The following is a 144,179-nucleotide window of genomic DNA, read 5'->3' as shown; positions in this document are numbered from 1 at the left end:
GATTTCCTTGTGAGCGCTCTACCAGCTGTGTTTCTTCTCCAATCATCTTCAAATTTGGCATCAAGGTCCATTATGGTAAAGCAAAGCCGCCTATTGTTTTTGGTTTGGGCGGAGACATCGTTGCCATGGTAACAAGAATTTTTGTGGAAATAGCAGAGATTTCCTTGTGAGCACTCTACTGGCTGCATTTCGTCTATGATCATCTTCAAATTTGCTTGAGCTCTGCAGAGTTACACCGCTGCATCATATTATTGTCATCAAATTTGGTACCCAGAGGCAAAATGTGAACAGGATCATTGTTGCCATGATAACTGTATTCATTTATGGAATTTCTGTATGAGCTCTATATATTGCGATGATGTATGATGCTGTGGGTTCGGGGGATACATGTGCTCGGCTGTGCGACCCGCCGAGCACCAATTTCTAGTTTTTTATCAAATTTCAACTAGAAATACGTTTTGTAGCACGGTGATGAAATTACTAGCTTATAGAAATGATACTGATGGACTCAGCCTAAGGGAAATATATATTCCTTAATATTTTTAGAAAAGTTTGTAGAATGCCTGCAGCACCTTTATTATATTTTGCTCTATAATTCAATGAAAATGTAGACTTGCTGAGCTGTACATTATTATGACTGTGAGTCTTGTGTTATAACATGCTTTCTTGGGAAGATGACCACATTACTGGGATATCTCTGATCTACAAGCAAGTGCTCATGCCAAAATCTGTCAACTCTAATCAAACTTTAGTTGATGGGACATCCGACGACACCGACGTGGTTATCAAACCCGTGTGCACAGATGTTCCGTTCAGGGACCGACATAACCTGGGAACGCTGAACTCCATCAACTGGGGTCGGGTCATGGGTCATATCATCCACTTCTTCTTTGGCTACTTCAATGTTTGCCCATCTTGTGACAAAGAGGTCGAAGTTGTCATCCCCACAGGGGCTGGAGGAAATATGACTGGTAAGTGGAAAATTTACAGAATTCATTTGAAGAGATCTCAGACTGTTCATGGTTGTCAGTCCGTTGGCAGTAGCTACTGTAAGCTGCTACTTTTGCGACGGTTTAATTTTCATGAATTTCGTGAATCACTGTTGGATCGCGAATTTAACAACATGCAAAAACATTGTTGTGAGCTAGGCTACAAGTAAAGTGGGTATCTCACCAGGCTTGAAACTAGTTCGCGACTCTGGATTTTGCTAGTTGCAGAGACGTCTCCACGACGTCTCCGAGACGTCTCCTGAAAATTACAGAGTGTCCGATTAGTCGCCAGTTAGTCACAAGAAATTTGAACATGTTCGATTTTTTGCGAAGTCTCCTCGACGTCTCCGAGACGTCTCCATCAGTCGCGGAGACGTCGTGGAGACTAATCATATCCGCGACGTCTCTGAGACCTGCTGGAGACCAGAAAAACTGGTGAGAGGTCACGGAGACGTCTCCACGACGTCTCCGCAACTCTATTTGACGCAGTTTGACCTACTTAAAAACCATGTGACCTATCTGCGTGCTGACATCCTGCCTAGATCAAGTCAGGTGATCCTGCACCGGCTCCATTATATTTGAATTTTTTTGACACCTGCCATAACTCATCTCAGAGACGTCTCCTTGGTGAGACCGTAAGACATTTTTATGTTGGAGACGTCTCCGCGACTGCTGCGACTGATAAGTTGGAGACGTCGCGGAGACGTCTCCGTTGGTGAGATACTAGCTTAAATGTATGTAGAGCCTCGTTGTCAATTCGCGAAAACAAAAGTCTCGTGGAAATGTCCTGTGACCTGCTCATTCGCAAAAATATCTGCACACGAAAATAACAGCTTATACAGTATGCTGCCTATATTATGTGTGAGAGGTACAAATAGGTTTTATGAAACCTATTTGTTCCTCTAACATTAGCAGTTACATAACTGTAATCTATCATGTCCCAGAGAATTATGTTGATATTTTGCTTGCTATTGTGTTTGTTTTTCTTCCCTGCTCTTTTATGTTTGTACATGCATTTTTTGTGAAGGGCCATGAGCACTGAAAGGTGGACCTGTACTTGTGTGAGCTGTATAAGTAGCCACTGTTAATTTGATATTGCGCAAGGCACTTTATCCTCACTGAATAGAAGTGCATAGAACTGAATAGAAGGATTTCACCAATTAATATATATTTTCTGTTGACAGATAATGTGCATTCAGTGAACCTTTTTCACTTAATCTGTGCATGAATATAAGTCATGCTATTCTTCAAGTTCTGATGCCTGGTATTTCATGGACCAAATCTAAATGGCAGTGTGCTCACAACCTGTATGTCTTATTTGCAATGTACTTTGATCCTGTAGCTGCTAGCATTGCTAAGCACATGGGTCTGCCTCTCAAGATTGTGTGTGCAGTCAACAGCAATGACATCGTGCACAGAACACTGAACAACAATGACTACTCCATGGGCAAGGTCGTCCAGACTCTCTCACCTGCCATCGACATCCAGGTAAAGTTCATTAACCCACCCAGAGCCACCTCTCAAATTTTGCCATCGACATTATATGCAGAGAACTTGCCAGTGAGTACAACAGGGTGAAAGTTGTCCTTGTACTTCCACATTGATGCCATCATGTTTCATTCCTGTCCATCTATCCAGCTTTTTCTTTTCTTTTTTGTAATCAATGTGAAATTTCAGTTGGTGTCATGCCCTTTTTCATCAGAGTTTTGCTTTGCTATTAAGGATGAAGTATGACAGGGCAAATTAGTGGCTGAAAAAAAAAGAAAGAAGGAGAAATAAGTCAACAATCGTTAGCATCAAAGTTTAAGGTCAAATATGAAATTTGCAATTTTGTGGGGCAAGTCTATGTGTGTATATTTATACACATGTGTGAGTCCATCAGCCTAATACACTATGTTTTGGAAATAGCCTACCCATTGTCCATTATGTCCAGGATCATGTAATTTACATATTAGTGAGTATGGTTCTGTGTAACACCTAGGATAATTACCCCTTTAAAAAGAGTTTCCTATCAACAACTTATCTGTATTTTGTAACTGCCCAACATAAATTGCATTTGGCGATCAAAGTCCACTGTCCATATTCATTCAATCTGTAGACTGAACTAGATTACAACCTGTTATGTAATGACACACATTCCTTGCCTGTCCCCTCACAAATTATGTCAGTGTACCACTTACATATACCCATCAGAGATAACTCAATAGACAGCAGCCGAGGGAACAACCTTAACCCATTCCATACTGAATTCTGAAATACCCATAGACTTTAATACACGGGCTACCAGGTTCTTGTATGGAATGGGTTGATATGATTACTGTAAAACCTGAAAATTTTGCAAGCATGAAACTTCACAAGGAGCCAAGATTCGTAAAAGTAAAATGCACACAAAAGTTTTTGTCTACACAATGCATTGAATGCCAGTTCGATCATACCAGGGAGGTGGAAATATATAAGGGATAATAATCTTGCCTTCAAGTTAGAACACATTGATTTTGCCCACATCATGCTGCAATAGTTGTGTCAGCATTTTCATTTCACTTTGCAGCTACCATACAACTGGGAGAGAGTATTGTGGTTGTATTCAGGCGGAGATGTGAACCACATCAATGATGTCATGAAGAGGTTTGAAGATGAAGGACACTCATCTATAGACACCAAGCTCTGGAAAAAGGTAGGCATGGTCTTCTCGGGGCAATGCATTGGCTTCTCCTTTCTTGACTTTTAACCCACATGAAACAAAACATCCCCAATTAGAAACAAAAACACAATAATATTATCAATTGTTTCATAATAGATTTGATATGATGATATATTTGACAAGGTTTAGTATAAGGATCTTCTCAGTCAACTGATCTACTGTAAAAGTGGAAATTTTTGCGGTGTGGAAATTTTCGCGCATTTGGCGCAACCAGAAGCTAGCGCGAAAATAAAAGCTCTCAAATATTTTTGTATACCACACGTTCCAGTTGTTAGTGTCCCAATTCTTCGGAATCAAAAACATGCGAAAATCATCTTACCTGTCGGAGCGCGAAAAATTACTCGCTTGAAAATATCCACCTTTAGGGTTTCCCAATTGCCCTGGACTCTATCTTGATACTTGTAATAGAATTATCAGTTAGCTCTCCTAGAGGGTCAGTGCTAGCTTGTTAGGTATGATGGCTTCAGCATTTAAGGTGATTCTGTATTCAGTGCGCCACATTAAACATGCCCAGTTCACAATAAAGTTCCTTTTGAGTGGTAGTTGTGAAGGAAATAGGAATGCCATACAGTTCATTCACTTTTGAATAGAAGTATGCATATTTGTTGCACATTTGAGAATTAATTGTTTGTGAAGATCAGCGTTTCAGAAATATGTGGCTGCTGCTATTGTGAAAGCATGCTTGTGCGTGAAAATTAAAGGATTTGAATCGCAAAGGTTTTCTTACAGCCTACTAGGTGTTGGAATAAAAAAAGTATGGAGGGGTGTTTTTGAAATTTATATCTCTGATGAATGCAAGAGAATATTAAGTGGAGGGATGAAGGTAGAGGTTTGAATTTTCTTCAGTTTGTTTCCCTCTAACTAAGGAAATTTGTAAAATTGCAACTGCTGATCTGTAATTTAACAAACCTGTCGGGGAAAAAATATCTACATCTCTCATGTTGTAATGAGCTGATATTGTGGATCATGGACATCAGTTCACGCTCTGTGTGCCTAGAGTGCCAGTTTGCACCGAAAACCGCATGGCATTGTACACACTCTCAAAAGTCCCCGGCCCAGAGAGGGTTGACCCTATTTTAAGGGCTATTTGTGACCAAGGTTTTACTGGGGGGTTTCAATTTGACCCCCCTTCAGATCTCGGTTGCCGATCGTGCGATCGCTGCAAAATTTTGCCTAAAGATAGAGCCGGATGTCAACTATAAGATTACATGGTCATAGAATAGAAAAATATTGGCTTTCTATTTTTAGTAAATCAATTATGCAAATGTATGCATGAAATCATATTTTCACCTATAACTCCATTAAAAGACTGAAGGATTGCTAAATTTTTTTGTCAGAGTTCCTCAAGACACATCAAACAATATTCTTGTAAAAAAATAACACAATCAAAATCAATTTCTTTTGTTTTTTATTGTTTTGTTAATTTCTTATGTATTTCATTGTTTTTTCGACCTTTTGTTTTCTATCGTTTTTTGCCAAAATTTGTTGCAGGCACTTTTTCAAGCTTATCTACACTAGAATCAATTAATTTGAATGGTTAAAAGTTGAAATAATCTAATTTGTATCAATTTAACCAAAAAACACAATTTGCATTGGATTTGTACACAATATCATGAATTTGAGCCGTTTTCGGGTTGACATGCATATGCAAAACATTACGTAACTTCAGAACGGTGTACCTGGACGTCGCAAATTTAGTCTCAAAATATGGGGGAGACTTCAATGAAAAAAGTCACAAAACGACCCGGCAAAATCTTTGCGCGTTGTGGAATCGTGGCGCAAAATGTCGAGGGGGGGGGGGTCAATTTGACCCCCCCCCCCCCCCCCAGTTGAAATAGGGTTAAGCAGAAGAAGAGGCTGCACGACATAATTTACACACTTTCTCTGTATGTGCTTTCCTCTCCTAAGATAAGAGAGACAATCAGTTCGTATGCAGTGGATGACTCCGTGGTCCTGTCCACCATGCAGCGATGCTGGAAAGAGGACGCCTACTCACTCTGTCCGCACTCGGCTGTCGCTGTTTCGTACTACTTCAACAGGTGCAAAACTCAATATTATAGTTTACAAAGTTCATTCATGTATGATTGCTAGAAGCATTAGAAATACAAAGTTTAGACTCGTTTTGCAGTTTGATTTTTGTAGAGTATTCATATCGATATAATTCTTATACCAGTGACTTAAATTGAAGACATCCCTTTGTAGTGTGTCTCTTTATGTACATTACAAGAAAATGCAACTTATGTACTTCCTTGCTTTCACCCTGTCGACTCAGTAACTTAATTCAATTAACTGCTCAATGAAATGAAGACAAATAATGCTGTCTTGGTAAAAGATTGGCATGAAAGGAAACAAAAATCATGACACAAGAAAGCACATTTACTTTACACTGTCTTTTGCTAATCTCTGTAGGAGTGCACTTGTATTGCAGAATTAATCTGTACTGGTGCTAGGAACTCTGAAACATTAAAGTATTTTCCTCTTTGATGCAATTGTATGATGTTTTTTCTCTTCTCTTTTTCTGAAACAATAGACTTTCCAACCCCAGAGCAGACCTTCCACCCATCTCGCTCTGTGTGGCAACAGCCTCTCCTGCAAAGTTTCCCGAAGCAATGGGGGCAGCACACCTAGCGACAGTGCCGTCAGAGGAGGTAGACCGGTGGCTTTCGCTCCCAACCAGAGTCTCCAGGATGGACAAGGGTGAGGACTGGGACAAGGTCCTCAGAAATCGAGTCATCGCCATAACAACAGCAAGGGAGGCGGGCAACCGTGGCGACCTGTATGAGGGAGGTGTTATCCCTTTATGATTCCAGATTACTTATGGTGTTCACATTATGTCATAACCTGTCTTGATGCCTAGATGACATGATTGAAGACTCAAGTTAGCAAATTATACATCTGTTCTTCCGTGAGAAATTAAGTAAAAAATTATGCAAGCCACATCAGTAAAATATTTTCATGTGGATGAAGTTTTCTAGAAATTCCATGTGACTTTCATAGAGAAGATGTGATCATTCTTTATCACGGGAATATCTAAAGTTATTATGTAGTGTGAAGAGTTTATTATGATAAATACCTTGTGGAGTTTTATTCTCAAAAATTTTATAGACCCATTTTAAAAGCACTTTCACTCAAACTTGTGCCCTTATACAATATACAGTATTACAGCAGTTTGTCTTTTTGCATCATGTTCAGATTACAGGATGTGATTCAATGCCACATGATAAAAAGAGCTTGAATAGTTTTCAATGAGAACATTGAAAGTGAAGGTATTTTTACCATTGTAAAGCTGCCCCCACCCTAAGTTTCCAATGTTCTCAGGTAAGAGTCTGCAAGAATGCATGGAAGGTGAACTTGCAATACTCAAATGAGCGCGAGACCCCAGGTCTCTTGTTTAATTTGCATCAGTATATATTTTGATGTACTGAGGTTGGCAGCCATCTTGTGAGGGGAAGCAGAAATTGTATGACTAGCTTCAGCTCAACTGCCAAAAAGGGCTAGCAGAAATTATGAATAAGTGATGTGTCATCACATTAGCCTGATAAGCGACAGACATCAGAACTAAGAAGTATGAAATTTAAGGTGACTTAGTGTCAAAAGGAGGAATATAGTATGTATTTGTTCAAAGGTGATAAGTTTGACATTTTATATACCGCATTCACAAAGTCAGAGAATGCCTGAACTTTAAACTCCTCATCTATTTTGTCTTCGATGTATAAAGATTGCCAAAAAAATTGTGTGTTATTGGTGTCACTGCAGTTCACAAATTTGTAATATTAATGATATGTCAAAAAAGAGTACATTTAATCAAGTGCAATGACTCCAGTACTATATGATGAATCCAAAAGGATTTTACTTAAAATAATGAATGCTTCCTATACTGCCATGGCATGGGCTAGAACCCAAGGACTAATATATTGCTCCCTAAAGTATACGAGGCAATAGTCCTACTACATGAGATTCACTGTTGAGTTTTATGTCTAATTTTTTTTCACATGTTAGTAATATTACATACATTCCCCATCAGGGTAAGGTCTGTTCATGTAACTGTGACAAAATCAGTTGCAACATGAATCAAGTAATGAGTATTATTTGTTTCTCAAGGTGATACTGCTGCCACTATTTTCCAAACCCACGTGTAGGTTTAGAATCAATTATGCATGAGCTGTCATCTTGTTCAGAATTCTTACAGTTCCCCTATTCATCAATATGGTATATTTGTGTGTGTATGTGTGTGTGTGTGTGTGTGTGTGTGTGCATGTGTGTTTAATGTGTAATAGAATATGGATAAACTTATTCAATGAATGTAATGTCTTTATTTGAAATCTGATACCTTATCTGAGTTCTTTAGCAGAATTGATCCAATGTGAGATGTTTGGAAGAATGCATTGCCTTGCCATATCAACATGAATAAAACCTTCTAATCATCAAATTATCATACATGATGCAACTTCTCTGGGTGTGTATTTCAAAACTTTGAAGTATATATGCACATTTTCTAAGTGCCTTCAAACACTGCCTAGTAGGAAGCACTTTGCCTTAAATCCCTATACACATATACCATGGATGTCGCCCAAAGAATGGCCAGTGTAGATATTTCTGGCTTTGCTGTGGAGAAATTATTCACACAGCACAGTATACTTGTGCCGGTCCCAGCTGTGTTTTCGTCTTAACCTCCATGTTATAAGATTGCAACACCAACACAATTTCCAGGAGAATAACTTTTGGCTAAAGAAACTTTGACTTGAAAAGCATGTTTAAAAAGCATGTGTGGAGGTGTTGCGGCCGAGTGGATCGATAAGAGCGCCCATTTGAACATTCCCACATGCAAATCAGGGAGATTCCACACAGCAATCAGGGAGATGATTATCTGTGTGTTAGATGCATTTCAGTGGGCGAAAATAATTCCCAAATCAGGGAGATTTTAATATTCTCTTATTCAGATATGAACAGATTTGGACATTTTCAGGGAGACTCCTGCACGCAGAGACTCCAACTCTCCTGTTTTCGACGGGAGATCTCCCGCCGAAAGCCCATTTTTGCACAAATCTCCCGTTCTCCCGTTTGAGATTTGATTTCTGCCGCCCTGGCTCTGTGTCTCCCAGTGGAAAGGATTTCGTACTTATTTCTATCGTATGTTGAAAAAATAAGCCTTAGATAGCACCAGAGAACATCTAGAATCCTAGGAACTTCGCGCTTCGCACACATCAACTTGGAGTCTCCCGTTTGCTAGGGGTTTCAGGCGGGAGAATCTCCAAATCAGAAGGTGCTTGGGGTTGGAGTCTAGGATCTCTGCTGCAGTATCAGGTAGATTTGATATGAATGACATGAGCGTGGTTTGGGTTCGTGGGTTCAAGCCCTGTGAAACCCTACACATTTGCCCTTCAGCAAGACACTTTGTCCACATAATTGCTGCTCTCCACCCAGGAGTATAAATGGGTAGCCAATAGGATGTGTGTGTCCACCGGATGGCGACTAGCTGGAATGTTCCCAGGGAGTGGAGAGTGGTTGGAAATAATCTAGGCCTATCCAGTGACCAGTATCCAGTGGTCTTAAGCACTCAACAGAGTGGATTTGGCGCAAAATAAGTCATATATATCATTATTATTATTATCTATGATCATTATTATACATACGTAAGATCATTGAATCGTGTTGACAAAAAGAAGTAGGTGTTTAACGTGAAGAACCATGTGATGGAAGACAAAACACACTCACACAAAACCGTATGAAACTGATGCCAACTTTATTTCTTCTTGAGCTACATACACAAACAAAAAGAATATCGACTAAATGGGGATACGATCATCGGTTTCTTTGGGGGGTTTTTATACCCCCGCCAAACGAAGTTTGAAGGGGGTATATAGGAATCAGCGGACGGTCGGGCGGTCGGTCGGGCGGTCGGTCGGGCGATCGGTCCGTTGCAAATCTTGCGTCGCGAACTACTTCCTCAGTTTTCAACCGATTCCCATAAAACTTGGCACAGATGTGTGCCTTGGGTTGTAGATGTGCAAGACGTATTTTTTGACAGTACCCAAAAGTACGTTGCCATGGTAACGGCATATTATGGGCAAAAATGGGTACAAATCTTGCGTCGCGAACTCCTCCCACAGTTTTTGATCAATTTTTATGACATTAGGTACAGATGTTCATCTGAATATGTTAATGTGCAAGACACATATTTCCGCAGTGGCAAAAAGTGCGTTGCCATGGTAACGGCATGTTATTGGTAAAATATAGGGCAAAATGCTTCATGGCAAAATAGCTTCATCAGTGTTCTTCCAATTCTCATGGAATTCATATTGAATGTTTGTCTTAGGATATAGGTCAGCATGACACATTTCTTGACAGTGACAAAAAGTATGTTGCCATGGTAACAGCTCACATATTATGAGCCAAAATGATGGAAAATTTTGTGTTGCAAACTACTTCCTCAGTTTTTGCCCAATTTCCATGAAACTTGGTACAGATGTGTGCCTTTGGTTGTAGATGTGCAAGACGCATTTTTCGACAGTACCCGAAAGTACGTTGCCATGGTAACGGCATATTAATGGCAGAAGATCAAGGAAAGATCTTGCGGATTTAACTACTTCCTCAGTTTTTTGACCAAAGCTTATGAACTGTGGCACACACCTTGATCTTGGTGGGAAGATGTGGAAGACATATTTTTCGGACGTGTCGGAAGCTGCGTTGCCATGGTAACGGCATATAAATGGCAGAAGATCAAGGAAAGATCTTGCGGATTGAACTACTTCCTCTGTATTCGACTGAAGCTCATGAAATGTGGCACACACATTGGTCTTGGTGGGAAGATGTGCAAGACATATTTTTTGGACGTGTCGGAAGCTGCGTTGCCATGGTAACGGCATTTAATGGCGGAAGATCAAGGAAAGATCTTGTGGATTTAACTACTTCCTCAGTTTTTGACAAAAGCTTATGAAATGTGGCACACACAATAGTCTTGGTGGGAAGATGTGCAAGACATATTTTTCGGACGTGTCGGAAGCTGCGTTGCCATGGTAACGGCATTTAAGCTCTGAGAACAAGAATCAAAACTATTTTTGCAAGAGCCCTAGAAAAAATATGAGACACAAGCTCTCAAAATGGTGTCAAGATTTACAGAGATTCAAAGCCAAGCGGATAGAAAGAAGCCAGAAGCTTTCAAGAAAACATGAGCTCAAAAGGAGATAACAGGAATCATTAGACAGGCAATAAATGAATCAGGAATCAACTAGAAAGAAATCACCAGAATCAGTACATTGATCATCAAAAGCCAGAAACTGCTCCTCAATGTTGAAGCAAAAACTCTGGTAAGATTACAACTTTTTGAGGAGTACCTATACACATTAACCTCTGTTATTGCATATACACTATTCTGTTTTTGAAATAAGTTTTCTCAGTGTGTGTTATGCCATGTCATATACTGTCTTCAATGCATGTTTTCACCAAGTGCTGTAATTTCCTTGGGTAAGACTGTCGTCACGGGGCGGGGGTATTAATCACCTTCAGTGATATTTCTAGTTTAGTGTGGGAAAAAACGAGGATAAAAAGCAAAAAAAAAAGTTCATATCTGTATGATTCAAATATTGATGGTGTTTTTACTATCGCTTATATCATTTCCTTTTACATGTATTTTCCTCTCTCTCTTATTTCCATTACACATCGGATTCCTCTACTTTCTATTAAACAGTTTGTTTCCTTTTAAAACTGTCTCCGTGTTCTCGTCAGTTGTAACTGATATTGTAGGCCCTACTGGTTGGAAGAAGCTCTCATTTGCCAAACTTGTTCTTAGCTTATTCAGAAGAAGTTAGTCACTTGTACAGCAAAAACAACAGTAAGGTGGGGACAAGTGGTCTTCCAGTTATACAGTGTACATCATATCCATGACGATTTAGCCTAGTGAAAGAAAGAGGGGATGTACTGGCGTGGGTCACGTGAGTCTCCGTGATCCTTGCTCTCGCTGTCTCTGTCTCTGTTGGATTTGCTGGAAGAGAGAAACCACGCACAGCACGCACGACAGCTGGGAAAACAAACAAACAAACAATCATACAAACATAATGTAACTCTTTTGTAGCTAGTGAAAGTACAATCTAATACGATCACTGGCCATGTTACACTTTCCAGTACTCTCACCAAATCCGAGAATCCTGACACTTTTTATGCCTCCGCCACGAAGTGGTGCCAGAGGCATTATGTTTTTCGGGTTGTCCGTCCGTCCTTCCTTCCATCCGTCCGTAATGAATATTGTGGACAGTGTAACTCCCTGTGTTTGCTATCAAAACCTTATGAGGTATCCTAATAAAATTTGGCATGTATGTGTATTAGGGGGTGAAGTTGTGCCTATCAACTTTTGGGTGCACATGCTCAAGGTCAAAGGTCAAAAAGGTCAAGGTCAAATACATACAATTTCCACCATATCTATGCAATGCCTGAAGATATTTTCTTGAAACTTAGTGTATACATGTATTGCCCAATTAAGATTCTCTGGTGAAAGTTTGGGGTCATGACGTCAAAGGTCAAAGGTCAAAAGGTCAAGTAAAGATATTAAAACTTCACTTTTTTCTCCATACCTTGGAAATTGTTCAAGGTATCTTCATGGAACAAAGTATATATACATGTACTGACTGGCAGTGATTATCTAGAGAATTTAGGGTTCATAGGGTCAAAGGTCAGGGGTCAAAGGTCAAGGGCAACACTTCAAAATTTTACTATTTCGCTCATGTTTATGCAATGCCAGCAGGATTATTTTTTTTTACACTTGGTGTATGGATATATAACCTAATAGAGATTCTCTTGAAATTTTTTTTTATTTTTTATTTTTTTGCCTCAAAGGTAAAAAGGTCAAAGATCAAGTAAAAGTGCTGAACTAACTTTTTCCTCCATATCTTGGAAGTGCTTCAAGTTATCTTGAAACTTACTACATATTTATGCATGTTCTGCCTGACAGTGATTATCTTATGAATTTTAGGGTCAAATTCCAGATGAAAATGGTAACAATTTACTAGACTATTCAATACAGAAATTGCACTTTTTCTCCATACCTTGAAAATTACTCAATGCATTTTTATAAACGTATGAAAGGGTCAAAGTCAAGTTAAAGTCCTTAAATCCCCAAATAATGCTCTCCTATTCATCCAATTAAACCTAGGTCAAGGAAGGTGAACACTTATTCAACACATTTGTGACAAACGTGTCATTTTAATATTTTGCCAGTTTTGTGAAAATGTAATCACACATTGTCCACATGCACTAGACCTACTAGGAGAATCATGCATTATGGCGGAGGCATACCAGTCACCATAGCGACATTTCTAGTTTTTTATATGATCCTCAAATGTGAATGATGCCAATGCTAAACTCGGTACATGTACTCACTTCAAAGGTGTAATTTTCAACGTGTGCTCTTGAAGAAAAATAGGTAATGTAAAGATACAATCGAGAGCACTCCACACAATTTCCTTTCTTTTATTTTATTTTATTTTTTTTTTTTTGCTGTCGAAATCACTTCGTCAAACTCTTTGAATCTGATTTGTATCAAACTGCCATCTTTACAGATCTCACATGTTTTCATGCCAGTGTGATCAGTATATTTGGGGATTCAATATGGATGCAAATTTTCCAAGTGCTATTAATATTTTTGTCAGTGTCCCTGATGGCATTTACAGATGATCTAACATGTCTAATGTGAATGTTGTACTCATTGCTAGATGGATTTTAAGACGCTATTTTAAGCAAACAAAAAAGATAACAAGAACAGAAAGAACTAGCACTGAATTAAGGCAGTTGTTCAATGTGTCAATTCATGTTGGCAAGAACGTCAGCCACAAACAAGTACAGTCGTACTTACATCAATGAGTGTTGAAGTGATGTGAAAGGCAAGAGGCAAGACCAGCGATATGCCCATAATAGACATCTGCAGCTGAAAAAAAGAACAACAGCAAGAAAGAAATAAGAAGTAAGGTGAAGATTATTTTACGCAAAGAAATAAAAGATTAGACATCTATTCGTATAATCAAACATAAATGAAATAAGTCACTTTTTCCCTTAAAACCTACCAGTGATGGCATATACGATCAAGACATCTCAAAATAACCTGTGGAACAGACACATCATTTTCTCCGCTTATCCATGCTCATCATGATTAATTACTATTTTAGAAATGCAAACTGATCTCTTTTGAAACGATGCGTGATATGGCTACAATCAAACATAGATAATATAATGTTATTGTATTTTTTTTTTGAACTGAACCACTCAGCGCTGCCTAATAGAATTATGTTAAACTTGTGGAATATCGATAGCATTACGACTTGACATGTATGTGAACGCATAGATTGGTCTCTTTCGCCATCAATCATTTGACAAAAAGAATCAGGTGTTTAACCTGAAGAAGGTCTTTAACCTGATTGGTCTCTTTCGCCTTTCAATTTTATGCGGAATTCAATTTTAATTTCAGCCTTTCATTTTAGCTTCTTTTTTCTTTTAATTTTAGCTTCACGACCAACGATGATTGTTTTTGTCGAGCCCACCGGAGGTGCGGGGAGACTAAGGGATCGCCTGCGGCGTCTGTCCGTCCGTCGTCCGTCCGTCGTCCGTCCGTCCGTCGTTCGTCTGTCCGTAATGCTACAAAAACTTCAATAACTCTTTACTCTGGGCTTCAATTGCAATCAAACTTCGAGGGAAGAGGGGTCATACAAAGTTTCACATTTTACCATATATGAAGGTCACTTCAAGGTCAAAGCTCACAGGCAGGGGTCAATGAACTTTAGGGCCCAATGTTAAGTCTTTGTGGTGCGTTTCTATTATGGGTCATAACTTTTGATCCATAGGTCCGTTTGTCATCAAACTTGGATGGTAGATGTCCCTTGGGGAGTGGATGGTCACCACAAGGTCAAAGGTCACAGGCAGGGGTCAACAAACTTTTAGAGCCCAATGTTAAGTTTTTATGGCGCGCTTCTATTATGGGTCATAACTTTTGATCCATAACTCCATTTGTGACCAAACTTGGATGGTAGATGTCCCTTGGGGAGTGGATGGTCAGCACAAGGTCAAAGGTCACAGGCAGGGATCAACGAACTTTTAGAGCCCAATGTTAAGTTTTTATGGCACGTTTCTATTATGGGTCATAACTTTTGATCCATAACTCCATTTGTGACCGAACTTGGATGGTAGATGTCCCTTGGGGAGTGGATTGTCACCACAAGGTCAAAGGTCACAAGCATGGGTCAACGAACTTTTAGAGCCCAATTTTAAGTTTTTATGGCACGTTTCTTTTTTTGCCATAAATTTTTACTCTTTTATATCTCTTTTTATCTGTTATATCTCTTTTTTTATTTGTTATATCCCATTCGCGTACAATTTCTTGTACGCGAATGGGCGAGACACATTATGGCACTTGCCTTGTTTTTTTTTACCATTGCGCCGAAGAGTTCGACGACGGTGATGAAGTGGAGAACGATAAGGCTGCATAGGACGATGAGGAACGAACGGTAAGAGCAGGAAGCGGTATCTCTGCAGTCAGAAGAAAGAGACACACCTCCTTTGTTGAAAGAACGTTGTATCCAAACTACAATTACGTCCCCAGCAGCATGATCACAATCACAACATCTCGTCCGCAATAGTAGATAAATCCTGATTCCGTGAAATTTGGGGTAATATTTAAGATGGATATTGCAGAGACGTATCCAGTTTGTTTTGTTTTGTGTGTGTGTTTGTGTGTGTTTGTTTGTTTGTTTGTTTGTTTGTTTGTTTTTTGGGGGGGTTGGTATGGGAAGTATATTTCCACCTGAGGTGGTCTTATTTTGGAGGTAAATGGGGAATTTACCCCAAATAGATATTTCAATGAAGATCAATTTCACTATTGTGCACTACAACTTGAAATTCTTCTGCATTCACTGACTCAACATGTATACTTGAGATATATTCGCATTTGGGCCTCCTGTATTATTAAGGCTTTCTTCTGTTCTGAAATTACGCAGTTCTCATCTCTTTATTGCACGACCACTCTCTTTCGGAAGTGAAGTGAATGTTGTATGATTCTTTTCTACAGTTTTTTTTCCCAATTCAATTCAAATTCAATTGATTCACTTCATAAAATCACATTCAAAATATTTACAGAGATGTGTGAGTCAAAGGAGGAAATTACGCTAAAGCCTGAGGCTTGGAAATGGAGATTTCCTTTACAATATACACTATAGTTTATCCTTTACATACAGTTTACAAAACTGATGGCTATGAGTGTCCTTTTAGGGGTTGCAAAATAAAGAACAAAAGGAACCGAGGCGTCCTCCACAACTTGGTAAGATATGAAAGACAAGAACTTTATAGGACACGAGGAGATGGTTCACCTTGCACGATGCGAAAACCAGAAGGATGGAGTAAAGAAGGAAGAGACCAAAGAAGACCAGGGTGAAGATTCTGCCGTAATACTCGGTCCGCTGGGTGTCCTCAATCTCGCTGATGATATCTCCTGCAAGATAAAAAGTAAGTCAATATTGGCCAATGTGATATATTTAAATATCACATCTTTCTCGTAGAATATTTTCCTCGTCTTTTTGTCCATTGTGCTGATGCAGTGATCTATACACCTGTATCACCATCGCCAGTGATTGCAATTCCTTTGAGACAAGAAACGAACCGACTATACTGTAATATATACTCCTATTCTCAGAGCAGGGAAGATACCGTTAAATATCGCTTTGCAGCATCAGAAATAAAAAGGAATTGCCTTAAAAATGCGGTGAAACCTTTTTTCATACATCATTCCACTAACCAATGCCATTTTTATGACAAAAATGTGTTTCATTGTGTAAAAACCTGGCACAAATAAAGTTGGGTCGAGTTGTCCAATTGCAAACCTGACCCTGGACAACTCGACCCGGTCGAGCTGTCCAGGGGTAGGGACGAGTTGTCCAGGGTCGGGTTATCCCGCGGTCGAGTTGTCCAACTAGTCCAGCGGATATAGAAAAAAAATCATGCACTTAATGGTAAAAGCACCATACTTTGATGCCAATACAAGTCATTTCTGATATGGAAGCCACTCTGATTCTCCCTTTGGCGGCCGTGGCGGCCATTTTTCAAAATGGCCGCCATGTGATATAGCAATGCTGTGTATTTTGGAAACTATAAGTCCGATTGTCGTGATTCTCGTACCAAAGTATAGGTTTTGAGGGTAAAGGATTCCAATAAAATCATTTTTAAGAGGATAAAACCATGGCAACCTACTTATTGGCGGCCATTTTGAAAAAATATGGCCACCATGCTAGATATAACATATGCTTAAAACGTATGGACAAAGGGTCATGACTCTGGTACCAACTTATATATTTTTGGGGTCAAGGATTCCGATAAATTCAACTGTAAGTGAATATGAATCGTTTCATCCTACGTTTTGGCGGCCATTTTAATAAATATGGCTGCCATACAACAGATAATGAATATTGTATATCTTCGAACTCAAAAGATATATAATCACGATTCAAGTGTATAAGTATAGTTTTGTAGTGAAGGTTTTCAATATAATGATGTTTTAGCAAAGTGAATAGGTTCATCACATCCTTTGTTTTGGCGGCCATTTGATAAATATGGCCTCCCTCCAGTTATATAGCGTACTAGTGTTAAAAAAGCGGGATGCCCATTGTGGATTGATTCTGGTGTAAACGTTTGTTTTAGGGTCAACAATTACTTGTTCACTCATGTTTAGTATTCTAATATGGAACATCTTGGCATAGTTAACTTTGTAAGCATTTTGGAAAATATGCTCAACTTCCTTTATAGGATTTCTGTGTGTACAGTGTATGTGAAAAACATGATCTTTACAATTTCATGTCTGAAGTACATATTAATCAAGATTATACATTTTCTAGAAAAATGGACTCTCGCTTTCTCTGGTCCCTGGACCATGGAATGAAATCATAGTTTCCAACCAATATAGTACATCTGTTTTCTTTGGAAACATGACACTAAGTGTGAGAAAACTTCTAAAACTTCTTGGGTCACTTACATCAAATGTAAACACACTATTATGTATGTCTACAAAATCCATGATTGACCAGGCTGTTCTGATACTTACAACTACACTGAATCTTATACATCAAAGGATAAAGTAAATATAATAGGTATTATACAATACATCTTTACGTTTACATCTAATTGCCATTTGCAGCGTAGTGGGTAAAGAATCGACCTCATGAAAAGAAATCAGATCTTCTGCCAAAGTTTTGTATCCTATGCCAACATCATTTCTTTTAGACAAAGCTGGACATGATTGGTTTTTCGTGTCATCATGTTGACATATGATGCACTAGGTCCAATCCGTTTCTTTCCTGGGAGCTGGTTTCTCGGTTGAAATGTGCTTTACTTTTGAAGCCATGTTATCCTACAAATAAACCCAATTACCAATTACTTAAAAAGATAACATTTTATGTAAATGTGCTTAACAGAGGTAAAGCAAAAAACTTATGTGTACATTTTTTTTCTAGAAATGTGACAAACGTTTTCTTTAATGGATTTGTGGTTGTGAATTTTACCTTTTGATGTACAATAATTGTAAAGAACAAGAACTAGGAAAAAATCAAATTATCTGTTTCTGTGTGTAGTTCTACTCTGAATACATTAGTTGTTAGGTTGATCTATGCATTAATTTTTATCAATGATTTTAGCCTCTTGAACTGAATTTCACCCTACCCTAACCCCAAAGAAATTATACAAACATATATTTGATGCATTTGCCATTCTCTTGTGGAATAAGGATTAAGGTTTCATAATTCAAAAGCAACTTCTACAGGTAAATGGACAGTGGGCATTTCAACACAATTTTATAACGTAACAGCGCCCATCCAAAATATTAACTACAAGAAAAATTATGCTATAAGAATGAATTTAAGGAAAACCTCAAGAAATACAAATCTTTAGGTTCATGGATAATATTGGAAGATAAAACTGCAGAATAAAATATTCAGTAAATCGATCATACTTACCGGCACCAGTAGAAACACTGAAGACGTTCTCTAAAGCGCACCTGCATCTATGCATTCACGTTCATCACCGCTCATCAATGGATGATCAGGAACAATAATTGTTTTGGATTGTCAGAGCTCATTCGATTCCATCATACAATGTCATATGATTCCTTATAATTTTGTGTAACAGGTTTGACAAGGTCATACTATGAAATAATGAAAAAGAACTGAAAACAAACTTTAGAAATCAGTAATAGGTCTTATAAGACTGCAATTATCATGTCTTTGTGGCTGGAAACTATGACAGTACACTAATTGTACTCTCCTGTCTATGCATCCAAAATTGGGGGGAAAGTCTTCTATTCCATTCTCACCATTTATTCTACCTTTGATATTCAACATAATTATCTTTAGTATTCCAGGTATGCAACAATTGTACTTATGTGATGTTCAATACATATATATGTGAATAGTAAATGTGATAGAGTACGTGTGGTCAATCAACAACAACCAATGAACAATAAAGAACTAAACGCCGCAACAACAAAGGAGGTTCATTTACCAATAACAGGTGAACGATTCTTGTCAATGGGACAATACATATGGCAAGTGAGGGTGTATATACATTGTATATATATATATATATACAGGGTGGCCCCTCAGAGAACGGAAACGAATATTTTTTTCAAAACCCGAACGAAATTGTCCAATTTGGTTGAGTACTTTTCTTTCTAGACATGTTTTTGTTGATCATTAATTTCTTATTTTATTTTATCAAAGCTCAGCAACGGAGACTACCCATTTGATTGAAGGTCAATTTTCGACAATAATCCTATTCAAGTATTCCACATTGTGATGTGCGGCCTCAATTCTTTGTTAGTCTCCCAAGGCAGTGGCTTTTGTTCGATGCTGAAATTTGTTGAATTGAGCTAAGAAATTTACGCTCGACCCGTCTTTACAAAAACATCTGTAGAATGAAAACTACTCAACCAAATCGGATGATTTTGGTGTCATTCTTCTTCTAGATAAATTCTCTATAACTCTGTGTCATTCATTTTGGCATCAAAGTAATGCAAATGTGCAAATATTTGCGAAAACTCGCGTTTCCCTTAATTCTAGGCCACACTGTATATAATGTGTGTGTGTGTGTGTGTGTGTGTGTATGTGTGTGTGTGCATATTCTATGTAGTTCGGCAGTCATATTTATCAAAATGGACATGAAAACGAAATGTGTTAGTTCTATTCATCAACAAATGCTTGTTTAAAATCATTGACCCCAATTAGTTTCAAAGACGTATGCCTCCAGTATAGTACATATTGCGGTGGCCATGTTTTAAAATGGCAGCCAAAACATAGGATGTGATGGTTGTATACACGAAAAGATGTATCCATTTAAATAATTGATCCTCAAAAACATATTTTTGTACCAGAATCATGAAGATGCATCCATTGGTTTTAAAGATATATGAATAGAATGTAGAGCGGCAGCCATGTTTTGTTTTTTTCAAAATGGCCGCTAATAAGTAGGTTGCTGTGGTTTTATCCTCTCAAAAATTATCTTATTGGAATCCTTGACCCTCAAAACCTATACTTTGGTACAAGAATCACGACAATCGGACTTATAGTTTCCAAAATACACAGCATTGTTATATCACATTGCGGCCATTTTGAAAAATAGCCGCCACGGCCGCCACAGGCAGAATCGGAGTGGCTTCCATATCAGAAATGACTTGTATTGGCATCATGTACATGTGTACCAAGTATGGTGCTTTTACCATAATGTGCATGATTCACCCTATGTGCTCTATATCCGCTGGACTAAACCCCCTCCCACTGGCGTAGCCAGGGGGAGGGGGGGCGATGGGGGCGATCGCCCCCCCCCCCCCCCCCTAAGATTTGGACCGGGGATTTGGGAGGCGGAAAAAAAAATGCGTGTATACTGTATGCATGCACATGAAGCGGGTCTCCTTTGCAACCTTTCATCAAATAAGATATTTTTTGGAATATTTCACTCAAAGTGTGCACCAGATCGTTGAATTTCAATTAAAAATATGCAAAATCTCTCGTGCTTGGGAGGGGGATACCCCCTCCAAAACCCTCCCCCTCTGTGCCTCTTTCCCTAGCTTAGTACACTTTTTAGATTTACAAAAAATTATGAATAATTCTGAGTGCACAAGACTTATCACTTATATTCCGAAAACTCAAGGTTCCCTCATGTATAAGGGGAATTTCCCCTTTTAATCGACCCTTTCCTCCCTCAGTCCCCCCCCCTCCCCCATCAGTTTTGTGTGTGTGTGTGTGTGTGTGTGTGTGATTTTCCAAATGTTGATTCCATCAAATGTGCGTAGACGAGATATCTCAATTTCAACCTTAAAAAGGCAAAAGCTCAATCGGAAGGGAAGGGTGGGGATAACACTCGCCCACGCCTTCTCCCTGCTCGCCCGCCCCTCCCCCACCCTTCCGCCATGCATAGAAGTAGACTGTGGCTATACCCAGATCGCTTTATTTCAATTCTAAAAACGCAAAAGCTCCGCGAGCGGGAGGAGGAATCCCCCTTCCCCTAAGCTCTACCTCACTAGACTTTATACATACAGTGTACACACAGATGGTGCACATTCAGAATAAGAGCTAAATTCCGTGATTTTATCGCTTCGATGAAAAAGTATTGCACCAAAACTTTGCAACAGATCGCTGAATTTCAGGTCTGAAAATGCAAAATCACCTTCGTGTGGGAGGGGATATTCCCCTATCTACACCCTCGTGTGCATGATTTTTCTGTTTGACTGCTGAACAGACAGTGTTCATGATATTCAGTGTAAGAATTAATACAAGAAGATTATTTAAATGATACCATTTTGTAGGCAAATTGTTCAATAATAATCTACACTAAAATATACTGCAACTTTAAACAAGTGGGACTGTTTCAACTCGTTAAAACACGCAAAAACATGCATCAAATTGCACCATTTGCAACATCAAAAATGCAAAAAGTTCTAACCGTGGGAGGGGGGACACCCCCTCCCACACCCTCCCCTCCCCCTTCGCTCTCTCCGCTCTCTCGGGTTCAGTCACGTTCATGATATTCAGTGAAAAGGATTAATACAAGAAGCGTATTTAAATGATAGCATTTTATAGGCAAATTGTTCAATGATAATCTACATCAAAATATACTGCTACCTTAACCAAGTGGGACTGTTTCACGTCGATAAAACGCGCAAAAACATGCATCACATTGCACCATTTGCAACATCAAAATGCAAATAGTTCTCACCGTGGGAGGGGGGGGGGACACCCCCTCCCCTCCCCCCTCGCTCGCTCCGCTCGCTCGGGTTCAGTCGCGTTCATGATATTCAGTGAAAAGAATTAATACAAGAAGTGTATTTAAATTATACCATTAAATAGGCAAATTGTTCAATGATAATCTACATCAAAATATACTGCTACCTTAAACAAGTGGGACTGTTTCACGTCGTTAAAACACGCAAAAACATGCATCAAATTGCACCATTTACAACATCAAAATGCAAAAAGTTCTTACCGTGGGAGGGGGGACACACCCTCCCCTCCCCCTTCACTCGCTCCGCTCGCTCGGGTTCAGTCGCGTTCATGATATTCAGTGAAAAGAATTTATACAAGAGGTGTATTAAACTTATACCATTTTATAGGCAAATTGTTCAATAATAATCTACACTAAAATATACTGCTACCTTAAACAAGTGGGACTGTTTCACGTCGATAAAACGCGCAAAAACATGCATCTAATTGCACCATTTGCAACATCAAAATGCAAAAAGTTCTTACCGTGGGAGGGGGACATCCCCTCCCACACCCTCCCCTCTCCCCTCGCTCGCTCCGCTCGCTCGGGTTCAGTCGTGTTCATGATATTCAGTGAAAAGAAGTAATACAAGAAGTGTATTTGAATTATACCATATTATAGGCAAATTGTTCAATGATAATCTACATCAAAATATACTGCAAGCTTAAACAAGTGGGACCGTTTCACGTCGATAAAACGCGCAAAAACATGTATCAAATTGCACCATTTACAACATCAAAATGCAAAAAGTTCTTACCGTGGGAGGGGGGACACCCCCTCCCACACCCTCCCCCCCCCCCCCTCGCTCGCTCCGCTCGCTCGGGCTCGGTCGCTTCGCTCGGGTTAAGTCGCGTTCATGATATTCAGTGAAAAGAAGTAATACAAGAAGTGTATTTTAATTATACCATATTATAGGCAAATTATTCAATGATAATCTACATCAAAATATACTGGAACCTTAAACAAGTGGGACTGTTTCACGTCGATAAAACGCGCAAAAACATGCATCAAATTGCACCATTCACAACATCAAAATGCTAAAAGTTCTTACCGTGGGAGGGGGGACACCCCCCTCCCACACCCTCCCCCTCTCGCTCGCTCCGCTCGCTCGGGCTCGGTCGCTTCGCTCCCTCGCACACTAACCGCCCCCCCCCCCCCAAGATCAAATCCTGGCAACGCCGTTGCCCCCTCCACTCATGTACCCATTTCGCAGCCGCACTACACTAGTCCGTAGTGCAGTACACGTGTACACTCACTTCAGCTATGCATGCGAAACACAGACGTAGCGTCTGCTGTAATAGAGTAGCATATAGCGGATACAAAGAACAGGGGTTGAACAACGGCCGTGAAAGCTCAGAAAAATAGTCACTCAGGGGCGTCACCAGCTCTTTTTCAAGGGGGATGCGTTTTGACCCTAATGTAACGAGATTTTTTTTTGGACAGACATTTGGAATATAGGAAGCTCTAAATCCTAGACTTTTACTGTTTTTGAGGGAAACCAAGCGGGGAAAGGGCACCGGCGCAGCTAGGATTTCATCTTGGGGGGGGGGGGGGTGTTAGTATGCGAGGGAGCGAGCAAGGGGGAGGGGGAGAGGGTGTGGAAGTGCCTGTTGTCCCCCCCCCCCCCCTCCCACGGTGAGAACTTTTTGCATTTTGATGTTGTAAATGGTGCAATTTGATGCAGGCTTTTGGCGTGTTTTTATCGAATTGAAACAGTCCCACTTGATGGAATTTGTTGTTGAACAATGTGCTTATAAACTATATCATTTCAATAAACTTCTTGTATTGATTCTTACACTGATGTAATGAACGCGACCGAGCCCGAGCAAGCGGAGAGAGCGAGGGGGGATTTGATGCTTGTTTTGCTTGTTTTATCGACTTGAAACAGTCCCACTTGTTTAAAATAAACCAGTATATTTTGATGTAGATTATTATCGAACAATTTGCCTATAAAATAATATCATCCAAAATAAACTTCCTGTTTTAATATTTACACTGAATATCATGAACACGGCCAAGCAAGAGCGAGAGGAGTGAGCGAGGGGGAGGATGTGGGAGGGAGTGTCCCTATCCCACGGTGAGCACTTTTTGCATTTTGATGTTGTAAATGGTGCAATTTGATGCAGGTATTTTGCGTGTTTTATCGACTTGAAACAGTCCCACTTGTTTAAGGTATCAGTACATTTTGAAGTAAATTGTTATTGAACAATTTGCCTTTAAATGGTATAATTCAAATAAACTTCCACGATAGTAATAATTCTTACACTGATGTCATGAACGCGACCGAGCCCGAACAAGCGGAACGAGCAAGGGGGGGGGGGGGACGTTGTGGGAGGGGGTTGTCCCCCTATAAATGGATTATGAATGACGGTGTCAAACGACAAATTACTGGCAGCAATATCGGGAGAATGGCTTAACGATTACATGCGAGCGAGCGGAGCGAGCGAGCTTTGAAATTGTGTCATTTTACAGTCCCAAAAATGGCGTTTGTAGCCATATTTTTTAAAGGGGGGGGGGGCACCGGGCGCAACTGCTGGCAATTACTGGCAGCAACATCAGGTGAATGGCATAACGATTAAATGCGAGTAAGCGAAAACAGCGATCTTGAAAATTGTGACATTTTACATGCAGTCCCAAAACTGCCATTTGGAGCCATATTTTGCGCAACTGCCGGCAATTACTGGCAGCAACATCAGGAGAATTGCATAACAATTCAATGCGAGCGAGCGGAGCGAGCGAGCTTGAAAATTTTGACATTTTACAGTAAAAAAAACTGCCGTTTGTAGCTATATTTTTTCGCGCACCGGGCGCACCGGGCGCAACTGCCGGCAGTTACTGGCAGCAACATCAGGAGAAAGGCATAACAATTAAATGCGAGCGAGCTTGAATATGTTGACCCATTTTACAGTAAAAAAAAAAAAACCTGCCGTTTGTTGCTATATTTTTTCGCTTTGGAATTTAAGGGGGGCGCATCGGGCGCAAATCCTAGCAATTACTGGCAGCAATATCAGAACAGCATAACGATTACATGCGAGCGAGCGGAGAGAGCGAGCTTGAAAATTTTACATTTTACAGTCCATAAGCTGCCGTTCTTAGCCATATTTTTTCGCTTTGGAAATCAAGGGAGGGGGCGCACCGGGCGGAACCCGCTGGCAATTACTGGCAGCAACATCAGGTGAATTGCATATGATTAAAATGCGAGCGAGCGAAGAGAGCGAGCTTGAAAATTTTACATTTTACAGTCCAAAAACTGCCGTTTGTAACCATATTTTTTCGCTTTGGAAATTAAGGGAGGGGGCGCACCGGGCGGAACTGCTGGCAATTACTAGCAGCAACATCAGGTGAATTGCATAACGATTAAATGCGAGCGAGCTTGAAAATTTTACATTTTACAGTCCAAAAGCTGCCGTTCTTAGCCATATTTTTTCGCTTTCGGGAAATCAAGGAAGGGGGCGCACCGGGCGGAACCCGCTGGCAATTACTGGCAGCAACATCAGTGGCCCGTTGCATAAAACTTACCGTTGAATTTCAATGGTAACTACCGTCAAAATTAGGCATCACAGCCAATCAGCATCAAGGATTATAAAATTTACCGCTAATTTGAAGACTTACCGCTAGAAAGGAGCGGTAAGTCCAGCGGTAAGGGTTTTATGCAAGAGGGCCCTGGTGAATTGCATAACGATTAAAATGCGAGCGAGCGAAGAGAGCGAGCTTGAAAATTTTATATAAAACAGTTCAAAAACTACCGTTTGTAGCCATATTTTTTCGCTTTGGAAATTAAGGGAGGGGGCGCACCGGGCGGACTTGCTGGCAATTACTGGCAGCAACATCAGGTGAATTGCATAACGATTAAATGCGAGCGAGCTTGAAAATTTTACATTTTACAGTCCAAAAGCTGCCGTTCTTAGCCATATTTTTTCGCTTTGGAAATCAAGGAAGGGGGCGCACCAGGCGGAACCCGCTGGCAATTACTGGCAGCAACATCAGTGGCCCGTTGCATAAAACTTACCGTTGAATTTCAATGGTAACTACCGTCAAAATTAGGCATCACAGCCAATCAGCATCAAGGATTATAAAATTTACCACTAATTTGAAGACTTACCGCTAGAAAGGAGCGGTAAGTCCAGCGGTAAGGGTTTTATGCAAGAGGGCCCTGGTGAATTGCATAACGATTAAAATGCGAGCGAGCGAAGAGAGCGAGCTTGAAAATTTTACATTTTACAGTTCAAAAACTACCGTTTGTAGCCATATTTTTTCGCTTTGGAAATTAAGGGAGGGGGCGCACCGGGCGGACCTGCTGGCAATTACTGGCAGCAACATCAGGTGAATTGCATAACGATTAAATGCGAGCGAGCTTGAAAATTTTACATTATACAGTCCAAAAGCTGCCGTTCTTAGCCATATTTTTTCGCTTTGGAAATCAAGGGAGGGGGCACACCGGGCGGAACCCGCTGGCAATTACTGGCAGCAACATCAGGTGAATTGCATAACGATTAAAATGCGAGCGAGCGACATTTAGCCATATTTTTTCGCTTTGGAAATTAAGGGAGGGGGCGCACCGGGCGGAACTGCTGGCAATTACTGGCAGCAACATCAGGTGAATTGCATAACGATTAAATGCGAGCGAGCTTGAAAATTTTACATTTTACAGTCCAAAAACTGCCGTTCTTAACCATATTTTTCCGCTTTGGAAATTAAGGGGGGGGGGGGTGAAGCGCATGCCACCGGGCGCAACTGCTGGCAATTACTGGCAGCAACATCAGGTGAATTGCATAAGCCCTGGTCACAACTCGCCGTGCGTGCTTTTCGTCCGTACGTTCTTGGCGGAAGCCACGGCATTCACGTTTTTTCTAAAAACGTGGGGAGAGAGTGACTAGCGCAGGGAGAAAGAACGTCAACGCACGACACTCGCACGGTTGCGCAGGGTGTAAGTACGTGGCCCGCACGCCACGCCTGGCCATGAGGGGTTACGTGCATCGTATACGTTGTGCACGTGGTAAGTAAGTTCTACGTGCTTACAACTTACAATCTGCGTGCGATTGCCACGTTCTCTTGCGGAGGCTGTAATTACACGTGCTGCTCACGCACTGCTCACGCACGGTATCCCGACTCTGTCGCATGTTGTAAGTGCGTGCAAGTGCGATTATTTTTTTTCCCCCGTCAGATGCTAGGGGTATAGGCCTAACACTGACCACCTTCCGAGGTTCTTCAGATGTATAATCATACGTCTTCTCCATACGTGTAATGGTAGTTTAACCTTCTGCTTGTCATATTCATTTCATGTCTATAGGTTTTTATATTTTGTTGAAAGAATATGACATTGAAATAAATGAACTAAATGAAATATGTGAAATGTGTGCATATTTGACTCACTGACAGAGAAAGGGTTAATAGGCTATATCAGATATAGGACATAGGTTACATCGCGTATAAAATGGCATTGTATACCTGATGTAGGTTAATAGGCTACTATCAATATCAGGTATACAATGACATTGTATAACATTATTCTGGTTGAAACATCCTAACACACTGGCACTGGAGGTGAGATGCATATGATATGCTGTTATGAAGTCTACTATCTATATACCCAGTATCAGAGGTGGTGGCCTTTCAGCCATGGAGGCATTTTTGAGCTAGATTTATCATCATAGATTTATCAGCATATTACTAGAACAATGAATGTAGGCCAATGGTTTTGCAGTTTTATCCGAGTCTGAAGGTGTCACGTTTGCAATTAAGGCCCTATATAAGGTAATATTGTCATAGAAATTTCTTCCTTGCTTAATTTCAAAATATACACATTCTCAATTTCAGAGAATGGTACTGACTTTATCACTGGTCTGCATACACAATGATGGTCGATACCTTTTAACCACGCTTGTGCAGCTCTTAAATGTAAAAAAAAAAAAAAATCAAAACTCCAAAAACCTGGTCACTTCATGTACTGACCACTCAGAGCTCAAGATTTCTATATGCTTTGCTTCTTCAAGCAGTTTTTGACTGTGTCTTATGTGCCGCAAAATATGATGCAAGTGTATATATATATATATATATATATATATATATATATATATAATAACTTCGAAAGAGTTTTGAAAGCCCTTTCTAGTGATATAACAATCGTTTTTCTGTGTATGCGATATCTTCGATCCCATAATCCTTACAGGGCATTTCTGCCCGGTAGGTGAAATAGAACAGTATAATTGCCAACATCAGGACATCTTGAAAACGAAATGATGATATTCTTCCGTCGGCTCGGCTCGTGTACATTGCAGAAATCACTGCGCACAACTTGCGTTTAAGTGCGGAGCAGGTGCTTATTCGGCAAGTTCGGTACGGTCTGCGTGCTCTATTGAGCAGTTGAACTCAGGGAAGTGTCGAATAAGTACGGGCTGCGCACTTATTACGTGCTCAACACGTACGTGCTACGTGCGCCGTCCGTCGAGCAAGTGACGGTGGGAAAATTTTAAAAGACGCACGGAGTCAGTGCGTTGTACGCATGTTCGCTGTAGAGGGCGCGTACGTTGCCCGCACTCAGGGTGAATCCGTAGCCCGAACGCAGCGAAAGTTCCTCGTGTCCTAAAAGTGCTACGGCGTGTCTGCGTGCTCCAAAATCCGTACTGAGGCGGTACTTACTACGTACGGATCCCCAAATTTTGCCCACGTTTTTGCAAGTAGACAGCACGCGCTTGCAAGTACGGCGAGTTGTGACCACGGCTATAACGATTCAATGCGAGCGAGCGAAAAGAGCGAAAAACAGTAGAAAAACTGCCGTTTGTAGCTATATTTTTTCGCTTTGGAAATTAAGGGGGGGGGGCGCACCGGGCGCAACTGCAGACAATTACTGGCAGTAACATCAGGGGGATTTTTTTTTTTGATTTTTTGTTTTTTTTTGTTTTTTTTTTGGTTTTTTTTGGTTTTTTTTTTTGGTGTGCGCCTCCATAGAGTGGTAGCCTCTCCCATTTAGGCTCTGAAGTTTCTCTTTTTAGGTAATGATTTTGTTTGTATTTTGTCATCTATTTTTGATGATTGATATCTTATTGGTCAAGGAACATTGTAGACAATTTGTAAGTATTACTTTGGTCTAATTGTTGTGTATTTTGGCAGACAATTTTGTCATTGGCTTTACATGATTTGCTCTGCACTGCCAATACATTTTGTACATGTAGTGCATACATGAGTGGCTCTGTTGTCAATCTTGTTGCACTCTCCATCACTCCATTGACTGTGTGTTCTTTGTATTCCAGCTGAATTGTCAGCTTGGCATTCCTGCTTCTTTTGTGCATGCCTGACATGGCATATCATGACAATGCTGGGTACTAGACTTTATGTGAAAGTGCTCATTTGCATTACACTTGTTACACCCGTTCTAAGTGTTGACAGTGATGTTGACCTGTCTCTTGTATGTAAGGAATGGTGGCTAAACTCACAGCCCGCTGCTAATAGCAGGTTGAAGTTTTGTAGTAAGCCAGTACTGTACTACAGCAACACAACAGCTTGTTTTCATCTATGTTCTTTAACTTCTGGTGATATTGAACCTAATCCAGGCCCACAACAACCCAGTGCTCATTGTTCTGATCTTGTCCACGACCCTACGTTTCATTATACACATACTGATGTTTCTTCAAATCGTACTTGTTATAATGTCAATACCCTATATCAGTTGAACAGCCAGCCTTACCAGCTGCTGCCTCAGCCTGTGTGGAATAGGATTTGCGAGCTTGGTATCGGCTGTCAGCGTCCAACTCACCGCGGACGTAGGCGTAGGATCCCAAGGTCGCAAACCCCGGTATCTACCACTGTGCCTCCAACGGGCCTCCAACTTGGCCTGTGGAATGCAAGGTCCTTGACCAATAAGATTCATGCAGTTACTGATTTAGTTGTGGACAATAAGCTTGATGTCGTGGTCATAACTGAATCATGGCTCTCTGGGGATAGCAGTAGAGATGCTTACACTTTGGCAGACCTTAGATCATCTTTGCCAAATTATGATTTTACTCATCAACCCCGTGTATCCTCTAGAGGTGGTGGCATTTTTGTACTTTATAGATCGACAGTACGGTGCACTGTTAATACAAACCACACTTTTTCTTCATTTGAGTTGCTTGATCTAACACTTAACCTTACTTCATCCTCTGCAGTTAGGTTATATTGTATTTATCGTCCTCCTCCTTCTACAAGTAACAGTTTCTCAAGTCGGACCTTCTTGGAAGAGTTCCTCACTCTTCTTGAAGGCGCAAGTGTTAGTGATTACTTACCTGTACTCTTAGGTGATTTTAATGTGCATGTAGATGATCCCAATGATAATTTTGCAAAGTTTTTCATGGATCGAGTTGATTCTCTGGGGTTCAAGCAGCATGTCCAAGGTGCCACTCATCGCGCCGGTCATACTCTGGACCTACTCTTCACTAGAGACTCGGATTCTGATATCATCCGCACTGTCAGCATGGTATCTTCGCTACCTTCAGATCATTCTGCAATTGTTGCCTCAGCGAACCTCACAAGGCCGCAGAATCCCAAGAAACAAGTGAGCTACAGAAAATTTCGCAACATCGACATGGACTCTCTACGTAGTGACATTGACTTGTTAGTCAGTTCTTCTCTTGATCTGACTTGTCCTTCTGAAGTTGCTGATCATTACAACACCTGTCTCCGTTCTCTGCTAGATAGGTACGCTCCTCTCCAGGTGCGAACTGTAACGATCAGACCTCAAGCACCATGGTTCAATGACGAGATTCGAGAGGCAAAGAGGAGACGCCGCCGGGCAGAACGTCGAATGATCAAGTCAGGACTTAGTTTTGATCAGGAACAGTATCGTTACGAGTGTGAATCATACTACGAACGCATCTTCAAGGCTAAGTCAACTTACCTTAAGAATCTCATCGCTGATGCTGACACCAAGAGACTCTTCAGTCTCGTGAAATCACTCTCCTCATCAAATCACTCACTGATTCTTCCTGAACGCTCGTCGGACTCTGAACTTGCAAACAAATTTGCAAAGTTTTTTGCTGAGAAGGTAGCCAACGTTATATCTGCCTTCCCCGACTCTGTTCCAGTGTCATCAACCGCAGCTTTGATTGGTCCATCTGAGTTTCAACTTTCAGAATTCTGTCCTGTATCTGATCTGGAAGTTAAGGAACTTATCGCATCACTACCACCGAAGTACTGTAAATTGGACCCAATACCTACCTGGTTGTTGAAGGACACGCTGGATGATATTCTTCCTGTCATTACCAAGTTGTTCAACCTCTCTCTGTCCACTGGTCTCGTCCCAGAACCATTTAAGTCATCTCTACTCCTCCCTCTCCTGAAGAAGTCTTCACTTGACCCAAATGAACTCAACAATTATAGACCCATCGCTAATCTTCCATTTTTGGGTAAGGTCTTGGAGAGGATTGTGTCATCACAACTCAAAGATTACCTTGAAAGATCTGGCATGTTTCCTATTTTTCAATCCGCATATCGAAATCATCATTCGACAGAAACTGCCTTGGTTAAACTTTTCAATGATCTTCTACTGGCCGTAGACAAGGGAAATGAAGCAGCGTTAATACTTCTGGACTACACAGCTGCTTTTGACACTATTGACCACAGTGTGTTACTTCTCCGCCTTGAAAAAGACTTCCTGATATCCGGAACTGTTCTTGACTGGATCCGTTCATATCTTCACAGCCGTACTCAACGAGTCATCATCAATGACACGCTGTCTTCACCATTCCCCCTGACCTGCGGGGTTCCGCAAGGTTCTGTGGTTGGGCCACTCCTTTTTCTTCTATATACCAGTCCATTGTCCAAAGTCATTGAATCCCACCAAGGCATTCAGCATTTGGTGTATGCTGACGACACACAGATTTATGTGACACTCAAACCAAATGAGACGGCTGAAGCAGCTCAAAAACTTCAGAACTGTCTTGAGGACATCAAAATCTGGTCCTCAAACAATAAGCTTTGCCTCAACGAACAAAAATCAGAGATGATCCATATATATTCCAAACATAGAAACACCAATCCATTCCCAGATTTAGTTTCTGATAATGTTTCTACCAAGTGTAGTGAATGGGTACGCGATCTTGGTTTGATCATTGACAAAAATCTTACCCTTCAACACCACATTAAGCACATTTGTAAGGCAGCATCTTTTGGATTGTTCAAAATTGGGAAGATGAGGAAGCTACTTGACCGACCTACAACTGCCAAATTAACTCACGCATTTGTTTCTTGTCATCTAGATTATTGCAATGCCATATTTTCTAACCTCCCTCAGACACATATATTCCCACTTCAACGGGTACAAAATTCTGCCGCAAGACTTGTCTCCCTCTCCAGGAAATCCGAGCCCATAACTCCAATCCTCCGTTCTCTCCACTGGCTTCCCGTACATCACCGCATATCTTTTAAAGTTCTTTTGCTTACGTACAAAATTCTGAATGGGCAAGCCCCCAGGTATCTCACTGACCTTGTTTCTTTACGTTCCATTACTTCCTCAAGATCCCTCCGTTCATCCTCTACAATGCAATTGACTCCTGGACCACGTACTTCCACAAAATACGGTGATCGTGCTTTTTCTACAATTGCCCCTTCTCTCTGGAATTCTCTACCCGCCTATATACATCAAGCCACTTCCGTTAATCAGTTTAAGATTCTGCTTAAGACTTATCTTTTTAGTAGATAGTTCTTTGGAATAGTCCAGTTGTGGGTCGGTCGATGGAGGTGCACACTGATTTTGATTTTCATTATTTATCGTAATTATACACTGTATCTATTTTTTTTTTTTTTTTTTGGTTTGTTTGTACTTGTATTTTGGTATTTTGGTATTATTCTGGTATAGATATTAATTTTTCCGGTAAACTGTGCGCTTAGAAACATCGGTATTAAGCGCCTTATAAATGTATTGCATTATTATTATTATTATTATTATTATTGCATAAAGATTAAATGCGAGCGAGCTTGAAAATTTTGACATTTTACAGTCCAAAAACTGCCGTTTGATGCTATATCTTTTTTTGCTTTCGAAATTAAGGGGGGCGCACCGGGCGCAACTGCTGGCAATTACTGGCAGCAATATCAGGAGAATCTAAATGCGAGCGAGCGAAGCGAGCGAGCTTGAAAATTGTGACATTTTACAGTCCAAAAACTGCCGTTTGTAGCTATAATATCTTTTTGCAGTAAGAGGGGGGGGGGGGGCACCGGCTGGAACTGCCGGCAATTACTGGCAGCAACTTCAGGAGAATTGTATTACGACTAAATGCCAGCGAGCGGAGCGAGCGAGCTTGAAAATTTTGACATTTTACAGTCCCAAAACTGCCGTTTGTAGCTATACTTTTTCGATTTGGAAATTAAGAGGGGGCGGGGGACGCCCGGTGCGCCCCTCCCCCTGGGTCCACCACTGGTAGTCAAGGGTGTCGGATTATGTTCATGACTGGGGGAGATATGACCAGCGAGGTGGCGTCGAAGTGACCAAGCATGGGAAGGATGTCCAAAATCTATCTAAATAGTAAACACTGTATTGACCGATTCTGTGACTCGCTATGTGTATTTTTGGCATGGGCAGCGCCATTACTCGGTGTCTCAGCCGACCCCCCCCCCCCCCCCCCTTCCCACTCCCCACCCCTCTCCCTACATTAGCACGCGCGCAGAATGAAAAACTGCTTTAGCCAATGGGCGTCTCGTACTGGGTGCGCGAATGCTTGCTTAGTGCGCGAACCTTTGTTACAAGTGCGTGATAAACATGTTGCCCGGGGTGGGGGAGAGCAGGGGGGGGGGGGGGGGGGGTTGGCTGAGACACCCACTATGGCTGCGCCCAGTGCCATGAAACAGAGCGGGTTGCCTGCCCGCTCTGCCATGAAATGTCTGCTGCCCTCAACGAACCCGAATCGGTCAATAGAATACACTTGTACTAGTAGATATATGTATAAAATCAGTGCTGCCAGAACCAGGGGTGCGAATTGTTTTTGCCCACGATTTTTTTTCTTTTTTTTTTTTTGTCCCCGATGCAAAATTTCAACAAAAAAAAAATAAATAGATAAAAAATGATAATCAATTAGGGTCCGGCGTTGAGGTCGCTCGCAGACTGAAGTAGTTTTTTTTTTTTTAAGGGTCTGGAGGGGGATGCGTTCGCACCCAACGCACCCCCCCCCCCCCCCCCCCCTGGTGACGCCCATGTCACTGTATGCCGATCGATTCAGAAGCCACTTTTAAGTTTGGCTGGTAGTACATCGTAGACCAAACCACCATGAAATACGTAGGGACAAGAACTGATAAGTTCGGTAAATTCTCTTTCGAAGAGGCGATATTTACGCCGGGCTATCTGCCGGACGGTGGCTTGCTCATCCCCGAAGAAGTCCCGCAAGTCTCGCGGAGCACGCTGCTAGAATGGTCCAAGCTTTCGTATCCCGAATTGTGCAAAAGGATCTTCCCTTTGTTTGTGGGCGAGGATGAGGTACCATTGGCAGACTTGGAGGGTAATGGAACATAATCTAGATCTATACTGTTATTGTCTGCTTTTTCTCATGTTGTTGATTGGACAGAATGGAGTTGATCCCCATTTTCGTTGGGTTTCAACGATGATGATGATGATGATGATGCCGATGATGATGATGATGATATTAATACAGTGGCGGATCCAGAGGGGGGGTGCACCGGGCACGTGCCCCCTCTTTATTTTTTGTTAAAACAAAAGAAATAAAAAGGAAAAAGTGAAATGAAACCTGGAAGTAGCACCAGAATTATTCCTTGTGCCCGCCCCTTTACCATGTTTACAGAATTCCCTGCACACTAACCCATTTTTTCTGCCTGTTCGACCTGTCTCTGTCGGACCAGTAAATGCCCCATTTTACCATTTTTTACTGGTCCGAACAGAACATTTACCGGTCAACAACGACAACCTAAAAAAACATTAAATGACTTGCAAACTTATTTTCTTGTTTTTTTTTATGGACGTACCCCCCCCCCCCATGTACATTTTACAGATTAATATTTTTTTTAACTTGCATTATTTATTGCACAAGAAATAAAAAAAAAATAGAATGTTTGTATGTGAATTACAGTGTAAAATGATTATGAACAAAATTAGATTGTATCAAATGCGTTTGTGACTTTTTCTAAACATCGGCGCACGAACTTGCTGCGTAAGCTGCTCTTGGTGCTCAGTTGGATTGCGATGATTAAATGAATTATTTTAGCTGTGATATTTTCTGATGCACGGGCTACAAGGGGTTCTTTATTTTTCTCCCGATAATCTCTTCGCATTTGTGCATGCGTTCTTGAAAGGTACACGACATGTAGGGCCGAATTCGCAATCCTTTTTGCGCCCATTTCTACCTCAAATATTAGCGGGATTGTGACGATTTCATGAATTACTTCGGCTGTAATATTTTATGATGCACGCGCCAAAAGGGGTTGAAAATGTGTCCTTTATGTTTTCCCGATAAACTCTTTGAATTTCGTAAGTGCGTTCTTAAAAGATGTACCACACGGCCGAATTCATGATACTTTTTGCGCCTATTTCTACCTTTATTATCAGCGGGATTGTGACGATTTTATGAATTACTACGGCTGTAATCTTTTATAATGCACGCGCCAAAAGGGGTTGCAAATGTGTCCTTTATTTTTTCCCGATAAACTCTTTGAATTTCGTAAGTGCGTTCTTAAAAGATGTTCCACACGGCCGAATTCATTGATATTTTTTGCGCCCATTTCTACCTCAAATATCAGCGGAACTGTGGCGATTTCATGAATTATTTCGGATGTAATCTTTTGTGATGCACGCACCATGCAGCTATACGAATGGTTGAAAATGCGTTCTTTATTTTTCTCCCCATAATCTCTTCGCATTCCGTACATGCGTTCATACGACACGGCCGAATTCACGATCCTTTTTGCGCCTATATATTTCTACCTCAAATATCAGCGGGGTTGCGATGATTTCATGAATTACTTCGGCTGTAATCTTTTATGATACACGCGCAAAAAGGGGTTGAAAATGTGTCCTTTATTTTTTCCCGATAAACTCTTCGCATTTCGTAAATGCGTTCTTAAAAGATATACGACACTGGCGGCCAAAAATCATGATTCTTTTTGAGCCTATTGTTTCCTCAAACTTCAACGGGATTGCGATGATTTTATGAATTATTATTTGGCTGTAATCTTTATGATGCACGCGCCAAAAGGGGTTGAAAATGTGTCCTGTATTTTTCTCCCAAGAATCTCTTCGCATTTTGTATACATGCGTTCTTAAAAGTAGGCCTATACGACACGGCCGAATTCACGATTCTTTTAGCGCCTATTTCTACATCAAATATCTGCGGGATTGCGATATTTCAGTAATTATTTCGGCTGTAATCTTTTGTGATACACGCACCAGAAGGGTTGAAAATGCGTTCTTTATTCTTCTCCCTATAAATCTCTTCGCATGTGTGCTTGCGTTTTCAAAATTATACACTGCATGCAGGGCCGAATTCGATATACTTTTTGCGCCTATTATTGTTTACTCAAATTTCGACGGGATTGCGATAATTTCATGAATTACTATTCGGCTTTAATCTACTCACATGATGCAAGTGCCAAAAGGGGTTGAAAATGTGTCCTTTATTTTTCTCCCGCTAATCTCTTCCCATTTCGTACATGCGTTCTTAAAAGGTATACGACACGGCCGAATTCACGATCCTTTTTGCACCTATTTCTACCTCAAATATCAGCGGGATTGTGGCGATTTCATGAATTACTTCGGATGTAATCTTTTGTAATGCACGCACCAGAAGAGTGAATATGTTTTTTTTTTTCTCCCAATAATCTCGTCGCATTTGTGCATGCGTTTTTGATAACCAACACGGCATGCAGGACTGGATTCAAGATCCATTTTGCGCCTATTATTTCCTCAAATTTCAACGGGATTGCGTTGATTTCATGAATTGTTATTCGGCTGTAATCTTTTGTGATGCACGCACCATGATTGTGTCCTTTATTTTTTTTCTCCTCTATAATCTCTTCGCATTTCGTACATGAGCTTTTGAAAGGTGTACGACGCGGACTAATTCATGATCCTTTTTGGGACGATTTCTACCTCAAATAATATGTAAGCAGGACTGTGATGATTTCATGATTTTTTTTTCTCCCTAGTGTTAGGGGAACGTGGGGCAGGATGGGCCACATTTTCACTAAATGTGCTTTATTTCAAATACTACGTCACAAACTACCACATGAAACAGGATTTCCAAAGATTGTGTAAGGCAATACAATCACACGTAATATCATCTTAATTGCCTTCTTTTATTTTACGTAATAGCCATCTCAAAATAGCCAAATCTGTCCCATCCTGCCCCACATAGTCTACGTGGGGCACGATGGGACAAACAGTGAAGACGCATATTTTCGTGTTCCACTTGAAACGGTCGCTCTTTCTTTTGTAATTCCGGACCATTCTGAAACTGAAAAAAGAATGAAACATATATATCAACCACATCAAATATGATGGGGCAAGATGGGACACCCGCCCATCCTGCCCCGAGGTGGATGTCCCATCCTGCCCCATGCACACACACACTTAACGTACACTAAAATACTAAGCTCTACACAATACATGCAATGACATACAGTCTGCCTACATTTTGTGAAATAAACTTGATGTATATACTATAAAAACCAGACGATATCAACGTTCTACCTTTCTTCATATTATGTCAGGGATACTATACATTTCTTGATTTCTTAACTGCAGAAATTCTGCCGTCATCAATATCATTTTTTTTTTTTTTTTTGCGTTTGTCCACCAAAGCTCAAGAGAATCTCAGCTTCACAGAGCGTAAAGATGGCTTCCTGACAGCGTGCTTTTTATCAGTGCAGATTATAGTGCCCTCTGATGCTTACTTAGATAGTTATCGCATGATTGTCCCATCCTGCCCCGGTGTCCCATCGCCCCACCTTGCCCTATCTCTTCACATTTTGTGCATGTGTTCTTAAAAAGTACACGGAAGGGCCGATTACGTGATCCTTTTTCTCTTCATTATGATAGTCAAGGCGCTAATTCCTGTAAGAGGCTTAATTAAGGAGTTCGTTCAACCCACCCCGCAGAAAAGGTTTGACCAGACAAGGTGGTAGATGGGACCTCTATGAACATCCCCAGGTAGTATGTGGTTCCAAATTGTGGTGTCAGTAGAATTTTACTGGCCACTTTTCATCATGATTTGTTGGAACAAACGTAAAAGAGTCTGCGCACGCCAAGACTATTACACGCACCACTAGCACTGCTACAGGCGCCAGTGCCAGTGCTGCGTGTAGTAGTCTTAGCGCGCATATACTTTTTCTTCGATAAACAAGGGTTTTGCCTGCAAACTAACTTTTCACGCCAAGCTGGGTTCGGTGTAGTGTAGTTTCTAGCCGTTTTTATTTCGTCTTTATTTCAAGAGTTCAAGCAAGCCGAGTGAGAGCGCATACCCGGTGATTGTGACGACCGAATCGCAATCACTGGGTGTGTGCTCTCACTCCACTTAGCGCAATATATACAGCGGGCTTCTGCATAATACACAAGCTGCAACTCAGAGAAATAAAGACGAAAAAACGGCTAGAAATTAAAACTAGGGTCGGTAAACGCTTGTCGCTATTTGGGGCACTGAAAACGACAAACTCACACAGTTTTTGCATTTATTTCATGAAGAATTCATCAAAACTGCATAAAACTATATATGTATATGTTGCTAGAGATGTCATCCATACAGTGGGATTCATTGTAAGTTATAATATTGTGCATGGTAACCATGGTAACCGGATGCCTAAAGGTGACTGGTAACCCCCAAAATGCCTCCTGCTGCTGCAAACATTGGTTTTTTTTATCTTATAGATGCAATAAAAAAAACACACAATTTTTTATTGATGTTCGTTAAAAAAGTTTTCCCTGTTGCCATGGCAACCAGTATTATCCAATCAGAATTTAGTTGTCAATAACTCGAAAACTAAAGCCCATAATTTCAAAAAGCTCAATAAGCATGTCCTTCCTTCTGCATAAAGTGTACATCAGGTATATGTGAAGAATATTTTGAAGCATTCTCAAGTTACAGCAAAATTTGTAAGCAAAGGCATAATAAACGGCCATTGAAAGAAAGATATCATTTTCGAATAGTAAAATGCATGAAAAAGTTGCATCCGTCGTACTTTCAACACAAATCTTACTTCAAAGCATAGGCAAATGTATATAGTTTTTAATAATGTATGGACACAAATTTCCCTTAAAAATAAGAAGAATACAGAAAGCAAAGCCAATATTCTATAGTAGCTCTTTCGAGTATTTACAGAGCGATGGTTATTCAAAATAATCCTGGAAAAGAGAAGAGGAAAGCAATTAGTTGTTTATGTTCTTAAAGGAAGTTTATTCAAGAATACCGATAAATTCCTTTCTAAAGAAGGAATATACACCTGCGCTGGATTTTCCATCAAAGAATTAATCGTACTTTTGTGTTCGTTAACTATTGTTAAGTATATATATATATATATATATATATATATATATATATATTGTTACGGTCAAGTTCACGCAAATGAATGCAAGGCGGTCACAGTGAATTGAAATGAACAAATCTTCCGGAGCTTTATTAGGAATTTACTTAACAATCAGTTTCCAACCGGAATAATGATAATTGTTCAGAACATTACAGTGAAATTAACCATAACAATTCAATGTTAGAAGGGATCGTTTCAACGAAAGATAATTTAAGACAGATTATGTGATACCTGGCCAGGGTTTTACCCTAACAGAACCAACGTCGGGGCCCAACTCATCTGCGACGTAACGGGGAGGCGACGCAAGACGCTATTACGTCGAGAGCGCGTCGATGTACGGGGACGTCGTCGAACCGGCGGGCGACGCTATCTCGGTACAGCTTGCCGCTCTGCGACTACGCCGGGCAGAAGGGCGTTGGCCGCCAGGTGCGCGTTGCCACTCACACAGTCTCGACGCCCTGGATCGACCTCGGCGTGGCTCCCACTAGTTGCCGTGTAGCAATCACATGAATCACAGGTGGGCGTTGGCTCCAGACCGCCAGGTGGTTCGCCTGGCCAAGTCAACGAAAACCTATCGACGCCGTCGTCGTCGAAGGAAAACGGGCTAGAAGCAGGTTGACTTCTCCTGGATTACCCTGCTGTTTAGCACTTTAACTCAGTCCGCAGGATACTTGTCTCAGGGAGAGCAATTTCTCCCAAGACCATGGACGGGACGTTGAGAAAGTTATAACGGTCCTCTCTAACCGGAGTCTGATTGTCGACTGACACGACCAATGTATTTTTAACATGAACATTATTACATACATGGAAAATTCCGTCAGGCACGCCCAGCTTAATATATTCATAACATTAAACTCAACCTGGGCGAAGTGTGTAAGGCTGCGGTTCAAAACGAATGACTCAAAAGGAGATTACATAACTGGTGGTGTTTATAAACATTCGCGATCGTGCACGTGTGATCGCATACACATGATCATAAAACATGAAGACCACATTGTTAAGTGATTACATGGGCAAATTCGTAACACCCCCACCCCTAAGAGAGAAAATATTGCTCTGAAGTAATATTTTCGTTGCTATAAAATAATATTTTCGTTATATCAAAACACGTTACAAATTTCAACTTCATCATCGTGCATAATTTGTAACAAATGACAAACATCGGCTATTTCTGAACTTCTTAGGGTATCCACTCACTATATAAGGCAACTACTCACAGAATGGCTCAAATACACAGAGAATACACATTATTTAACCAGTTCAGATTATGATAACACGGGAACATTATCGCATGTGTTTCACAACATCATCTCTTCGCTTTGCTATAAGTTTGGCATTCTGTCTGTATTGTGACAGACCTGTGGCTGTATTATAATCTTCTTTCATGTTTGCACATAATGTTTTCATACAATTACCGGTAACAGTTTGGGGAGTAGTTACTGTAAACGTTTCCTGTTAAAGGGAAACACCATAATATTTCAAAAGGAGCCATTTTATTTCTCCTTTACAAAATACTTTTGTTGGTATCGTGTCCTTCCACAAAAACAAACAAACAAACATTTGCACATTGTTTATCCATTCTTTGAAATTCATTTCAATCCTTCCAGCTTGAAATGCAACACATTTCTCATGGTTTCAATTATATCTTCCTCTTTTTCACTCACAAAAAAAAAAAAAAAAAAAATGGCGGGAAGGAAACTAGCCATGCGTCCAAAACTTGAGACGTTTACACAAAAAAATGAACATTCCCACCCTACTTCGAGCTTTAACGGGAAACTACACTCCTGCTTGAGTTTTCCTAATGCCAACGTGACCTCCCATGGGAATTTCCTGAGCAACTCTCAGTATCTCCCTACGATAGTACACTGGCAACACTATTCGCTATACCACTGACCAGCTTACACTGGCCGGTCTATCAGGGGGGCCGCCCCTTCCTCATCAACACACCGGATCTCCTGTGGAAGCACTCCGGCATACTAGCAGCTTCAATCTCAGTAACAGTAGTAAGAAGCAAACGCTCAAGTGTTGGATCTTTTTGCTGCGCTGCAATCAGGGAGGAACGACGACACTTGTCATCACTAGACTGAGCAGAAACATCATCGAAGTTAGCACAAAACGTGTCTGCCAACCGAACAGGGTCATCTACAGACCCAAAATCATCTGCCTCGTCTTGCTTCGCCTGACCTGACTGTGACCTTGTCACCACACAAACAGGAAATACATCCGGGAATTCTTCAAGCAACTTTTCAGTTTCATGGTCAACTACCGGATCACTTGACACAATTGGTGAGACTGAGACCTTTCTCCCAGCCAAATCGTTCCCCATCAACAAATCAGCCCCATCCATGGGTAGACCGGGAACCACACCAACCATAACAACTCCAGTGACTAAGTCACTCTTCAAGTGAATCCTATACAAAGGTACAGAAACGTAGGTTCCATCAATACCCTGTATCAGTGCACTAGCACAAGATGAACCATCAGCAGGCAATTTATTCACATCACCTACAAGGAGAGACTGTGCTGCTCCAGTGTCCCGCAGGATTCTCACCGACTGCACTGCACCGTCATCAGACTGCCAAGAAACCACACCCTTTGACATGAAGCCATGGTAACACTCAGACATGTTATCTACACTTCCAGGGTTAATATTTCTATACACTATTTCAAGACGGTCATGCACAAAAATAGCAGCACAAGTTCTTTCTCCTAAAACTGCAAGTACGGGTTTGGCACCCTGCTTTTTACTATCCCGTTGTAGCTTCCAACATTTTGTCTTAACCTTAACCTTCTTGGAACAATAGTGACATGCCACCTCTTTCAATTCAGCCTTTCTCAACTGTTTAATCTTTGGCAGAAAAACATCACCATCCAAAAAATCCTGCACTGAAAATTCCCTAGATATGGCACAGTATACACAATACTTAACACATCAATAAAAACTTGACTGCAAACTTTGCAACAGCAGAACAACAGGAGCACAAAAACAAGCTTATTTAGACCTAATTTGAACAATGTAATATACTGTATAAGGCTTGCGAAATTCGGTTCCCGGACAAGCCCCCACTTTGTTACGGTCAAGTTCACGCAAATGAATGCAAGGCGGTCACAGTGAATTGAAATGAACAAATCTTCCGGAGCTTTATTAGGAATTTACTTAACAATCAGTTTCCAACCGGAATAATGATAATTGTTCAGAACATTACAGTGAAATTAACCATAACAATTCAATGTTAGAAGGGATCGTTTCAACGAAAGATAATTTAAGACAGATTATGTGATACCTGGCCAGGGTTTTACCCTAACAGAACCAACGTCGGGGCCCAACTCATCTGCGACGTAACGGGGAGGCGACGCAAGACGCTATTACGTCGAGAGCGCGTCGATGTACGGGGACGTCGTCGAACCGGCGGGCGACGCTATCTCGGTACAGCTTGCCGCTCTGCGACTACGCCGGGCAGAAGGGCGTTGGCCGCCAGGTGCGCGTTGCCACTCACACAGTCTCGACGCCCTGGATCGACCTCGGCGTGGCTCCCACTAGTTGCCGTGTAGCAATCCCATGAATCACAGGTGGGCGTTGGCTCCAGACCGCCAGGTGGTTCGCCTGGCCAAGTCAACGAAAACCTATCGACGCCGTCGTCGTCGAAGGAAAACGGGCTAGAAGCAGGTTGACTTCTCCTGGATTACCCTGCTGTTTAGCACTTTAACTCAGTCCGCAGGATACTTGTCTCAGGGAGAGCAATTTCTCCCAAGACCATGGACGGGACGTTGAGAAAGTTATAACGGTCCTCTCTAACCGGAGTCTGATTGTCGACTGACACGACCAATGTATTTTTAACATGAACATTATTACATACATGGAAAATTCCGTCAGGCACGCCCAGCTTAATATATTCATAACATTAAACTCAACCTGGGCGAAGTGTGTAAGGCTGCGGTTCAAAACGAATGACTCAAAAGGAGATTACATAACTGGTGGTGTTTATAAACATTCGCGATCGTGCACGTGTGATCGCATACACATGATCATAAAACATGAAGACCACATTGTTAAGTGATTACATGGGCAAATTCGTAACAATATATATAGAATAAAATGAAATATCATGATATGTAAATTTTATTCAAAACGTGCAGTAATGAATTAATGCTGAGGAGAGAATGAGGGAAAAATCTTGGGCGTCTTTTCCCTTTTTATCCAGACTAATTTTACAGTGTAGAGCTCATCTACAGTGAGTGATGTGCACGAAAGGCAAAAGAAACAAACCTGTCTAAATTCCAGATATTTTTGGGAGTTACCAATCACCTGTAGGCATCCGGTTACCATGGTAACCATGCACAATATTATACCTTACAATGTATCTCATTGTATTGCTGACATCTCTAGCAACATGCACATATATAGTTTTAAGGCGTTTCGATGAATCCTTCGTGAAATAAATGCAAAAACTGTGATAATTTTGTCATTTTCAGTACCCCAATAGCGACAAGCTTTAACGACCCTAGTCTTAATTTCTAGCTGTTTTTATTTCACCTTTATTTCTCTGAGTTACAGCTTGTGTATTGTGCAGAAGCCCGCTGTATTGCGCTAAGCCGAGTGAGGGTGCATGCTCAATGATTACCACAAAAAACGGTTCGGGCGTCACAATCGCTGGGTATCCACTCTCACTTGGCTTGCTTCAACTCGGAGAAATAAAGACGAAATAAAAACGTCTGGAAACTACACTACACCGACCCCAGCTTAGCGTGAAAAGTTAGTTTGCAGGCAAAAACCGATGTTTGTCGCGGAAAAAGTCTTTGTACGCTAAGACTATAACACGCACCACTGGCATTGGCGCCTGTAGCAGTACTAGTGGTACGTGTAGTAGTCTTAGTGTGCGCAGACGCTTCCTCGAAGAATATGGTCATGTCGCAACTAAAATGGCCTGTAAAATTTCATTGATACCACAATTTGATATCACATACTACCTAGGGGTGTTCCAGAGGGTCCAACCGACCACCCCAGGCAGTCAAACCTTTTCTGCGGGGTGGGTTGAACAAAGTCATTTTTTCTGGGTCGCTGCGCCTGGACTAACGAGACCATTCTGAACGAATGAAAATATTCATTTGTGAAATGACTGTGTAAAATGAAAATGAACGTAATCAGATCCATTTACTGTAACGCTGATCATGAATATCGAATATGCTTTTACTTTTTCCAAAAATCGGCACAAGTATTAGTAAATTAGTTCTAACATGTCAAGCCGGGATCGGATCGATCTTGCGTTAAAAAAAAAATCATGAGTAATATGACCCAGTGCGGGCGCTTCTATCAATGCTTCTTGTCTCGCATGTCCCAGAGTTCTGTGGGCATGACCGCCGATCGCAAGCAAACGAACAAACAAAACGGGAATCGGGGAATTACATGCATTTCAACAGTTACATTGTATGGTAGGGGTACCACCTATCGGCAGGGTACCTTGGCATCGGCATCCCGCGTATCATGGCTGTTTGCGCGTAGAACGGGATTAAGTGTCATTAGCTATAAAAACAATAAAAACGAAGAAACGAAAATCAAACTCAAAATCAAAACTAACAAACCAAACTAAACACGTTTCAATTACACATCCGCTCGGTAACGACGCATGGCTGTGAAATTTACGTGTATTACCTATGGAGGGGAAGGGGTGCCGATCGCTAGGTACCCTTTTAAGCTGCGCGAAGAAAACGGATTGCATGCACTAAAATTGCGCTATTTTAAAACGGAGATTCATAATCAACGAGACGGTCACGACATTCAAAACTGCAGTATTTATGGCATATTTGAGGTAAGAATTAGGCGAATTTGTTTTATATTTGTAGAATAAACGAGCTACAGATCCTTAGGGTGACGATAGGTGGTACCCCCAATGCTACATGCTTTGCATGTATTGCATGCATGGCATGGCAGCGCGTGAGCAGCGCTGGCACGCGAGCGCGAATAGCTGGTCGACTGCTAGTGCTCAAAACTATTATGTTTACTGTACAAATTGCACCGGTAGACATAAACGAAAACTTGCGTAAAACTTGTTGAACAGTGTGATATCTTGCATTCCAGGCGCGCCGGAAGCAGTTTTGGATGGGGGGCAAATATTGGAGGGGGCTCACGATAGACCATACATTGTTACACATACACACACATACACACACACACACACACACACACACACACATATATATATATATATATATATATATATGTACACAATGGCGTACCGTGGGTCGAGACATGGGGGGGGGGGGGGCGGGCACCTTGTGGAAAAGTAATTTTGAGGGTGTGTATGCTTGTACGTGTGTGCGTGCGCTGTCAGTCTGCAAACTTAATGGGACTACAATACATAACGGAATGTAATATATTCCACAGCGCAGTCATTGAGCAACAATGTAAGTTTTCCTTACATGGATTATGGAATGACGGTGTGAAACGACAAGCACTGTCAGCAATATCAGGAGAATTGCATAACAATAAAATGCGAGCAAGCGGAGCGAGCGAGCTTGAAAATTTTGACATTTATACAACTGCCAAGTAGACCTTGATTCACAGATTGAGTGACGGCTGACAACTGTATATACACGTATATATTTTGTATACTATTTGTAAATATGTTCTATATCGTTATAGTATTATATTATGTTTATGTTATGTACGTTTAAGCCGTTATATGCCCCCACGGGGCCAAAAGGTGTTCTCAATAAAGTTCAAAGTTCAAAGTTCAAACTGCCGTTTGTAGCTATATATTTCGCATTGGAAATTAAGGGGGGCGCACCGGGCGCAACTGCTGGCAATTACTGGCAGCAACGTTAGGAGAATGGCATAACGATTAAATGCGAGCGAGCAAAGCAAGCGAGCTTGAAAATTTTGATATTTTACAGTCCCCAAACTGCCGTTTGTAGCTATATTTTTTTTTCGCTTTGGAAATTAAGGGGGAGGGGCGGCCCAGGCGCAACTGCTGGCAATTACTGGCAGTAACATTCTCTTTTACAATGGCATAACGATTAAATGCGAGCGAGCTTGAAAATTTTGACATTCCTATTTTTACAGTATAGAAACTGCCGTTTGTAGCTATACTTTTTTTTCGCTTTGGAAATTAAGGGGGGGGGACGCACTGGGGCGCAACTGCTGGCAATTACTGGCAGCAACATCAGGAGAATGGCATAGCGATTGAATGCGAGCGAGCGGAGCGAGCGAGCTTGAAAATTTTGACATTTTACAGTCCAAAAACTGCCGTTTGTAGCTATATTTTTTCGCTTTGGAAATTAAGAAGGGGGGGTGGCGGTGCGGGAGGGGGTTAAAACTATTTTCCGGGAGCGTTACCTACGTCAGGTGTCACGTTAGTAACAACTATACTATAGCGGTGGAAGAGGGACGTATGGAAGATTTTTTCTTTTCTCAAAAGGGGGGGGGGGCACACGTATAAAAATTACAAAACAAAGAAGAATTTTTAAACAGTTGCTTCAAAAGGAGAGTTGGCATGGGCCAGTTGTGCCCGCCTCTAAATCCGCCAGTGCTTAAAGCTAACATTTTTATATTTACACGATTTTCCATAGCCAAAGGCCTCTAAAAACTGCAACGGTTACCGTTGAATGCGGTTGAGATAATCTGTTCACACGCAACGAAAAATGAATGTCTAAACATTTATGAGAGTTAGAATTACTAGTCTTAGCTAATACATTTCCCTATTTGTATTCTATTTATATATATATATATTTATTTTATTTTGTTTATTTTTATCTATTTATTTTATCTTATTTTTTTTTTTTTTGGGGGGGGGGGCAAAAATGCGTTTTGCCCCCCCACTTCCGGCGCCTATGTTGCATTCTGTTTCTCCCTGATCGGGGCTGCTCTTTTTCTTTCTACTGACCCCGCCAATGCTTTTTTTTTTTTTTTACTGGTCATGTCGGACCGGTAACTTGTGGATTTCCTGAAAAGTTACCGGTCCGACAGTGACTTTTACCGGTCTTTGACCGTCGGACCGGCGCCAGTGTGCAGCCCTGTGTATACCCTGTCCATGGCCATGTACATGAATTTGTTGATATTCAAGTTAGTTGTAAATGCCCAGCATGCCAGTTCAAGTGAGTGGATGTTGTATATTGTTGGTTTGGTTCCCAATGTCATAAAGTAAAATCTAACGTCCAAAGGATGTGTTTAGAGGGGTGCTGGCATGCAAAAAAAGAATAAGTCAGGAGCAGACTTGGGACATTTTTCTGTAACGATATCATTTCAACAACAACAACAAAAACAACTACAACAGCAACAACAACATTGCAGCAATAACAACAAAACAAAAACTTCTGCTATCTCTTCCCAGTAGAATGAGCACACAGTCTTGGAACAATGACAAGAAGAGCCAGGTGTAGTGCTAAGTTCTCCAATCCGATGGACAGAGCATGACACATAACTTGAAAAAGTGGAAATTTTTGTGGTATTGAAATTTTCGCCCATTTTGTGCAACCAAAGACAAGGGTGAAAATAACAGCACGCGAATAATTGTGCTTGACATATGTTCCAGTAGGTGATGTCTTGATTCCGCGGAATTAAAAACATGCAAAACTCTTCTTTACCAGGCCGAGCACGAAATATTAGTCATGCAAAGATACCACTTTTACAGTATTGTGGGGAAGGGGAAGGGGGTAGTGCACACGGTTGGTAGGATCAAGGTCAATTCCCCCCCCCCTTTGGGAAGAATCTTTGGTCACTCATAATTCAGTTTTCTTGCATTTGTGTGAACCCAAGCTCCCCCCCCCCCCACTTAAAGGCATGATTTACCTTTGCAGAAGAAACAAAAACCCAGCAATAATGCTTTGAAATAGTTCTAGGATATGAGTTATAGGGAAAGAAATAACCACTGTGAAAATTTGAATCCGTATAATCGATGTTAGGTATTGTTGAATACATAAAATGTGAACAATAGTTGTAATAAAAATGTTTCCTGACTAAACCGTCTACAGTCATGGTTTGATGAGAAAAATACTGAAAAAATCTCCTTATATTTTAGACTTGATTGCAAAAAAAATTATATGGTACACGTAGGATGTTTTGTGATACAACAGACCTATACATATGCATCAAATGGTATATCTTGAACATTTTTTAAATCACTGCTCACAAAGGTAAACGAGACCTTTAATGAGGCCCCTGATATTATCAGCCACCGTACATTTCATTACAGATATTGTGGATCGAGCCGTGGACAAGCTGAAGATCCCGGAGGTCCTCCGCGTGGCGAAACTCTCCAACAATCTCAACATCATGGAGCTCTTCCACACCAAAACGCTCTCCTTCAAGGACCTGTCCATGGTGTCACTGGCCCAGTTCATGCAGTACTTCTTGGCAAAGAGAAAGAAGAATATCATCCTCATTGTTGGTGAATATTAATGTTCACATTTTGAGTTACTTTGTCATACTTATTTTAGTTGTTATTGTAAACATTCAGTACGCTGATTATCATCGTCATTATGTTCAATAATTTGACTATTGATTAATTGGATACATACCGGTACTGTATTATTATTATTATTATTGTCATTTTTAGTGTTATTATTATTATTATTATTATTATTATTATTATTATTATTATTATTATTATTTATTAGTGTTGTCATTGTTGTTGCTGTTGTTGTTGTTGTTGTTATTGTTGTTGTTATCATATTATTATCATCATCATCATCATCATCATATATTTGACCAGGTAAAGACCATAGGATACATATCCTTATTATATGATAGTCAAACAATAGGACATACAGTGAAAACGAAATGCACATGGCAGTAGTAAAAATACTGTATATGAACAAAAAAATGTAGGACCTACTAGTATAAATTATGTGTTAGTTTTGGCTGCCAGGGTAGTCCACATCCTGGACTGTATTCGTAGTGTGCCCGCGTACGTGCGTTGATGGTGTGTGTTTGTGTACACTGTATTACACAAAATCACCCCTCCTGAATGATTTTTTTCGGGAGTACCAATCGGTGGAGTGTCGCAATCAGCGGTTGGGCGCGTTGTGTGGGTGCATGCATGTGTATGCGTGTGTTAGTGTGGGGAATCGTCCAGTATCTGGACTAACTCAGGTGTGGCAATGCACCTCAGTCCAGCAGAAAGGCCATGGTAACACAATAGGCATGAGGGGACGAGGTAGTCTCTATTCATTGACAGTTGAAAAATGTATAAAATAAAGATATTCACAAAAGGAGGTATTAACCCATTCCTCTGAGAGCCTTCAATGCCCCCGACAAGATTCCCCCCCCCCTTTTTTTTTTGCCTGTTGACAGACTCTTTTGTTATACCGGTACACAATATGAGGCTCCTTAATGGGGTCAGTGAACACTTAAATCTACTGAGTTCAGCCTTGATTGCTATAGATACATCTTCCTACAAGTTTTATAGCCAAACAAGTGCAAACTACATCAGAAAAAAAAAGTAAATGATACTGAGATATAGCAGTCTCATACAGAAAGAGAACAGATGCTCATATAGGAGAAACTAATCTTGCTATCAAAGCCATATTACTTGGCAGTATAACACAAATAGATATGAATTCAGGCCATGCAGGTACGCTTGTCTTTATTTTGGGAACCTGGTATACCAGGTTCCCATAAGGAACGGATTAAGAGGCGTTGTGTGAAAATAAAATATGAGACAAAATTAATACTATAGGATGCCTCTTATGGAAGATGGGAGGTAGAAATGCAGTTTTTTTTTCTTGATAATTTTTTTACACACTCCTATGGGAACTGCTTTTTCTTTCCTACTTATGAGCCAATTAAATCATCCCTATTTTTTAGTAAGAGAGATTGGGAGTTCTTCATGAGGTCAAATGGTACCAAGTCGTCTCCTCTAGAACTTCTATCTGCTGGTTCGGACTGTGTTAGGACGGGTACCTGGAGATTCAGTGCCCTGTAGAATCATTTCACCGATCACTTTTATCTTATTTCCTTTTCTTTTGCCACATCACATCTAGTTTGGTCCTTCCCTTCCCCCCCCCCCACTTCACTAATTCTGTTGCTATTCTTTCACACCTTTTTATAACCATCATCACTGTTTTGTTCCTGATAATGTTTGATATATGTTGCCTCCCCATCCAGCTTTATCCTTCGCAGGTTGCCCACCCTTGAGCTTAGGGATCATCACTGGTTGAACAAAACTATTCCTTTGTGTTTGCTCACTTTCAGATAGTGCATGTCATGTTGTTACTGTCTATATTTCAGTTTTTATGTTTGTCAAGTTGCCCCTGCCAAAGACTCTGCTAGGATAGGAAGCTCAGGCTCTATTTCACTCATTTTTTCTCCACTGCTTTGCTTTTATTGGATATAAGCAATTTTCAGCGCACCATTTTATTTTTCTTCATAGAATTGTATGTAAAGAATGAGCAGAGAGAGAGAGGAATCACTACCACTGAATTCTTCATGTTGACTTGAAATCACAAATTATCTTGTAGTTGCATAATACACTTGTTAATCTAAATGAAGAACATGTTGAATACTGCTACCAGGTTGAGTAATACACACACACACACACACACATACACTTACACCATACACTCTCTGAAACAATTGAAGACAGTGATTAATTTTGTTTTCAGAGGTCCAATAAACCAGCTTCAAGATTATAAAGCAACAATGTCTGATAATCTCTCATATACTATTGATGTTCCTGAATGTAATTCTCAAACTAGATGATCAAAATATCATTCTGCAACCACGGAGCTACTACCTAGCTCTATGCTGCAACAATGCAATCAAATGATCCTTTACGTGATGCCGTGTACTCTGTCTTTGTTGAAATCATTACATTTTGGGAGTGTCTCATACTTTATAAGTCTAAATTAGAATGCCCTTTTACAATATTTTATTTTGGTTTTGTTGACTATACATTTCAATATCTATTTTGTGTGTTATGTTAGATGTAGAAGTAGAAGTAGGCACCTATATCTGGTCCTGTGACTGAGACTAAATTAGAATATTCCCATAACATTATGTCTCTATTTTTGCAGGAACATCGGATGATACTGGTAGTGCAGCCATAGAAGCTGTGAGAGGTCTCGACCACATAGACCTGGTCCTTCTTGTTCCCGAGTGTGCGAGGCTCCAGAAGCTCTCCATGTTCACCGCCATTGACAAGAACATCCATGTTTTCTCAGGTGAAGAGCAAAGACGAGTGGACGTCATCATCACAGCCATTTTTTCTTGCGTCATTTTATGTAAAATAATGAATGATTATTAGTAAATAATTTGAATGACTATTATCTAAAAGGGATTGGGCTCTTTCTTGCAGCCATTTGTAAGCTCCTTATTTTTGATCAAATTTCAACTAGAAATACGTTTTGTAGCACAGTGATGAAATTACTAGCTTATAGAAACGATACTGATAGACTTGGCCTAATGGAAATAATACATTTCTAGATATTTTTCGAAAAGTTTGTGGAATGCCTGCAGCACCTTTATTATATTTTGCTCTATAATTTAATGAAATTGTAGACTTGCTGAGCTGTACATTATTATGACTGTGAGTCTTGTGTTATAACATGCTTTCCTGGCAAGATGGCCACATTACTGGGATATCTCTACTCTACAAAGCAAGTGCTCATGCAAAAATCTGTCAACTCTAATCAAACTTTAGTTGATGGGACATGCGACGACAACGACGTGGTTATCAAGCTCGTGTGCACTGATGTTTCGTTCAGGGACCGACATAACCTGGGAACGCTGAACTCCATCAACTGGGGTCGGGTCATGGGTCATATCAGCCACTTCTTCTTTGGGTATTTCAATGTTTGCCCATCATGTGACAGAGAGGTCGAAGTTGTGATTCCGACAGGAGGTGGGGGAAACATGACAGGTAAGTGGAAATTTACGGAATTCATTGTAAGAGATCTTAGAGTGTTCATGGTTGTCATTCTGTTGGCAATAGCTGCTGTATATATAAGCTGTTATTTTCACGAGGGTTTAATTTTCGCGTATTTTGTGAATCACTGTTGGATCGCGCATTTAAAGGGGGTGTACAGTCTGGTCGAGGTGAAGATTTAGCTTTAACGTTTTGTGAGATATTCAGAAACCACTCTATGAGATGTCAAAGAGCGTGCAGTTCTAAGGAGTATCAAAAGTTTATTCAATGAAAATCGGTTTTGAAATGGCTGAGATATCCAAAAACAAGGTGAAACAAAGAGATACTAATAAAGTTGGGGCATGTCGCCTTTTATTACTAGCACTTTTTTGGATATCTCAGCCATTTGAAAACCAATTTTCATCAAATGAATGTTGAATCCTTCTTAAAATTACATGCTCTTTCATATTTCATAAGAGGCTTTTCATTATCTCACTTAGGAATGTTCAAAACATGAATCCCTACCTCAACCAGTACTGTACAGTCCCTTTAACAACATGCAAAAATATTGTTGTGAGCTAGGCTACTAGTAAATGTATGTAGAGCCTCACTTTCAATTGGCGAAAACAAAATCTCGCGGAAATGTCCTGTGACATGCTCATTCGTGAAAATATCTGTACACGAAAAAAAAAACAGCTTATACAGTATACTGTGTATCTTATGTATGAGAGGTACAAATAGGTTTTATGAAACCTATTTATTTCCTCTCACATTAGCAGTTACATAACTGTAATCTATCATGTCCAAGAGAATTGTGTAACTTGATATTTTGCTTGCTAGTGAGCTTGTCAATTTTTACCCTGCTCTTTTATGTTTGTACATGTATTTTTCTTGAAGTGCCATGAGCACTGAAAGGTGTACCTGTACCTGTGTTTGCTGTATAGGTAGCCACTATTATTATAATATTGTGCAAGGCACTTTATCCCCACTGAATAAAGTGCATAATGAGCTTGAAATGAACTTGATATACTATCCAGGATATCACAAAATATGCATTTTCTGTTAACAGATAATGTGCAATCGGTGAACCATTTAGCTTTGTCTGTGCACGAATATAACTTGTGCTATTGTTCAAGTTCTGATGCTTGGCATTTCATGGACCAAATCTAAGTGCTCACAACCTGTATGTCTCATTTGCATGTACTTTAATCCTTTAGCTGCTAGCATTGCTAAGCATATGGGTCTGCCTCTGAAGATTGTGTGTGCCGTCAACAGCAATGACATCGTGCACAGAACGCTGAACAACAATGACTACTCCATGGGCAAGGTCGTCCAGACTCTCTCACCTGCCATTGACATCCAGGTAAAGTTCATTAACCCACACACAGCCACCTCTCAATTTTGCCATTGACATTACAAGTATATGCAAAGAACTTGCCAGTAAAAATGACAGGGTGAAAGTTGTCCTTGTACTTCCACATTGATGCCATCATGTTTCATTCCTGTCCGTCTATCCAGCTTTTTATGCCTCCGCCACGAAGTGGTGCCGGAGGCATTATGTTTTCGGGTTGTCCGTCCGTTCGTACGTACGTCCGTCCGCTTTCGTTTACGCGATAACTTGAGTAATATTTACTGGAATTTTACCAAACTTGGTCCAAGTATGAAGTATGATGGGGCAATTACTTTATTAGATTTTGGTTGAATTCGGTTAAAGGTCAAAGGTCAAGGTCAAATCATGACATTGTATCCGTTTACGCGATAACTCAAGACTGGATGGAGCAAATTCCACCAAACTTTGTTGGAGGATGATGTATGATAGGATGATTACTTGATTAGTTTTTCAGTGAAATTGGACAGAGGTCAAAGGTCAAAGATCAAGGTCAAATCCTAAAATTTATCTGTTTACGTGATAACTCAAAACTGGATGAAGCAGCTTTCACCAAACTTGGTCCAAGGATGATGTATGATGGGACAATTAGTTGAGTAGATTTTAGTGACATTGGCAAGAGGTCAAAGGTCAAGGTCAAATGCTACAAATGTTGCAATTTCCCCCGTATCTATGCAATGCCCAAAGGTATTTTCTTGACTAAACTTGGTGTGGACATGTACTACTGCGTAAAGATTCTCCAGAGAGAGTTTCATGTCATAAGGTCAAAGGTCAAAAGGTCAAAGTAGTTAGGTGAAAATGTTGCAATATCACTTTTCTCGCAAATGGTTCAATGTATCTTCGTGAAACTTGGTACATACGCATGTACTGTCTGGCAGGGATTATCTAGGGAATTTAGGGGTCGTGGGTCAATAGTCAGGGGTCAAAGGTCAAGGTCAACTCCTCAAAATTTTACTATTTCCCTCATAGTATATGCAATGCTTGCATTATTAGTTTCAAAACTTAATACATGCATTACCTAATGGAGATTCTCCGGGAAATTTCGAGCCAGAAGGTCAAAGGTCAAAGATTAAGGGTCAAAGGCAAGGTTTCAATATCCCCCCCCCCCAAAAAAAAAAGAAATTATTTTGTACCATCATCACACTCTTTCTTCATACCTTGGAAATTACTCCATACATAAACTTCCCCAAAATTCCCCAAATATGTGTACCTGCACTCTTAGAAAATTATAGCAAACCCAGTTCAAGACATTTCTGACAAACCTGTCATTTCAATATTTTGCCAGTTTTGTGAAACTGTCATGGATTACACATTGTGAAGACATTGTACTATATGCCTATTGGGAGAATCATGCATTATGGCGGAGGCAGTCAGTCGCCATAGCGACATTTCTAGTTTTTTTTTTGTTGTTTTTTTTTATCAATGTGAAATTTCAGTTGGTGTCATGCCCTTTTTCATCAGAGTTGTGCTATGCTAAATGGATGAAGTATGACAGGGCAAATTAGTGGTTGAAAAAAAGAAAGGAGAAACAAGTCAGCAATCGTTAGCATCAAAGTTCAAGGTCAAATGTGAAATTTGCATTTTTGTGGGGCAGTTACATGTATATTTATACACATACATGAGTCCATCAGCCTAATACACTATGTTCTGGAAATAGCCTACCCATTGTCCATTATGTCTAGGATTATGTAATCTACCTATTAGTGCGTATGGTTCTGTGTAATATGTAGGATAATTACCCCTTTAAAAAGAGTTTCTTATCAACAACTCGTCCGTAATTGCAACTACACAACATAAATTGCCATTGACGATCAAAGTCCACTGTCCATTTCCATTCAGTGTATAGACTGGACTAGATTACAACTTGTTATGTAATGACACACATTAATGTCAGTGTGCCACTTCAATACACATCAGAGATAACTCAATAGACAGCAGCCGAATTCCATGCTGAATTCTGAAATCCCCATAGACTTTAGTACACGGGCTACCAGGTTCTTGTATGGAATGGGTTGATATGATTACTGTTAAAGCTGAAAATTTTGCCAGCATGATACTTCACAAGGAGCCAAGATTCGCAAAAGTAAAATGCACGCGAAAGTTTTTGTCTACACAATGCATTGAATGCCAGTTTGATCATACACCATAGGCCTACAAGACTGTACTACTACACATGCTAGTAGGGTGCAATCACTTTTTTAAGACGTTTGTTTAGTAGAGCACATTCGGTTCTGTTGTGTGTTTTTTATTCAGCAGTGTGTGTTCAACAAATAGCTGTATTAGTTTGTTTGTTTGTTTGTTTGTTTGGTTTATTTCTGCATTTTCTTTCTCCGAATACAATTGCAAATGAAAACAAAATGATACAGATACATACAAATCAATACAAAAAAAAAATCATTTGCGTAACAACTTTCAGTCTGAAGTGGCATAATTATGAATCAAAATAACATATTAAGGCTTACGCTGTATCTAATAACAAAGGAGAAATCAATACAGGGGACCGTCATCATAAGCAGAGCTTGACGTGGATGAGGCCCTATCTGAATATGTGATACCAATGTAATACAACACCAATTATATATGTACACTGTACTCATAAAACTCTTAATCTTAATACACAAAACAGTATATTTAGTATATGTAGTACAGATAGTATACTGAAATACTCTTAAATTTTTTCATGGTCTGCAATTCGCACGAGTTTCATACCATGAATGTTTCTGGGGGGCAATTCATGAAGCGTTTTGGTTGGATATTTTTCTGACAAACTGTTACAAGCTACTGAAATCATTGCATCTGATTCTATGGCTGAGAGCAAATTTGTCTGACAACTTTGTCGGACAAAATGCTTCATGAAATGCCCCCCCCCCCCCCGTTTTACAGTATTCTAGCAGTCTAGCAGGTTAGAATACCAAAAGACAGTATTAAAGATGATATTATTCATGAACTACCCAAGCTCCCATCAAATAAATAAAGGGTGTTCGCGCAATGGCTTGAATGAGGCTTTTATTTTGACTCTCCTCTCCACCCGTTGGAACTTTGTTTATGAATGCAGAACACTACACATCAATCACATGATGCATTAGAAAGATTCCATGTGATTCGTTTCACCAGGGAGGTTCCTCCCTGGTTTCACTGCTTGTCCCAGATTTCTGTGTGCAGTAGCCATTCAATAGTGAATCATATGTCCGTACATGTTGGCTCCGTTAGTGACACAATGCAGCTAGATATGGGAGATGATTCCCTTGACAGAATCGTATCTGAAATATGAGCTTTGAAATATTATTCCAGAGCAGTCATTAATTATCTTTGTTTACTCAAATCTCCCTATTTTTGGAGTTTTTGCTTTTTTCACAGTTCCTGTTGTATTTAAGAGTGCAGCTAGATTCTCACAGGATTTTTTTTTCCCGTGACTTAAATGCAACATGATGGAAATTTAAAAAGATATTTTCTGACAGAAACATTTGAGCAGTTTAAGTTCAGGGATTCATTCATACATACATACATACATTCATTCATTCATTCATTCATTCATTCATTCATTCATTCATTCATTCATTCATTAGGGATTCATTCATACATACATTCATTCATTCATTCATTCATTCATTCCTTCATCTTTATTGATCTATGATTGGACATAGAGATTTTTTTTTTCCAGTGACACCTGTACAGCAATCATGACAATACACACTTTCAGGAAGTTGTTTTCAATTGTGTATTAATTTGTTTGTTTTTTGCATTAACAAGTGGCTTCTTTATGTCCACGTCATATTGTTTGTGCTGAATTTCAACCCATTTCTGATCTCAACTGTGTGTGAGATCACTGATTTGTCATCTGTAGAGAGTGTGGTGTAAGAGTGAAGCTATATCTAAAAAGAGCTGAACTTCTTCCATTCCACTGAATCTAATGTATTTCCCAAATTTCAGTGTTCAAGATTAAAGTTTGAATCTATGTATGGCAGCAAGCCAGCATTACAGAAAAATTTGCTCGTGAGAATTTATCAGATGTTAAACCCTATGAGATTTATTTTTAGTATTATTGCAGTCCAATCCTAACATCAAATAAAAATATATTTGTTTTGCCCACATCGTGTTGCAGTAGCTGTGCCAGCATTTTCATTTTGCACTTTGCAGCTACCATACAACTGGGAGAGAATATTGTGGCTGTATTCAGGCGGAGATGTGAACCACGTCAATGATGTCATGAAGAGGTTTGAAGATGAAGGACACTCATCTATAGACACCAAGCTCTGGAAAAAGGTAGGCATGGTCTTTGCGGGGCAATGCATAATTGGCTTCTCTTTTCTTAACTTTTAACCTACATGAAACAAAACATTCCCATTTAGAAACAAAAACACAATAATATTATCAATGGTTTCATAACAGATTTCATATGATGATATATTTGACAGGATTAGGTATGAGAACACCAAAGGCTGTTCTCAGTCAACTGATCTAAATCTTTCTGAAATGTAAGGGTTGAAACATCCCCATTTAGAAATGAAAACACAATTATCAATTGTTTCATGATAGATTTGATACAATGATATTTTTGGTTTCATTTATTCAATTCAATTCATTTTATTTTCATACTTCTCATTTATGAACATTACAACAGAAACCAGACAAGTTCTTTTACCTTGTGAACAATGTGCAGAAAACAAACAATATACATGGTGATAACACAGTAATTACATGTAATGATAACTGGTCAAAATCGAAAAAATTTATTATGAGTTCACCTAAGACTTCTGTAAGTCAACTGGTCTAAATCTTTCTAAAATATAGAGGTTTCTCAATTGCCCTGGACCCTACCTTGATAAATGTAATACAATTACAGTCAGCTCTCCTAGAGGGTCAGTGCTAGCTTGTTAGGTATGATGGCTTTAGCATTTAAGGTGATTCTGTATTCAGTGTGCGACATAAATATTGTGCCCAGTTCACAATAAAAGTCCTTTTGAGTGGTAGTTGTGAAGGAAATAGGAATGCTAAACAGTTCATTCATTTCTGAATAAAAGTATGCATATCTGTTGCGTATTTGAGAATAAATTGTTTGTAAGGATCAGCGTTTCAGAAGTATATGGCTGCTGCTATTGTGAAAGCATGCTGGTGCATAAATATTATAGGATTTGGATCACAAAGGTTTCCTTGCAGACTAGGTGTTGGAATAAAAAAAGTATGGTGGGGTGTTTTTGAAATATATATCTCTGATGAATGCAAGAGAATATTAAGTAGAGGGATGAAGGTTGAGGTTTGAATTTTCTTCAGTTTGTCTCCCTCTGACAAATGAAATTTGTAAGATTGCAACTGCTGATCTGTAATTTAACAAACCTGTCGGAAAAAGATGTCTATATCTCTCATGTTGTAATGAGCTGATATTGTGGATCATGGACATCAGTTCACGCTCTGTGTGCCTAGAGTGCCAGTTTGCACCGAAAACCACATAGCATTGTACACACTCTCAAAAGTCCCCGGCCCAGAAAGGGTTAAGCAGAAGAGGCTGCACGACATAATTTACACACTTTCTCTGTATGTGATTTCCTCTCCTAAGATAAGAGAGACGATGAGTTCGTATGCAGTGGATGACTCCGTGGTCCTGTCCACCATGCAGCGATGCTGGAAAGAGGACGCCTACTCGCTCTGTCCGCACTCAGCTGTCGCTGTTTCTTACTACTTCAACAGGTACAAATTTCAATACTATAGTTTTCAAAGTTCATTCATGTATGATTGCTAGAAGCATTAGAAATATAATGTTTAGACTCGTTTTGCAGTTTCATTTTCGTAGAGTATTTGTATCAATGTAATTCTTATACAAGTGACTTAAATCGAAGACATCCCTTTCTAGTGTGTCTCTTTATGTACATTACAAGAAAATGCAACTTATGCACTTCTTTGCTTTCACCCTGTTAACTCATTAACTTAATTCAATTAACTGCTCAATGAAATGAAGACAAATAATGCTGTCTTTGTGAAAGATAGATGAGGATGGAAACAAAAATCACGACACAAGAAAGCACATATACACTGTACTTTACACTGTCATTTGCTATCTTTGTAGTAGTGCACTTGTATTGTAGAATCAATCTGTACTGGTGCTGGGAACTTTGAAATATTAAAGTATTTTCCTCTTTGATGCAAATGTATATGCTATTTTTTCTCTTCTCTTTTTCTGAAACACTAGACTTTCCAACCCCAGAGCAGACCTTCCACCCATCTCGCTTTGTGTGGCAACGGCCTCTCCTGCAAAGTTTCCCGAAGCAATGGGGGCGGCACACCTAGCGACAGTGCCATCAGAGGAGGTAGACCGGTGGCTTTCGCTCCCAACCAGAGTCTCCAGGATGGACAAGGGTGAGGACTTGCACAAGGTCCTCAGAGATCGAGTCATCGCCATAACAACGGCAAGGGAGGCGGGCAACTGTGGCGACCTGTATGAGGGAGGTGTTATCCCTTTATGATTCCAGATTTCTTATGGTGTTCACATTATGTCATAACCTGTCTTGATGCCTAGATGACATGATTGAAGACTCAAGTTAGCAAATTATACATCTATTCTTCCATGAGAAATTAAGTAAAAAATTATGTTAGCCACATCAGTAAAATATTTTTATGTGGATGAAGTTTTCTAGAAATTCCATATGACTTTCATAGAGAAGATGTGATCATTCTTTATCACGGGAATATCTAAAGTTGTTATGTAGTGTGAAGAGTTTATTATGATAAATGCCTTGTGGAGTTTTATTCAGAGGAATTTTATAGGCCCATTTTAAAAGCACTTTCACTCAAACTTGTACTCTTATACAATATACAATATCATAGCAATGTGTCTTTTTGCATCACGTTCAAATTGCAGGATGTGATTCAATGCCACATGATAAAAAGAGCTTGAATAGTTTTCAATGAGAACATTGAAAGTGAAGGTATTTTTACCATTGTGATGGAATATGCAAATGGACACCATGCCCCCCCCCCCCCAGCTCTCAAAGCTGCCCCCGCCCTAAGTTTCCAATGTTCTCAGGTAAGAGACTGCAGGAATGCATGGAAGGTGAACTTGCAATACTCAAGTGAGCGCGAGACCCCAGGTCTCTTGTTTAATTTGCATCAGTATATATTTTGATGTACTGAGGTTGGCAGCCATCTTGTGAGGGGAAGCAGAAATTGTATGACCAGCTTCAGCTCAACTGCTGCCAAAAAGGGCTAGCAGAAATTATGAATAAGTGATGTGTCATCACATTAGCCTGATAAGCCACAGACATCAGAACTAAGAAATGTGAAATTAAGGTGACTTGGTGACGAAAGGAGGAATTCAGTATGTCATGTATTTGTTCAAAGATTATAAGTTCTACATTTTATATACCTCATTTAGGAATTTTAAAGTCACAGAATATCTGAACTTTATACTCCTCATTTATTTGGAACCGTCTGATTATTGTTTTGAATGCCTCATCTCCCACAGTTTTAACTTCTTATATAATACCATATTATGTATAAAACTGTGTATGATCTCCTTTAGTTGCTGGTCTCTCATATCAGCTGTGAAGGAGGGCCAATTATATATCACTGGAAAGCTTACAGTCATAAATTCAATGATAATGACATCAAAGAGTCAGTGTTCTGAAACTTAATCAGGCTTTTGCTGCAGCCTTTCCACTTGGACTATCATGAACTACCTCAGACAATTTGTCTCATGAACTACCTCAGACAATTCGTCTTCAGTGTGTAAGGATTGCCAAAAAAAAAGTGTGTTAATGGTGTCACTGCAGTTCACAAATGTGTATATTTATGATATGTCAGAATAAAGTACATTTGATTAAGTGCAATGATTCCAGTACTATATATGATGAATCCGAAGGATTTTACTTAAAATAATGAATGCTTCTTATACTGCCATGGCATGGGCTGGAACCCAAGAACCAATATATTGCTCCCTAAAGTGTACTAGGCAATATACCTTCTACATGAGATTCACAGTTGAATTTTATGTCTATTTTTTTTTCACATGTTAATAATATTACATACATTCTTCATCAGGGTGAGGTCTGTTCATGTAACTGCAACGAAATCGGTTGTAACATGAATGAAGTATTGAGCATTATGTGTTTCTCAAGGTGATACTGCTGCCACAACTGTATTTTCAAAATTCACATGTAGAGATCAGTTATGCACGAGTTGTCACCTTGTGCAGAATTCTTGCAGTTCCCCCATTCATCAGTATGGTGTATGTGTGTGTGTGTGTGTGTGTGTGTGTATGTGCGCGTGTGTGTGTGAGTGTGTGTGCGTGCATGCATGTGTGTGTAATATGTAATGGCATAGGGATAAATGTATTCAGTGAATGTCATGTGTTCATTCTAAATCTGGTACCTTATCAGAGTTCTTCAGTAGAATTGATTCAGTGGGAGATATTTGGGAAAATGCATTGCCTTGCCTTTGATCAACATGAATAAAACCTTCTAATGATCAAAATTATCAAACATTACGCTACTTCTCTTGGAGTGTGTATTTCAAAACTTTGAAGTATATAATATGTGTGTTTTCTAAGTGCCTTCAAACACTGCCTCAGTAGGAAGCACTTTGCCTTAAATCCCTATACACATATACCATGGATGTCGCCCAAAGAATGGCCAGTGCAGATATTTCTGGCTTTGCTGTGGAGAAATTATTCACACAGCACAGCATACTTGCACCGGTCCCAGCAGTGTGTTCGTCTTTACCTCCATGTTATAAGATTCCAACACCAACACAATTTCCAGAAAAATAACTTTTGGCTAAAGAAACTTTGACTTGAAAAGCATGTTTAAAAAGCATGTGTGGAGGTGTTGCGGCCGAGTGGATCGATAAGAGCGCCCATCTGAACATTCCCACATGCAAATCAGGTAGATTCCACACAGCAATCAGGGAGATAATTATCTATGGACGTGTTAGATGCATTTCAATGGGCGAAAATAATCCCCAAATCGGGGAGATTTTAATATTCTCTTATTCAGATATGAACAGATTTTGACATTTTCAGGAAGACTCCTGCAGTATCAGGTAGATTTGATATGAATGACATGAGCGTGGTTTGGGTTCATGGGTTCAAGCCCTGTGAAGCCCTACACGTTTGCCCTTCAGCAAGACACTTTCTCCACATAATTGCTGCTCTCCACCCAGGAGTATAAATGGGTAGCCAATAGGATGTGCGTGTCCACAGGATGGCGACTAGCTGGAATGTTCCCAGGGAGTGGAGAGTGGTTGGAAATAATCTAGGCCTATCCAGTGACCAGTATCCAGTGGCCTTAAGCACTCTACAGAGTGGATTTGGCGCAAAATAAGTCATACATATCATTATTATTATTATCTATGATCATTATTATACATACGTAAGATCATTGAATCGTGTTAACAAAAAGAAGTAGGTGTTTAACGTGAAGAACCATGTGATGGAAGACAAAACACACTCACACAAAACCGTATGAAACTGATGCCAACTTTATTTCTTCTTGAGCTACATACACAAACAAAAAGAATATCGACTAAATGGGGATTAGATCATCGGTTTCTTTGGGGGGTTTTTTAGTGTGGGAAAAAACTTGAGGATAAGAAGCAAAAAAAAAGTTCATATCTGTATGATTCGAATATTGATGGTGTTTTTACTATCGCTTATATCGTTTCCTTTCACATGTATTTTCCTCTTTCTCATTCTCTATTTCCATTACACATCGGATTCCTCTACTTTATATTAAAAAGTTTGTTTCTTTTTAAAACTGTCTCCGTGTTCTCGTCAGTTCTAACTGATATTGTAGGCCCTACTGGTTGGAAGCTCTCATTTGCCAAACTTGTTCTTAGCTTATTCAGAAGAATTTAGTCACTTGTACAGCTAAAACAACAGTATGGTGCTGACAAGTGGTCTCCTTAAAAGTTACAAACACACTGTACATCATATCTATGACAATATAGCCTAGTGAAAGAAAGAGGGGATGTACTGGCGTGGGTCACGTGAGTCTCCGTGATCCTTGCTCTCGTTGCCGCTGTCTCTGTTGGATTTGCTGGAAGAGAGAAACCACGCACAGCACGCACGACAGCTGGGAAAACAAACAAACAAACAAGCATAATGTAACACTTTTGTAGATAGTGAAAGTACAATCTAATACGATCGCTGGCCATATTACACTTTCCAGTATTCGCACCAAATCCGAGATTCCTCATACTTTTTTTTATATGATCCTGAAATGTGATTGATGCCAAAGCTAAACTCGGTAGGCCTACATGTATTCACTCCGAGGGCGTAATTTTCACCATGTGATCTTGAAGAAACTAATGTAAAGACACAATCGAGAGCACTCCACACGATTTCCCTTTTTTTAATGTCGAAATCACTTCGTCAAACTCTTTGAATCTGATTTGTACCAAATTGCTATCTGCATGGATCCCACGTACTTTCATGCCTGCATCAATTGTTTGGCGAATATGGATGTAGTACAATTCAAATGCTATACAAGTGTTTGGCTACACAAACAGAGTATAGAGCGCAAAAAAAAAAAAAAAAAAAACCCAATTGTTTAATGAATCAATTCGTGTTGGCAAGAACGTCAGCTACAAACAAGTATACATGTAGTTGAACTTACATCAATGAGTGTTGAAGTGATGTGAAAGGCCAGAGGCAAGACCAGCGATATGCCCATGATAGACATCTGCAGCTGAAAAAAAACCACACAAAACAAAACAAAAGCCAAAAAGAAGAATAGGTAAGGTGAAGAAGATTATTTTGCGCAAAAATAAGAAATACGGTATAAGATATTTATTCCTATATGATCAAATACTGTATATAGATGAAATGTATTGCTTTCCTTCCCTGAAACATCCAGTAAAATCAAGATATGTCATACCCATGGAACAAACACATCATTTCTTCCTCATACATTATTGTAAACATACATGTGAACTGATCTCTTTCGAATCAATACATGTACTAAATATATTGCTATAATATTCAAACATATTTCTTTTGTACGTTCTTGTGTGTATGTGTGTGTGTGTATTTTACTGAACCACTCGATGCTGCCTAACAAGAACATGTCAAACTTGTATAAAATTGGTGTCTTTCGTCATCAATATAAACACGACCAACGACGACGATTTTCCTTACCATTGCACCGAAGAGTTCGACGACGGTGATGAAGTGGAGAACGATAAGACTGCATAGGACGATGAGGAACGGTAAAAGTAGGAAGCGGTATCTCTGCAGTCGGAAGAAAGAGATTGTTGAAAGAACGTTGTATCCAAACTACTACAATTACGTCCCCAGCATGATCACAATCACAACATCTCGTCAGCAATAATAGATAAATCCTGATTCCGTGAAATTTGGGGTAATATTTAAGATGGATATTGCAGAGACGTATCCAATTTGTTTTGTTTTGTGTGTTTGTTGGTTGTTGTTTTTTTTATAGTGTGTGTGGGAAGTGTATTTGCACCTGAGGTGGTCTTATTTTGGAGATAAATGGGGAATTTACCCCAAATAGATATTTCAATGAAGATCAATTTGATTATTATGCACTACAACTTGAAATTCTTCTGCATTCACTGACTCAACATGTATACTTGAGATATATTCGCACTTGGGCCTCCTTTATTATTGAGGCTTCTTAACTCTTCCGAAGTTACGCAGTTCTCATCTCTTTATTGCACGACCACTCTTTCGCGGAAGGGAAGTAAATGTTGCATGATTCTTTTCTACAGTTTTTTTTTTTCAATTCAATTCAATTTATTCATATCATAAAATCACATTTAAAATATTTACAGAGATGTGTGAATCAAAGGAGGAAATCACGCAAAAGCCTGAGGCTTGGAAATTGAGATTTCCATCACAATATACGCTTTAGTTTATCCTTTACAATACAGTTTACAAAACTGATGGCTATAAGTGTCCTTTTAGGGGTTACAAAATAAAGAACAAAAGGAACCGAGGCGTATTCACACCTTGGTAAGAATAGGTAAAAGACAAGGACTTTTATAGGACACGAGGAGATGGTTCACCTTGCACGATGCGAAAACCAGAAGGATGGAGGAAAGAAGGAAGAGACCAAAGAAGACCAGGGCGAAGATTCTGCCGTAATACTCGGTCCGCTGGGTGTCCTCAATCTCGCTGATGATATCTCCTGCAAGATAAAAAAATAAGTCAATATTGGCCAATGTGATATATTTAAATATCACATCTTTCTCGTAGAATATTTTCCTTGTCCTTTTGTCCATTGTGCTGATGCAGTGATCTGTACACCTGTGTCACCATTGCCAGTGATTGCAGTTCCTTTGAGACAAGAAACGAACCGACTATACTGTATATACTCCTACTTTAATGACGGGAGATGCTTTAGCGGTTGGCAAAATATTAGTGGTGTTTAAATATTGTCAGTGTGATGGAGGACGTTAAAAAAACGGCACTGAGGGAATTTAAATATGACCATATATAAACAAGAATATTTATGATACACACCTAACTTGTAAAACTGCTTCACGGCGAAATGCGGCTGGATCTTTCCTCGTAGATCTTGAAGATGAAGAGACAAAATACATGACAATAAGCAAATGTTACATTCGTCACAAAATATGAAAACAGTTTGTTGTTTTTAACAAGTTAATGAATTTATTCGTTGTTATTCTTGACTAGATTTTAAAGACACTACGAAATAAATCATTACCATGATTATGATTACTCGCTAATGTATGCATTTGGTATAGGTGCGTACTGCATGCATAATCATCGTCAAAACCATGAATAACTTATACCCGAATAAGTTTTATTTAGTATGTACCACTCTGAATAACTTTAATTTAGTTTCTAATGTGCCATTATATGATAAAGAAGTCGGTCTACTGTCACACTGAAGGGATACAAGTTGTAATTTTGATTTGACTCGCTTTTGAGTCGGTCGTCATTATATTGTAAGTAGATTGTCATCTTGTGAAATCATAATTTTTATCATTTGGTGTACCAAATCATATAGGATCAGTCTACCATTACATGGAAGGGTATGTAGTTCTGAATTATCTCACACTCCTTATTGCCATTGGTCACGAGGTTGATTTTTTAGGGAGATCTCCCCATTATTTTTTTCTTTCTTTCAAGGTCACAGTTTGCTTATGTCTGAAACAAGAAGAAAAATACCTTCATATCACATGACTATGCATTTTGCAAAAGCACGTCGATTTTTGTAAGAAGTTATTAATACGCTTTACATGAGCGGAGTTCATCAAATTTTTAATGTATCTTTGTTGGGAGAATGTTGTAGATTCGAAATGAACAATTTTGAAATAAACTGATGTTTTAATTATTTTATTTTTCAGCGTGGCGCCCCGAAAATGTGATGTATACTTATTATACTGCTACAAAAGCACGTGCAGATACGGTAACAATTTCAGCGATTTGTATTTATTCGAGCTTTTTTGCTGTGAGTGAATTTTCCATCACTGAGAGACCACTATCATTGACGGGCTGGTAAAACTCACCCCAGATGGAGTCGGCCTTGAACATGAGTGATGTATGGGCGATGATGATGACTGAATACAACTAGAATGGAAAGAAAATACAGACGAGGGATATATGGAATATAGGGATGAAGCATATGGCAGATGACTTTTAGAATCCTACACTGCAAAAACTAGGGTGTTAAATATCTAACACCAGCACAGAATCGAAAAATATTAACACTCTTGGTGTTGATTTTAGGTCCCGTTCAGAAAGAATCACACCAACTGGTGTCGAAATATTCAATTACAGGTTGATGTTAGAGTTTTTAGTCCAGGCTAGGCTCCATAGAAAGTGCACCTAACCTTGTTTTTTGATATATACAATGTTTTTTGATGGTTTCTTGTCAATTCGAGGGTGCTGATTCCAAATCCGATTGATGCCACTCGCGTAACCTTGAGCATTTTCGGCAAAATGCAAAAATCCAAAATGGCCACCAGATATGCTAATTTGGCCATGATAATCCCAGTTATGTCAATTTTATGACCAATTATTCCCTCAAAGTTTTTTAAATTGTTGTTCCTTGAGTAATTCTACTTGCACTTGCAAGAAATTTTTCATTTGAAGAGGTTCATTTAGTATTTTAAGCTTATTTTCAATCCAAAATGGCCGCCACTCCTATACTCATGTACTATATGAATGGCAAAAAATATGCATAGAAATAGAAGGCGAATTTTCAGTCACATACCTACGCCTTTATCAAATTTTGCATATGCCATGCAAATCTGATGAGTGCCACTAGCAAAACAAGCAAACAAACAAACAGAAAATGTATTGTTTTTAGGCTTATTATATTCTTCTTAATACAAAACCTCAAAATGGATGCCACTCATATACCCCTGCACAATATGAACGGCAAAGTGTACATGGAAAAAAACCCAAAATTTCTTTTTTTTTCTGTCACCCGGGTACACTGTTTATCTATTTGTGTGCTGATTATAAATCAGAGGATTGTTCCTAACAAAAGCTGTTTTATTCTTTGATGCAAACATCCAGATTTACTACCTCAATCTGAATTCTTCCCAAGAAATTTGGAAAAACCCACCAAAGCTTCAATTGACGCCAAGATCAAGATCGTTTATCAGGAATTATTAGACATGAACAATTTGATACTTACTTGCCTTGATATGTTCAACATCATAATATTCACGCTGAATTAAAAGGCTGAATCCTAGATGATGACACAATGAAATTTCCAATTACCTGCCCTGTTCTACATTATCTAAAAGCGATATTACACAAACTTTTCAGTCCCCTCACCCGAGAAAGAACATGAGGCAGGGGAAAGTGGAAAAAAGGGACCACCTCACTTCCTGTTGTCAAATCTCTGAAATGAAAACAATGCCCAAAAGTTTTTCATGTTAACCCAGATATATGGTAGATGAATTCTACCTCCATTTTTTTTTCTGAGTGAATGTGTTTGCGTATATGATGTCAAGGGAGACTCTGAGATCTGTAAAGTGCTGCCTCATTCTGAAAGTAGTGTTATAACAACTTCACACTGCTTGTCTTTAATCTTCAGCACTCAGAGACTCCAACTCTCCAGCTTTCAACGGGAGATCTCCCGCCCCCGTTTTGCAAAATCTCCCGTTCTCCCGCTTGAGATTTAATTTCTCCTGCCCTAGCTCTGTATCTCCCACTTGGAATGATATCTTACTTTGTGTGTTCGTATGTTGAAAAATAAGCCTGAGATAGCACAAGAGAACATTAAGAACCCTATTAGAGCTTCCAGAGCTCAAGCGGGCCCTGGACCCCGGCCGCAGGAAACTTCGCGCTCGTAATATGCGCTTCGCGCACATCAAGTTGGAGTCTTCCGTTTGCTAGGGGTTTCAGGCGGGAGAATCTCCAGATCAGAAGGTACTTGGGATTGGAGTCTCTGAGCACTTGCACATTCAGGATTGCTCTAGGTAACCAGACCAGCAGTGTTAGGACTCTGAATGATGGCCTCCTTAATGGTGGCTGTAAACTAACTCCACTAGAGCTCTTTTTACCATACATGGTGACATAACATTCCCTTCACTTAGGAAGTTTCCAGATGATCTTGCCTTTGCGTCTCATAGAAAGTCCTTGGATGGCATGAGCCGAGTACTGACCCATCTCAAGACAATAGAGGAGTTCTTCACGTTCTTGAGACTTTGCCCCAACCTTTATAAGATTATAATCCGACCCATGCCCTCCATCTTAGTAACCACCTTGCCAATGCTATGTTCAAGGTAGTCCTCTATGGCAAGCCTTCCAAGCATAGGCTAAGGAAGTCTATCCTCCTTCACTGGCACTCGATCACTCTCCATCACGCTGGAAGGAAAGGATGGCAAGTGTCACCAGTGCGGTCAACGCATACCCTGACCTTCCAAACGCGATAGAATGGGGGCATTTCATGAAGCGTTTTGTCTGACAAATTTGTCTGACAAATTTGCTCTCAGCCAATCAGATGCAAGGATTTTAGTAGCTTATAACAGTTAGTCAAAAAGAAGAGATCTGACAAAACGCTTCATGAAATGCCCCCTTGAACAATCTGCCATCAATGCGTCTGAAATCCCACAAGCCTATAGATTTCCCTCCCGTAACTAGAAAGCTTTGACCCCAAAACCGGTTGGTGAAGATGCTGGTCTAATGTCATCTCTGACACCACCTAAGTTACCTACAACACTGTCTCTGGCCTGGCAACAAAGCCATAGGGCTTCAACTGGTGGTGATCAAGCAAGTCTTCATGTCTTCAATGGCAAATAATCGCCCTCTGACCCCTGAGGAAGTGCTGAACATCACCAGATGTGGTTGCAATTAAAGGAATTGCAGGACTAATATGCCTCTTTAACCTAAGAATTCTGCAAATTTGGGGCTGATGTCACCTGCTGCCAAACGTCCAATTAAAGGGTTCTTTAAAGACAATAAAAATGACAGTTTTAGTTTCAAGACAAGACTGAATGAGATCATGATGTCAAAGTGTATATTATCAACACCTGGGAACTGTGAGAGAACTGAAAGAGGTATCTCACATTGCTACTTGGTTGATGTTTAATGAATAGTTTGTACGGTATTGCGTTTAGACAGTTTCGTTTATGCCTTCACCAGTTTTTGTCGTTGTTTTAATTCAAGTAGAAAATCAAGTTTGCTCTATAATATCAAGGCGGTACTTCTAAATTATATCATACCAAAGTGATGGAGGTTATGATCCATTTCAAACTCGCCCCCCAACTCCTTGCTGGAAAAAAATCTACAATGTAAAGGGTTTTTAGTTGTGTCATTAATGTCCGGTATTTTTTGGCTGCAACTATGTATCTCTGCACTTCCTGTATAGGATTTTTTCTGTACTTTGTTAACATGGTTTTAGGGGAATGTATATTAGAAGCTTTGCTTTCTAGCTTCCCCTCCATTTTCAACATTATTTGATAAATACCATGCATCTAGGCTTCTTAATATATTGTGTTAGTATTACATTTTCATATTCAACATGCGTGTAAAATAATGATGGTATATTGATTTCTTGCGAGACGTTTGGTGAACTTATATTCGTTGTTGAGACAAAATTAAATAGACAAGAAATTGTGTTAAACATAGTAAGGTTTATGAATATTAAATGCTCAAATATACATGTAGGCCCTCTATATTGTAAGTGACACCCAACATATTTGTATTACACATGCAACACTTTATGACAGCGTAGGTACGGGACTGGAAATACAGTAAATTCGTTCTATATTCTATGCATTGTGTTTTGCCATTCATATAGTACATAAGCATAGGAATGGCGGCCATTTTGAATAAAAAATGAGCTTTAAATACTAAATGAACCTGTATGAAAGGAAAATTCTCTCGCAAATGCAGATGGAGTAACTCTAGGAACAGAAATGTACAAAGTTTGGTGGAATAATTTGTCATATAATGCACACTATTATGTTTAGCACGGCCGAATTAGCATATCTGGCGGCCATTTTGGATTTTTGCATTTTGCCGAAAATGCTCAAGGTTACGCGAGTGGCATCAATCGGATTTGGAATCAGCACCCTCGAATTGACAAGAAACCATCAAAAAACATTGTATATATCAAAAAGCAAGGTTGGGTGCCTTCTAGCCTGGACTATTTGGTGTCATTAATTGGTGTTGAAATTGCACATGCGCATAAGTCAGAGAATTCGAGCAAAATCATTGGACGAAAGTTGTCATGTGACCTCGCTCTGCGCTCGCGCTCTCGGATCGCGCTGCTGGCCGGCATTTATGGCTAGCTCCTGACTTGACTTGAGACTTGATGGTATATTGTACGGTATAGTACAATAGAAGCTTTTGGTATACGATATTGATGAAAAGACTTGAGACTTGAGACGGTTGGACGTGTATTTGCTGAGCTCCGGCAGATTGGACTTTATTTTCACTATTGGTGTCTGGTCACGGCTATTTGTACTTCATTTTGAAAAGCTCAGCGAGGTAAATTCGATCAGTTCATAATTTTGTAGATTGCCTTATTCTTTGGGAACGTTTACAGCGGATTTGGTCAATTTTTTAGCGATTCTACGTACCTTAACATTTTGATTTTGATTGCCTATTTGCGCAACTCTGCATCATTGGCGCTCACAGCGCATTGACTCGACCTTGGCAACTACGCCGTCTCCTTAGCGACAGGAGACTGGACAAGACTCTGCGCACCCCTTACAAGTGCGTATATCACACATCTCCAGAAGGAGCGCTCCACATAGCAACACCGAGCAACGCATCTCACGCGCTCTATTGTTACTCCTTTGTGACGTCATGGCCAACTTCAACGTTCTAGATGATGAGGTGTCTATCAAGGAGGAGGATCCCAGCCGAGCTATTAATGATGCTGTGTCCTATGCAGTGGTAGCTTCCATGGGTGTAGATGCGGCGTCCATGAAAGGTGTGGGCAAGGGCTCCGGAAGTCAAGGACGTGGTGCAGCAGGTGGAGGATCTAGGTCTACCAACACCAAGGGAGGAGACACCACTAGCCCTACAGTGGCTGGAATTGATGATGCGCTGATAGCCAACATAGTCGCCAAGGTTATAGTTGCTATCCAGCCTATCATTGTCCAAGCCGTATCTTCCGCTGTTACCGCTGCAATGAAGACCTTGCTTGAGGAACAGAAGACTTGGAAGGAACAGAATGATGAAGGAAGGGCTAGTGGGAGAATGAAAAGGTCTGTTCAAATTGGTCATTTCGAAGTAGAACGACTCGAACAATACACAAGGAAGGAGAACGTGAAAATCTACGGTCTGAAGGAGGAGCAGGGTGAAAATACGACAGGAGTGGTGCTAGACCTAGCGAAGCAAATGGGAGTAGACATCAAGGCCACGGATTTGAGCATCTGCCATCGATTGGGCTCAACATCGGCGGATGACCATCAAAGGAAGAAAGCGCGCACCGTCATTGCTCGTTTCACCAGGCGTGAGGCAAAGGCAACCTTCATGCGAGCCAAGAAAGGCCTAAGAAAGAGAGAGGATCTGAAACATGTTTACATCAACGACGACCTCACCCGTCTCAGGAGCAAAGTCGTCCAAGAGATGAGGAAGGACACAGGCATACTACGCGTCTGGACAATAGATGGAAAGATCCATTACATTAGTAAGTCTGATGGGAGGCAGAGCATCAGAGTTCTAGATTCGCTGGACAACCTCCATGACATCGGATGGGACGAGGACCGCATCAAGAAGTTGGGGGTTTACCTTGACATCTAGGAACTCGCGGCACATGCCTGCTCCGATGACCATAAATATCATTGCTCATCGATTTCAAGGCTGAAGATTGCAGGGCTAAATGTTTGCGGTATTTCTAAGAAATGTGATTATGGCTTCCTACAAGATTTTGTCAAAAAGCATGATATCATTTGTCTCAGTGAAACTAAAACCGATTTGAATTATTCTGAGTATTTTCCTGGGTATCAATATGTGACGGCCCAGAAAAGAAACGTCTCTATCCCCCTCAGTGGGACTCATGGGTTAGCAATAATTGTTTCTGAGAGATTCAAGGGCTGTTATGAAATTTTGAATCAGACTCAGTCTGATTCTATTTTGTGGATTAAACTCGACTTTTCTGGATTCTCTATTTTGATTGGCTCAGTGTATATTCCGCATGAAGGGTCAAAGTACTATACTGACGATATTTTTGACATAATCTTAAATGATTGTACGACTCTGCGGGCTAAATACGATCTCCCGTTTTTGTTGGTAGGAGACTTCAATGCCAGAACAGGGATACTTGGTGATTTTCTTACAGTGGAAGATGATATTCAAAATGAAATTGGTTTGTCATTCATATCCGAGAATATAACTGATTCTCAATCTGAACTTGAATTGCTTGGTATTTGTACTAAAAGGTTCAACAATGATCATCATGTTAATAATAACGGTCATAGATTATTAGATCTTTGCAAAAGTATGGATATACATATAGTGAATGGCAGATTCGGTGATGATTTCGGTATTGGTCGTTTAACATGTGGCAGTGCCAGTACTGTTGATTATGCTTTGGCATCTCCCGAAGTGTTCACAAAAATTGAAAATTTCTCCATCGGTACTTTTGATAAATTTCTATCAGACAAACACTGTCCGATTTCACTCGAAATTGTCAATAAATTTGCTCATGCTGTAGAAAGATCTACTGAAAATTATAATGTTTTTAGAACAGACGTAGGTAATTGTAATGATGAAAAATCAATCAAGATCAAATGGGAGGATAAGAAAAGAAATATATTCGTTCAAAATTTTGATGATGCAGAAATACTTGCATCAATAGATTACATAGAGACACTTGCTAAAGGAAACATCTCTCAAATAGAAATTGATAAGATCACTGGTAATCTACGTAATATCTATTTAGATGCTGCAGATGCGTGTAATATGGTTATTGAGTCTAAAACAAAGAATTTCAAGGCACGCCGAAACAAATTTCACGCAAATTCTTGGTTTGATAAGGAATGTTCTGATGCAAGAAAAGATTTTATACGAGCAAGAAATGTCTTCCGTCGAACTAAAACTGATCACAGTGAGAGTGAAATGAAACGTAAAAGTAAGCTGTACAAAAATGTTATCCGTTTAAAGAAGCAAAATCATACCTGGCAATTAAATTCAGCGTTAAGGAATTTAAAAAGTTCAAATCCGAAAGATTATTGGAAACTGATTAATAGGAAGAATAGATACTGTGAAACATCTCAAGAATTATCATCGCATGATTTTTATGATCATTTTAAAAGTTTGGGTAGTGGTAACGTACGATCTTATGATGCTGGTATTGAAGCACTGCTTCATGATATGTCAAATGAAGAATTAGACAGAGAGATTGAAATATCGGAAGTTGTCAATCAAATGAAACGACTTAAGAATAACAAGGCACCAGGCCTTGATTTGATTTTGAATGAACTTCTGAAGAATAGTTCAAAAAATCTGGTCAAGTTGATAACCAAATTGTTTAATCTTATATTTGACAGTGGCATTGTCCCAACAGATTGGGTAAACGGTTTGATAAAACCATTGTATAAAGGGAAGGGCTCACGAGATTGTGTTGACAACTACAGAGGTATTACATTATTGAGCTGTGTTGGGAAGCTATTCACGGCAGTATTAAATGATAGAGTAACTTTGTTTGTAGAATCACAATGCCTGTTAGGAGAGGAACAAGCTGGTTTTAGATGCGGATATTCAACTATGGACCATGTATTTTCATTACATGCTATTCTTGATTTTTATTTACAGAGAAGGAAAAGGGTGTATACAGCTTTTGTTGATTACAAAAAAGCATTCGATTTGGTTGATAGATCTTCACTGTGGTTGAAATTGTTTGACCATGGAATTAATGGTAAATTACTCCGGGTCGTTAAGGATATCTATAGAAAGTCAAAATCCTGCGTTTTTTATAACAATTCTAAATCAGATTTTTTTAAGAGTAACATAGGTGTAAAACAAGGTGAGAATTTATCACCAATATTATTTTCGTTGTATTTAAACGATTTTTCGTCATTTCTGTCTCAGAGATACCCTGGCCTGGATTTTCTTTCGTCAGGTATCAATGAAACGTGTTCTACCGAAGAAGTGAATATGTTTGTTGATTTATTCACATTACTATATGCAGATGATACGATTGTGTTGGCTGAAAATGCTGAGGAACTCCAGTTAGCTCTTGATGCTTTATTTGATTATTGCCAATTGTGGCATCTGACCGTTAATACTGCTAAGACTAAGATAGTTATTTTTTCCCGTGGAAAAGTTAGAACAGCTCCTACCTTTCTTTTCGGAGATGACAAAATTTGTGTCTGCGATGATTATGTTTACTTAGGAACGACGTTCAATTATAATAATAATTTTAAGAAAGCTATAAACAAACAAGTAACCCAAGCCAAAAGAGCGTTGTATTCTATGAAAAGTAAAATTTTACCTCTCCTCCTTCCAATCGACGTAAAACTAGAGCTATTTGAACGTTTGATCATGCCTATTTTGCTTTACGGCAGTGAAATTTGGGGTTTTGAAGACCTCGCCCAAATTGAAACTTTCTTTTGTAGATATTGTAAGGAACTTCTTGGATTACATAAGCGAACTCCGAATTGTATGGTTTACGGAGAAATAGGTAAAGATAGATTACAAAAAACAGTGACCCTTCGGATGTTAATGTTTTGGTTTAAACTTGTTAACAGTAATATGTCAAAGATAGCGCATATTTTGTATAATTTTCAATACGTTTTATCGGCGAGGCAAGAAAATTCGATGACATGGGTAATTAGGATAAAAGAAATATTTAACAACTTAGGTCTAACTGCAATTTGGAACAGCCAAGCAGCACATCTCACTTTAGCTGGCTTCAAAAGTTTAGTTAGTACCAGATTAAATGATATTTATAAACAAGAGTGGCATAGTAATGTAGACAAAAATTCTCAATGTTTAAATTATCGAATTTTTAAGCAGGATTTTCATTTTGAGAAGTATTTTCGACACCTTAATGATTCACAGGCAAAAATTTTATGTAAATTCCGTTGCGCTAATCATAAACTGCCAATTGTTTCTGGAAGATACAATCAGATTCCAAGAAACGAAAGATTTTGTACCCATTGTAATGAAGAGAAAATTGGTGATGAATTTCACTACCTTTTTCAGTGTAGACTCTTTAATGAACAACGAAAGAAATACTTAAAAAAATATTACTGGAAATACCCCAACACTATGAAGATGGATCAATTATTTAATTGTCAAAAGAAAACAGTCCTTTCCAATTTATCCAAGTTTTGTAATTATATAATGACACATGTTTAGATTATTAGTATTTTTTATCCTTTTTGCAAATACTACATGCCTTTTTTACAGGCTGTGCCTTCTTTACAATTGATTTGTAACTTATTTGTCTTTTCATTCTCTCCTCCTTTTTTCTTCCCCTCTCTACTTCTTCTTCTTCTCGTCCATATTTCCTTCCTTCTTGTTCACTTAGCGTATGAATTCATTTCCATATGTCTTTGTGTGTTTTCTTTTTTTTTCTGTTTCTTTTTTTTCTTTTTTTCCTGAACCAAAAGTCACTCGTATATCCTTTGTTAATTCACCAGTCTTGTGTCCTTCTCACTCTCCCTCTTCACCTCCATATATCCCTTCTTTCTCTCTCCTCTCTCTCTCTCTCTCTCGTCATATTTCCCTTTCTTTGCTTTTTTTTTCACTATATATAGTGTATATATTGTATATTTCTGTACATTTTTTTTCTTTTCATCAATCGCATTTCATTCTTATTTTGTTTGTTATAGTTGTTTTGTACACTTTTCAGAGTTATTTGCAATTATTATTTATTGATATTACAATGTGCTATATGTTTTTCATTGGACTCCGATACCCAGAGTTTGGGTTGTGAGTAAATAAACTTTCAACTTTCAACTTTCAACTTTCTGAGGGCGTTCGTTAATCCGATAGTGCAATAAAGTGTGCAATTTCTCGAAGGTTCGTAATATTCCTAAAAATTAAATGAGAGTTAGTTATTCCGAAGGTTGTGTTAATCCGAAAAATGAAATAAGGCGCGCTAATCCTAAGGTTCGTTAGTACGTACATTATTTCTATTTTGAGATTAACGAACTTTCGGAATAACGAAGATCATTCGTCTCAGTATTCCCTGGGGCACTCACACACGAAGCGCGTTATTTCCAACATTAATCTTTATTTCGACATTACCCTAAAATGACAAAGGACGTATGATAACAACATTTTGATGATGAAAGACAAACAAAGACTCGAAACTATTTAAATTCCTTCCCATCTCCAATTGTTTTCTGGCAAAAAAAGAAGAAAAAAGCAACGACAAAACAACAAACAATCAAATAATCATCAACGCCTTTACGTCATAGATTGTGAGGCCTGTCCAAAAAGAGTAAAGCTGCAAAAAAAAAAAGGCAAAAAGTATGTTAGAATAGTCAACATTTTTTTTTCTGTTCAAATCACACATATTGTGGATTTCACTGGGGTCCAAACATTCCAGGGGATAAACAGTATATATGTATACAATTTATATAATCATTCATTATATTTAAGGCGATGTTTTGCTTTAAATCCACACTGGACGATTATCAAGTCTGCATCAAATTGACTTTTAGGATGGTAACGATTTTTTTGTATGTTTTTATTTACGCGTGCATCTTTACTAAAACAACCAAAATAGGTCCATTAAAGTGCAATCAATATATGCCCACCTAGTAGTGAAGATGAATTTTGTGATTCAATTTCTTCCCCTCATTTGCAGCAATCACAATTGATTAGCTAAATATATACATCAAATTAAAATGTAGTGTAATTTACTTGGATGAGTTAAAAACAATTTAGTTGGGCAGTTTGATGTCAGACATTATTTTCGTTTATTGCCTCCCCCCCCACCCCCCCCCCCGAAAAAAAAAGTTAGCCATATGAAGTCTTCTAGAAGAAGAGATGATGGTTAACCCATAGCAGTATTCTTTAATTTATTGTGTTTGCGGTTCTACAGGCACAGGTCGTCTTGCGCTGGAGCCAGCCAGGGCCGATGACGAAACGCCTGGTTCTCGATCTAACATGTTGTCACACATCAGAGAAGGCTTTAGAGAGAAGAGCACGAGTTAATGAAGTACTGGGGTAACCTCAAACATGACTAGTTTGTATATCATGCACTCCACGGCTATGAGTCACTGTGATCAGAGCAAGGAGCGTGGCTCTAATTGATCTGATTAAAGCCTATATCTTTTCCAATTTTATCTTGTTTTACAAGGCTTTATCTATTTGCCACAGGTAAATTTTTCATGCCATTCTTTCCCAATATCGTGCTGCCTCTTTTTTCTCCCAATTTAAAAATGTATTGATGAAAATCATTACTGTAGTCGATGTTTATCAAAGTACACACTATTCCAATGTCTATGCTCTTATTATTTGTTCAACTTCTGCCGATTCTAACCATACAATGACACACTGTATACGATACATTACGACCAAAGCAGACGGCTGAAGACCAAAGACAGAGAAGGGAGGTTAGGCTTAAACAAGTTCTGTTGTATTAGTCCTGATGTTATGGCGGTAATTCTCTTCCGGAACCAAACATGGCACATAAAACATGATTGCGAGTTGGTGTTGTTAGAATGGGGAAATGAAAAGTGATAGAATTAGGCACGTCTGGTTTATGGGTATCATCGCTGAAGTCACGAACCAACTAAAATTAATGATCCATGGCAAAAGTGACATTAGTGTGAACTCGGCTGTTTCTAGAGTTCCGACAACTCATTACTTTCATTAAAAAAAAAACATTTACAAAGAATGACCAGCATCTTTACCCTTCAAATTGGAAAATCAAGTTCATCAGATGATAACTGACCATTAATTTATTTTGATGTTTGATCCTACAGGCCCACACTTGTCGTTATTTCATAAATTCGGTCTGTAGGAACCCTTAACTTCAGAAAACAGAAATCATTTCCAAGAATCTAAATGTGCAATAACTAATAACTGAGATACAGCCAATATACGATCTAAACTGGACAAACTATTAATAGACAAGCCTCGCATAAGACTAGATCACGTCAATTGATGGGTACAGTATAGTTTGGAACCCTTCCCTTGGACGATTGTGAAGTGGCAAAAGAATTTGCAGATAAATTGGATGGTTTTTTTTCCAACACTATATCCAGGACAAAATTCCTTCCTTTAATGCACGGTATATTATTCAATCAAGGTGGATTCCGACAATTTGTGTAGCTTTTTTTCCCCTCTCTATCTCTCCCTGTACATTTGTATTCACATTGTTGAACATACGCTTATGGAGCTCTGGAATGAATATACTGTGTTTGGACATCTTATCACAGAAAACCAAATAATGCAACGATCAGCCACCAAGTGCTAATTCGGACCACACAAAGTTCCGAATTCGGAAAAAGTACTTTGAACGTTAGGTGTTAGACCAAGGTGAATAAAATTATGTCAATAGGACTTCTCCAGTAACCGAGATATCTGCTTGCCCTTTTCAAAGTCATCCTGCCATGGGTTGTCTTTCTGGGGGAAAGACCCCCACAAAAGTTACCTTTGATATTTTTAGGTACCATATCGTCATGCACTAAACATCATCGATTTTCTGTCTGCACAGCGTGCTGCATACAAATGTATTAAACATTTAAAACATAGCATTTTAATAACCTTCAACACTAACTTATCGATTACTGTTGAACTAAGAGGTGAAGATCTTCAATTGCGAAGTTCTTTTAGTGACGTAATATGTTATTGTAGGCCTATAGAACGAATTGACGTTCATAAAATGCACAATTCATAGCAGAATCTAAAGACTTCAAAATCAATCAATCTTATCTCTTTTTTTCCAATTGATATTGTATTGATCTTCTTACAAATACAACAGAAAGAAATTACAGATAAGATTAAAAGGATAGAATTCATTTCATAATTTATCACATCGTCTTTTTCACACAACACTGTTTACGTTTTTATGGAAGTATTGCCGAATTATTCATTTACAGGAAACAGGAAAATATTTCAAACAAATATTCTGCATTTTAATGTTACCAGTCCTCCAGGTTATCCTCTTGGTGTTAGAATCAAACATTATACTGCTTCCAAATATTTACACGACAGTATCAGCATGGACTCATTGTACTTCCCTTCGTGGTATCACCACACCAGCCCGTGAAGTTCTGGGTTACATCTCTTGAAAACAAAGCGCTGTGTCCTCTTACTCATTATGGCTTTTTCATATCTTGTCGTTTTCTGTTTCATTCGTTTCTTACTGCCATGACAGTTGGAGTGAGACCTTTCCAAGTCCGAGAAGGAGAGTAAGAGGAGATGAGAGACCTTGTCTTCTCGAATTCCTGTGTGCGAGATGACGAGAAGTTGGGTTACGAGAGAAAGGTAGTTGATCCGATGAGCCAAGAAGACGAGATCTCGGATCTAGACGGAAAATTTAAAAGTGTCCCGAGAAGGCGACTTGTGCACCTCACCATGGGACCTTTTTTTCTTTTCTTTTTTTAGGGGGGGGGGGGGGGCTAAAAGGCGAAAGAGGTTGACTTGTATAAACTCGTCGAGGCGCTTTGTTTATGGCGAGAAGGAGACTTGTGCGAATTCGCCAAGCCATTTTGAATCGAGAATATGGTAAGAATATGGAAATAGATTAGAATGAACAAGACAACAATTTCCACCACCACCACCATAACAAGAACAACAACAACAAGAACAGCAAAAAAAAAAAAGTAGATGCGAACATGGCCACACACTTTCAGATTTGTGCAAAGCACAGACCCCTTTCTATTTTGAAGCATTCTGAAGAAAAGACCGACAAGAGTCTGAGGGATAGATTTTGGGGGTTTTAGGGTGGGGGTGGGTTGCCTATCTATTTGAGTTAATGTTCAAATTGATGCTCGTATCAACGTGGAAGATGTCTCTCACTAATTATGATTTAGCCCTTTTCCTTGTTATTTCTAAACAAACACAAATTAACCCATTTCTTATTGCGAATAATTGTATAAAGACAGTATGCGAATAATTGTATAATGACAGTATTGACAAGTAAAGCTCGGATCTTTGTCATCTTTGGGTGTATGTTGCTTTCCATTAATTTGAGTAAAATATGATGACACTACATAATTATGACACTATAGGACTGATACCATTATCATTCAAAGATATACATATTATTAGAGGGAAGAGAGTATGTTCATACACCTATCAAATCTGAAATGATGATTAGCCTCTCGAAATATGTGTCTCTATTCGAAATAACAAATATGACTCCTTTCGGAAAACTTATGGTTATACTGTTGTTTTTTGAAAAAAGGGAAGAAGAAGAAGAAATAAAATATCTAAGGAGAAGGAAAACAAGACCTCCATGAAAGTGATAAATAGCCCGAACAAAAGTTGTCGTGAAACAAATATCACACATTCATCAAAGTAGTTCAAACAAAATAGTAGTATATAATCATATACAGTTTGAATGCCACCTTCTCGAATTAGGTCTTCATGTAAATGTTGCAGCATGCAGACCCGACCCTACTCCTTAACTCCTACGTCTGTGTGTGTGTATGTTTACACACAGACTTCCATTGCCTTAGTTCAGGAGTGTCCAAAGAAGACGTAAACCCACCTGAAAACAAGTTTGGATCACGTGCGGCAGGGATTTCCAAATCCATACTTGAGTGGGAATGACCGTTGGGAATATCTCCTAGGATGATGTGTTATAGGACCTAGATACATACCCGTTAGTGGAAAAGAGCTGGGCGAAGACGAACCCTGAGAGGTTGTTTTCGGTTCATTGCAGCTGCAGAATAGTGAGAAATTGGGGGCTCTCACGATTTATTAAAGCTGTATCAAGCATTATTGTAATTGCAGTTTGTTTCGAGCATTTTTTTTTTTTACTTCGTATCATAGTATATTAGGTTTTAAAAACATTAGAATCTTATCCTTTCAGAAAGTTTAACTTTACGATGTATGGATATCTAAATCATCAAAAAAAGGAGTGGTTAAGACAAACAAGCCTGAAAGAATAAAAAAAAAAATGTATACTTACTTTTGCAGAATCCGTAGACAACGCTTCGAACTCTGCATCGGCTCAAAAAAGACAGTTCAGGTCTCACGAATATCTTTCAACATACTCGAAGTTTGTCATTGGGAGCTGTATTGATTTTACCCATCCAAACACCGCTCAATATTCATCAAATTTATTGTATTTTCAGGTTTTATAATCATCCAATCTCACGAGTTATTTAACTTTGCATTTGTATTTTTGTAAAATGATCTAAGAGATCTGAGAATCATTCACATCAGATCATAATGAATTTAATGCTGATCAGAACAGATCAGGTTCTGTCTTGCAAGAGTTATAAAGAACATAACATAACTGCATTGGTCAATCTGTTCAAATATTGACGTTGTGTTTAAAAAATATACATTTAGGAGTTGCTAGACTTTTGAAGTGAAAATAGACTTACTGGGCCGATGGTGGATGAGATATCCCATTTGAAAATCACGCATTTGAAACACAATTTCATACAAACTCACATTTTTGTGAAGAATCCTGAAATGAAAAAGTGCAGTTTACTCTTTCAGAAGGACATGTGAACTTCTAGACTCTGCACCAGGACCACGAGGACTGGGCGTCGGTAGAATAATTGTCGGCGTGCCTCTTCCGGTTGCTTATTCCTGGCATTATTCAAACCTTGACATGAGAGTTCAAAACATATCATTCTCTTGCTATCTATATACTGCACTCTATACAGGGGTGGAAACTTAACAAGTATACATTACCTTTCTTCAAATCTGTACGTCTTGAAGAAATGTCTTGTTTATACATATGAGCTCAAAACATCCCATCAGGCTGGAAATGTTTCATTTCATTTTATTTATTTTGTTTGTGTGTATGTAAGGATTATTCGTATTTTTTTCACTTCTGCCATATTCTCAGCAAAATCTGACAATATCGTCATCACCAAAGTTATGCTTCTTCGTTGTTATTAGAGTCTGTTTTTATTTTACCGTCCCCTTCTTATTATGAAGTGACTAACGAGCAATTCGTTCAGTGTACATTTTCATCAACAATTCAATAAAGAATGGTTTACTCAACACTTACAAAAACACCATACATTTCTCCTTCTTTCATCTCAGGTCGTGTTTCATTCCAAGTAAAACAACAGCACTTTAATTCTATCACAATACATTTTTTTTTTTTCAGGCACCTTAAAAAGTCATAGGAAAAACGCGCCTTCATGATTGGAGCCACAGAGCAGGAAGTGATGACAAAAATAGCTGCAACTTTTTAGTTTCGTATACCTAACTCTCCAAGAGCAATCTAAGGCGGCTGTATTGTAAAAAGAAAAGTAGAGAAAGAAAGTGATCATATTGTTTTACTTTGTGAAAGCTACATGTTGATTCCAAAAGGAGAAAAACATGCTCTTTGCAAGGTTAGCAAAATAACGTGGAAATATGCCGATTCTTCTGGGACATAGATATACTCTTTTTTTTTCTAGCAGATACCGTGAATGTTGGACCGCATTCTCGTTTCCATGGTGTTTCGGCAAACTTTGATGAAGGGCCGGGGGGGGGGGGGATGTTTTGTGTGCTGATGTGTAGACCAATGAAACTCGTCTTTAAGGGTTGCTTTAGTTTCCCAAGTATTCAAGCGATAAGAAATTACAGCAACATAAAAGTGAATGTGAAATTGAATTGAACTGGTTACATTGAGTAGCAAGGTCACAATGATCAAGAGTCTTCGCCCTCTTTTTTCAGCTGATATGGACAGGAAAGCTTGGATTCATAGTAGCAGGGTGGGGACGGGAAACCAAGCAGCGTAGATGGCTATCTTTCAAGACAGTATAGGTCTCGTAGGTCTCTACTCATGCTGAGGTTTACATGAAGACTGCCCTCCTGGGGCGAAAAGTGGATAATTGAATTTTCGTTTAGTCTGATTGCTTATTAGTTAGTAAAGACTCCAACGGATTTATGTTCTTGATTGATATTCGTCTTCCTTTTCCGAGGAACGAAATAATGGAATAAAGATTTAGCAGAAATTTATGTCATAACAATTATCTGCCTTTCTATTTTCTCTAAAACAAAGTTGAACACGTTTCCAGGCATCCTATAGTAACGAACGTCATTGTATTTTAAGAGAGAGACCGAAGAGCCGAGAAAGACGTTCAATTCATTTCAATTCAATTCAAATGATTCTATTTCCATATAAAGTGATACAAAGTAATATACAGATATACATAACGCTGACATGAGTACATAATATCTAAAGGAACTTTGAATCACGTAAGTTTCTAGATTGTACAGGGTATATCTTTGCACAAGAAATGGATGTGCACGTGTGGATGTGTGACATTCTAGATGGATGGATGTGTGACGTTGTAGATAACATCTTCGCATAAGAAATGGATGTGCACAATTTTATTTGAAAGAGTGCTTATTTATTATACAGAGTACAGTGCTGACCCAACTATCATCTTTGTTTTATATCATCTTGTTTTGTGCTGTGTTTGGTTGTTTACTTGTTCGTTGTTTGGCACAGCACACATTGTTTGAATCCATTTGACCCTTGCACATGATCTCTATCACTAAAGTATTAGACAAGGAGCCCCTTCCCCCCGAGATAGCTGGCAGGACATTGATAGTGTCTGGAGATCACTGATGCACGGGAGGATCCAGGAATTCCTTAAAGGGGAACGCGCCTTAACAACAAAAAAAAAAAAAAAAAAAAAGGGGGGGGGGGCACGCAACCCCAGATTTCCCATTTATTTCGTTTGTTTTAACCAAAAATAAAGAGGGGACGCGCGCCTGGTGTCCCCCCCCCCCCCTCTGGATCCTCCACTGCTGATAGAAGGCGGCTCCATTTCAAGTATAAACAACTCCTGTTAAAGGTCAACTGAAGGAAGGGCCTTTTAGCTACTATTTCAGAAGATTCTATAACCGAGTTTGCAGAATTTTTAACAAAGCCACTTTAAGGAACCATACTTACAAAAATATGACAGTGTCGTTTACCTATAAGTACACTTCATTACTTACATCCTGAAGTTCTAGCATTGTATCTGGAAGCCCTTTGCAATTGATTTATTTAATAAAGAAACTTCAAAAGCACTCGGTGAGTGCAGACCTCCGCCAAGCCCAAGCAGCTCATTTTTCTCCCACTCGTGCACGCATGCTGAAAATAGAAGCCTTTTGTTTTGCGTCATCAGCTTCTAGCTGCGCGGCGCCTCGCCGGGCCCGAGCAGAGCACGTGCGTTAATCAAAGCGCGTATGCAAATCTCAATACGAGCAGCTCGAACTCCCAATTTCAACGACTTGTCTGCTAAAAGATCAAAAGTCCTTAAAAAGAATCCGGGTCACTACCAAAATTTAATCATCTATAATCATCATCCATTATCATCTATATATTAGGAAAGTGTATTGTAAATACAGCAGGATCATGTCGTTACATCAGTATAGCAAAATATCTGCAGGCATAAGTTAATGATAATAACGTCACTGAACAAAAAGTAGGTGTCTGTGCTGTTGTGCTCTAGCAAACACTTCTTATAGCGGGCACGTGTCTTATCATGACACTGACTAGTTAACCCCGTCTCCCCAAATTAATTGAAGGGCTTGCTTCTTCTTTTTTTTTTCTGATTTTCTTCAGTTTGTTGTTGAGGTTTCTGTAGAAATCCTTGTCAGGGGAGGGGTATATTTCATATTGCTGATGAGAGTGCGGGCTACTGCAACTGGCGTGACAGGGCAAGCCTTTTTCTTGGTTTTCCTTCCTGTAAGCCTAATAATCCTGAGCCATTATACGTACTTTCCGGCTTGAGTGCGCAAACTCAGTGCTCACAGTGGCGTCCCCACCAATGTGCCTTGCTTGTGTCGTCAAGGTGAGCCTCTGCACGCGGCATGTTCAGCATTTGACGGGTTCTGGGGGCATTTCATGAGGCATTTTGTCCGACAAAGCTGTCGGACAAATTTACTCTCAGCCAATCCGATGCAAGGATTTCAGTAGCTTGTAACAGTTTGTAAGAAAAATATTCCACCAAAATGCTTCTTTGAAAATCCCCCCCCCCTAGTCCAGGCTAGGCTCCATAGAAAGTACACCTAACCTTGTTTTTTGATATATACAATGTTTTTTGATGGTTTCTTGTCAATTCGAGGGTGCTGATTCCAAATCCGATTGATGCCACTCGCGTAACCTTGAGCATTTTCGGCAAAATGCAAAAATCCAAAATGGCCGCCATATATGCTAATTTGGCCATGATAATCCCAGTTATGTCAATTTTATGACCGATTATTCCATCAAAGTTTTTTTAAATTTTTGTTCCTTGAATAATTCTACTTACACATGCAAGAAATTTTTCATTTGAAGAGGTACATTTAAAATTTTAAGCTTATTTTCAATTCAAAATGGCCGCCACTCCCATACTTATGTACTATATGAACGGCAAAAAATATGCATAGAAATAGAAGACGAATTTTCAGTCACATACCTTCACTTTTATCCAGTTTTGCATGTGCAATGCAAATCTGATGAGTGCCAATAGCAAAACAGGGAAACAAACAGAAAATCTATTATCTATAATCTTATTATATTCTTCTTAATACAAAACTTCAAAATGGATGCCACTCATATACCCCTGCACAATATGAACGGCAAAGTGTACATGGAAATAAACACATTTTCTTCTTTTTTTTTTCTGTCACTCAGGTACTATACACTGTTTATCAATTTGTGTGCTGATTATAAATCAGAAGGTTGTTAGTAACAAAAGCTGTTTTATTTTTTGATGCAAACATTTGAATTTGCTGCGTACCTCAATCTGAATTTTTCCCCAGGAATTTGGAAAAATCCACCAAAGCTTGAATTGACGCCAACATCAAGATTGTTTATCAGGAATTATTAGATATGAACATTTTATACTTACTTGCCTTGAGATGTTTGACAGCATAATATTCACTCTGATTTACTAAATTAAAAGGCTGAATCCTAGATGATGACACAAATGAAAATTCCTATTACCTGTCCTGTTCTACATTATCTAAAAGCGATATTATACAAACTTTCAGTCCCCTCATGCGAGAAAGAATATGAGGCAGGGGAAAAAGGACAAAACGGACCACCTCACTTCCTGTCGTCAAATCTCTGAAATGAAAATAATGCCCCAAAGTTTTTCATGTTAACCCAGATGAATTATATATGGTAGATGAATTCTATCACCATTTTTCAAAGTGAATGTGTTTGCGTATATGATGTCAAGGGAGACTCTGAGATCTGTGCAGTGCTGCCTCATTCTGAAAGCAGCGTTATAACAACTTCACACTGCTTGTCTTTAATCTTCAGCACTTGCAGATTCAGAATTGCTCTAGGTAACCAGACCAGCTGTGTTAGGACTCTGAATGATGGCCTCCTTAATGGTGGCTGTAAACTAACTCCACTAGAGCTCTTTTTAACATAATTATACATGGTGACATAACATTCGCTTCACGTCGGAAGTTTGGAGATGATCTCGCCTTTACGTCTCATAGAAAGTCCTTGGATGACATCAGCCGAGTACTGACCCATCTCAAGACAATAGAGGAGTACTTCACCTTCTGGCGACTTAGCCCCAACCTTTATCAGATTATCATCATGCCTTCCATCTTAATAACCATCTTGCCAACGCTATGTTCAAGGTAGCCCTCTGTGGCAAGCCTTCCAAGCATAGGCTAACGAAGTCCACCCTTCTTCACTGGCTCTCGATCACTCTCCCTCACGCTGGAAGGAAAGGATGACAAGTGTCACCACCTCACCAGTGCCGTCAACGCATACCCTGACCTTCTAAACTCGATAGCATGGGGGCATTTCATGAAGCGTTTTGTCTGACAAATTTGTCTGACAAATTTGCTCTCGGCCAATAAGATGCAAGGATTTTAGTAGCTTATAACAGCTGTCAAAAAGAAAAGATCTGACAAGCGCTTCATACACTCTAAAAAAATCTGGGTCAAAACTGATCCGGAACTGGGTCCGTTGGGGTCACACACCTGATGACTTGGAATTTGGTCATGAAGACCCGGAATGGGGTCACCCTGACCCAATCATGACTCTGGATGGGGTCATATCTGACCCCATTCCTTGTCATTTCTGACCCGGAACGGTGTGTGACCCCAACGGACCCAGTTCCGGGTCAGTTCTGACTCAGATTTTTTTTTTTAGAGTGTGAAATGCCCCCTTGAACAACCTGCCATCAATGCGTCTGAAATCCCACAAACCTAGATTTCCCTCCCGTAACTTGAAAGCTTTGACCCCAAAACAGGTTGGTGCAGATGCTGGTCTGATGTCATCTCTGATACCACCCAAGTTACCTACAACTGTCTCTGGCCTGGCAACAAAGCCATAGGGCTTCAACGGGTGGTGATCAAGCAAGTCTTCATGTCTTCATTCAGTTTCTATGGCAAACAATTGCCCTCTGACTCCTGAGGAAGTGCTGAACATCACCAGATGTGGTTGCAATTAAAGCAATTGCAGGACTAATATGCATCTTTAGCCTGAGAATTCTTCAAATTTGGGGCTGATGTCGCCTGCTACCAAATATCCAATTAAAGGGTTCTTTAAAGACAATAAAAATGACAGTTTTATTTTTAAGACAAGACTGAAGGAGATCATGATGTCAAGGTGTATTATTATCAACTCCTGGGAACTGTGAGAGAACTGAAAGAGTATTTACATTGCTCCTTGGTTGATGTTTAATGAATAATTTGTACGGTATTGCGTTTAGACAGTTTCATTTATGCCTTCACCAGTTTTTGTTGTTTTAATTCAAGAAGAAAATCAAGTTTGCTCGATAATATCAAGGCGGTACTTCTAAATTATATCATATCAAAGTGATGGAGGTTATGATCCATTTCAAACTCGCCTCAGGACTCCTCCCTTCCCCCCCCCCCCCAACTCCTTGCTGGTAAAAACAAAAATGTACAATGTAAAGGGTTATTAGGTGGGTCATTAATGTCCGATGTGTTTTTGTCTGCAACCATGTATCTCTGCACTTACTGTATAGGATTTTTCTGTACTTTGTTGATATGGTTTTAGGGGAATGCATATTAGAAGCTTTGCTTTCTAGCTTCCTCTCCATTTTCAACATTATTTGATAAATACCATTCATGTAGACTTCTTATTATATTGTGTTGGTATTACATTTCTATATTCAACTTGCATGTAGAATGTGATGTTATATTGATTTCTTGCGAGACGTTTAGTGAACTTGAATTCGTTGTTGAGACAAAATGAAATTGTGTTAAACATCGTAAGGTTTATGAATATTAAATGCTCAAATATACATGAAGGCCCTCTATATTGTAAGTGACACCCAACATATTTGTATTACACATGCAACACTTCATGCCAGCGTAGGTATACGGGACTGGAAATACAGTAAATTTGTTCTATATTTCCATGCATATGTTTTGCCATTCATATAGCACATAAGCATAGGAATGGCGGCCATTTTGAATAAGAAGTGAGCTTTAAATACTATATGAACCTATATGAAATGAAAATTCTCTTGCAAATGCAGATGGAGTAACTCTAGGAACAGAAATGTATAAAGTTTGGGGGAATAATTGGTCATATAAGGCACATTATTGCTTGCATTATTGTGTTTATCACGGCCGAATTAGCATATCTGGCGGCCATTTTGGATTTTTGCATTTTACCGAAAATGCTCAAGGTTACGCGAGTGGCATCAATCGGATTTGGAATCAGCACCCTCGAATTGACAAGAAACCATCAAAAAACATTGTATATATCAAAAAACAAGGTTGGGTGCCTTCTAGCCTGGACTACCCCCCCCCCCCCCCCGAGTGTCTTGTGGAGCCTTTCACACTCCTCGTCCCATCCGGGGATGTACCCTTTCCTGCAGCCTCGTGGAATGGCTGCTCTTTACGAAGCGCTGACTATTATGCCGTGTTGATGTCGGAAATCCACAAGATCTAAAAAACTGACCTCCAGGTTTACTTTTCCCTGTAAATGTTCCAGTTTGCCCTGCAAAAATTCCACATGAGATCATTCTTTTCTGTATAGCAAATCAGATATTGGGGTAGGGTGATAGGTTAAGAAAATTATCAATTTCGTTTAATTTTGAGATTTTGGCTTAAAGGGATTGTACAGTATTGGTTGAGACTTAATTTCAGGTTTCTAACATTTTTTGATGAAATAATGAGAAACTTCTAATGAAATATGAAAGAGCATGTAATTCTATGAGGAATTCAATCTTTATTTGATGAAAATTGGTTGTGAAATGGCTGAAATATTAAAAAAAGAGCGATTCTAGTAAAGTGTGGGACCCACACTTTATTACGATTGCTTTGTTTTACTTTATTTTTGGATGTTTCAGTCATTCCAAACCCGATTTTCATCAAATAAACTTTGAATTCTTCTTAAAATGGTATGCTCTGTACTATATCATAAGTGTTTTCTTGGTATCTCGCTAAAAGTTAAAAGTCCAATTCTCATCTCCACCAATACTGTACTATCCCTTTAATGCAGGTTTTGGTAAAATGCTGCATTCTCAAGTTTAGTGTGCTGTTTGTGTAATGAAGCAGATATTGATTAGTTTGATCAAGTTTATCAAGATATTTTTTTTCTATATTATGAATTTTATGCAGAATTCTATATCGCTTTTTTATGGTATGATCTGCATTAGATATTGTTTTGTATGTTAAAAAAAGCTACTTATTTTTGTTCATAATAGTTTCATTGTAGAAATGAGCCTGATATTGAACGAAATTCAATTGTATAAAAAAAGTGTGTCTGTAAATAATACGCACATCATGTTATGAGCTGATGTAGAAAACCTCACATGAAAAGAAATAAAACAATGCTTCTGTTTCCCAACATTATTGGAATTTAATCTTAATCATTAGACAGATAAAGACATGGAGATGATTAAAAAAAAGACACTTTAAAGGCATTATTTACTATTTGCAGATGAAACAATAATCCAGCTTTAGTGCTTCATGTGAGTTAGGGATGGAAATAACCAATGTAAATTTTTTAGTCATTACAATCAATGTTAAGTATTGTTAAATATACAAAATGTGAACAATAGGGCCTAGACTAAACCGTTTACAATTATGGTTTAAGAACATATGAAGTGATATCTCCTTACATTTTAGGCTTTATTGCGATTTGTTTATATTGTAGGATGTTTTGTGACTCAACTTACATACACATATGCATCAAATATGACATCTCGAAATTCTTATAAATCACTACCAGTGCTAAGCAATACCTTCAACATAAAGAGCTTCCATCATTTGACATTTCATATCAGCAGATATTTCTGTCTTGAAATTTGTATAACACACAAGTAACCCAATCATATTATTTACGAACCTTACTCATGATCACAAAACTACTTAGAGCATAGGCGATCGGGAGGAAGCTGTTTGTATTTAGCTTGTTAAATTCCTGTCACTTAGATTTTTTAAGTTATAGTGAATAAACATTGTAAATTCACGAAATATTTGTCTCTATAGACATGATTGAAACCTATCATGATTTATTGCATTAGGTTATTAAATTATTCAATAAACATATATAATTCATATAACTTATCACAAATTTCATTGAAAGATATTCCTTACCTTATCCAAGGTTTTTTTTTTCGTATTTTTTTAACCAAAATAATATGGATATTCTTATCATAATAGTACTCTTTGGATTTATCCATGAAGTTTTTGTATGTTCTATTGATATCTTTTTTTTTAAAATGAACAACTGTTGATTCACTCACATTCTAAAGCTGTTACTTTTTCAAACTTTCTTTCCTATATATACATCACCACTTTGGTAGGTACTGTGCATTACAGCTTAATTGCCAATATATAAGAAATATACAGGGAAATTGAATTGAATTGGAAAAAAAAATGGAAAAAAATTGATACAGTACTATACAAAATAACACTTTATATATTTTAATAGAGTGTAATGTCGTCAAAATTTTCGAAGTGACATTCATGCTTTTACTTGGAGTTCTGTGTCAGGTTCCAACTTTGAAGTTCTGGCGAAACTAATCATTTATTTCTATCAAAATATTTTTCAATATTCGCACATACATGTCTTGTCTTTTTTTGTGCACATTTGTAGACCATATGAAAAACTGAATAGATGAAATATCAGCAAATATAGTGTATTGATTTGAAATAATGATAGTGATAATGATAATGATAATAATGCTGATGATGATGATAATAATAATTATAAGAAACTTCAGTCATGTATATAGAAGTGAGACAGGAAGAAAACAATACAAAGCAACACACAAGAAAAGAGTGTGAATAAATATTGACATTAATATATGTGGATGTATGAATTTAGGATGACATATAAAGGTTAAAAATGGGGACACGCATGACACGCAGGAACTTCACAATAACATACTCTTTATATTTATATGTGACAAACAAGGACATCACTTAATAGACTTTGGAAGACCGTTCCACATGCCCAAATGTGACGTCGATAATAAGCACAAAGCCTACCCCGTCTGATTAAAAAAACACATTGTGTATTGATGGCAACTTTTCTATGGGGACACGTAAATAGGAATATTGAAATTGATGAAATAGGAATATTATAATTGATGAAAAAAACACCGAAACACAATTATGACTCGCTTCATAAACAAATCTTCAAAAATTCAAACTTTAGCTGTTGTTGCGCCATAATAATTAGTCATTTAAGCATGATTGTGGGTAAAAGCGATAAGATAGGGCTCTAAAGTAAAGTTGGAAGATTCCTAGAAAGGATCGCTGCACCAAGACTACCACCTTACAACGTAACAAGCTAAATACACTATACAACCACACTGACACTCATCCGTCTTCCGGATCACCACCGTGATATTTCTAGACGTGTTAAATGAGGGTCGCTGTGAATAAAGTGACTTGTTCTAACACTATGTGCTGTGACAAGGCTTTGCCTTAACCTTTCTGACTATCAACCTTGCAAAGCAAGACAAACACCTTGAAATTCCGAGTAGAATAATCTTTGTGTGAATATCATATTAAAGCAGGAGAACGTAGTAGTAAACATGAGTGATACATAGGTCATTGCTAAGGGGTTATAGAGTTTGAATTGAACTACATATTCTGTCAGGTTTACCTTTTGAACACGAAAACCACTTGCGTAGCATTTTCCACATAAATAAAACAAAAACAGAATAAAAAACCACACCAGATAAATCACAATGTTTCAAATTCCAAGCGTAGATATCACGGTTGTGTTTATTTCGCTCATGATTTCTAAGGAATTTCTCGACTTTTCATATATCTCAGAACACTTAGCTCCTTTTCCGTTACACGCTCATACCATCATTAGTGAATGCCATACTAAATATTATGTGTAAGGCCTAAGGTTTAAGGTTGTTATGTGTAAGGCCTAATCGTTTTCATCCGTGCAGACTACATTCACATGTGCTTGATTATCACTCGAGCCAGGATACCCCACAGTTCCCTCTCCATCGTGTTTGCTAATGGGGGCAAAACATTGTTTAGAAGTATATTCACCAACGAAAAAACCAACTAATCCACCAATGACTACTACTAACAAGACGACCGATAAACTTATGATGAAGATTTTCTCCGTTGTCAAGGGAGAACCCGATGCTGCGGTGGCCGTCGGAGCTAGGGTAGTGGTAGCCGGTGGTGCAATGATAACGGATGTTGATACGATGTTTGATGTCGAACCCACGTTGCCAGCCTCGTCAGATGCTCGCAGGGAAAAGTGATGCGAGACATTCAGGGATCCTTCAGGGAGCTGTACTGTGACGCTCTCCTCGACGCCGGCGATGGCGATATCGGATAGATTACCCTCGACCAGCTGGTCGCTGTCTACCAGAGTACACTCTGTGAAGTTGGTCCTCAGTGTAGTGAAGTCAGTGCAATACCTCCATTCATACGATGAAGCTGAAGAGAAGGAAAGAATGCACTATAAACCTACTACTGACATGCGCATTCAAGACGTAAAAACTCGGTCATAATCGGTCATCACCCATGTTCTACTATTAGATTATGTTCATTTACGCTACTTTTGTCTCACTTCTGTGTTGAGGAAGGCAGTGGCATCAAAATGATATAACGATTGTACTGTAAGTTGAAGAACTTCTATTTTTTAACATGTCACTGAAGTCTAATGACATTACCAAGGTACGTAAGTTCTTTTTCCTGTTTTGTATTTTGAAATTTTCCCGATAAATGTGTATACTGCACTGGCATAAATAATTTGAATATGAGTACAAAAATATGATAGGCCTACGTTCTATTCAGTTGATGTTTGGTAAGTAGAATTGGCCAAGAACTCTTTTTTTTTCATTTGACACCTCTCACAACATAATATACACACACCTCGGCCGTGATCGAAGTCATCTCCGACTGCTGTCCAGACCAATCTCACTGCACTGATGTTGTAAAACTCTGTTTGTCTAAGGTCCGTGATCGTGGACGGCGCCAGGATATCAGGGGCATTGGGTAAGTAGTTCTCAACAACGAACGCTCCGCCCGACGCCGTTCGCATGAATTCCGTCTGGGAGGGTGCTACAGTTGCTCCAACAGCACGACGACCTGCACGGCAGAATCATTTGAACATTAATCATTATACACTCAAAGTGAGATCACCACCAACGCGGAGTGTAGTTTCTCCGTTTGTATTCCTACTCTATTACTGAAGACAATACAGTTAATAGATTATAGTTTATGCAAGTAAAGAATTCTCTCTTTTTTTGAGATACCACAAATTATTTTAGAAGTACACTGTACATGTACTAGAACAATCCTATGATGACACATGCGGCAATCATAAACATTTATACCAAAGCAATAATGTAGACCCTAATATTCTAAAATTTGAGTGAAGTAGAAAGTGGGACTTCGATTTTACTCATGTCGTCTGCTTCCCCCCGTCTGCTCTTCAGTCGTCATACCCAGAACTCTGACAGTCACGCTATAGCGGCCGTTACCATCAAAGTCAGTGAAAACTCCAGAATAAATCCCGTCATCCTTTACCTCATCGAATCCTTCAGACACAGTTAGAAACACACACAAAAAAGAGAAAGTCATGCCCTCCCCGCAGGAATGTTTGTTTGACGGAGTCATCCCACGAGACCGACACCCACGAGTCATATAGCCCACGAGTTCCACATTGAAAACAGGTCCATGCGTCATACAGCTCACGAGTCATATAAAGCCCATGAGTTCGACACTAGGCAAGTAAAACCCACGAGTTCGACACTAGGTTAAAAAAAAAAACAGCCGATGAGTTTGACAGATACAACACGGCGCTTAATGTGTCGGTCTCGTGGGACTTGTTTGCTTAGTGTCGAACTCACGGGCTGTAATGCTCATGAGCTGTATAACTTGTGGGTTGTCTAACTCATGGGCTGTATGACTCGTGGGCTGTTTGACTCGTGAGTGTCAGTCTCATGACGTGCGCCCGATTTGACTCATGAATTGTCGACATTCTCTGTCATTTTAGAGAAATATTGCCATTCCAGAAAGTCTTATTTACAGCCACCGAAAGTTGTAATGCTCAGCTCGCTTACATTGTGATGACGAAGAGTCAGACTTAACAATACATGGAAACCGAAATCTTAAAAATGTGTGAAGCAATAACAGTTCAGACGATGACAACATTAAGTGATAAAAAGTCTCAGTTCCAGCAGATGTTTTGTAGTAGCTGAGGCGACTCAAGCACTTGCCTGCTCGCGGTGAGTTTCACACAGTTTACTGCCAGCTACCTAACTCTTGATCGCATTCGATTTTTTCGCAATACTTATCAGAGCACGTGGAACTCTTTGGGTTAGCAACATAAAATATTCTACAGACGATTGTTGTTTAAAGGGTGTGTACAGTTCTGGTCGAGGTGAAGATTTAGCTTTTAACGTTTTGTGAGGTATTCAGAAACCACTCTATGAGATGTCAAAGAGCATGCGGTTCTAAGGGGTATCAAAAGTTTATTCGATGAAAATCGGTTTTGAAATGGCTGAGATATCCAAAAACAAGGTGAAACAAAGAGATACTAATAAAGTTGGGGCATGTCGCCTTTTATTATTAGCACTTTTTTCGATATCTCAGCCATTTGAAAACCAATTTTCATCAAATAAACGTTGAATCCTTCTTAAAATTACATGCTCTTTCATATTTCATAAGAAGCTTTTCATTGTCTCACTTAGGAATGTTCAAAACATGAATCCCTACCTTAACCAGTACTGTACAGTCCCTTTAAGATGAATCCTTTTTTTCTCAGTCGGTTATCCCTATGTAGGATAATCTTTGCACAAGTTCAACACGTGATATGTCCACAAAGGTAATGATGCCTAACCTGTTCCTGAGTCAAACAACTCCAGTAGGTGTGTAGTACCGGTCGAGCTCTGTATGGTTGCTACAACACGTGCACCTGGGACGGGTTGGTGGTTTTGCTGGACGATACCATACACCACCAACATAGGGGTGGCACTGAAGTCTAACTTCTACAATAACGAAGAACACAAAATGTTTGATAATAAGAGATCGATAACATTAGCAGGTCGTTCATATTAATCATATTTCTTTTTAAATATCAGGAACAATTCGAAGATCACATAAGTGATCTAGAACATAATTATATCTTCATTGAAAATTTTGATGAATGTGTAAAATAGCATGTTTTTATTACATTTATCATATTGTAATATTGTTGGGGTGTTGTACAATTTATTAATTGTAGAAACTTTTTAAACTTCAACAACGTGAAATATGTAGAAAAACCAAATCACATCATTTGCAACATACTAAAGAATTGTTTAAAAAGATGCATTTATTTGATATCACCAGTATACACACATTTCAAATAACTTCATTAATGTATTCTTTCACAATGAGCTATTGCGTGATTTTTCAATAACCCTCTTATTCATAATTCTGATATGAACTTGTATGATACTAGAAACTCTCATTATTCTTGTTTTTATAATTTTATAAACACAATTCCTCAAGAACAGTAATTTCTTAAAAAGGTCCCGTAATTTGGAATATCATACTAGAGAAGTTTAAACAGTGTTCCACTTTTAGCAATTTCAAAAGGAAGCATAAAATCTTTTTCATAACAGAAAAAATAATATGCGGTATGCTGTAATGTAAGTTTGATTTATTATTCTCTTGGACTTCCTTCTATCTGTAAAATTAAACCGTTTTTAATGACTCTACTGCCGTCGCTAAGACAAAGAATAACTTCCCATTACACTGTGAACATGATGATGAAAAGGGCGGCAAACCTACCCTAGATCCGAGAATGACGTCGACGCTCACCGCTCCGGTCTCGCTCCGTTGTTTGGTTGTAATCATCAACCCCACAGTTTGGTTGTAATGATAAGTATTAACGAGGGTGACTGTCCAATTACCTGCCTGTTGAGTAGAATTAATTTTCAAGTAGCATTGAAGTAGAGTTCACACTGGCTGAGAGAACGTGCTGTGAAGCAATGTTTCTATGCGAAGCGATAATCTTTTGAAAGAGATGTCTACGATGAATGAAGAAACAAACTTCCTATTTCACATTCAGTCTCTATTTCTCTCCCAACTTCCCCTCTCCCTCTTTCGCGCGCTTTCTCTTTCTTTCTTCTCTCTCTTCATTCTCAGACAATCATTAAAATTTTTCTTCAGGTTGTTATAGTTGTAACAGTTAAGTAACATCAGATCAAATAAACTCTAAAGTGAGAGCAAAGGGAAAGATGGCAACTAACTGCCTTTGCATGGACTACTAGTATATTGACCAACATACAGGTTGCAACTGAGTGACACATTGTGCTACATCGAATACACCGAATAGATCAGTGTTTTGATAGTAGCCACGATGAAAAAAAACACCTCATAAGCATGTACACTCGGTCAGGATTCAAACCTACGACCTCCTGATCACCGGGCAGGCGGCGATTTATCCACTAGATCACGTACTGAGCTTCCGCCCGCCAGCAGGTGCTGGTTCTATGATCCTGATTACATGAAGCGGGTACTGCGTAATTATTCAAGTGATGAAGTTCTTAGTTCGAGTGTTTTTTTTTATTCTACCGACTGACAAATTTTCCTACACCGAGGTAAATATGCACTGAGTTTATCAGTGTTTTATATTAGCCAGGATTAAACGATCATAATTGAATAAATTCAACCCATAGTTCACAGCTTAAACTTATTATCGGTAAAACGTTAGTGTTCTTTGTGTGTATTTTTCGTCAAAGACTGCATCATTTTAATAATTTGTTTCATTGGGGAAAGATTTATCTAAAACAAAAATACATTTTGACGCCTGGGTGTCTTATGGAGAGTAAATTAAAGTCGCTGACCAACTTACTTCAGCAACGGGTATTGTGATAGATACAATCCTTCTTTGGGAGTCTGATTGGTAGCCTTGAGAGTTTTCATCGTAATGTTCTCCGTTTGGTCCCTCGACAATGACTTCAACGTCGTCATCAATGAACCGAGTTACTGCTATCACCGTGTCGTTGCCCTCTACTTCACTGATGAAGAAAGAGCGAACTTTATGTCCATTAGCGGACACAATTACATCGACCATAAGAACCTGGAAACGAGTACGAGAAATAACGATGTTTGTATCCCTTCCCAATGCCATGTAATCTATGCCTTTAGGATGAAAGCATTGACAACCTCCCCCCTAAAAAAAAACAAAAAACAAAAACAAAAAACAAAAACCTACGATGGGTACGTGAAAACCATTAACATAATACGTGGAGACCTGTCAGAATTCTGTAGATCGCAGTAACACAATGTCCTTGATTATAATCCACTTTTTCGTTAAAAAAAAATCATCTCAAGTTGTAGACCATTCCCAATGGCTGACTTGCTACAGATTCTCACACGATTGTCTTTATTATTTGACACCCAGTAGTAAAATTAAAGACCATAATAGATGCAAAGTTGTGATGCATACAGCTTATGACTATAATGGAGATTACTATCAAACCTATGGAAAGATATTTGTATTGTATAGTATACAGTGGAAAAATATTTTCCCTTATGTGTACTGGATGTGTAGATGATTTTAACAGACTTTCAGCAATACATAGGCCTACGTGTCAATCTCGTTATATCATTTTATTAGATGAAAGGATGAGTGCATAAAAAAGTTGTAAAGTATGGTGAATATTAATAAACAAGGTGATTTATACATTTCTGGAAAGCTTAAGTCTCTAGGAATATGAATAATTAACTTTCAGAAGGTAAAAACGTCTCCAGAACGATGGAGAGATCGTGTTTTGAGACCATGTTTAGACCACCTGAACCCGATCTGAAGGCGAAATTTTGGTGACCAAAATTATGACGTCACGAAATGTGCGCTGTGCTACCACACCATCCACACAGTGGGCTCCGTCTATGGAGGGCCGTTACGGACGTGGTTCGTTTGGGGTATAATATGGAGAGGCAGTGTGCCCGTTTCCATGTATGCCCCTAAACGAGTTGTGTCCGCAGCGGCCTTCCATATCCGTCGCCTCTCCCTCGCTTCTTCTACAACCCCGACTTTGCCACTGTCATTATCAGTGTCATTGTCACTGTCATCACTCAATTCACTCTCGATGTCAAACTCAAAGTCTTTCCGTACAATATAAGGTAAAAATTGGACGTTTTAATGTCTCAGCCGAGAAAGCAGAGGCGACTAAAGACAGGCCAGATATTGCATCCGCTCACCAAGAAATACTTTATGAATAGCGGCCTGGATGTCCCGCTGCACTCGTAAAGGGTTTTGTTCATTTCGTGACGTCATATTTTAGGGCTCGAAAAAGACGGCTGTTCCGGAGTGAATATCGGTGAAGCAAATTAGTCATTTTTAACTCGCGATTTCTCAGTGGCGCGAATATCTTTTAATAAGTCATATTAAAAATATGTTTTAGGAGACATTTCCCTCTGTTTTGACACCTTCTTTCATATGATTTTCTTGATATTAATGTCTCGTTCACCATACTTTAAGATACGATTTGCATAGGCCTACCTGAAGAGGAATGGGAACGAAGTTGAGTTCGGGGCGTTCAGACACCGATGATAGAAAGGCTTCGGTAAGACAAGCGCTGCTACCTCCATCACTACAGAAATAAGGTCTCCCACCTGTCATGGACGAAAGACCCTCCATCTGTTCATCAGCGTTGTTGGTTACAGCAATGGTGTCCAACACAACGCCAGACGCCATGATGGCGGGGATGGTGTTCCTGATATACGGGGACACGTTTTCGCCACCATCGCTCAGCAGAAGTACATAGCTACCATTTGTAGTGTCACCAAGTTCCTGTTCGAAAAAGAAAGAAAAAAAAAACCCCACAGTATATTGGACATACTGTACGAGCTGAACTTTTCGCGTACAGATATTTTCGCGTGTTGTTGATTTAGCGGTTGCGAGGGTCTATCTGAACTTACTAAAACTCACGAAAAAACTATACTTGTCTAAACTAAAAGTACATGTGTAAGTACTAGTACTTTCTCAATTTGAAAGTAAAACAAATATCAAAAAGAAATAATTTACAAGTACTTTCGAAATTCGTGCCGGACATCGACAGGCGAACACAAAGAATGCAGCTGTAATTCATTCTGTATGAATACTATTTCAGTGTCAGTAGTCCAGGTGAGATAATTAATTATAGTATAAGACCTATCCCCAACCCATACAAGAAATTCAACAGTTTACTAAAAGTCGTTCGTGCAGTAAAGGTAAACTCCGTAATTTTCTCTCGTCGTTACGTTTAATTTTCCTCAACTCAAATTGCAACAAGAATATGAATTCGATTGGTGGAGAGAGGCTCACGTTGAGGGCGGCCTCTATGCCACAGGCGATGCAGGTACTCCCCATAGTCTCCGTAGGCAGGGCACTGAGCAGGTCGTCTCGAGAGCTGTCGTCGTTCTGAACTAATGTAAGGTGAGCGTTGACTCTAGCATACGTGTGAAATATGATGATGCTGAGGTGGCTACCAGCGGGTATGTAGTGTCGAATAAAGATGGCTGCAGACTGAATCACCTTGTCGATTCTGTTTGCTTCCTAAAAAAGGTGATATATCAAATTAAAGAAAATTAGTTCGTGTTTGATTTCAGTAAATAAGTCGCGGTCCCCTTTTCACTCCGAGGACAGGGTTAGATGCTGGGACAAATCATGCATAATTCGAACGTATGCCGTAGATTTATTTTCCCCGAATTAAGTCTGAAAAGAAAGAGGGAAATTTATAAGCACAAACGTACAATTTTCCATTGAGTTTTCGCAAACGGCTTCAATTTTCCACTTTTTATCCAAATGCATTTTAACCCTATAGTATTAAATGATGATAGGTCTGACCTATCAATATTTGATACTAGACAGATTATCTAGCCAGTAATAATACTATGTTTAACACTTTTACTCCGTATTGTAACAGAAAAGTGAGTTTTTGTCAGTCTTGTACTCAATCAATAGAAAGTTATGAGATGATGACAGCACCAGCTCACTCATTTGTATACTCGTATTGACTGTTCGAGAACAGTTTTGCATAATTAGTAAATCTTCCCAATATCATAGCTTTCCTATCTATCCATTTTAAAATAAATTTTCAGTGTTCAGTGATTTCACCCTTTCTTGCAAGACTAAGTTTTAACCGGTTAAGATTTCTCCTTTAAGATAACACTACGTAGGCATGGTAGGAAAATGCGTCCGACTCACTGACGAACTGCCACTGATGTCTAGGACAAGAACCACTCTTCGGACAGGTTGTTGAAGGATGGTGAACGAAGGCTCAGTGTCCACCTGGCTTGGGTCTAGGAAGGTATCCTCATTGGTGAAGTCTTCGGTAGACTCCATGACTTCCCAGGCACTCCTTCTTCCACAGTGATAATTTTGAAGATTATCTGCCTCATAATTGTGTTGTGATTCGTTGCAAAATTGGTAGATCTGTGGTACGAAAGACGGAAGAGTTGCTCTCCACATCAATGTTAAGTCTCCTTGATATTATATATATATATATATATATATATATATATATATATATACGGCGGCGGCCCTCGGCTACTAAACATTGATGTCGGGCCACTAAATATCCGAAAAGGTTATCCTTCGGTGTGTTCTCCATTTCTCCTTTCACTGCATTTCTCCTTTGGGAAACCTAAATTTTATCTTGCTGGCCTGAACGGGGCAACCGGAGGAAAGCAAAAAATCTTATCGAATCCTGATATATACTCGACACTAAACTCTGTTTTTTTTTCTGGTGGACCCAAACACGCCATGGAAATCTTAGAATCTATAATCTTTGTGGCCCGACGAAAAAAAAAAGGAAATGTAGACGCCTCAGATATGAAGGACACATAACCACCCGTTCTGAATCAAATCGCCAGATCTGGCCACCAAAAAACTGTTTTTTTTTTTTAGTTTGATGGCGAGACATAAATGTTTATTGGCCCCGGACCGCCGGGACATGGCTAATATCACGCCCTGATGTGTATATCATGAGTGAATATGATATGTGATTAAAGCTCGGCATTAGCAGAATCCTGGTGGCCTGTGGGGTCCTCAGAAATAGACATCGGGCTATATCAACAGTTTGTGAGTGTGTATTATTTGATAGGATTTTTGCATCCATTGCAGAACAGAGAATAACTCAAGGCTCTGTGCTTTACACTTTCCCGGATGACCACGGAGGCAAAATCGCAACTTTCCTCACAATACCGGTGTAAATACGATCCCACCTGGGTGTCTACACGGCCAAGTACGGTGCCTACACGGATAGACAAGGTAGGAACGCGGACCACACATATACGGAGCTAGCATAGACATCAAGGAAGAGCACGGATGCAACTGGGTCCCTTCGCGGTCCTTAGATGGATATCCCCAAAATGTTGACAGATGGCTTTTGCTTGTAGGCACTCATTTGACACTTTATAATTCTCGGGCGACGTGCCTCCAACACAATAGAAAATATACAGTGCATAGCCTACATAATTATGCTTCTGCTTGTCGACATCATAAAGTTAAATCTCTTTGTTGCAAATTCTCATTTTAAGGCAACATTATAGCTTAAACGAAACCAAACTTAAGTGAACTAAGCTAAACAAAACACACACAAACACACAAACACACAAACGCACACACACGCAAGAGATATGTGTTTGCGGGTCACTTCAGCTGCAAAAGTTTCGAAATCGAACAAATGTAAAATACATTGTAATAGCATAACCAATTTTGTTTGTTTGTTTTTTGTGTTTTTCTTTGTTTGTGTTTGTTTTTTTTTTTTTTTTAGGTGAACAGCGTACTGCCCAGCGGTGTACCTCATCTTCAGGTTGTTATGACATATGCTATGACAAGTAATTATTACTGAAGTGATTATGGATTTGTTTAACTCACAGAGTTTACGCAGTGCGAACCAAAGAGTAAACAAGATCTCGTCGTTTGTCCACTGCCATTAGTGAATACACAATCCTCGTCCACTCTCCGATTAGAAGGCCTTCAGACACGTCATGCCACTTTCGTCTCTCATATCGCCACTTAGATCACGCGAACACCTCGTCGGTTCATAGTATATATCGTCTGTATCCGGATCTTGGTACATGTACTGGTTGGCTTCTCCATTACCTGAGCCAGTAAAGTGCTCGGGAAAGAGACCCCATCTCAGGCGGCCCCATTCCCGTACCATCGCTTTCCCTATGAAAATGAAATCAATAACACTGTATTTATCTGGATTATGACTGTTATATTCGATCTACAGATTCAAGTAAATATCATTCAGCCTCTCCATATACCCCACAGCAGATCGTGTATACAACTATTCAACTTAATCAAAAACAATTGAAAAAAAAAATAAAATAAAGGATTCCGCCATGCTGAGTAGGCCCTACTCTCTCTTTCTTATAACTACTCACCTTTCTACCTTCTATTTGAGTCATTAACGTTGAAATGGGGATTGCAAGCCGCATATCTTTATAGCTGGTTGAGTTTGTTTTTACTTTTTTGTTTACCTTCAGGAAATCGTATGGCCTGTATAAACAATCTCATCAATTCGTCAGTGTTGATTTTCTTGTATTATCTACATAAAACTAAACGTAACAAGCAAATCACACACACACACACACACACACACTCACTCTCTCACACACACACACACACACACACTCACTCTCTCTCACACACACACACACACACACACACACACACACACACTTACAAGCAACTTATGCATGCGCAACAATGATGAAAGATGATACACCTTAAAAGAATGTAGCTATCAGATTGGTCGATTATCATGTGACATGCAATAAAAATTTTCATTGCACGCTGTCTCTGTTAGAGTGCAATCTTGACGTCATCAATTTGCGTTGACTCCGGTGTTAAACTCATGATTGGCTCGAAGTTTCTGTTCCATTGCACGGCTCTGATGTCACAACAAACAAACCTTTGCCGCGCACACTCAGCAGTTACGCACGACTAGATCAGGGAGGCGGTCACCCCCTGACTAGACTGACAGTGTCTGTGCTGCTCATTCGCATTTCACTGAAAATGGTTCCTATTTTTGTGCGCGATTCAAAAATCTGACTTGTTGACGTCATGTTGACAATGGTCTTAACTAGTGCGATGAAACAAGATTTCGCACTTGGTAAAAAATGGTGAAATCTGGTACCATCGCACTCATGACTATTCACTATTTATATACTGTTAGATATAATGGTCGGAATGCTTGTCCTACCACTGCATGTGTCGACGTTCTGAAGAAGGTATCCGGATGTTAGCGTCATATCCAGACCTGGCTTTCCGCACCCGGCGTGGTTAGTTACCGATGGGTTCCTAGCAGCTCCCTCCACGACCCGGATGTTGGCGCTCCCAAACGTCTGATAGGTGGCCGTCTCGTAGACATCGGGTTTTCCACTCCATGTGATGGGAACGAGAATTTGGATCTCATCCCAGTACAGTCTGTGGTCGGTAGCTTCAAATAGAATGCCTGAGCCTGTCCTGAAGTTTTCCTAATGAAATCAACGAAATCAAACACGAACAAGAAGCGTGATGAATAATTATCATCTGTGAGCGCCAAACTGTGCTGAACATTATATTATTACATTTTATTTCAACAAAGTTGAAATCCTTTCGGCGAAGCTAAATATTACTCTCCTTCATGTATACACAAAATATGCATTAAAGAACACCATTATCCTTCCTTCTACCTTCTCCCAAAAAGAAAGAAATCAGGAGGGACAAGGACAAGGAGAAGTGAAAAATTATAGCTAAACTTGTCATTGGACACATCGTTCTGTGATATGGGTAACATGAAGGGGAATTTAGGGTAGAGCGAAACACATCAAATAAATCCAGGTACTGTCCTCTCTCTAAGATCAAGCACCAAGAACTGTCCAGGAATGCTGCATCGTTTGTCACGGGAGTGATCTATTTTCGTACATCTTGACGCGGGAGATCATGCCTTATTTTCCCCTTTGTTTATTCGACTGTTGCTCAATTGTCTATCTCCTCCGAAGCCGTTTGCTCCGGGCCGGGGCGAACGGTGCCTTGGAGCTAGAGTATCTAAAGGCCCGGTCCCACTGCACTTACGGATGTAAAGAGGATGTAAAAAAAAAAAGATCTTGCCATCCGTTGGAAAACGCTACGCATCCGCTGTATACTTATCGCAAACGTGTTTCATACGCTCTATCCATCGAGAATCCGTCCACTGTGATTTCATCCGCGCAAAAAGTTTTAAGCTGCTTAAAACTTTTAGAATGGATGAACTTTCCGCCGTGTACGATGTAAATCCGCGACATACGAGCAACACACGTTGTATGTCCGTTATCATACGTTAAACGTCCGCTGTATCCTCTATGCATCCTCTGGGCATCCTTGCAACTCACATCCGCTTCAGCTGAAAACGGAAAGAGGGAGGAAAGATATGGTACATGGAACGTCTATACATCGTTAATAGCACGGAAATAGAAAGGATGTAAGCGTATGCATTTCGTATATAAACTATTTAAAACGGACATGGCGTTTGTTTCCGCTAGGCGTACTGTTGTACGTGATGCATCCGCTTTATCCGCTCTGCATCCGCTCTTTCCGCTATGCGTCCGTTTCGCAATTATCCCTGGTAAAACCCCTTCGGAGCTGTCATCCACTTCCATCCGCTTTCATCCGCGAGGCATCCGATGAACATCCGTTTAACATCCCCGCTACATACTACCCACGTCCGTTCTTTTTTCCGTTCTGTTTTCGCAAATTTTCGCCAATTTTGTCAATTTCTGGAGCGGATGAAAGCGGATGGAGCCAGCCCCGAAATTTTGCTCGTCCGCTGTGTCCTTTCTGCATACGTTTTGTGTCCATCGGCCAGTGGGACCGGGCCTTTACATCGAATGGGCCGGGTTTCGTCTGCGCTCCGCCTCCGTGTTGACGTCGAGGGCGGCGAAGAAAAAACACAATTAGATATGATGCATAATACATGATGTGCGTGACGAAAGAGCGGAGCGTTTTATATTAACCGAATTCTGCGTACTGGACTCTTTCAACTATCACGCGCAGACTTTGATCGTGCATAATTCAGTGATTGCGCGGAACTCCCGCTTTCTCGATCGCCCAGGTATTCGCTTGCAGAGACAGTGGGACACTAAAGATGATAGAGTGCAGCGAAAACTCTATCATCTTTGGTTGACAAACACGCACGATGTATGCTGGTATCGCAGTGTGTGGCCACCGATTGTACAGGCCATCCCCATCCTTCATGAGGGGGGGGGGGGGTTGTATCCCCTCGTCCCCCCGGGATTTACGCCCATGTGGACAACACATACCAGACATTGATAGACAAACATTTTTTGTTATTGCAAAAGATCGACGTTCACAATTGTTTTTTTTTTAAAATCAAATATTGACTGGGTATTTTCTGAACTTACAACTTTGGAAATAGCAGATTTGTATCTATTTCAACTTGGCCAGTTTATGTTTAATTATATAGCTGCAATCACTTACCCAAAAATGTTCATATCTTATTTCATGGAAATAGTCGCGAACACAAATTTTAATATCCAACACGATGATCCAATGAATACCATCTCCCCTTAATAAGAACTATAATTACCCAAAATGCATTTGTTTATTCATTACGCTTATAGGAAACCAAAGTTCAACTATAAGTGTGGATTGAGTGAAAGCAGCAAAAGTAGAAGAATACATCAGTGAAAGTTAGAAGAATATTGTACAATCGATTCAAATCGATATCTAGAGCAAAGTTCAACTATAAGTGTGGATTGAGTGAAAGCAGCAAAAGTAGTAGAATACATCAGTGAAAGTTAGAAGAAAATTGTACAATCGATTCAAATCGATATCTAGAGTTCCGTTGCAGTGATTTGCTGGATAAGAAAACTACCACAGTTTATGGCGTCATAATGGACAACGGTATAGATGTTAGGAGAATTCCACAAAATTTCATTTTTGATGAGAAATAAACATTCCATTGGATTGTTTGTGGCATACAGTATGTTAAGGGTAATACAGAAGGATAAAGATCAACTTGGGAATGTTAAACTGCTAGGGATCATCGAATTGACACAACTTTTTGAATCACACTTAATTAATTCAACAAAGCGGGAAACTGATCAGAAAAATATGATTTTAATGAAAATGGGAAATGAAAATGAAAATTAAGAATCCATCGAGATTCGAAGCCAAGACCTCCAGATTGTTATAGACTGGTGTTTTTCCGCATACTAAGCTATGGAAAGCTCAATTACTGTGATGCTGAAACCATTTAATTTCATTGCTCGTGTGGTCAGTTATTCATAAACATAAACATAAATATAAACAAACATAAACATAAACATAAACATAAACATAAACATAAACATAAACATAAACATAAACCCGATAGAATAGCGTAGAATTAAATTGGGGGTAAATGCAAGGGATCACCGATTCCCGATTCTTTTTGTATGAATGATTCTGAAACTGGATGGTAAGGCCCAACCTAATTGTAAACAATACGACAGCGTGCAACTGAAAAGTTGGTAAAAACTCAGACCTTGATGCGTTCTATCAACGTGTCGTCTTCGTCAACATCCGAGTCAATGGCGACGAGAATGTTGGTGTATTTCCCATTCTGAGGATGAATTTTGTTTTTGTCTTCGCACGAGCCCCTGGCAAACATCCAGGAAGCCATCAAAAGGCAAAGAAGAGCAAAACGCAATAACATCGTTCTTTTATTTGTTAGATTAATGCGACAAATAATCCAGGACTATAGCAACGAAGATGAGAGAAGTGACAGTCACCAATATCCTGCAGCTTTCGTGCTCTTCCACCAAACTCCAGAACTTTGTTTGAACAGTCAGCTCGATACAAAGAAAATATATCTAATGGAGAAGAATGAGGTCGAGGCGAAATCATATAACAAAGGCAATGAGGAAACCGAAAGAAGAAAAAAAATGTTAATTTTTAACTCTCTGTGTGCCACTACGGTTCAACTCCCAAATGCCATCATAGTCCGAGGAGCTCGCTACGCAAGAACGCTTTTGGAAGACACACTTTTTTATCAAAACCGTGTAGCTTGCACAGAAGTGTTCACATATATACAGAACACCAAGTGTACATACCAAAGACGTAGAAAAAGAAATGTGCGGCCATAAACTCGATTGACATCTCTTGTACTCAACTTGAAAGAGGTATTTGATATTTTCAGCGACACAGATCCAAGAAGGCTCAGGTAGAACTTGTACAGATAATAAGTTAAAACAATTCAGTATAGGTACGTTTTGAAAAATCAAAAGTTTGATCAGTTATTTTGTATGATAAGAATAAATAGAACGTTATATATACAAAGTTGTGATCATCAAGTATCAATTTAAAGATTGTATTTCAAGAAGCGATTTACATCATGAATTTAGGACCAAATCTTTCAGGAGATTGGGGATCATTTTGATATGCACGGCTTTATTTGAAATGAGGTGATGAGAAAATTTTGCTCATTTGAAGTGTTTGTTTCTTTTAATGTTTCACACTTTTTTGATTCAATTAAATGGAATTAGGTTGGAGAAATCATTCAAATGCGTTATCCCCCCACAGAATAATTGTAGTATCAGCAAAGTGCTCTCCTTTTTCTCTTTTAGGTTTATATTCATGTATACATTTATATGGTCAGACAGACAGACAGACAGACACAAAACATGTATACTGTAAGTACTTTTGTTCTCTTTTCTTAAGTCGGGGATGGGGTGCAGGTTGGTAGCAAATGAAAACACTTCAGTTGTTTGGAAGTTGTTCATACTTCATTTAGCTTGAAATTGCTTCATAGATGAATCAATTAAAGAAATAAAGGGGAACAATACTCTCGACGTTCTTAACAGTATGGAATACTGCGTTTGTTCTTGATTTGTGACTGATCACTAATTGTCCAGGTGTGTACGTTCTTTTTTTGGTGTGAATTTGTTCACGTTTTGTGTATGTTTGTGTGTGTGTGTGTGTGTGTGTGTGTGTGTCTTACTAAATATATAAATAAGATTATTTAGTTGACTTAAGTGTATGTTAGTTTAGTTTCACCAAACATTCAAAGTATACACAGCATACAATAAAACAAGAAGGTACAAAATGAAATACCAATACATGACGTTCAAAAGTCAAACAATACGCATGCAATATTTGAAATAATGTGACGCTAGGTACATCAGCAAAGATAATGCAGTTGGTGGGGAAAAGGCAAGGAAGGAAAATCCCATGTGAAAAGCTGACCCAGTGTTATAAATCCACGTGTATGCCTTTAACAGAGTATGAAATATCAGTTAAGTTGACAAGACAGGACAATCCAATACAATAGAAACAGTACAAAACAAACTACAAAGATGTGAGCGATAGCAATACAAATGACAATGAGTGATTATCATGCCTTGAAGTTGCTACATGCACAACCTTCCGTGGGGAATTGCTAATATTTCCATTTTTTAATTGATGGTGTTTAACGCTTTGATTTTAATAAGGCTAGAAGTTTATGTATAAGGCCCTGAAATACAAGTTAAATCTGATGTAGAGGGTAGATGATACCTTGCAAACTGTCAAGTGTCGTGATTATGAATGACGCGGTTCGGTGGAAAAATAGTCTAAAACTGATTCTGGAAGTAACTTTTAGTAATGTGAATACATATCATACGTCATCGAATTGCAGCGTTTTATACATGTAACAAAAATTGGTTTTGAACCGGCAAGATATGAAGCATGATCCACTATATATATTGGATGGTTTTTTTTTTGTAAAACACGAACTTTTATAAATTGGGTTGTTATAATCATTGCCCAAATTGTTAACCCACATGACAAATGTGGCACAATTATTGAATTATAATTCACTTTAACAAAAATACTTTGGGCATTGATTTCAATTCATACAAACCCAACGGTTAATAACATTTGTTTGTTTGTTCATTTCCATCTGAAAAGATGGCTGGATAGCCCATATTCAGCTACGTTAAGCTGGTCTTCCATAGTTTTCTGAACATTGATTATAAGTTTCTTTATTTCAATGAAACCACTTTGTATTCGGAGAAAGTTCTTGGTTCAGAATATTTTGTAATTCTAAAATATTCTTGTGCCAAAGAAATATGTTTATGTTAATAAACTTTATAATCTCAGAAACATGAGTCATTGCAGACATCATAAATAAAAGATGTCCCAAGATAGTTCTGTGAAGACGCACTCCACATATTTATGTCTATACATTTCGCTTTCTTCGTTAAAAAAACCCAAACTTATTATCTCGTTCACGATCACACAATGGCTCTTAAATAAACTGAAGCGTACATCCTATATGGTATTATGCATGTATACTGACTTTCTGAAATACAGTCTCAGGGCTGACTGTAAGATCTTACTCGTGCTATATTAATAAGACAAACACGCAGGCAAAATAGATAAAAATTCATCAAAACTTGTCGAACACAGGTAGTTAGGAACTTTCAATCGATATCTTTCCTCATCAACGAGATACCTCGACAATAGTTTTCAAGATTAGGAACGGTCTTAAATATGATACAACAATTGTATATATATATATATATATATATATATATATATATATATTATAATGATAATAATAATAAGAATATATAGTAATAAAAATGGTGATAACGGCATTTTAACGATGGCGCTTTATACGGGTGTTTCTCAACGCACTGGTGCTATCTATACAAGAAAACTAGAAAACACAATAACATACGAAACCAAAATAACAGTAACATAAAGAGGAAGAGGAGGAAGAAGAAGAAACATTAGATGTCATACAGTGATACAAAATATCAATAACTGACGGTTTGTGCCTCCAGAAAAAAAAGTATATATTATCATGTACATAATTAAACAGTCAGCAGTCTGGAATATGTGATTATTAACCAACAACTTTAATACCGGGTTTTTCCATCATTAAGCAATTAAATGAGTTATTGTGTACTAACAAGGATTTTTTTTTTTTTTTTTTTTTTTTTTTTTTAAGATGCGGGGAATTCCACTCAGGGCCAAGAATGTTCGTTGTATACCGTGTAAATGCAATATACTTACAATATTATGCGTATACATATCTCTTCATGTTCACGCTTTATTGCCTGTTAATAGGACTGTGATCTGGGGAGGTGGACCTTTCTATTGCTCAACAATGGCTGTCTCTCCGTCTTTGCTGTGCGCTCGTGGATCTTCCCCGCGATTGTAATCAGTGGTAATGTTCAAGCGTCTCGTTCTGGTAATCATGCAGCTCTTTTGTGATTAAATGGAATGCGCATTCATTTTTCCCAAAACTATCCATGAGGGCGTGGGTTTTCCCATGTCATCATTGTTCAGTATTTACAACTGTACACTGGGAATGCCCACCCTTAAATCAATGCTTCTATGCATTCTTTGTATTCAATGTTGTGTATGTTATATGATTTACTGTGGTAAAATGCGGAATATGAAATGTATATGTTATATCAAACAAGCAGACAAACAATGAAAAAAAAACAACAACTTAGCGCTACATATAATCATACAGAGCCCCAGATATTTTTGAGCTAAGGTAGGCTACTTTTTGAGATAATAGAAATGGTGTCACGATGGGTAGCCCGCGTTGCGTTGTCTGATTACAAACAGCACTAGCGTTTCCCTAATGCTGCAGAAACTACAATGGCAGTCACTCCATGAATGTCATTCCCACAACAAGATAATCATATAGAATCATGAACAGCCTTGGCTATCCCTGCAGCCCCATCCTACATATTCCCAGCAAGAAGGAGAAGGAAATTACAAATCAAGCAACAACATTACATATATGATCTTTACCAGTAAAGCTTCTCCTCTAGTGTATGGTCTGTGTCTGGAATGCTCTCCCAGCCGAAGCGGTGTCAGCCACATCCACTGAGGTCTTCAAGCACCGCCTTTCATCAGTCACCCTCCGTTAAAATATCCAGTTATTTGGTTTTTTTTTACTATCACCTTTATTTTGCTCTCCTTTTTATTTCTGTGGGATCACACTGTATTCTTCACTACATGTGTTCCCGTGACCACGCACCCCACTACACTCGGTACGACTATACTCTACTAAGAAGAAGAAGGATGGCTGAGGTATGCAACAAAATGTGCTTCAATAAAAGTAATACATGGTTCCATTTCATACGGAAACGCAAAGTGTGAAAGAGTAGGGCATGTGGGAGTGAGGAATTCCCTGTTCCCCTTAATTATTTGCTTTACTTTAAGGAGTTGAAGAATGATTTATTCTGTTATGGGCATTTCATCCTTTCTTAATGCATGACAGATTAAGTTAAAGTATGCCCTTGCTTTTCTTTTAGTTTCCGCGCAGCGTTTTGCCTCAAGAAATCCTCATCACACGTGTATTCTCATAACGTGATGTTATTACGAACTAGGCAATAGATGTGGTTGTATACCCGGTTTAGCTTTTTTTTTTTCTTCACTGCAGTTTTCCTTCTTTTCTTTCACTTATTTTGTCCTTTGTACCTTGATATTATGTCCTAGTACTTAATTACTTTCTGTCCCACCAGTTATTAAATCAAATCAAACATTTTCTGCGCATCATCCTGGATGTATAATTGCCAAATTATTGTGTAATGTTATATGTTGTAGTTGGAATGCTATTTACATTCAACACAACTACAAACTTTTTTTACAGACTACAGAGGTAAGTTCTGATTATCTGTAGGCCCTACACATTCTGCATTTTGTGCTTCAAATAATGCCCTCAATCAAAAACGCCCTTTATAGGTATGACATGCCTAACACTGAATTTGCTCTCCTATGTGTCAGATATTCAATTCAAGTTCTATATTCAACACTGCAGATTCAGATTCAAATTTATATATGGGTCAGTTTTACTGTAATGTAAAAAATACACACAAATACTTCATGTATGTAGAGCTCATACCCATTCCTATACACGCCCATCAAAATCATTCCTTCATCACCTGAATACATCATACTATGTGTTACAAAAAAACATTTCCCACTTTTGATCCTTAATAGTTCAAGAACTATATATCAGATAACACTGACATTGATAAGAGCAATAGCTTTATAGTGTACAGTTTTGTTGGCGGTAATTACAAAATGGAAGCATAAATCAGTATCATTAAATTCAAGATTTATCTTTTAGTAAGGTTGCAGATTTTGCTCTATTTTCAACCCTCTGTACAAAACTTTAATTTTGCACAGTTGTCAATTATTGGTGTGTATGAGAGTGTGTGGTTAACACCAAGACATGGTCCTGAACAATGGCCAGGGTTTGAAGGCTCTATTACATATTCATGAGAAATTCCACTACAATAGCTAGTTTGTATTCATCCCAAAATGAATTGTTTGCAAGCACATGCAAACGTGTGCTTATTCTTTCCATGTGCATGCATTTTACCCTTTACCATGATCTCAGAATAGCAGTGCCCAGGGCAATCCATCATGCTTATGAATAAAGCAATCATGTGCCTTGGGACAAGATTCCAGAAGCCTAGTCAGCGGAGCTCTGAAAAGGAGGTATTCATGGTATTCATTTAGTTCAGGGTCATTGTCAGCAGACACTCACATACACACCATTGGTTCTTGTGTGAAGTTCAATTTTGTACAGAGGGTTCAAATTTGACCAAAATCTGGAATATTACTCTAAAATTAATCATGGATTAAACGAAACTAATTCATGCTGTCATATTCAAATCACCTCCAACCAAATTGTACACTATTCAGCTATTACTCATATCAATTACAGTGTTATCTGACGTACATGCGTATAGTCTTTTTTTATGTAGTTTTTTTTTAAAGGATCAAAAGTGGGAAATGTTTTTTGTAACACCTAATACGTCATGATACAAATAATGCACAGGATATAATGGATCGGTGAGAATTGGATGCGCGAATTTAAACAGTTCAGCGTCATATCCCGGGGTGCTGTTCGTTATTCCGAAAGTTCGTTAATCCGAAACACACAAATTCCCTATACCCAGAGGTTCGTTAATCCGGAAATGAAAAAAAGGGTTCGTTAATCCGAACATTTGTTGCCCTATTCCGAAGGTTCGTTGTTCCGAAGGTTCGTTAATCTGAAAATGAGATAGGGTTCGCTATTCCGAAGGTTCGTTGATCCGAAATGATATAGGGTCCGTAACGAACCTTCGGAACAACGAGCTTTGTTATACTTTCGGATTAACGAACCTTCGGAATAACGAACCTTATCTCATTTTCGGATTAATGAACCTTCGGAATAACAAACCTCATCACATTTTCGGATTAACGACCCTCCGGAATAACGAATCTTCGGAATAACGAACCTTCGGAATAACGAGCTGTAACCCATATCCAGATCAATGGCTTTTCGCATCCGGCGTGGTTAGTTATCGAAGGATCCCTAGCAGCTCCCTCCACGACCCGAATGTTGGCGCTACCAAACGACTGATAGGTGGCCGTCTCGTACACTCGAAGTGCAAAAAATTGATATGAATGATGATGAACATACTTTTCTCTAGTCTTAAATTGAAGAACACGAGTATACAGTGGCCGGGAACGAGACTAATTTATCACTTATATGTGAATTCAAAGATGAATTATTTCTCAAATATATTCTAACTTCTTAACAAATGGTACCATTTTGATACCAATGCAAACGTTTCGAAAAATGGAAACATCACTCTGACAAAGATAATCGATAATTGCAAATTACTGTTCTTGTAATTGTAGTTCTATAATGGATGTTGCTGCGCATTGGTTGAAATATAAAGTATTATTCATCAACGAGTCACCACTGACTGAACTTAATTAAGTGAACGAAATTTGTGTGTGTGTGTTTTTTTTTGTAATTTCGACACTGAAGTTCTTGTCCATTTGTTTTGGAAACATTGACCTCTCTAAAAATTGGTGATAGAATAGAACTTAGAAGTGAAAACATTATCTTTTTTTTAAGATAAAAGAACAAAACTTTGCATTGTTTAAAGCTGGTCCTTACTTGATTGCTGTCGAATAATGAATTGCAGTAAATACTTACATATTATATAATATTATACATTATACATATAGTAGATCATCAAATATGGATTATTACAAGATGAAAAAATGCAATGATGCATTTCTATAAAAAGAATGGAAATGACAATGACATTTTCTAATAAAATAGCTGTATACCTCGTGGCGTAATATGATTGTCATTCAGTTTAAACTAGTTTTTATAAACATTTAGCATAGTTTTGTTAATACAAGATACTTCTCCATTAAGTCACTAAAGTCATATTGTATTCACCTTTAAATATACTTACACGATCAAGTAATTTCATGCCACATATGTTATTCAGTTACAAGATGATATTCGGTGAAGTTCAAAACTTTAACTTCAAAACTTAACAAATCGGAGGTAAAGCAGATGAACATGACACCATTGCTGACAATTACCATATCAGGTTGCAATTCAGTGCTCCACAGAACTCTGTGGCCATGCTTATAGATCCTTCAAGTTTTACCGATGTGTGAACTTTATGACAAGGCAGGATTCGATAGTGCCTGATAAAATATTTTGAATATCTCGTTATATGAATTCATGCACATTACTTTAGATACTATTAGGAGATAGACAACAGGCACATAAGGCCTTTGTGTCTAGCTCCTGGGCCTGTTTTACCTGGTGTCTATCTCGTGGGTTGTATGACTGGCGGGTGAATGATTGGTAGACTTTCTTTACTGTCTACCTCGTTGGCCCTATGACTCGTGGGTGTCTCGCTCGTGGGATGATTCCAATGTAACTATGCAGACACAACGATTTATAGTTTAGATGTGACAAGATCACATCTTTAGTAGTGATAATACAGGAATTTAACACCGTAGGCAGGTGACATGAGTAATTGAAATATCAAAAGGTATATAAGATACTTATGAAGAGCTTGCAACCATAAGACGCTAAATCTATTGAAAAATTATGGATTTAGCCCCTTTTGGAAGCAAGCTCTTCATATAAATCAGATACTGGTATACACTTATATCACATTATACATGATTTATATACATGCGATATATGTACATACATAATATGTAGGCATATCTGTATAGTCAATTATATCTATGATAATTATATTTATACATGTATGTATATAACATATTGAATACGTTGGCTTCTCAGCCCAGTGACTGAATTGTGTCTGATTTACAATAACAAAAGTACAAAGAGAGCATATTATATACTACATAAAGAGAACATGGAAATACAGTTGCACAGATAATCAGCAGCAATTCACGAACACGCACATCTGATAGAAATATTAATTGGAATATGCGATAAAAATATTCCAACCTGATTTCATACACATGCCTGGTACACATTATAATTGATGTATTACTATGTTATGTGATATCATTATAAATGTATAATTGATTTAATTAAAGTAGTAATAAACCAAGCCTATCTCGACCAAGGACAGAAACAGAAATTGCGTTGATGGCAACTTTTCTAAAGAAAATGGTAACACAGGAAATTATACTCTCTTGATGTATTCATCGATTCTCTGTCATATCTTTACCAAGTTAAACTCCAAATTGAGTTTGATTTTAATGCTAAAAACATGGCCGTAAAGTACGGTTAAAAAGACGTGAAATAAACATACATTTTAATTCGTTTTTTTCTTTCCCTTTTTTTAGTCACTGGAACCGCACTCTTAATCCTTTCCTTAAGGAGCGTTGCACCAAGGCTGTTACCTTACAGCGTCACAAGATAAATACAACCACAATAACGTTATGCTCCCTACCTGTTACCTATTGTTGCATTCATAAACCTGGTCAATAACAAGGATTAATAAACACCCCCATGGCATGACTCGAACCTATAGCCTCCCTGACTGTCAACTTGGGACACCAACAAAACGGACATTCTGCGTAAAATAAACTTTGTCTGAATATGTAAAAGTACGAGAGTAGTTCTACTTAGTTAACGTGAGTGAATCCTTACAGTAGCCATAAACCATGTTTAAAATCAGTTTATCTCAATATATAATTATTATGGTTCAGACAACGTAACTTGACTACTGTTGGCCGCACGGCTATTCTGTTTTTTTTCAATGACATACTGTGTAAAAACAATTTTGTATGAGCATTCGAATTTTTTTTCTAACTGTTTAAAAGATGTCGTACAACAGGCATCTAACTAAAGTCAATCTTTACAGAAACTATTCCCTTCGACACCTTACTAAATTCCTTTAGCAGTCGATGGTATATCCAGTATTATGAGACCACTAAAATGCTCCTCGAGGACGGGATTATGGAACACTAAAACGCACACATCCTCACATGTACACACACGCGCACGCACACACACGCACGCACGAACACAAACGCGCGCGCAAACACACACACAACACACACACACTTACAGACACAGTTTTCTATTTCTCATTCTGTCACACCCATATCATAGAATACAAGATCATAAGTAAACATGATTGCAGTTGGGTCAAGAATTAGATCCAGATTTTAGATTCACCCCGAACTATGGCCAAGAAAATACTTGGCATAGATTAAATATTATATTATACATATCATATACAAATACATCTATAATCATATTCACTTATTATCCTCCTTCGGATTGGAAAAATTTATGTATATATTTTTAAACATTAAGCTAATATATCTCGGCATATTTATTAGAGTTTCGTCACCATTAATATACGAGGACTTCAGTTGATGATATCATGATAGTAAGGCTCGTGATTTATATTTGGCTGCTCGTAGACTGGGTTGGAATGCTCATGTATGTTAACGTCATCCTTCTTAATATCTGCCCAAGTTTCCTCCCTAACGTGCTTGCTGGTAGGGCTGAAACATGCTTTAGAGGAATGCCTACAAAGGAAAATACCAAACACACCACCAATGACCACTACTGACAAGACGACGGATAAACTTATAATGAGGGTTTTCCCGTTAAATGGTTCCTGCGTCGTCAAGAGAAAAGAGGTAGCCATTGAGGGCGTTATGTCATCTGTTCTGGTGGCAGTCGGAGCTAGGGTAGTGGTAGCCATTGGTGGAATGACAGTGGATGTTGATACGATGTTGGACGTCGACCCCACGTTGCCAGCCTCATCCCATGCTCGCAAGGAAAAGTGATGCGAGACATTCAGGGACCCTTCAGGAAGCTGTACTGTGACGCTCTCCTCGATGCCGGCGATGGCAATATCGGATAGGTCACCTTCAATCAGCTGATCATTGTCTACCAGGGTACACGCTGTGAAGTTCGTCCTCAGTCTGGTGAAGTCAGTACAATGTCTTAATTCATACGATGAAGCTGGAAAAGGGAAAAACGTATCGTCATCGTATTTTAAAATTACCTTAAAAACTAAGTAAGAAATCTGGTGGTCAAAAGAAATGATAAATGTACGAGTAGGACGTAGTTTTAGTAGACAGTTCTTTAAAGAGAGAGTCACAAAATTTGCCATTAATTGTTCTAAAGCTGAGATCATAATATTATCTGTGATCATGTCGTTAAAAAGTGACGATATTGTACTCTGCAGAGGTTTCTAGACATTTGTCTCAGTTTGATATTTTGTGAATTATGTCCAAATATTACCGAAGGATGCCGTATATACTTTACTGTGTCCCTGATGCTAAGGGGATACAGAATCCTCGGAGTTTTGCGGATCCAATTGATTTCCACAATGAATAGTATTATTTCACAGTTTCTTGACCTTATGTTTCAATGTAACTGTCCTCTATCTCTTGCCCTTTCCCACGTTGTTGCAAAGTGATGCGCCATTTAGGTATTGAAAAAAAAACAGTTTTGGGGTTTTCTCTTTTCCACAACGTTGAATTTGAATTTGAATGTATCAATATGTAATATCTTTTTTGTACCGTTCCTTCAGGTATCTTGAACACCGAATAGAAATGTAAATATGCAAGGCACGTTTCTAGCTGCGTTGTATTCCTAATAATTATTTTGAAAAGACAAATTGCTATATCAGTTTATATCCCGCTACCTTCTCAGATGTGTTTCTTTTCCCCCCCAAAATTACGTAAGTAAATTCAATTTGTGCAATATAAGCAGAGTTTTAAGGTAGGAATACTACAGCTGGCTCGCATGATACCTCGGCCGTGATCGAAGTCGTCTCCGACTGCTGTCCAGACCAGCTCTACTGCATTGCGGTGGTATAACACCGTGTACCTAAGGTCCATGATGGTGGATGGTGCAAGGATATCAGGGGCATTGGCCGAGTAGTTCTCAACAACGAACGCTCCGCCAGAAGCTTTTCGCATGAAAGCCGCCTGTGAGGGCGCTACAGTTGTTCCAACAGCACGACGACCTACGGTCAGTGCATTTTGACAGAACAACAGCCCAAACTAAAAACTTTAATCTACTTTATTTCGTATGGAACAAAAAAAAGTGCAATTGCAAATAACATTTGGGATACTCGATATTACACAAAATCATTACATATAAGTAATAGAAAATCTGTACAACATTCTGACATTGTAATCCATGAATATACGGTTTTTTTTTTTTTTTTTTTTTTTTTTTTTTTTCTCTTTTTTTTTTTTTTTTTTTATTTTTTCTCTTTCTTCTTTCTTTCTATAAAACAACAACAACAACATGAATATACCCTATTTTGAAATGTAGTGAACATAACAAAACAAAGATTAATGGCACCATTTTTTCCAAACACATGAGAAGGGGGAAAATACTAGATGCAAACAAGTGTTATTAGATGTAGTAGTATATATTTCAGCTGAATTGAAGTCAGTAGCGAGTGAGATTTGACTATTATCTCCTGCTGCAGAGTATAGAAAATAGCCTCTCATTCTATTCGCAACATATTCACAATGAAATATGGTTGGTTTCACAATCCAAACAGGTGGACAAGTCTCTCTTTCTTTTTATTTACGTTTACAAAATATGCTTACTGATGGTTAGTGGGATATTGTTCATCTTGTTAATAGCATAATCATACGTGTAGTCCTACAAATTGATACATATGAGAATTTGGATTACGTGATCAGTGGTTAATTTGATCTTACGTTGCCCGCTGCTCTCAGTCTCTGTTTCAGTCGTCGTACCCTGAACTCTGACTGTCACTTCGTAACGACCGTCACTGTCAAATTCGAGGAAGACGGCTGAGTAAATCCCATCATCCTTTACCTTATCAGAACCTTCAGACAGAGGGAGAGGGAGAGAGAGAGAGAGGGGGGGGGGGGAGGGAGTTGTGTAATTCTTTAGGTATTCTAATAGGTATTGGGTATCTGCTCAAATATCATTGTCTCACTTCAAAGAACTAACGCACGCACGCATGGAGTCGACTGGGCGGTTCAGTGTTGGCGCTGGCTAAGATTTTGACCTATTTCTGGGTCTAACATGTCTACCTTGCTCCTCCCCGTCAACTACTACTATGAGCAAACGTAATACAAGCCTACAACCATCGAGAGAACCATACTGTTTGAGAAACAGGTCCAGAACTCAGCTTTTAAGTTCCAACACTTCAACAGCCGGCAGGGCACATCTACAACAGGCTACTGCAGCAGACGCACCTCCCGAAACCTCCGCGCTCAGCCAACGGACTGAACCGGTTAAAGAAAACTCTGTAGCGGATACGCAGCAACCCACGCACCATTCGTCGTGCAGTACCATGGCGCCTGGGACTGAAGGTACGTTAAGCCATTCCGAATTCACAAGGGTCACTGAAAAGATTATGGATAAACTGGAAACGCTTTCAGTGAGCGTTAATGCAATTCGTACTGAAGTATCTGACATACGAAATACCTTGACTGAGTTGCAAACTGCTGTTTCAGACTCGAGTGCAAGACTTACTACCATTGAGAATGACACTTTACCCCAGATGAAAAGAGATAGAGTGAAGATGGAAGCTGAGTTGAAAGAACAGATACTTTTAATGGAATTGCATGACAGGAAACTTAATTTGTTGATTTATGGAGTAGAAAATCGGCAAAACGAAAAGGCTGTTAAAGTTGTGAGAGATGTAATTAAACAGCTTGGTTTTTCTGAGCAACAAGTGCAAGGAATGTTTGTGGTGAATGCGCACCGCCTCCCTAGACGTCCGGTGGCTGGTAGTGACGAACAGAGCAGGCGTGGCCCTGACCCGATTATTGTAAGGTTTGGCGCCATGTTTGATCGAGATGCGGTTTGGAATGCGTACCAGAGAATGCATATGCGTCCCGCCACTACGAGAGGTCAAGCCCCTGCTCGACCTAACTTCCGGCTCGCAACAGACTTACCAGCGTCACTCAAAAAGAAACGCTTTCAGTTGGAGCAAAAGGCCTATCACATGAGGAAGAATGAAAATAAATCAACCAGAATAAAAGTGGTCGGGGTGAAAGTTCTGTTGGAATGCAGAGAAAAGGGTTCGCTATCGGCATGGAGGGTAGTTGGAGATTGAGTTTCAGATTGATCAGGACCAGTTTGATTTCTGCCAAATGAAACGCGGCCATCGTTTTGCTCTCCCTTCCCTTTGTACAGCGATACACAGTAACAGTAAAATGATTAAGTCAAGTTTGAATTCATAATTTTCTTCGAGTCCTATCTGTGTTGGAAAACGGAAATCGGAATTTGTCTTCAATGTCTGCGTTATTGTTGTAGCTAATGATTGTAACTTTCGTCGGCAGGAATGCTAGTAGTAAACAAATTGGGCATTGTATTCTTCAGGTGAGCTGATAAGAGCAACACGACTTCATTATAAATGGCATCTTGTGCGCAGGGTGCTTACAGGCGGCGTTCCGGGAATGTGAAACACCCAAACTATAACAACAGAAGGATCAGACATTCTAAAGTTGCAAAGCAATGCAGCTGAGACATGGAGTGCATAAATTGGTTCCTATGGTTACGAGTCAACGGAACTGAATATGTATTAGTGTGTATTCATTGTAATAAGGAGAAGAGTTAAAGAGGAAAGCGATTCTTACCTCTGCTGAATACTTGGATTTTAGTATGTATGAAGCCCTTCGTTTTATTCTGTCCGAGGTTATTAGAGATTTGCCAAAACAAGCATCAACCTTACAGGTATTTCATGCACTGGTTTGTATTCATGGTTGCAAACAAGCATCGACCTCACATTTAATGTACTGGTTGTGTGCTTATGGTTATGTATCAGCTAGTAATAAAGGACGAGACATTTTTTTTTTTCAATCAACGCTGTAAAACAATCTGATTTTGGGGGGTAATACATGTACATTGTATTTGTCGTTGTTTATTTGGTTTGACCTCCACAAATATACAAAGTTTTTGTGTAATGGACATTTGTAGTGGGTTAAACTGATACACTGTATTTTGTAACACTGTGTTTTGTTAAGGTCATTTGTAGGGGGTAAATTTGGTAAAGAAATGGTGGCAACACGAATGCATATCTGTGTATATGCGACATTATGTGCCAAGTAACGGGAATGTATATATAGTTAACAACAGAACAATGAGTTGAGAGTCGCAAAGTGATGCGGTCATGCTCTGGAATGTATATCATGCACTGGTTTGTATTCATGGTTGCAAACAAGCATCGACCTCACATTTAATGTACTGGTTGTGTGCTTATGGTTGTGTATCAGCTAGTAATAAAGGACGAGACATTTTTTTTTTTTCAATCAACGCTGTAAAACAATCTGATTTTTGGGGGTAATATTTGTCGTTGTTTATTTGGTTTGACCTCCACAAATATACAAAGTTTTTGAGTAATGGACATCTGTAGTGGGTCAAACTGATACACTGTATTTTGTAACACTGTGTTTTGTTAAGGTCATTTGTAGGGGGTAAATTTGGTAAAGAAATGGTGGCAACACGAATGCATATCTGTGTATATGCGGCATTATGTGCCAAGTAACGGGAATGTATATATAGTTAACAACAGAACATTGAGTTGAGAGTCGCAAAGTGATGCGGTCATGCTCTGGAATGTATAAATTGGTTTTTATGTCTCTGAGGCAACTGGATGGAACATGAATTAGGGTGTGTTTTTTTTTCTTCTCAGAAAAGGATCCGAGATTATGAGGAAGGTGACTCTCACCCGAAATGCTGGAATTTATAATATAGGACATTGTTTGTTTAAATTCTACTGCAGTTCATTAGGAACTTGACAAAACAAGAGTCAACGTTACAGTGTATTACGTTCTGGTTGTGTGTTCATGGTCGCATATCTGCTGGTTACAACACAACTTAGTTGCGTAATAATGTGGATTTTGTATTTTCGTTGTATGGCTGGCCTCCACAAATATGTTCACACTCTTTTATTGGGTAATATAGAGGCCGTAGTGTACTTTTTTTGTTGAAAAGGATCAGAACCTATTGTGAACTTCCTGTGTAAATTATTTTTAGCTTTGATTAAGTAATAGACTTTCTCAAGTGTGTATTTCTTTTTTGGGAAAACTACCTGATGTGCTAAAGCCCAATTATAGTGTTGTGTTGCTTTCGGTCTTTTTGGAAGATTATTGTAAGAGTAATCTTTGGTTTATCATGGATAATATGCATGGTGCAGTTTTGATATGGAAGTATATTAAGTTCATTAGAATTATAATTGATGGGTGAAATATATATTATGGTGAATGGTTAAACAAAATGAATACAGGGGGCATGTTACTTGAATACAAAACGTGTCTGAACAGTTGCACATCAATATAATGAAAGGATGACACGTTTTTATGTCATACGATATGACTTTGGATGCAATGTTGTTTGTTGTTTGTTGTTTGTTTTTGTTTTTGTTTTTTTAAACGGAGTACATCCGTTTTGAAAAAGAATCCGAGTATATTATGATAACAAAAATGAATTTTGGCGTAATGCAGGATTTGTATTGCGCAACTTGCTATGGTTTAATAGATGAAAACTCATGTTTTGTGATCATGGAATTCAAATTTTCATTTTGATATAGTATGTATTCCCTGTGTGTTTGATGTGATCAGATAGACAACTTGACAGAGTGTTATGAATGTGACATAACATGGAAAATTACTGTCACGTTTGTAAAGTTTCGTTCTCGTGTGAACACACTTGAAGATCAATTAATTTGTGTAATGAAAATAATATATATGGAATTTATTGACATTAGAATGAAAATGTATGGTTTTCGATTGTGTCATTGACCGTGTTTCTGACAGCAAGTGCCGTTAGGTCTGAAGTAAGAATATCCATGATTTTGATTATTTTGCAAAACATTGCAGTGTATTCAGGATTAACAATGTTATTGGTTATAAGTTTTTTTCCCTTTTTCAAAAAAGAATGTAAGGAAACGCCAACAAGATATTGCTTTGCCTAACAGTGTTGTTCGGCAATATGATGTATAGTGTGACAAAATGATATATTGTTTACGGCTGTGTTTTTGACCGTGTTTCTGACGACAATTGCCGTCAGGTCTGAATTGAGAATACCTATAATTTGATTATTTTGCAAATCACTACAGTGTAATCAGGATGAATATTGTTACTGATTGCAAGTTATTTCCCCTTTATTTTTTTTTCAAAAAAAAAAATATATATATGGAAATGTTATCAGGATGAATATTCTCACTGGTTACAAGTTATTTCCCCTTTATTTTTTTTTCCAAAAAAAAATATATATGGAAATGTCAACAAAGTATTGCTTTGTCTAGCAATAGGATATGTCTTTTAGCAATGTGATGTTATTGTCTAACAATATGATATTGTTTGCGGTTGTGTTTTCGACTGTTTTTCTGACAGCAACTGCCGTCGGGTCTGATGAGGATATCCATATAATTTTGATTATTTTGCAAAACATAACAGTGCAATCAGGATAGATAATTCTACTGGTCATAAGTTTTCTCCTCTATTTTCAAAAAAATATATATACATATATAAGGTAATGCCAACAAAATATTGTTTTGTTTAACAATATGATATGTTGTGGTATGCTTTAATTGAAAATCCTGTAAAATTAGAGATGAATTGGATTTACGAATTTAGATTTATGTAACTGTTCGGATTTCTTTCTTTTTATTTATTTTTTGTTGGTGTTGGGGAATTACGCAAACTTGATGTTATGATGTAATGAATGATATACATGAATATTGCAGTGATATCTTGTACACGACAATAGTGAATTTCATTTTTTCAGTGCCGAAAGGCTATGCAGTTGCGAGTGTCCCCCCCCCCCCCCACCATATTTACACAATGGAACAAACGATTTCCAGGGGTTCCAACTGATTGTGTCTGTAGTGTGTATTAACTTCATTTGTCTGTATCATATTTTCAATACATTTGTATTCCTTGTTGGGTTGTACTTTGACCAGTTGAGGAATATATTGCATTTTATAAACGACCCCCCCCCCCCATCCATTTTGTTTTTGAGATGATTATTACTACAAGTCTGATCCCCCTCTTAATTGTGACAATTTTTGGAAAAGTTACAAGTTTTTATCCGTACGTTAGATCTTTATCGCTTGTCTGCATATTCATATGCGCACAACTCCTGCGTACTCATCATTCTGCCAAACTGGTGTAATGTGAAGTACAGTACTTGCTTGTACAGCAATTGTTCACTTGTACGGTCCCAGTATCGTCTGCACTGAACCGAACCCTTTGCTTATCTGCCTACACTCGCAGCCACGCCCACGTCAAACACACACACGTTAAGACACACACACACACACACACGCACAGACACACACCCAAATCTCACACTCTCAAGCACAATCATACTCTCTACACGCCATGCATACACACACTACCACTGTTATAATGATGCCATTGGCGGCATTGGTGTGAAAATAATTATGTTTCGTATTCAGACCTGCGGTGTGCTAACAAGTGCCCGAGAAGGTACATTATTGGCCTGGGGTTTTTGGAGCTATTCTGTACTTATCGTATATTATTGATGATCCGGAAATTGATCGAATGTAATAGCCAAGCCACGTTTGTCCTTGTCTAATGTCGGCTCAAATTTTTGTGTATGTATGTTTTTGCTGTCGTCTCGGAAGCCCACAGAGAGACTGGATTTATTCTTATTATGTTGTGTGTGTTCTATGTCTTTTTCTGTCCATGCTTCTCAGTGTTCTTACTTACCTTGTTCAGCCCTTTCTCGTTTCACGTTCTACGTCTCTTCAGCGATCTTCTGCTTATCATAATTTTGACGTCACCCATGTTCGTAGATTACTCCAGCGTCTTGCCACATCCCGGCGACTGGGTATTTTCTTGTATCGTCCACTTATTCACGACATCCTAGTTTTGTTAATAACGCAGACTTTTAAAAATTCGTCTCGTATTTTTAATTATGGCTAATTTTCTGAATGCTCCATTTCATTCCGTATCGAACGATGATTTTTTTGAATTGTTTAGGAACACAAGCTTAGATTCTGACCCAGTTAGTGGGTTAACCAGTACACGAACCACCCCTTACGATGATTTTGTTACCGATAGCCTGAATACAGCTGCAAATGAATTGCCTCATGATCTTAGTAATGATTTCACTCAAAATATGTTGTGCAATTATATTACAGTGAATCAATGCAAAGATATGATTCATAATTTTTCTGAGGACACGTTTTCTTTGTTACATTTAAATATAAGGAGTTTGAATAAACATTTTGATGATTTAAAATTTCTATTAGAATCTGATGCAAGCCAGTCGCTATCCGTTATCGGATTAAGTGAGACATGGTTAGCTTCCAATACAGAAAATTATTTCGCAATTGAGGGTTATAATTTGTTTGTTAACAATAGGCTTGATAAGAATGGAGGGGGCGTTGCATTGTACATATCACGTTCCTTTGATACTATTGTTCATGAAGATATTTCTAGAATGGACAATGTTGTTGAATCTTTGTTTATAGAAATTCTTATCCCAGGATGTAGAAATCTTATGGTAGGCATTATATACAGACCTCCTAATTCAAACGCCAATGATTTTTTAACTTATTTTTCAGATCTTGATAATTCACACGTTTTCCGAAATAAGGATTGCTTTTTACTCGGCGATTTCAATATTGATTTGCTGAAGTCTGAGCATGATAATATCTCTAGTGATTTTCTTCACACACTTCTGTCCTCGTCCTTTCTTCCTCTTATTTCTAAACCCACACGTGTTACAGATCGCTCTGCCACCCTCATTGACAACTTGTTTTGTAATATTCTACCCCTCCCTGACTCTTTTATAATCCTTTCAGATATGACTGATCATTTTCCAATAATGACTTGTTTTACTCTTAAAACACCAGCTAATATTAAACCTATTTCACCTCTTTTGTTTAGACGTAGAGTTTCACCTGAAAAGTTAGCTAGTTTTGATGTTGCCCTGGAGAATGCTGACTGGTCAGGAGTATTTGGCAGCGATGATGTTAATATATCCTTTTGTAATTTTATGGAAATTTTTAATCACCATTTAGATGATGTAATCCCAAAACAAAGAAATAGAACAGAGTATAAAAAGACACCTAGATTACCTTGGATTTCCAGATCAATTCTTCGTTCAATTAATAGGAAAAATCGTTTGTATTACAAATACAAATTGGAAAAAACTGAGCGATCGAAGAATAGATATACATCATATAAAAATACTTTGACAATGATTTTACGTTCTGAAAAGAAAAGATATTACTTTAAGCAATTATCGAAATATAAGTTTGATATGAAAAATACTTGGAAAGTCCTAAAACAGGCCATGAATGTTCCGAGTAAACACTCTGACATTGATAAAATTAAATTGAATGATGAATTGATTAATGATCCTCTTCATATTGCAAATATTTTTAATTCTTATTTTTCAAAAATAGGCGAAAATTATGCTCAAAACATTCCTGCAACAGATTCTCATTTTACTGAATTTTTAGGTCAGCGTAATTCTGATTCCATATTTTTTATACCAACTAACAGATTTGAAATTATTGATATAATTTCTTCTTTTGAAAATAAACGAAGTTTTGGTTATGATGAGATAGATAATTTCATACTTAAGGGTGTTATTTCCTCGATTGCTGATCCACTTGCTCATATATTTAATCTGTCAATTTTTAATGGTGTATTCCCTGATAAAATGAAATTAGCTAAAGTAATCCCAATATTTAAGGCAGGCGATAAGTTCGAAGTCAGCAATTATCGCCCAATTTCATTATTATCGTCATTGTCTAAGGTTTTAGAAAAACTTATTTACCAGAGAATGATCAATTTTATGAAGGTACACGACGTTTTTACGAATTTTCAGTTTGGTTTTCGTGAGAAACATAGTACTACGCATGCTCTTTTGCATTTTGTTGATAGAGTTGTTCACGCAATCGATAACCATTCTCATCTAGTTAGCATTTTCTTGGACTTCTCCAAGGCCTTCGACACTATCAATCACGATATTTTACTTTATAAGTTATCGCATTATGGAATACGTGGGAAGGCCTTGGAGTGGTTCAAGAGTTATTTAGTTGATAGAAAACAATTCGTTACAATTAAAAACAATGATTCCGTTGTCAGAGAAGTTAAATGTGGTGTCCCACAGGGAAGTCTCTTAGGGCCGTTATTGTTTATTATTTATATCAATGATTTTTGTCGCGTATCCGACGACCTCTCTTTTATTCATTTTGCAGATGACACTAATGTATTTTTTGCCCATAATGATATTGATTTTCTTGTTCATAAAATTAACATTGAATTGAAAAAAGTGACAAATTGGGTCAGGGCCAATAGGCTATCACTCAATGCTCAAAAAACAAAATATATGCTTTTTAGTAATATTGTTGATAGTTTAAGTACAAATATAGTATTAGATGACTCTCATCTACAAAGAGTCTCACATATCAAATTTTTGGGTGTCATTGTGGATGAAAAACTTTCCTGGAAATCACATGTTGAAAATGTCTGCAATATAATTTCACGTAATATAGGCATTGTAAATAGATTGAAATTTCATATTCCACAAAAATCATTACTTATGCTATATTCGTCGTTAATACTGCCTCATCTTAATTATGGAATATTAGTTTGGGGCAACACGCATCAGAATTTATTAGAGAGAGTGTTCCTCTTACAAAAGAAAGCTCTACGTGTTATCTGTTATTCCCCTGTACGTTCTCATACAAATATGTTGTTTGCCTCCAACAAGCTCTTAAAAATTGCAGATTTGTTTTTGTTTAATTTAGGACAATTTATGTACAAGTATTGTAATAACTTGCTTCCGTCTATTTTTGACTCTATGTTCCTAAAAAATCAATCATTTCATGAATATCCTACTAGGCGTTCCAATGAATTTCACTTACCTCTTTTAAGAACGATTTTTGCTAAAAACACACTTATTTATGTAGGCCCAAATTATTGGAATTCTTTGAATCAAGACATAAAAAACGCTCCATCCATATGTTCTTTCAAGAGGAGACTGAAGTCTTTTTTATTGCAATCGTACGACTCTACAATACCGAATTAACCATTTGGCCTTTTTTCTCAGTTACACTTACCTGCTCACTTTGTCCCCTCTTCAAAGAATTAATGGTATCTTTTTCCTGGATGCTCGCAATGTTGTCACCTATGCCATTTTGCCCATAGCGTCTTGAAGTTGACTTTCCGTATGTGACTCCTGTTCATACGTCCCTCTATTTTCTATTTTCTTGTCTTATTTCAGGCGTCAAAATATTACTTTTCCCCTACAACTATCCTCTTATTCTCTTGGCATGCTTCTGCCGAAGATCGCTGTTTCTGTTGTTCTGTTTCTGTTTCTGTTGTGCATTTTTGTCTGCTATTTTGTCTTCAGTTTGTCAGTCTTGTCCATTCCGTTTGTCTTGTACAACCTTTTTTTTTTTCAGTAGTTGTCTCGTTGTCTAGTCCTGTTTCATGTTTGTTCGCGTCTATGAAAGTGTATATATGGTAATCCAATTTTTAGTGGGCTTCCAGACTTCTTCCACTTTATTATCTTTTGTATCCAGACTTCTTCCACTTTGTTATCTTTTGTATCTACGATGATTCGATTCCATCAATGTTCTTCTCCAGAGGGGCCCACACACTACAAGCTCTGTCTTTTTAGTGGGTCCCTCCATTTTTCGCACGGTATACATGTACTTCATTTCGATCACTTCTGTTTCTTTTTTACTATACAATGTATGATTACTAAAGGTCCTCAATTATTGTACAGTCTTTTCATTTCACTATGTTCTATTTACCTTGTTCTCTGTTATCAAAAGAAGTGAAACATATGTTATGTCGGAAAATGAAATAAACTTTGAATTGAATTGAATTGAACTAGCTTCAGCTCAGTGGTGTCCAGTAAGCAACAAGAGACGGGGGTGCAAATCCCAGGCTAGCCTCCTCTTTGTCACTTTGTTGAGAATGAGAAGGGCGTTAAGTTGTCTTGAACACTATGGTTTAGTGGCTACTTAACGCCCTTATAATTACAGATCGAACACACGATCTAGTGCACTGAAAGTAAGAGTAAAAACAAACAATTTCTATGACTAATTACGTTGTCTTACCTGTTCCTGAATCAGACAATTGCACGAGCCGCGTTGTACCGGTTGAGCTACTGATGGTCGCTTCAACTCTGGCCCCTGCAACCGGATCATGGTTTTCCCGTACTACGGCATACACCCCTACCTTCGGAGTAGTATGGTGATCAATGCTCTGCAATTCAAAATGAATATCAACAGAGTAAAACATGCAAAAAGACGTAGATCTCACGCAAACGTCTCGTGGTTATCACTACTGGCAATAATTTGTATCTCCTTTTTTTGGGGGGGGGGGCATGTTTCGCTGAACTTAATTCATTATGATTAAAATGTTTTATTATCATCCATTCTGGTCTTCCATTTAGGATAGTGATAACAATCACAATGCTGATGATGATGATAATAATAATAATCATAATCATAATCATAATAATGATAACTAGCCTTTTTATTGGCTGATTTTCTCACCCTGTTTGTTTGGTGTGTTTTTTATGAAGTCATATATACTGAAGAAGCATAAAATTTAGGAAAATTTTGTCACACATTTTTTTCCTCAGTTTTATCCCTTAATAGTTATACGACGATTTCCAGATCGCTGTAAACATGAAAACATGAAATTGGCGTTAACTCAGGGCGGTAAGTTAGCTCAGTCGGTGGGCGTCTGCCTCTTGATCCAAAGGACCCCGGTTTGATTCCCGTGTCCCACTGAGCTATGTTGTGTGGAATCATACCGTCCTATCTACTAAGAGGCAAAACACTCTGTCCCTCGGAGAGGACACAAAATGTTAGAGAGTCACAACTCATGCACGTAAAAGATCCCACTTCGTTTATTCATCTCAAAGAGCAGGGTGTTTAACCCGGTGAAGAGGTCCCGCCGTACCCCTGTAGAAGACAAACTATTGCAGCTGAATGTGGGCTATCCAGCCATCTTTTCAGTTGGAAATGAAACTAACAAACAAACGTACCCGAGATCCGAGAATGACGTCAACGCTCACCACCCCGGTCTCATCCCGTTGTTTGGTTGTAATCATCAAACCCACTGCTTGGTCGTAACGGTGAGGATTCTTGAGGGTAACTGTCCAAATACCCGCCTGTTGAATAGTATTCAAATAATAAATGTTTATGAGTACAATGAACAGAATATTTCTCGTTGAATGAATCAATGATTTCATCTTTCAAAAGGAAATATGCCCATTACACGAATGGGAAAAAAATCATTATTTGTTTTTCTATAATACAAATAGATCCTTGTCATTTGATGTTTTATGAATTTAGAAAGAAGACAGAAAGAACTTAACTGATCTCATGCACCACTGTAAATGCAAGCGTTTTGCGTACATAAGTGTGCCGGGCTCTCGGCGTGCGTGCAAATGGAGCAAATCGCCAAGTCATGGATCCAAGATTTTACGGCAGACGGAGGCTAAATCACAAGAATGATGACGTGATAGTAAATTGAGACAACTAATGATTCAATAAATGACACGGATCTATTTAGGTGTTATGTACAATCAAATCTCAAGAATCCATACTCAATAGTGTACATAGCGGGCGAGGGTAACACTATCCATGCTATCACTAAAGTGAAGAGGTTCGTCCACACACTAAAACCTGGCGTCCACTAGCATGACTAGGGCACGGACATTACGCGAATGCAAATTTAGCAAACTTTCTGTGAGTTCTTGAAAGATTCCGCTTACTGCTTTTGTCATTTACATTTCCGAACGTTTCTGCACCTTCAGGAAAGGGAAAAACTTTGATCGAGACCAAAATGAACTTCCTGAATGTCTCCGCGGTGCGGGCAGCTTTTAGAAGGCAGGCGGTGGTCATCCGGAATATTTCAAGAAAGGGCACACCTATATAATAAGCGAGGGCAAGAAACCGCTGTGGACATTTGAAACCAATACACGGAAGAGCCAAAAGATTGCAACGCAATGGGTTTTGAAGGGACGGTATGATATTGGTTGAGGTGAGGATTCAGCTTGTAACGTTTTGCAGATACTAAGATACATAGAAATCACTTTATGATGTGTTTAGGAGCATACAAATCTAAGGGGAGTTAAAAGTTTACTTAGTGAAAATCGTTTTTTTAATGGCTTTAATATAAAAAACAAAGTAAACAAAGCGATACTAATAAAAGTGGGTTCTACCTTTCGTTGGGATTGCCAATTTTCATCAGAGTATTAATGAACTTTGAATTCCTCTTTGAATTATAATTATGCTCTTACATATTTCTCATTATCTTAACAAAATTATCATAAAAAACGTTGGAAACCTAAAGCCCCAACTAAACGGGCTCTTATCAAAATCCCTTTAACTCAACTTCTAAAATCAGCTTTATGCTAAGAAAGTACAGTAAGTCAGAGAGAGAGAGAGAGAGGGGGGGGGAGGGGTAAAATGGGGTAAAATGGGGCAAGGAATTTAATTATTAGAAGAAATTTTGAATCATAATGGATGAAAGATCAGAAAGGCGAACTCTTCTTTTTTTTAGAGCAGCCTCGCTAGATATGTCATTTATCAGATAATTCTTAATCTATTTTTGTACAGTATCATAAATAACGGTATGAAAATAGAAAGAAAAAAACTCATCGACAAACTCACTTCAGCGATGGGTATTGTGACTGATACAATCTTTCTCTGGGGGTCCGAGTCGTAGCCTTGAGAGTTTTCATCGTAATATTCTCCGTTTGGTCCTTCAACAATAACTTCGACGTCGTCATCGACGAACCGAGTTACTGCTATCACCGTGTCGATACCCTCTTCTCCACCGATAGCAAAAAAGCGCGTTTCCTGTCCGTTTGCAGACAACAGCACATCGTTCATCAGTACCTGCAAAGAAGTAGTGAGAATAATTTTTGTCATTGTGTTTCACGACAGGACAAGAACACATGCAAAATGTTTTGCGCACAACCTTTCTGAAGCATATGTGCTCCTTCGTTTTCAAGAAATCTGTAGGGCTATAATTCATTCGAGTTAGAAAATTGTCTACTACCTTTATCGCGGGCGTTGATGGGGTTCTCCCCATCCCCATATGCAACTTTTAAAAAGGACGAAAATAGAATAGGGACAAAGAACGAAAGAGAAGAGGAAAATGTGTTAAAAAACCCACTGACTAAAACCTTACGCCATCCTTCTATTTCTAAGAATCCATTAATCTATCTAGTTCTTTTCTTTATACAGGATTTTTTTTTTCGTCCAAATTTACTATAGACGTGATAGAACATTAGCCACAGCAACTGCATACTTTCGTTACAGCCAGATATCATAACTGATCATGATAAATGTATGTCTTAGACAGGGTCTTAGCTTCAACAAACTACAATTATGTGCTGAAGTCAATAACAGCTCCTTGTAGTCTAACGTGAGTGTGAATTCAGTACCTGTCGATCTCATACTCACTACAAGATAACCACTCTTCCAACAACTTTATCATGTCGTTCATGATTGTACTAACCTGACCTGGAACTGGAACGAAATTGAGTTCAGGGCGTTCAGACACAGTTGCTAGGAAGGCTTCGGTAAGACAAGCGCTGCTACCTCCATCAATACAGAAATAAGGTTTCCCACCCGTGATCGACGCCAGGTTTTCCAACTGTTCATCGGCGCCATTAGTTATAGCGCCGGTGTCAATGACAACACCGGCGGCCATGATGGCTGGGATGGTGTCTTTGATGTAAGGGGATTTGTTTTCTGCACCATCATTCAGTAAAAATATGAAGCTGCCATTTGTAAAGTCCCCGAGTAGCTGCATTAATAAATTGTGAAAAATTGTACTTTTACGCATAAAAGACCACATGCATTTTTTCCAACATTCAATTGCGTTTTACCATTCATGACCAAAACTGATTTATTTTTGCAACTCCTATATGTATCGTCTTCCATAAAATGATAACCTTGTAGGATACACAGATTGAACAAATTTTGTGCATTGTTTCACTATTTCGCTGGTCGATTTGTCAAGCAATACACAGGACTAAAAAGTCATCAAAATCAGATTCTGGTAGCTTCTCGGTTAGCTGATTTTTTTAGGTTGAGGTTACTTTAGTTCAGGCAGTGGTGTTATTAGGTGATCCGAGTATCCTCTCGGATCACCTTCTGTATTTGTACGGATTCTTTCTTCTTCTTTCTTTATTTCTCCCCAAAAGTTGTGCAGAGGTTAGCTCAGAAAGTGCTATGCCTATCAAGTTCAAACTTATACCATGTATGTATTGTGTCCCAAAGACGGCAATCAAACTAAAATCAAAGTGATCAGTCGACCGTGACGTCACTATGACGTCATTATATGAAAACACATTCTCAATCATATCTCATTAATGGAATGGAGTTTTTCAATGAAATTTACGTCACATATATTTCAAGTCAAACGCATTCTACTCATATTCTAAAAAATTCATCTTTACCTTAAAACGTGCGCGTACGCGCGTGTTAAAATATTTGTATGTTCAAATCGAGCTCAAAATTTTTTTGCACACGTTTCAGACCATTTGGAGCATTTTTTGAAAAATTGAAAAAATCGGACGGACGCGTACGCGCGCGCGCATATACGCACGCACAGCTCATATGCAATAGAAATTTCCAATTTCTTCACACGGATCGGATGTCTGAAATGTCAAGGTATATTTCTACCAAGTTTCAAGTCAATCCGACTCAACATGACGTCATACGGGCCAGTCAAAGTTGAAATTCCGCGTGCGCGTCAATGGCGATATACAGTGCAACTATGCCAAAAAACCGATGATTTTAAATCTGATTTTACTCGTCAGGATGAACGGTGACCCCCCATTTTCTTTACATATTTTGAAAGCTGAAGAGTTGTACATGTCATTTCATGGGCTGACTATGCTGACAAAATGATTAAAAGATATCAAATTTCTTAATAAATTAAAAAAAGTAAATTTTCAAAATGACGTCATCAAATTTCAAATTCACTCGGGCGTATCTCACTTAAATTTCGCCAATTTTCACCCAGATTTCAGTATGTTGTAGCTTATGAAATGTTTTTTCATTAATGTAAAAACAACATTTTGATTGGATAACGTCATCACCTCGTAAAAATGGATTGAAAGTATCCTTGTAAGATTTGACCAGTTTACGTGTTATCTCTACGGGAGAGCAGTTTTTCTGGCAGTGAAAATTGACATGACTATCTTTTTCGAGCACTAGCTCACTTATGCTTCGGTGAATTTTTCCCAGATTTTAGTTGTTGTAGCTGAGACTTTGGGCTATCGTAAGTGTGCCCTCTATTTTTTCATACGACGTCGGCATCACGTCGAAAAACTTGGTTGAAAAATGGCACGTGGCTTCGATGCAACGTCATTTTGCTTAATACACAGGGCCTATGGAGCATGAAATAGGTCATTGCATAGCGCATCCGACTCGTAATCCTAAGGTCCCTGGTTCGAGGCTCACCCCTGCCAATATTTTTATTTTATTTTTTAAACACTTTTTTTCTTCTTTTTCTTTAGTTAGTCTTAATCTCCTTTCCTAACTTTATCTTTTTCTGATTTTTTTCATGCTTCTCCTTCAAATTTCTATAAAAATAACATATTTTTTTCTTTATTTTTCTTTCTTTCTACTACTTTCTGTGCAATAGATGAACAACAACAATGGCTATTAATCCCATATTTTGCACATGTTTTGTTCATGTCACGTACATTATTTCATAAGATAACAATTACTTGATCGGACACCATCTTGGGTATGTAAATTAGGGTCAAAGGTCATAAATGTTTCATCCTGTATCTTGGTGAATACATGTCCTATCTCTCCCATATCTTGCACACGCAAAGACCATGTTACAAGAATCATTTCACAAAATCACCACTTTTTGCTCAGATGCCAACTTGTCTGTGCAAATTGGGGTCAAAGGTCATAATATGTACTTCTTTCTTTATCTTCGTTATGACGTGTTATCTCTATGGGAGGGAATTTTTTTAAATGTGACAATTGACATGATTGTCTTTATCGAGCACTAGCTCACTTACCCTTCAGTGAATTTCTCCCAGATTTTAATATGTTGTAGCTGAGACTTTACGCTATCGAGAGTGTGCCTTCGTTTTTTCATACAATGTCGGAATCATGTTAAAAACTTATCTTCGATGTATTGAGATATTTCTTTCTTTGTGCAACTTTCTTTGCAATAACTCAAGAAAAACAGCCCCTACCACCTCCATGTTTTGCACCTGTTTAGTTCATATCACGTACATAATTTCATAAAATTACAACTACTTGATCGGACACCATCTTGGGTATGTAAAATAGGGTCAAAGGTCATAAATGTTTCATCTTGTGTCTTGGTGAATACATGTCCTATCTTTCCCATATTTTGCACACGCAAAGACCATATTGTGAGAATCATTTCATAAAATAACCACTTTTTCCTCAGATGCCATCTTGGGAGTGTAAAGGTGGGTCAAAGGTCATATGTATTTGTTGCTGTATCTTCGTTATCTAGTGAATACAGAATTAGTATCAAAGATGGCAGACATGACTCCCTTTTCTAAATGAGAATCCAAACATGACACGGCCAATGTCTCTAAACACAGATGAAACCTGTATGGTCATGCCTATTGCGATCATGATTCGAATCATTGATTAAAAAAAAATCGGATCACCTTAATTTGTCAGTAATGACAAATTACAATCTCTAGTTAAATTGGCTCACGTTGAGGGCGGTCTCTATGCCACAGCCGATGCATGTGCTTCCCGTAGTGTCCACTGGCAGCGCGTTGACCAGGTCATCTCGAGAGCTGTCGTCGTCTTGGACCAAGGTAAGGCCTGCGTTGACTGTGGCAGAATCGTCAAATGTGACGATACCAAGGTAGCTACCAGCGGGGATGTAATGCCGAATAAAGATGGATGCAGACTGAATGAGCTTGTCGATCCTCTTCAACTCCTTCGATAAATGATTCCCAATGAGTAGATATGAAATATTAACGTTTTCTTTTCGACAGTTATCTGTGATATCAAGGAGCTTTGGTTGTGGAGAACACATTCAATATGTCGGTTGAATCGGTACATGTGTATGTTTGATCAGCATAAATCCTCGGAGGGTAATTGCCCTGATACGACCCTCGGACTGTGAGGACCTTAAATTACTGTCCTTTATCTAGCTAAAGATAAAAAAGTAATATTGAAGGTATATAAGTCGTATTTCAAATATTATTACAACTCTTCAGTAGGATTTCTTCACTTTTTAGTTTGAAGTTCATTAAATCAAACGTTTGAGATCTGAGAAATCTGCATTGACTTTTTCTTAATCGCATATGATTCAACTATTACCTCAAGGCACGATCTTTCGTATCTTGCTCTAATTCTATTTCAATTCTTTTTATGTCTAGATGCCAGCAGCAAAACAAAATTGGCCGTAGGTAACACGTGTTGCACGTTAATGTAAAAACAACATCCCTTAGAAAGGGTCGTCTGACTCACCCCCATACTGCCACTGATATCTAGGGCAAGAACCACTCGTCGGACAGGTAGTTGAAGGATGGTGAACGAAGGTTCAGTGTCCACCTGGCTTGGGTCCGGAAAATTGTGATCATTGATGAAGTCTTCAGTACTCGCCATCACTTCCCAGGCACTTCTTCTTGCACAATGATAGTTTTGTAGAGTATCTGCCTCGTAATTGTGTTGTAATGGGCCGCAAAACTGGTAGATCTGCGAAAGGTTTAAACCCAAGTGAATGGAAACTTTTTTTTTTTCTTCGTCAAGATTATCACCCCTTTATTAAACCCCTGAGTATTATTCCTTTAATTTGGATTAAGGGTAGATGATTGGAATTACATAACGTAACAACAAAGCATTTATATAATATGTATCTGCATTTGAATAACCCTAGAAAATCTAGTGTTTTTGATCGTTTTGATGTTATGTATGACATTGGATTCGAAGATGTTCAATCTCTTTTCAAATTACTTGCCAGTCTGACAATTGATACAAAATTAAGAGTAACGCAATATAAGATACTGAATAATTTGATCCCCGTTAATTCGTGGCTTGCTCGAATTGGGAGAAAAGATGACTCAAGATGTTCCTTTTGTAAAAGTGAACCGGAGACAATAGAACATTTGTTTTTTGATTGCCGGAAGGTGTCAGTATTCTGGGAATCATTTTAAAAGAGGAAAAAAGGACAATTGACTCCTTGCAATTGTTTTCATGTCAAAAGGTGTTATATGGTGTTATACACCCGAGGAACGATTTCGTTTTCTCATACAATTTTATAATATTATTAGGTAAACAATTTATTTTAAGTTGTAAGTATCAAAGTTTATGTCCTCAAAGGCAACATTTTGTGAAATATGTAAAAAAATATAGATTGATTGAAGAAGAAATAGCTAAAAGCCAAAATGAATTTGATTTGCATGGGGCAAAATGGAGGAAAATAGAACAAATCATATCGTTATAGAAAGTCAAATGCCTTTCCCCCTTTCTTTTTCCTTTCCCTTGCTCTGATGGTCCTTTCTTCCTCACTGCGGTTTATATTCCTTTTTCTAAATCCCTCCCTCCCTCTCTCTCTCTCTCTCTCTTTCTCTCGTCATGGCGTTCAACTGCAGCTTATGTTTTATGAAACAATTGCTCTGTCCTGCATTATCATCCGAAAGATTGCAGCGTCGAATACCAACCCCTCTCCCCCCCCCCCCCCCCCAGGCCGGGAGAAGGGACAGGAGACTTGGCATTTTCAGCCCAGGGCTGGGTGTATATGTATCGTAGAAAGGAAGTTACGGAGAGTGCATAAATGAGTTAGGTGAATAGTACCTTTGTCTTGGTTTTTTTTTTAAGATTGTAGCGTGTGTTTTTTGCGCCTTTGGTTGTTTTGTCTGGTTTTTGGTAATATTTAGTGTTTCCGTTGAAGGCTATTTTTCCTTTTTTTTTCTTTTCCCTCGTTTTCTGTGTATACGATTCTAGAGTTATTGGTGTTAACGTGTGTTAGAGATTATAGTCCAAAAAAGGATCAGACGCCTGGTAATTTTACTATCATTGACTGCTATCAAATGTTTGTTTTGTGATGTCAAAAATGTATATGTCATAACACTTATGAAAAAGCACGATGTTTTTTTGATCTGATCAATAAAATCCAGAAATACCAAAAAAAGAAAGGTTTAAACCCTAATTTGTAATATCTGTATTGTCTGAAACCCATACACTTAAACCATAAATTCGTTATATCCGTTCAGTTAGATTGTTATCTATGCAATCAGACTTTAAGTTTTTTTTAACATATCAAAAACAATTGTATGGCGTGCTTCTGATTGCAACACAAATTCCTGTCTCTCTTTGCATTTTAGTGTTTCTTTAATCGTCATTGTGGTATTAAGATGCCATTATAGTAGCAAATGAGGGTTCACTGTTCTATTAGATCTTATGGAAATAAAACTCTATATTCATTTTTTTTCTGAGTTAGGTCATATCAATGCAAACATTCAAATTTTTGCATTCTATAGTTGTCATCTGTAGACATATACTGTAAGATATTCATCTTTGTCTGCGTAATATAACTGGAAGATGCCTTTAATAGGCAACGAAAGAAACTTGGAAACTTCGGTAGATTATGTATTTCCAATTTCAACAGGATGTCGGGCATATTCACCTACCACATATATATATATATATATATATATATATATATATATATATATATCCCATTCGCAGGTTATTTTGCTTCAAATATGAAATACCCGACTTCGGAACATTAATATTTTGGACTCAGGATGTTGAATACATTAAGCACAGTTAAGCGGTCAAATCCTTTCCATTGTAAACAGACTCACAGAGTCTACGCAGTGGGAGCCGAAGAGCAGAGAGGCGGTCGTCGTTTGCCTACTGTCTGGAGTGAATACACACTCCTCTGCCACTTTTCCACTAATAGGATTCTCTTGACACATATAGCCATTCTCATCTCTCATATCGCCAGTTAGATCACGGGAACACCTGGTCGGTTCATAGAGATGTGTGGTCCAATCCAGGTACTGGTTTGCCTCCCCATAACCTGAGCCAGTAAAGTGCTCGGGAAAGAGACTCCATCTCAGGCGGCCCCATTCCCGTACCATCGTTTTTCCTGCGAGAAAGAAAAAGAAGAGATCAGGAAAGCTGCGTTCTTTCGACTGATCATATCCCTTCATGATGTTATACACACTCATAGATGTACGTGAACATACATGTAATTATGGAATACGCACGCCTGATAACTAAAAAAAAAAATGAATTATCGTTAAATTTTCTTCTAGATTGTAGTCTACTTGTTATAACTATGGGTATATGGAAGTTTAAGTCTTTGACATGTGGGGAGAAGTCAAATTTGAAAAAAAAGCTAAACAACCAAAGTTTAGTAAGTCACTGATTGTTTCCCTTGTCGATGAAAGAGTTTCCTAATGTCTCTTTGGTTGTTATGCTCTCTGACATCAACATAGTCGCATTCAACGAACGAGTGCAAAAGCAAACAAATAATCAAACAAGCAATTATGTATGGATATTTAAACACAGGATGTGAACCATTATTGATATTACAAAACCTTGACCAAATTAACACAACAATTTTGAATCATACGCAAATGAAGTGACAGGGGGACTGATTTACATGTATCTTCATCTTTGTGGTCACACGGATCTTGATGTCATCAATGTTCATTGATATAATAATAATGATAATGATAATAATAATAACAATAATAATACGGTCTTATTTACCCAGGGTAGCCTCTTCAGTGTTGTCACTGCTCTACCAGAGGGCCCTGCTATTATTATTACCCTAGCGTTGCCAGGTACCCATTTATACACCTGGGTTGAGAGGGACAAAGTGGGTAAAAACATCTTGTCCAAGGATGTAAGCACTGGGCGGGATTCGAACTCGCGGTCCTCCGTTCGGGAGTCGGGAGTCTTATCCACTATGCCACAGCGCCCCCCCCCCCCCTCCCCCCCCCCCCATGAAATGATCATGGCTCAGATCTGGTAGACGACCCAAAAGCCTGCAACACCGCCTGTCACCGCAATTCGTTGCCGTTGAAACATGGAAATGGTTGAGTGGCATTCCATACTCGTCAATCAGTATTTGACGCAACTAAATGCATCTTCTGTACAGCTCGGCCCAGTTGATCCCACAAAATAATGTCCAATGGATTGAGCTCTGGGCTGCATGCATGGCAGTCCATTCTCGTGAAACCCTCTCTCTCAACGAAGCTGAGCACCGATCTTCGCCTATTGACCGATTCGAGTTCGTTGAGGGCAGCAGACATTTTGTGGCATTGGGCGCAGCCATGAGGTGTCTTAGCCGACCCCCTCCTCTCCCCCACCCCACGGGCAACATGTTTGTCGCGCACTAGTAACAAAGGTTCGCGCACTCAGCAAGCATTCGCGCACTCAGTACGACACGCCTATCGGCTAAGACAACCATGCGTCAGTTTTTCATTCCGCGCGCGGAAGGGGGTGGGGGAGAGGACAGTAATGACAGTAACGACAGTAATTTATTCTCATGTCACCCCATTAGGGTATTGGAGAACGCAATTTCAACATAATTATTAACATGAAGCATATTTACACTTTGATGCAGATTCTTTTAAACACTTTTACACTATTACACATATTTTCACTTAATCCAGTTTGAAACTTATTTACACAGTAATATGATGAAACATATTTACACTGAAGTATAAAACATATTTACACATAGAGGAAAAGTTATGTATATAGTAAAAATCAATTTGTATAACCTTAGATAAGAAATAATGTGAAATTATTTGGCATATACTATTAATACATCTAAAGGTGAACTTTAACAGTAAAACAATGATGCGTAACAGGGCACCAGCAGCAACAGAAAAAAAAATAACAATAATTGTAAAATTTTGTAAATTATACACGACAAAGTATTACAAAAAACAATTGCTTGATGATTAGTCAAACTAAGTTGATTAATTACATGACTAAAGAAGATTAAAAACGAGGAGGGGGGGGGGGGTCGGCTAAGACACCGCGTAATGGTGCTGCCCATGCCAAAAATACACATAGCGCGTCACAGAATCGGTCAATAGGGTCGTTCGCTGTAGTCTGGCAAGATTGCGTCATCCCCCATTCTCTGTAGATGCGGGGCAGAGGTCGGGTGGAGAATCTTGTCTGTAAAGCCGAGAGGTAAGGTTGCCATCAATCGAGATGGCGTCCAACACCATCATGCTCGATCATGCAGCGCTTGTTCAAGCTCACCCTGCCAAGGCTACACCCTCACCCGCCCGCCCATCAACCTCCCGCAGGCAGAACTTGTCTCTCAACATCACCGTACGTGTGCCACTGACGTCCGTCTCAGTTGAAATGTTCGCGGTCCCAACGACTGCGAGTATTCGTTGCTGCCTGTTATGGCTGTTAGGAAATGTGAGGCATGGAGACATATAATCACAGTCTGATTGTACCTTCTCACAACACTTTGTTTGATACTTCGTGACTTTCCCCTACGATCCGGCAGAACAAGCACCCTCAACGGTCTTGCTGTTCCGTTGTGATCTTCGGACTCCTGGATCGGTCCTTGAAATCTCCCGTTCCTTGGAGTTTTAGTTTTCATTTGGTGATGGTCCAGGGCTTACGTCTAGTCTCTAAGTCACATCTTTTTGACGCATCCGAACTTCGATTTGACATAGTGCGCGGCCTTTTAAACACTGGTTACTCGTGACTCGATAAACGAGATAAGAAATGAGCTATCAAAGCTTGCCTTACATGCGGCGCCAAACGTTCCAGCTCATAGTGCATTATAAGCTGAAATGTTAAAGGTAAACAAAGTTCTGGTACGCCTGCAGTATTGTCGAATTCCGCTCCAAAATGTAACACGTACACTGTATGCCTAAGAAAAATGAGTGGAATAACGCTGTAATAACATGATATCGGCTGGGCAGCGATGAAAAGGCGAAACATTAACCAAAAAGATTTGCCGAAGCAGCAATCGCAGATCGGGCTAACTCAGGCTAACTCAGACTCGGAGACATCTCGGCCTCGCTTTGACGACGCTTTGACGGTTCTTTGATGGCTCATCAAGAACCTCTTTGGCGCGCATAAAAAATGAACGTGCGCTTGTGTATAAAATTGTCTGAAATAGGACCGTGTTGTCCCTGAGATCAAGTTGGCCTGGATCCTTTTGGAATAATAGTCTGTATATTATTTTTGATCTCAAAATACTGAAAAACAACTCATCATCCCGGCAAATCGCGTCAGCCAGGTAAGTTTCTTGGTAGCCTCTTTCGATATATTGCAAGCAAATCTAAAATGGTGTAAA

At 38.9% G+C, this 144,179-nt stretch overlaps 4 protein-coding genes and 1 pseudogene across 4 annotated transcripts in view; 2 read left to right on the top strand and 3 right to left on the bottom strand.

Annotated features, from left to right (window-relative positions):
- The window catches only part of LOC139722685 (threonine synthase-like 2), a 14,069-nt gene extending 7,377 nt beyond the window's left edge, over positions 1-6,692 (top strand). Inside the window, exons 4-8 of the mRNA XM_071633982.1 lie at positions 753-971; positions 2,332-2,477; positions 3,538-3,663; positions 5,599-5,729; positions 6,221-6,692. Coding sequence (XP_071490083.1) covers positions 753-971; positions 2,332-2,477; positions 3,538-3,663; positions 5,599-5,729; positions 6,221-6,494 — 896 coding nt within the window. The 3' untranslated portion in view covers positions 6,495-6,692. The remainder of the gene's footprint in view (positions 1-752; positions 972-2,331; positions 2,478-3,537; positions 3,664-5,598; positions 5,730-6,220) is intronic.
- Positions 6,693-11,617: 4,925 nt separating this feature from the next.
- Positions 11,618-17,383, bottom strand: LOC139721700 (uncharacterized; annotated as a pseudogene).
- A 16,815-nt stretch (positions 17,384-34,198) lies between these two features.
- On the top strand, positions 34,199-60,140 carry LOC139722675 (threonine synthase-like 2). The gene is made up of 8 exons (XM_071633972.1): positions 34,199-34,427; positions 48,645-48,839; positions 51,466-51,612; positions 52,092-52,310; positions 53,513-53,658; positions 57,820-57,945; positions 59,237-59,367; positions 59,867-60,140. The coding sequence occupies exons 1-8, from the start codon at positions 34,199-34,201 to the stop codon at positions 60,138-60,140; spliced, it is 1,467 nt and encodes a 488-aa protein (XP_071490073.1).
- Positions 60,141-63,653: 3,513 nt separating this feature from the next.
- On the bottom strand, positions 63,654-71,399 carry LOC139721680 (uncharacterized). The gene is made up of 7 exons (XM_071633013.1): positions 71,361-71,399; positions 67,168-67,228; positions 66,155-66,208; positions 65,698-65,819; positions 64,808-64,900; positions 64,287-64,358; positions 63,654-63,743 (listed from the first exon to the last, which is right to left on the bottom strand). The coding sequence occupies exons 1-7, from the start codon at positions 71,397-71,399 to the stop codon at positions 63,654-63,656; spliced, it is 531 nt and encodes a 176-aa protein (XP_071489114.1).
- An 11,308-nt stretch (positions 71,400-82,707) lies between these two features.
- LOC139721670 (calcium-activated chloride channel regulator 1-like) lies at positions 82,708-101,948 on the bottom strand. The gene is made up of 9 exons (XM_071633003.1): positions 101,811-101,948; positions 100,929-101,159; positions 100,125-100,415; positions 98,472-98,699; positions 96,471-96,618; positions 95,074-95,166; positions 94,499-94,714; positions 93,703-94,060; positions 82,708-82,804 (listed from the first exon to the last, which is right to left on the bottom strand). Exons 1-9 carry the CDS (start codon positions 101,946-101,948, stop codon positions 82,708-82,710), a joined length of 1,800 nt encoding a protein of 599 aa, XP_071489104.1.
- Between the last annotated feature and the right edge of the window lie 42,231 nt (positions 101,949-144,179).

Source organism: Diadema antillarum, unplaced genomic scaffold, assembly GCF_040938485.1.
Source record: "Diadema antillarum isolate AM-2024a unplaced genomic scaffold, OU_Dant_1.0 scf00000014, whole genome shotgun sequence".
NCBI classification, from domain to species: Eukaryota; Metazoa; Echinodermata; class Echinoidea; order Diadematoida; family Diadematidae; genus Diadema; species Diadema antillarum.
Note: the sequence above shows the minus strand (reverse complement) of the source record. Positions and strands in the feature narration are given on the sequence as shown.

Excerpts from the sequence above, each read along its gene's own strand:
- LOC139722675 (XM_071633972.1), top strand. The coding sequence starts at position 34,199 with ATGAAATACGTAGGGACAAGAACTGATAAGTTCGGTAAATTCTCTTTC. Across the intron at positions 48,840-51,465 it reads GAATATCATCCTCATTGTTG|GAACATCGGATGATACTGGT; the intron begins GTGAATATTAAT and ends CTATTTTTGCAG. Across the intron at positions 59,368-59,866 it reads GTTTCTTACTACTTCAACAG|ACTTTCCAACCCCAGAGCAG; the intron begins GTACAAATTTCA and ends CTGAAACACTAG.
- LOC139721680 (XM_071633013.1), bottom strand. The coding sequence starts at position 71,399 with ATGCCGGCCAGCAGCGCGATCCGAGAGCGCGAGCGCAGA. Across the intron at positions 64,901-65,697 it reads TGGTTTTCGCATCGTGCAAG|AGATACCGCTTCCTACTTTT; the intron begins GTGAACCATCTC and ends TTCCGACTGCAG. Across the intron at positions 63,744-64,286 it reads TCACTTCAACACTCATTGAT|CTGTCGTGCGTGCTGTGCGT; the intron begins GTAAGTTCAACT and ends TTGTTTTCCCAG.
- LOC139721670 (XM_071633003.1), bottom strand. The coding sequence starts at position 101,948 with ATGGAGTCTACCGAAGACTTCACCAATGAGGATACCTTCCTAGACCCA. Across the intron at positions 98,700-100,124 it reads TCGTTCCCATTCCTCTTCAG|GTTCTTATGGTCGATGTAAT; the intron begins GTAGGCCTATGC and ends ACTCGTTTCCAG. Across the intron at positions 95,167-96,470 it reads GTTGTTTGACTCAGGAACAG|GATTCGATGAGGTAAAGGAT; the intron begins GTTAGGCATCAT and ends CTGTGTCTGAAG.